Source organism: Struthio camelus, chromosome W (assembly GCF_040807025.1).
Source record: "Struthio camelus isolate bStrCam1 chromosome W, bStrCam1.hap1, whole genome shotgun sequence".
Taxonomy (NCBI): domain Eukaryota; kingdom Metazoa; phylum Chordata; class Aves; order Struthioniformes; family Struthionidae; genus Struthio; species Struthio camelus.
This window is the reverse complement of record NC_090981.1, coordinates 19,428,970-19,559,327: the sequence shown is the minus strand read 5'-3', so window position 1 is coordinate 19,559,327 and position 130,358 is coordinate 19,428,970. Positions and strand designations below refer to the sequence as shown.

The window sequence follows — 130,358 nt, the reverse complement described above, 5'->3', positions numbered from 1 at the left end:
AATTCCACCGTAGACTGAAGCATCTGATCAGAATTTTGTGTGATGATGGAGTGAAAAGAAACAAAAATTAATTAGATATTGTGTTGCGGTATCTTGACATTGTACTCCCTTTTTATTGTTCTTTTATACTCAGTTTCTTTCTTCTTAATCATTTTGATTGCAGTAGAGCAATCATAACATAGTTCATAATTCCTAAGGAAAGTCACAAGAGTACAAAATTTCTAAGCTTTTCTAACTATATTTCCAGATGTATCATTTCTGAAATTTCCTGTTTCCCTTTATTGGGCAAGTAAAACCCAGAAAATGTTGGTTATTTCACAGTGAGAATAGCGGCACCCTGTGGATTGTGCTTGACTTTGCTCTGTAATGTTTCAAATACTACAGGAAAATCTCTCTGCCTGCTTCTCTCTGTTACATGCTGGTTGTAACAACACACTTGAAGATAAATTTAGCCCATGAAAGATGGAGGATTTTAGTCTAGAAACCTTGATTATCCAGGTATGAGATGGAGTATATTCAGAGCAAGAGTAGGACTCTAACTTAGATCTTCACTGCATTCTGTGTAATAGTTTTCATTTTTCACAGGAAGCTATGAAGCCTGCTCCGAGTTCAGTACGTATTTTAAGGAGGTAAACTGGAAGAGAAAAGTAGTAGCTCCAAGAGTAATAGCTCTGCTTGTAGCTACTCACTAAGGGACACATTCACGTACTAAAGAAATTACTGACTCTTTAGATCTTGCGGGAAAGGTGAACTCTCTTAAGTCTCTACAGGGGCTGCTCATAGCTTTGGGACTTTGCCTTGTGCAATTGTCACCCAGCCAGGTGGCAGAAAGCTTTCCTGAGCCTGCTGCACCCCTGCCCTGGAAACTTCCCCCACGGATTTCTCTGGGGTACTGCACTGAACAAAAAGTGAGCTGTTTTAAATACCTGTAGAAATGAAAGAGTCTGCTGTATTAGTATGCTGCTAATAATCATCTGGCTCATGTTTATATACTAGGAGCTTGCATACCTCCTCTATTCACAAAGAGTCATGTCAAAAGATCAGGCGAAGCATAAAATAGGAACTGTTATTCATAACTGCCACTCCGTGAAGATTGTTTCCATCTGGTGCACTTGTAAAACAAATAGTTAAAACAAATTTCAAAAGTTTTCCAGGTTTCAAAGCATTCGTGTGTATTTGTCAAAGGTAAATTGTTGAAAAATTCTAGTACGTATCTTGCCTTGAATCAAGCATTAATTATAGTATATAGTAAAGCAGAAAAAAAGAATATTAGAACATTAGCTTTATTACATTGGTATTACAAGGCAGAAAGTAGTTTAATTAATAAATTAGTCTAAGTTATTTTTTCAAAAGTTCATTTAGGCCATAGAACTGTGTTCTTATGTTGGAATAAGCGAGTACTAGTCAGTTCAGAATAAATTTCCATCATTATGAAGCGTATATAATGGTCTTCAGATACACATGATATTAGCATTGTTGTATGTAAGTGGATTTTGGTATGCTCCTTCAGTATGTTAAGTGTTTTAGAATTATAGAGCTATATAAACAATATATATGTAAATGTATTCTATACAAATGCTTTCTTATATAACAGTATAAGTCAATTTTATATTCTAAAATGTGTAACCTAGTCAAGATATTAACATATACAGATCCTCAGATTTTTCATATGAAAATAACAGCATATAATATGCCTGCTTGGATGTCAGATTGCTAAAGCTTCAGTCACTAGTCTGAGTTTAGGAATAGATCTGGTATACGAAAACACAGTCTAGCCAGAAAAGAAATACACGCCTCATAATTTTATCTGTCTTTGTGGAATCTGATAGAGATGATGGATCATTTAGAAGATGTCATATCTCAGATGCCAAGCTGTGGAGAACTGGACAATGAGATGTTTCTTTCTACTCCTGCAGCTATCTCTTCACCTTCAAGAGCAACAAACGCTGTATGTGCTAGTTCATCACAAACTGATGACAAAGAGGGTAAATAGAATATATTTGTATGCATGTGCACAGGTATGACCATGCATATATTCAAAGAGGCTTATCCTTTTTTTCTGAGAGGCTATCCCACACTATGGCCTTAGCTTTGCCTCTCTGATATCAGTAGGTGCTTAGGGACAAATTCAAAAGGGCTTGAATACTAATACTAATGTGAATTTTACAATGCTTGACTTTTAGCTATCTGTCCCTTTTACTGGAATCCAGAAGTGTGAACGTAGCGTTCTTAGTGGGATCCACAGAAACCGGCTTGCAGAGGGGGGAGCTGCTGAGAAAGTGATGTAGGGAAAGATTTGAAATTCCTGCTTTCAGGTTTCTCTGCCAAAGGGGATTCAAAGCTGCTTTGAAGAAAATTGACCCACTGGTAGGCTTCATACCCTTTTGGGCTGTGGAGAATGCTCTCCTCCTGCTAAGATACCACGCATCACCTGAAACATGTTGCTACGTCAGGCTCTCTCTTGTCAGTGTGTTGTGAGCGCGTGCACGTGGAAGGCGGAGAACCGTCGGTTGCAGCTGTGAGGCTGTAGATGGGAGCGTGCATCTATGTGCCTTACAGGTGGTAGAAAACTGATGGACGTTGGTAGTTCTCGGCCGTGACTATGCTGGACGATCACTGAGATCTTCCAGGTCCATACAGAGCAGAAAAGCCCTGAGCAATATATGACCAACTGAATGGATTGTAATGAACCAAATTGATCTGGATCTCTAGTAGTGCTTCAGGTAGTGCTTTGCCAATCTAGTCTCTTGATATTTAGAAATCTAGTATGTATTACGTAAGTGCAGTTCTGAATAAGGTCCCTGCTAGCCGAAGTATCCATTATGTTGTGAATAATATGCAAGGGCACAATACAATTTCAGGTGGCTCAGTGTATCCCCTTTCTGCTTGTGCAGGGAACTGCAGTGAGACCAAATTCTGCAAAACTCCCTGAACTGTGCACTGGCAGCTGGCGCCGTGACCGGGGTTGGGGAGGTCTCTGTGGCACCTTTGAGTAGTTGTGTTAGCCGTGGCATTTGGACAAGAGTCTGCCACAAGTGTCACTACTGTGAGGCAATGACACAATGACAAAGGCGGCCATTGTTTGCACTCTGGATTTTTTTACACTATTGTTTTACTTATTCTTTGTAAACCAACCCTAAAGTCACTGCAGTGTCCTTCCCAGCCTTACGTAATGTGCCCGTCAGTATCACTCTAGAGATGAGTACTTTATTGAGAAGAAATTGAAACACTGACCTGGCTCTGTTTTGCTAGCCACCAAATTTTCAATGCTCTGCAGAGCTCAGAGAAGAGAAATCCTAGTTAATGGGTTTTGTTCCAGAACAATAGTCATATGTCTTGAAGAGTAAAGTATGCTTAAAGCACCCAGAGAAGTATAAAGGGTATTAACTGCAGTGAGTTTTGGTGGAATTTTGGTTGTGTAGATAAAAATAGGGCATATCTAGAACTTACTGCTTAGCATGAGATCATTCTGTGAAAAACTTCCTGCAGTATCTTTTCATTGTTGTATTTACATTGTGGTAATACCTGAGGTGCTTGCTTCATATGCCACATGCAACGCGTGCTGATTTTGCACCTGTGTTTCAGAGTTTTGCCTTAGATAGTGAAACAAGAACTGAGTAGTGTCTGCAAACTAACGTTATTTCTCAGATGTATTTAAGTGATGCTACCGTTTCAGAGCAAGCAATTGGTTGTCAGGTTATGGCAGCGATGGCAGCAATACCAACAGTGCTGCAGCAAGAAATCCCAGAGCAGCTTGACGGACAAAAGTAAGAAAGCAACCATGGAGAAGGCAGAGAAAAGAGGGAAGTTGACGGGTGTACATGTGCATGAATGAGAGGAAAAGAGAGCCTTTTACTTTGTTTTTCGTCTTTGACAGCTATGTACCAGATTAACCTTTTACGCAGAAAAGTGATTGCAGCAAGTGACTAGAGATACTTGAACTTGTTTTAAACTGACTGCACTGAATATCTAGCAGCTTAGTTGCATTGCTGTAGAGCTCAGTGGGGAATGATTTTCCTTAATGAAAATGACTGTTTTAGGTGCTAATAAATACCTGGTGTTTTTATCGGTAGTACTAACAGGTACATATTATCAGTACTTAATGATACCAATGATGTATTTCAGGTTTGAGCTGTTACGCTTTCTGTCAAAGGCTTAGAAGCCAACTCCAGTCCTTTAGGATGGTAGAACCATATAGCAGGAAATTTGATGAAGTAATATTATGGAAGTATTGCATTGTCTTTACCTTCCAAGTGGTTTTGCAAAAGGAAGGAATGATTTTGGTCTCTGAAATCAACCTTAGGTTAACCTTTGAAATCTGGCAGTGTAACATTTCAGTAACTGTGTTACATCCTGTCTGCAGTCCATTGCTGGATGGAGCCGTCAGCAAGACCTTGTATAAATGGGTTCTTTGAAAGTTAAAAGAAAGTCTGAAAATTATGTAAAAGGTATAGGCAGGCTTTTAGGTGTTAGGTCACATCCACTTTTATTTAATTTTGAATGTACAGAGCTGATAATGAAGTTCAAAAAAGCAATCCAAATATTCAAAATAGGATATGCAGGATGTGTGGGCTTTTCAAAGGATATATTGTATCTCAATTTAGGGGATGCTTTATCCTTTAGAAGTATCTATGGCTTTCTGTGCTGTGCCCTGTGCAAGAGGTATCTAGCTGAGAGGCTAGCTAGGCTATTACGTGTGTGTTTGAAAGCTTAAATGAAGTTTCCTAAACTGTCTAATGTATAAGCCTACTTTCTGAAGAAACATTATCACTTTGGATTTTTATATATTTGCTACATAAACCTAACAGCTACTTTCTAACCTTAGACAATTGTTTTAGAAATAGAAACCATACTTACAAGCTTCACTCTATCTTAAATGTTCTGTCTGAAAATTTCCTGATAAATAGTAAAAACTGCAGAAGTGTTACTTCTGCTTCCTTCATAATCTCAGCTATTTTTTGAACACCTTAGTCTATGGGAAAAACATTGTGCTATGTATCACCATCTCGCCAATTTAGTTATAAAAATAAAGACTACTGTATTGTATTCTATGCACTACCAGTGGAAAAGGTCTATATGCTTGTAAATACCAGTTTGCAGCTGGAGTTGAGAGTAGCGCGTGGTTAAGGCCCTGAACTTTGGTTTTAGGAAAAGTAACAATTAACTGAATGGAAGAGATGGAACTTCTGCTTGTGCAAAGCACAGAAACATTTTAGAAATGTCAGAAACACAGAAGCAGTTTTTCTAGTTAGATAGTATATAGCACAGAAAACTTTTCTGAAGGTATAAAAAACTCTTAAAACTCTGGTAGCTTGAAAAGCCTTGTCCTCATTTAAAAAAATGCCCCCACGAAAATTTTACTCGGTAGAAGACTACGCCTCAGAAATTTCAAGAGGAAAGAATTTATCTTGCTAAAGTAAAATGTAAATAGCCGCTTAACAGAATATAATTGTATTTGTAGACTCATTCCTCCTTTACTATATGCTTCACAGTAACAATGGTTTTATAAACATTAGTGTATTTCTTTATCAATAATAATATTCTCTTCATAATACCTTGCAGAGAATAGAGACTACAGCTGTATCCGTATCCTTTTACTGTATGTATCAAAATGTTAAAGAAATCTCCTTGCTCTCAGAATGAGGGCTCTTGCTCTCAAACATTTTTGTTCTTCCCTAGACTTCTATATGAGACAAGAATACTTGCTTTGAAGCATATTTTGGAAGATATGCAGCTGAAAGGACCAGGATATGAGGTAACTTTAAAAATTCTGGTTGTACTCTTTCTGGTTAGATTATGGAAGAGGCTGTGATGAAATGAGCTTGGGAGTACATGGGCACTTCTGGAGTCCTTAAAAGGTAAGCGCTGTTTTTCTTGCTAGGTGAGTGTTTGACCCTGAGCTTAGCTCAGGCTTCTTGCCTTGTATAATCTCCTTGCAGTGGACAGTGATGTAGGAACATTTTCCGTAGTCAGTTCAGGGCCGTGCATACACCCCTCAGGTAGCTCTGGACATAGGCTTCCATACTAACAGTTTTCATTTTCATCTGATGCTCTGCTTAGTCTAATGCATCCCGTTGGAGATAGTACCTTGTGCAAAACTCTATACTAATGTACCTAAGCTGTTTTAGATGTATACAACACTTAAATGTGTAGTTCAGGCATACTCTGAACAGCCTTATATTAGCCTCTTCTAACGTATAACCAAGAGTGCGAACAGGAGCAAGAAGGCACGAGTCCTCCACTGTAATGGCGTCCTGCAAAGGCCAAGTAGAGCAACTAAGTACAGGTCATTTGAACCTAAAAGTCAACACACAGATTCATGCTGGCGTTACTACTTCTGTTAGATGCTTTTGCTTGCAGTGTTGATTGGGAGGTGGTATCTTCTCTGGAAGTGCCTAGAGCTGCTCTTTCATAGGTTTGACTCACAGACCCACAGAAAGTGTCTCCTTTGACCAAACACTTGTGGTTGGCATTTCCTTTGCTTGGTTAGTACATGTTCTTAAAGGCATCACAATGTGTGGTGTGGCTGTGTTGCTCTTGAGACAATGTGTGGCTGTGTTGCTCTTGAGACAATACAATGACCTGCAGAATAAAATACCATGGAAGTGTTTCTCTCCTGTTACATCATGCCTCTTTTGGACATCACATCAGCTCCTGCATTTTTTCAAATCTGAGATCTGAAATCTACCTCTAAAAGATAGTTTGTCGTTTCTAAATCAGTTAATAGTCACTTCATTAAAAGTGATCTTCATCGTTACTAAAGTAAACGGTAACACTTCTCAACAAAGTAAAGGGCGCTTCCTTTCTTATATGGAAGAAAGTAAAGGTTGTAGCTCAGTTTCCAGTGGGATGAGGGGGTACACTACATCCTAAAAAAGAAATAAATATATAAATAAAACCTAAAGCTAATTAATAACGCTAACTAATAAAGCTGTAAATACACACTGAACTTCTGTGTTGTTGCTCTCCAGTCTGAGACACACAGGCACTTCTGTGGCTGATGTATTGCACTCAACACTAGGGTTTTTGCTAGCAGGACTGCATCTAATTACCTTATTGATTTCTCTCCTCTTAAATATCCACTTGTGCAGCAGTAGAGGAGACTGTGCAGAACACAGACACATCTGCAGTGTCTCAGGGTTGCAGTCAGTGTGTGCATGAGTCCTGTGCAATCCTGTTTAATCATACTCTTTGCAGTACAGCAATTCCTGCTGTGCTGCATTCAGGGCTGTGGGCAATGTTTCTACCATGTTAAAAATTGTGAATGCACAAATCCATAATGAAAATGAGCATCCAGGACTTGAGTTAAAGCAGAGTGCTGGTAACAGATAACCAACTGCATATAACTGGACTTCAGGCTATGGAATTATATTGGAAGGAATGTGGCAGCATTTCCCACTTTTAGTTTTCTAGCCTGGCAAGACATTTCTCTCTCTTTTTTTTTTTTTTAATTCCCAACTCTGCCAGAAAATGTAGCTGAAAATACAGCTTGCATTAGCTTTGAAGAACATCATTCTAGTGAGGAAGACTAATAACCTGTTTAAACTAAATTTGCAATTTAAAAGAAGTAATTCCACAACACACTTTCCTTAAAGAAGTAAATAAGAAGGCACTAAATCTTTAAGGAGGGTTAATTAAAACCGCCGTTCTTTTAAATGGTGCAAAGTCTGCTTTGTGCTACTATTTAAACTCAGAGCTAACAATACAAGGGATCTCTGATGTTACCCAATACAAGCTAGTAGGTCAGCATTCGGTGCTAGGCAGCATATAGAATTCCAGGGACTGTGGACCTGAGTGGTAAGTTTGCTTCTGTTTGCTACATATAAAAGATTTGATTGTTTTGAAGATTAGTTTTATGAGGTTGTGAACATCTTCCTATTCTGCTCCAAACACTGAGGGTGGATTTGTGTAAAAGGGCATAATTTACTATTTAGTTTCTGGTTTTCTGTAAAAAAGAATGGATTTAAAAAATTAAGCATAAACTGAAGCGTTCTTAACAGCCAACTTGCATAGTCGCTCAGTGAGTTTGCCCCATATTTGTCTCTTTTCTGTGTTTGCTATAATGTTAAATTAGTCAATGTAGCAGTCTCAAGGTTTTTGTAAGTAAGTTATGTCAAGATTTTTACTTGAATACTTCCGCAACCAACCCTCAGTTTCCTTTCCTTCCATATGTTAATATGATCTGCCTTATCAAGAGGTCACAGTGAACTGTAGAATGTAATTCTATTTTCTTACAAGCTACTAAAAACTACCAGAGAAGAGCTTTACAAGGTTCAAAAAGGTTTTGTTTTACATGGTGCAGCAAACTTAAGCATTTAAATACAGTACTTACAGAAATCAGATCTAACTTTAAACAATGCTCTTCATTGCTTTGATTTTTTTTTTTTTCTTTTCCCTGCAGTGGGGTCTAAATGCTAAAATATCAACACTAAGTTAATATTCAACATTGAAAACCAGCGGTTTTTGAAAACTATAGTACTTATTTCTGTCACCTCAAGCAAATGTATTAATATATGCCATTTCCACATGTAGGATCTAATATCTGAACAGGAGAAATTATAGATTCATACTAGAATTTGATTTAAAAAATTGTATCCCATGACTATTTTGAGTGTAAGCAGTTCTAGAGTATGTTAACAGGTACAGAGAGAAGAGGTTCATCTGTTGTCATCATGTTAATAAAAATTACTTTATAGGACTGGAGTTGTTTCTTGGTAGGATTGACCTTCATATCTAATCTTTTTTGTTTATGTACAATGTAATAGGCTGAACACCTGCAGTTGTTGCTGCAGCAGATTGAATACCGGGCCCAAAGCATTTTCCCAGAAATGAGATTTGAAGATTTTTATTAGCAGACTTGAAGTCTTTGAAGTGACACATGAGATTTAGCAGCAACATAGATTTTGAGCTTTTTATTTATTTACCAAAATTTATTTGTAGTATGGGGGAGAATTGTTTTGAAGAAGTGATATTGGAAAACTTTGAATGGAAAAATAAGTCATTTTTTTCCTCCAGTGAGGATAATCCATTGTATTAATTTCTGCTAAATGGTCTGCCCGCTTACATGATATTGTCCCTAAATAAATATGGATTTTAGCTAAGCTGTGGAATGCGGTTATCTAAAATGTCACCTCGGAGTCACTCTTCTGAACTGAGAGGCTCAAAATAGGAGCTTACCAAAAAGGTAGTTGAAATTTTGGTCATGTGCTGTTTTGTTTTCTGCATGTAGTTAGCTAGCGTTTAAGTAGCTATTTCCTTCGAAATGATGCTGCTTGGTATTCCTTTTCTATGTCAGGCCTCTGAATTCAAAAGCAAATTTTAAATCCATCAACGCTGCATTGATGGGAGAGAGAAATTCTCTGCAGAAATGTTGCCGATGTATTCATTGTCTTTGATTCTTCTGACCTTAAATCAAATTATTGTGGTCTTTTGGAGCTTGTGGATAGTGAGTTCTGTAACGCTACAAACATAATACCAGTTATTAAATGAAAAAGATGATCTAGCTTTACTTTCAGCAGTATATGTAAACATGTGGTAAAACATATCTGATTGATTATGTTGGTGGTTATGTGCTATTTATATCTTCATTTCTCCAAGGGGTGTAACTAGATTGATGTATAAGCTTCAAATAGTTTCTTTCTTACGCAGGTCTTGTGTGCTTGTATGGACTTGATTGTTCTACCCAACACAAGCTGGTTTACAATCTAGCAGAGAAAAATAAAAAATCAAGTACGTTGAAAGATGCTCAGCTTCCGAAAATGGATGCATAGCTTTTAGCATGTCAACCAGAGTACCGAATGTGACTTGAACTGAACTCATTTTTTTGCATTGAACCGATTTCAGAGACTGAATAGCCAGTCAACAGGAAGATAATTCTTTTTTTCCCCAAACTTCACGTTGTAAATAGTTTTTGTACAACTCTAAACCTTGTTGTAAGACCTGTGCTTGAATGATTTGTGGTTGTAGTGCAACAGAGCCTGGCACCTTTCTGGTGTGAATGCTTTGGGACTGCATTGCCATTTAGAGTAGAGAAGCTTCATTATACTGCACATACATATTCTTCAAAAGCATTGTCTAGCTTTTTAAGTGAAAATGAGTGTCTTTAGCTTGAGACAAAGAAAAGAAACAAACAACATAACATTTTTGCTAAAGATGAAATGCGTGAGGAATTGGCAATGGAACCAATGCTGAACTGTTCAGATTAGCTGTGCAGATTATTCTGTCTATTGCTACCTGCCTTTTACTGGAGATAAATGCAGTATTACATTGATATATTTTGAGTATCTTTGCTTGTCATCAGTGCTTGACTGTATTTTGGTGTGGTATGAAGAAACCACTTTCTGGCTTCTGTCCTCAGCCTCGATGCCCTCCTCTGAGCTGCTGTTAACAGGTGGAAAGGCTGCGTCGTATTTAAGGGTGACCTGAACTGCTAAGAGCCCTTCTTTCGGAAAGTCCAAGGCAGCGAGAAGGTGAGGAAGGGGCTTTGCCTATGGGGAGCGTTCCCACAGATGGTGTGGGGAGGGACTGCTATAAGGGGCCCGTGTCCCTGAACGGTGCTGCTTCCAAATGATGTGTAGTACCTCTCCTGGGCAGTACTGTTTCTGCACGCTAGGAAGTTACAGAACCAAATCTTGTTTTAAAAAGAAAAAGCCTTGCCATTAGGCTGCTGGAGTATTATATAAATAGAGAGCATCTGTGTTCGTAAGCCTTAAGGTGCTGTTACAGCTGTTCTTTACATCAGTTAGTAAAAAGGTTGAGATCTACCTAGAAGTACACATGGCAACTTATTTTTCATCCTGAGATTTCAGAGCAGAAGACCAGCTCTGGCAAAATTCAGAGTTCTGGGGAGAGAGGGATTTTTGTGGTGGTGTAACAGTGTCATCCGGTGTTAGCAAGTAGGGGACCAGAAATCAAGACTTCTGTGGTCTGTTTTAAGTTCCGTCAGTCACGTAGCCAGTCTGAGCCTTGGTTTACCCACCTGCATGAGAAATGTAAGTATCTCAAGACTTACCGAATTAATGCTTGCGAGGAGCTGAGAATTTTTAGATGAACGGTGTTATAAAAAAGTAAAGAGTAATTTTAGAGAACTGTATTTAAGCTATTTTTGTTAGGCCTTTATTGGCAGCAAGATAAACAATCCTAGGTTTTCCTATTACCTTTCTGTAAATAGAGCAAGCATGGCAGCATTACTGCTCTTCTAAGGAGGATCATTGCAATGTAAAGGTAATCTTTTTGTGTAGTAAATGTTGTGTGCCTCCAAAAGCCAATCCTGTAAGTTATGTCTTATTTCAGCCAATTTGTTTTGATGGGATGATTTTTAAAGGCTGCTTGTATCTATGGTATGTATGTTGCTGTGTTTGGAACGTTAAATAGTTGTCTGCTGGCAATAGGAGGTATTTTTTCTACCTGCTAGTGTCCCTGGATGTTACTCAAGGTCAGCACTGTGAAGTGAAGACAGATTGTTTTCAAGGTAAGTGTGCAATGTATTTTAATTCTTAACATAGCAGAAAAAGCCCTCCAATGCTGAATGTCTTTATTTTTTGCCTAGGTCTCTAAATCATAGATGGTTCCACTTGCATACTTAGATTTTTAGTAATTGTTTCAGTTACGGATTTATTTGAAAACCAGTCATGCTCTGTCCCCAAATCCACACCAAAATGAAAGGGAGAGATTTCTTAAGGAGAAAAGGTAGAATGTTATGGTAAAAACCAGAAGTCATTAATTTTTTAATTGTCATCCTTCTCTCTGATAACACATCATTATCACATATCATAGCAGCATGACCACCGTTGGTCTTACGCAGAACTAGGTCCAAAATGCCTATGTTATAAAATGCTGAAGAATTGTTAAAAATATTGCCTGTCTTGAAATGCAGCACAGATGTCTTGGAAGAATTTGACAGTTCAAGAACCACTCCTGTCCCTTTTCTTTCATATTATTTTGCTCATTCATTTCTCCTTCCTTGTTCTGTTTACTGTTTTGGCTTTTTGGATTACTGTCCTTCTCTTTTTTCCACTCGCTTTCTTGCTCAGTCCCTGCCTGCCTTTCTTTTTTACTTCTGTACTCCTATCTCCATTCTCCAGAACCTTTTATTTTCAAATCCGCAGCCAGCCTGTGATCAATCCTGCATTTTGTCTTTTCCTTCGGAAGGCCAAAGCACAAGCAGGAGAAGACAGCACAATTTCAGTGTTCCCCTTTTTTTCAATTCTTCCCTTCCCTGTTCCTACAGGTTGAAGGCAAACAACACTTCCATTATCATCTGAAAACAGCATATATTTGAACCACTTACGGAATGCAGCAATGTTGCTTTGAGCTCTTGTGCCGTCAAAATTAAAGAATGACAAAAGCACTTGAAACTCATAGTCACACCATTTCTCTCCTTCAGACCTAATATGCCTAGCAAGAATATCTCATCTTGAAATCCTGACTGTGAGATTATGTACATGATCTGGACCGTGAACACAGTTTTTGTGTGCTAATGCAATTTGCTGTATGTCGGCCGGATCGATCATGTTATTTCCCCATGTAAATATTTTCATATCAAATAATTATTTTAGGATCAAATAATTAGGCTGGCAAAGTGATAAATAAAAGTGGTGTCAAACTGGAGAATACAGGGTGGTCGTATCTCTAGATAACGCTTCCTGTGGTGTTTAAATACACACATATTTTATCCCTGTGTAATTCTTTTTCTCAGTAGAGATTGTTCAGTCCCCTTCCTTCTCTGGACCTGTGCTCTTCCTGTCGATGATTTAGTTCTACTCAGTATCACTTAGGTGTGTTCGTAAGCTCCCATGTCAAAGACCTTGAGATGCTGACATGGTCAAAGACTATCCCCTCTGTGAATTCTGCTCAGTATCTGTGATCCAGATGTTCCACGTAACAATTTAAAACTTTTCCATAGGCTCAAAGAGAAACTAGATCAAAGACATCATCATACAATTAATTTTTCTTAGGGAGTCAGAGAACGTGGCTGGCTTTTACTTAAAGGGAGAAATACTCATGCTTGTACAGAAGTTATATGGACCATATATGAACATCCTAATATTTCAAAAACATTTAGAGTGTCTTGAAATTACGTCTTGGTGGGTGAATTGAAAGGTTCTGTAAACCCAAAGCATTAGTGATACCAGAAGAGTGCAGACGTAAGTCTCATACTTTGTGCTGTAGCATCTTAGAACCATTAATAGTGTTCAGGCTTCATTAACAAGTCCAGATATTTTTGTCATCTAATGATATTCAAGGTATGTAGCTTTCTGGTACAGTCAGAACAGGTATTACTTCTTGACTCCTGCAATTAGTTGTTGAGAATCATAACCTTTGGATAGCAGTTTCTCCAGAGAAAGACTTTGCAGCTCAATATGTGCTTCTGGTGGCAGTCTGGGTGCATTGCCCAGGACACCCTGAGTCAGTTTGGTTGCAGCATGGGGTAGGTTTTGTCTTACCCACCTATTGCAGTCTGAAAGTTGAACATCTAAGTCAGACCTACTCAGGGGAGATGGACAGGCGCTGTAGAGGCCAGTTCATCCCATCCCAAGACGGGTGACTTAGGACAGGTAAGTTTAATTGCCCTTTGCAAGATAACTAGCTTGACCTGATGTTTAACTTTTAGGGATGACTTCATTTTGGTATGACCTGTGATAGTCTACAGGTTTGTAATTTATATGGCAAAACCTGAGTTGTATTTCAAATTGATTTAGAGCATATTCCCTGAACAATGTTATAATCTTCATCTGCTTAAGGATATTAGATTAGGATGGTGGAGATGAAAATACACTGTCATTCTTCATTCATTAATCAGTGAGAAAAACATTCTAAATAATCAGAAGACAATGTGAGCCTTAAGACTGAGAAGACAAGCGGGGACTAGCAAATGATTCTCTCTGTGACCCTGACTTGTTTATCCCTTGCATCTCTAAAAGGGACATTAATTCATATCCTGATAGTAAGACATAGTTATTGGCTTCAGACTAACTACTTTGAAGATTGTAGTTGGAAGAGATACCAGAAAAAGAAAGAAAGAAAAAGGAATTGCATGTAGAAGGAGATGCCGTTAATTGGTAGAACATCTTCGTACAGGATCATTTGTTGCTGAGGTTGTTAATTTTCTACCTGGTGTGTGTATTTCCACGACGAGGGTACTAAGGAGGAACTTAGCTACAAATGAAGGGCTGTATTCTTAGAGAGTAGTTCCCTATTCCTGAATAATGTCTCTTAAAGAAGATAAGACAATTCATAGAATAATGTGGTCCTCATTGCAAAAGAGCATGAAGAATATAATCACTATTCTTACTGTTTCACCTTTATACATACATTAGAGACGAATGAATGATTAAAAGAAGCACAGAGTAAGCCCTTCAAGCTGTATGAGATGTCAAAAAGGAATAGCTCAGTTGGCATAACTTCATTTGTTATGTTAACTGAAGATCTGGGAATTAATATCTTAAGAATATCTCTTTCTGCAACCAAAACTGGAGGAACAAGGATATGCAGCTAAAGTACAAACCTACCATTATTTGGATAACCTATAGCATTTAAAACCCTAGTAAGTGTTAAAGCTCACGCACTGGGAAGGAATACACAGATAAATTCTCCCTTATGAAGGATGATGAAGTTAAGCAAATTTAAGCCCTGTGCATACAACAGACAGTAGTGATCATCTTTAGCTGCTTAGATCAGTTCTTTGGGCACACAATTCCCTTTTTGTTCTGGTTTACCTTGAAATATCTGGCCATAAATTTTGGGATCAGCTTGACAATTTTCATTTATTTTCTGGTATTTACCATTTTATTTCTCAGCGCTTTTAGTCATTTTAGAGTTGCGATCCGGGCAAAACTGCCATGAGGTCTGCTGGGACGTGCTGCAGGGAATAGGAACGTAGGTGACAAAAAAAATCTGGGTTAACCTTTTTGTTATGAAATGAAGATGTGTTTTACAGACCTTGAAATAGTACATGCAATTTCCTAGTGTCCGTATAGCTATTTTATAGCTGCTTTATTGTATTGACATGCCCCCCCCCCCAGTAGAAACTGGGAGGCGTGCAGAAACAGCAGGTGTCACTGCTGCCCAGGAAATCCTTCTCCAGCCCCGTGCCGGAGCGCTGCGCTTGGACTTTCGCTGCTGTCAAACTTGCGTAAACGGAGTACTGTTTCCACATCCCGGCTTTCCAGCAGCTATCCCCAATAATAAAATCCGCTTTGTCTTCTGTTAAGCCAGGGACTCTTTAATGGCACAGTTTCCCCGGGTGCGAGAAGCCAAGAGCCGAGATGTCTGCCCATAGGTGGGAAATGACACTCATGGAATAGGCGGGGTGGAAGATTTCCCTCTGTAGCAGTTAATTTGGTAAGTTAGCTGTTCACCTCGTTATTATTGCTATTTATATTTAAAATACGTTAACGCTTATTACGCAGAAGCTGTGTTAAGACAGAGGTGGGGATGGAGGTGAGGGTGGGACTCCATGTACCAGCCTTTGAGTTGTTTTGGGTTCTTTTCTGCGGAAAGACACCAGTGGCGCTGGCTTCGCTTGACAAAGCACTTTCCTTCCAGGGCCGCATATGACAGCTTTTAGTCATGAAGCAGGCTCACGTACCTGCTTTGAGCTGAGCTATTGCGGGGGGTGTTAAGGAAACAAGTGTCTCCACTTAATTATGCAGCAACACATAGGAGCGGAGAAGCAGCGCCGCCGTCTCTCCTTCAGGCCTCGGGCAGCCCCAGGCAGCTCCGCAGCCCGGCGCGCCCCCTCGCCGCCCTCAGCTCCCCCGGTCGCCTTTCGCTCAGACCTCGGGGTGGGGGAAGGGGGCGCCGGGCGGGGGAGGCCGCCTCGCCGCGCCCCCCGGGGCGGGCCGGGGAGGGGCCGCGCCACCGCCGCCGCTGCCCCGCGCCCGCCGGTGGCTCCCGGCGCCCCGCAGGACGGCGCGGGCCCCCGGCGCAGGTAGGGCTGGGGACACCCACGGGGCTGGGGCTGGCGTTTCTCTTGGCGAGCCGGCCGAGCAGCAGCGCGAGTTTCTTTCGGGGGGTGCCGGTGCCGCCGTGGGGCACTTTCTCCTAAACCCACTTTCTCCTCTGCGAAGTTCAGGGCGCGGCGGTTCGCGCAAAAGATGCGTTTGTGAAGGTCGCCGGGCGTTTCTGTGGAAAGCTTTCGGTTGTCCTAAACGCAGAGCGGACCTCGAGGTGCATAGCGAGAGCGATGTTTGTGCCTGCATGTATATGGGCATGGCCTGCACATGAAAGTGCCCATCTGCTTAATAACTTGACTTGGGTCCAGCGTACGTCTTTCAGCACGAGCTGCCTAGAAGAATTCACAGTTGTGTGGCAGTATCCTGTACGGATTTTCTTGTTGGCTCCGATCATCGCAGTGTAAAGATTTCCTATTTTTGTTTCAGCCAAGACATAGGCTCAAACTGGAAACGTAGGCACAAATCAATTAGGGGAAAAAATGCAGCTGCCTTTCCTCGAATGAGCTGGGAATATAGTTTCATTTGTAATCTTACACATTGCTTAAGTGTTGTTTGCCAGTCATTGAGTACTTCCATGTAGTCAAAGCAGACGCGTAATTCCTGTATCATTTACAGCTTTTTCATCAGGTACGTACTTCTGATTATAGGGGAGGTTTAAAGCCTCCATTTGGAATAGGCCATCAGTACTGAAGAGCTTTCCTAGCATATTTATTTGCTTAGGTTTTTAACTCAGCTTTGGCAAGAGCAGTTTGGAAGCAGACTTAACATGATGACTTTGTTTAGGAAAAATGTTAGTGTCCAGCCACTTGGGAAAACAACAACAACACAAAGCCTGGAGAGTGAAATTTGTTTCCCAGCTACTGACCTACGCTGAAAAGTCTTGGATGCTTTGACTGAGCAGCGTGTCTGATGTGAGACTGAAACTGAAGGCTGGCTTCAGTCAGTACCCCTGAATGGCATTTGGGTCCCGTAACAAAATAATGGGAGGAAAGCAGACATAATTAGCTATGTACTTTTTTCTGGAAGTGCAGGGGGGGTGTGCAACTGCCCGAGCTGGGAAGAGAATTTGGGAAAGCAGCAGCCTGGGTGGGCAAATTAGCTATATTGGTTGCTACTCAATGGCAAACGACATGGAGTTAGGAAGCCTGTTTTTGTTTTCCATCTCAAGTCAGAAATGCCAGCTAGGCAGATGTGCTCCAGAATTTCTTAATAAGCTGGACAAACAATGTAATTTATGCCCAAATTTCTGTGTGTTTGCTCATATAACCGATGCTCGTGTACAGCCTCAAAATGTGGGGCCTTATAAACTAAAACTTATTTCATTTTTGTTACCCAAAAAAAAAAAGTTATCACTGCATGTCCTTGTCGTATGATCAAATTTAAATGCAGGTCACTCCCACGAGAGGTGAATCAGTTTGTATTGCGACAGTGCTGGTTGATAATAACGCTCTGGATAGGGCATGGTATTGAACTCTTCTTCTTTAAAGGTGCAACTGTAAGTGTGCAGTCTTACACGTTGAAATAAGTGTTAGGTAAAAGCTGAGTAGTTCACAGGATTGGCAGGATTGAATTTTCTAGCTCTAACTCACTGATTCAAATGCATATCTTGCAAAAAGCTCTCACCTGCTGGCTGCTCAGTGACCTGTGTGAAGTGAGCTGGTTGTATCTATGTAATTTCTCTTGAAATCGCTTGCCAGAGTTGATGTGTGTTGAGTATTAGGTGGTGAAATGGTCCAGAGTCTGCCCTGTTCTCCAGGGGCTGTGCTGTGACCATGCTAGCTTTGACTCGCCACAGGCAGCACCAGTGGCAGAAACGGAGCTGCCTTTTCCTCAGAGACGGGGACAGCAAAGACATCCCAGCCCTGCCTATACCGTGAGTTTTATACCATTTGCTTCCCTAGTGGAGCTGCTCTAGCTGAAATATGCACAGCTAATGCCTACACTTAAAATGCAATTAAGAGCGTGGGATCATTTCCTGAGAGCGTGAAGGCTGGGAGGAGGGTGTGCAGGGCTGATAGTGGTGAACAAGCTGTTCCTGACTTGCAGGTAAACAGAAAAGTCTGGCCTAATGAGCAGTCCCTCAGGAACTTTGGTAACTACTGTTTTTCACAAAAGGACCTATTCTGATAAATGAGGGCATACATCTAGGGAAGCAAACGCCGTTTAACAAAAGCAGTTAGCTCAGCTATGCAAAAAAACACAGGAACCATGCATTAACATATTTAAGTTTGATTAACATCTAACAGAGTCTGGAGTGGGCTTTTGACTGCAGCTGGTAAGGGTTCCTTGAATTTATATTCAGATTACTTGGCAGGAGTTTTGCACTATGTCTCTGCATACCTTTTTGTTTTCTAGGCATTTGCACTTCTTTTCATTAGGGAAAGTAAGTAGCTTTTGAGAAGGGGGGGGGGGGAACAGGATCTTTGCATATGTGCTACAATTTTAGTCAAAAACTGAGATAGGTTGGGTTTTTTTTTCCTGTAGGACACACTGTAACACTGATTGTGATTCAGCATGTTCATCTTTTTGTAATGAAATACAGTACCTAGTGATAGACATCCTCTGTAAACCTTTTCTTAGGTTTGGAATGAACTGGAGTAATGGAATTATGGACAAGGTTCTGGCATCCTTATTCCTGTTAAGCGGTACCTCACTCGATGAATGATCCCAGTGGCACCAGACTGCACTATTTAGTAGCTGTTATTGTGTCATTGTCAGCAAGTCTAATAGAATTTGACCCTGATTTTTAATATTTTTAAAAGATTAGTGTTTCAGTAATTCTTACCTTTGCTTTTGAAAATTTGAAATATGCACTAGAATCAGTATATAGCTTATAGTTTTAAGTATATATAGTATAGTGTATATATACTTATATATAAGTATATATAGTTATAGCTTAACTATAACCCCATTTTTTTTGTCTATGAGAGTATCAAGACACAGATTCTTCTAAATGCTTTTCTGATGAAATGAGTGTGTACTGTCTAAGCCACCTGTCATGAAAAATAGGAAGAGTATTCTGGGGGGTGGGATTGGCTTTACTAGAACAGTTTTATTGATTGTGTCAGCATTCCTGTTAATTAACTCATTCAGACTGTCTGATCTGTAACTGATGTTTTGCCTGTGTAAAGGTTTAAGGTTCATTCCTTTGGATGTGCGCATTAGGTTTGTATTAAAATGTAGGCAGGCAGCTCTTCCTGTTTTATCTGTCTTTTGGATCTGATTATCAAAGAAATTAGTCCATAGGCAGCGATGAGATACTAATTCTCAGCCCTTTTGATGTGCGAGACAGTGAGAGAGTATGGATCTGGGAATCAAAAAATACCATTTTAACTTGGACACTAACTCACTATGTGATCTCAGGAAAGATGATTAATCTTTCTTCTATCGCTGTAAAAGAGTTCTTCTAATGCTACTTAATTCTTTTTACAGAACAGAAAGATGCAAGTTAACTCTTGCGAAGTAGTTTGAATACGACGACTTTATATTAATGTTTGTCCTGTTTGCAGTAGAAACACTAGGACTGCTAACAGCTGTAGTACTGCTGTAGTGTCCCACTACTCTAGTCACAGGGGTTGTAGAAACAGCCAAAAACGAGAGCAAGAACAAGCTCAACAATGATCCCACCTTAAGAGCTTTATAGTCTAAAATTTAAGACAAAAGACAATGGGAAGAAGAAAGGGCAATGAAACCATGAAACCAGCTGTCAAGCTACGGTTGTATTACTGTTCACAAAAATCATAAAAACGAAAGTGTTAAAAGGGATTAATGCCAGGGCTTTTCAGGTGTTAAGAGGTGGTGTCTGCCAAGCAGGAGGCTTCAGATAGGAGACAGCACCAACATTCTCGTTTGCAAAATGAGTATGTTACCAGTTAGGTCTGGTACCATGGTTCTGCCAAAGAAAGAGTCACCTTCTTGGTGAGTATGAGAAACGAGAGGCAAAAGGAAAGGTACCGTGAAAGACATGGGATTTGAAAACAGGAAGCAATTGAGATAGTGTGGCCAGTGAAATAACAGACATGTTATTGCTTGGAAATAAGATAATCTTTGTGGGAGAGTCTGAAAGTACATGAAAAGGCATCAATCAAGTTACTGATCAGTGGAAAAGAAGCTGCAGGAGCCAAATGGGTGACAGAATAGGTAAGACTCTTATGTGTATGGATATAAAGCCATAATTTGGATATTTGCAGGAAATATTCTGAAGATTTGAAGTCTGAATGTGTGAGTACTCAGAGAGGGAGCTGGGTCAGAGCTGATTCACCTGTTACTGGCCTGAAGGACTAAAAGGATGGTGGTCCACACTGATGTGGAAGGCACACAGAAGGGAGAAGAGTAGTACGGCTGCAGCAAACCAAAGCTCATATCCCAAGGAGAGGTAAATAAAATAATATGGGACTGTAGAAGAATCATGACGTCAGAGGGATACAGAAGGTGGGGTTCGTATTTGTGGGTGGCATTTCTCAGGTGGGAGGTGAGGGGCCAGTTCCCCAGCCTGGTGGCCCCGCTCTTGAGTCCCGCTAGCCTGAGGGCTGCGGTGTGCATCAGGAGGACCTTTGGGAGGATGTGTTTGAAGGGGAGACAGAAGAGGTAAAGAACAGAGAGGTTGTAGCAGCTAAAGAAAGAAAGCGTGATCAAAACAAAGAGGATGAATTATGTGTAGGGCAACTGACAGGTCGATGAGCAGCAGCAGGATGAATATCGACTCTGAGTTCACCAGAAGAGCTTATATGTTGCTTTAATAGGGGACTGCAAAGGAAGAAAAACTGAACTGGCCAGGAAACAACAAAAAAATGGTAGTTTGTTTTTTGATGCCTATTACCAATTTTTTCTGAAAGAAGACATTGTCTTTTTAAAGCGTTGCATACATTGCAAGCATTATGCTATGAGTTCTTGTCGAGTCTCGCTCATCTCCTTTAGGGGCAGGTTCTGTTAGTCCGCTCCAAAGTGAGTAGCACTTCATTCCAGAAGTAATTGTACAAGGGAAATATGTGCAGCGCAAAATGCTTGAGAGAGACAGTAACAGCAGTAGGATGTAGTTCTTTACATATCTAGGTCTTAGCCTCGTGAGAAGATTTTGCCTTAATGAAAACAAACACATCCGTGGAAAGTCTCAATGAGTTCAGGACATTCACAGCATATTTTGAACTTTCTTCTTTACAGAAATCTTACTTAGCTACTTTTGAGGACTTTCATAAGAAAGAGTCTCATGGGCAATCTGTGGCGACAGAGCTCAGTGAGTTTAAAGGATTTAAATAGAAAGAAATATTGTTGTCATCTTTTAGGTTACTCATACTTTGTAGAAATATTTTAGTATAAATTTTTATCTTGCAGACACTTTTCTGAGATACAGGAGCCATATATTCGAGGTGGTGGTAACTTTGACTTAGTCTTTCTTTCCCCTGTTCCCCACTGCTGTTTGGAATGAAATCCTTCCCTATCCAAAGGGCTTATAGGAAGTAATAGTGAGATTATCAGCCATAGCATGCAGGGCGTGTGGCAATACAGCATGGCAGAACTCTGCAGTTCTGCTGCTGTGCTCACCTGCGGTGTGGGACCTGCTTGAAAGCTTCCCAGCTCCTGCTCTGCCTGTGTGTTGGGGTTTCTTTCCACAGGGAGCCCGTGGGCACCGGGGAAAGCTGAACAAGGCGATCCAATTTTGACATGCAGCTGGGACGCGGTCATAATTCATATCTAAGTATCAGGACTGCAGGGTGCATCTGCCTTGCATTATAGATACAGCCGGAACAGTAAGGTTAGCTAGGAGAACAAAGGAGGAGGAATTTGCAGCTGCAATGCTGCACATGTCTTCCCTGAAACTGTTTTTAGGGGGATCCTGCTATCATGGTGGTATACTTATGACCACACATACTGCAAAAGGTGAATTAAACATGACTATCCAACTTATTTCTATGTTTTTGCTCTTGTTGGCTTCATTCAGGGCTTTTGTACCATGGCAGTCTATTTTTACTAACCATGTGACTCAACACATTTGCTTTTGGTTTTGATTCCTGCATAATGATTTAAATGGTGGCTATTTTATGTTATGTGCCTCTTTCTTGGTGTGACCTATAGAGAAGTTTTAGAATCAGTTGATTTGGATGAGAGATTGTGAAAACTTATTTTTAAAGTTTTAGAATTGCCAAACTGACTACTAAAAAGGAGCAAAACAGATTTGATCACCACCGGCTTCTACCAAAAAGAGCCCCGAGAGTGAATGTTTTGTGTGAAAGCATGCCTTGCAGTTTAAGCCTGAAGTGACAATGATTGTGACACAACACTGTTCATGTGACAGCTAGACAAAGAGGCCATTATGCATGGCTGGCCTGCGTCAGATCCTCCCAAAGCCAGTAGTCAAACGAAACTTGGTAGCCCCGAGAAAGTGAGTACGCTAACAGCAGCTCCGTATTGAAAAAGAAAAGACATGCACGTGTCTGTATATGCATGCGTGTATGCCAAGGTCCAGTTACGGTGTAGCTAAAAAATGGTGTAATGGGTTTGTGTATGTCTTTTTTTTTTTTTAATAAGCTACTCTTAGGATTCAGGAAATAATAGATGATACAGAATTGGGAACAAACATGCTGAAAATAAGACAGTATATGTCACGAGACCAAGTAGGTCTTTCAGTTCCTTTGCCTCCAACTACGAGATCGTTTCCTACAGTGTGCTTTTGAGCCTATATAATTGAGTTACAGTTTCTGCTGAAGTGTTTACAGAATTTTGGACCGCATCTGCCTGTCAATACACACTTGCTATGATCAGAACTTAAGCACAAATTAACCTTATGTGTATTTGTGGGGAGTCACTTAAAAAACCTTCTTCAAAGGGCTCAAGACGAAAAGAAAAGTCCCTGACAACTTGTAGGCTGTGGCAATCTTGGCCCCAAAGGCAGCGTACTTGCGTCACCCGTTGTAAATCTATTTAAAAAATAGGATAAAGCAGCTGGAGTGGAAAGCTCTTCAATTAGGAATGTGTCTGTTCAAAAACAACTGTTTCCCTTTTGTTGCCCTGGGGGCTGGATTCTGGTCTTGGTGGTACCTGGTGCCTACCATAGCCATTTGGGATGACACCAAGCAGAGGACTTTTTGCCTCCTTCTGTAACTACTGCCTTACTTTACCTATCTATGTTTGTTTGTTTATTTTTTAATTCTGATTGAGGATTCTATCTAGTCTTTGCTTTTGAACGGCACTTGCTCCTAAACACTTAAGGGAAATGTGATTTACAGAGAAGTCTTTGCCTGTTTGTTTGTTGATATATTGTACTAGCATGAAATCAAGTTAAAAATGAGTTAAATTCCTTTAACGTCACTTTAGGTCCAAATATGCGTTTTAATTTTGCTGTGACTCTTTTGAATACAGAGCTTCAAAATACGAAGTTATTTCGTATTCTGCAGTTGTTGTGTTTATAGTGACACATTTTTCCCCACTTTGTTTACACTCTCCTAGTGAATATTTTACTTTAGAGAAGCTTTGAAGTGGTAAGAGAAATCATAAAGCATTTTTTGCAACTGGCAGCAGAATTGTATTAAATAATTCATCATGTTATTTATTCAGTCCTCTGTCATTAGGCTTGCTTGTGGAGGACTTTTGTCTGTGCTTTTGGGAGAGGCAGTCACCAAAATTACTTATGCCTATATTAAGAGTTTCATGCTAGCAAAAATTAGGCTGAAGAACATTAGGCTGTATTTTGCATTTGTTGTAGAAACATCAGAAAACACTGTATATAGATAATTCTGTTTGAATGTACATGGTGTAAGTGCCTTAAGCACTGATGATTTTGTCACTTCCATCTTCACAAGTAAAGGGCCAGGCTGTGTTCCCGCTCCATCCAGCCATGTACTCGCTTCTCCCACCAGTGAGCCCTTCGTTGACCCTGCTGACTCGGCCATCCTGACCGTCAGGAGTGCTTACGGGATCTGGGATCCCTATGGACTCAGCACTTACACTCACAAATTGCTCTTTGTGCCAAGTTGTTGTGTTCAAGGGTTAAAATTAATTAGCTTAACGGTTTTTGTCTGAATTCTACATGACAATAAAAATCCCAACGGGTTTTGGCCTGATGCTTGGGATGTTTTCTGATGGTTTTGCTTTTTTCTTTGACTTTAGCGTGCCTGAGGGACAGTGCAGAGTCTCACTGCTCCTGGGAAAATACTAGGAAGCGTTTGGCTTCGGGGACTAAGGCTAGTGTGATTAGACTCCTGACCAGCTCCTTTCTCCAAGGTTTAAATTGTATGTTTTGATAAATCTTAATGGAGGGAAAAAAAGCAAGGATACTACCCAGCTGGTGTCAGAGAGAGATGAAGCTGTTGGTAAAAGAAATTCGTTCCATTGATTAGAGAAACCTTTCGGGAAGAGCAATCACGCTGGCAGAGCGCAGCCAAGTAAGTTAGGTTAATAAATGCTTCTTCCCAAGAGTAGAGCTGGATTAGACAGACTGTTTTTTTTAAACAGTCCTCAAGAAAAAGATCAGTGATCTTTTTATTTTTATTTTTATTTTTTTAAGTTGTGTTAGAACGGTGCCAGGCTGCATAGAAGCCAGCCTTTCCTTTTCTCTTGCAAGCACTATGGAAATGACACTTGTGATCTGTCTGTGCTGTATTTCTGTATTTACAGCATGTTTGTAGGCCACAGCACAGCCTTATTACTGCAGTGGATTTTAATTATCCATATAATTACTTTTTTGTGCATAAGAACCCTTTTGATTATAATGTCACTACTAATGTCTTAAAAAAACATCCATGTCGTATGAAACAGGAAATTGTCCTTCTCCTAAAGATAGCAAAGCAAACAGCCTCTGGATTCTGAAGTCCAGAGTTTCTATGTGGCCTTTTTACTCAGCTGAAGGAAAATATTTCCAAATAGTGGCATTTAGATTTGGACAAGTGACCTCATGTCCAAAGTATGTTTCACTGTTCAGATCACATCTGCTTGTGCCATGTTTGTGATTGGGACCACAATAGATTAGGACACTTGACTAAGTATTTCAAAAATTATGGGTAGGGCATAATGTTGAGATGGCGCTATATGATTCTTGCTTACTGTTTGCAATTTGGTATGAGCATCAGTAGCTGTCATGACATGAGCTCCCACAGCCTCATTTGCAGTGAGGTCCTCCGGTACTTTTGGTAGTGTCTGACATTGAAAGTGTCTAAATTACTGTATTGTGTGACATCAAAAATACAGGGAACTTTGAAACTCTTGAAATCTTCATTTTTATATTGTAACTAAGAGACTCTCAGGAAACTAAACTCTTTGCCATCTTTCCGTGAAATCTTTCTGAAGCGTTGAATCAATTGTGTTCAACCATTCTCCCGTTAGAGTGCACTCATATTCTTGGTTTATATCCTCTCCAGAGTATCTCTTACTTTCATGGAAAATCTGGTTAAGTGTAATCGAACTAAACAGACACTTGAGTCTAAACATAGTTTTTATAGACTCTAAAGTGGGAGTCCAATTTAGCCATTTCTGTTTGCCTCAAATCTTCCGACGCTACTTCTGGAGTCCTCTCTTACATGCTTTGCATTTTTAAGTGAATATCCATAAATCCTGGAAGATTCTTCCATCAGAGACTGCAGGTCCCCTAGTGCTTCTTTCTCGTCCCCTCTTCTTGACAGAGGTTACGTACCTAGAGATGGGGCAAGTCAAACAGTTAAGAAGTAATTAATGCCTATCCAGGTTTGACTGTATGTTGGTTGGGAACTATGGAAGAGAGGCGGAACAAATGACCGCTGCCGTCATTCCTGGGGAGCGGTATTCCTTCGCCCTTTGGAGCGAGTTTTGGCAATACTTTGGTTGAAGCGTGTTTCATAGGCTGCAATGTACAATTATTGTTATAGTAGAAGTTGATTAACTGGGTAACTGCTTTGTATGCCTAAGAATGCCAATTAGGAAATTGAATTTTGTTTAAATACTGACTTATCTGCCAGCACTAAGCGCTTAACCTGTGGCTTGGCTGCTGCTTTGTGCGTGAGGTAATCTTCTGCGTATGATCTATAAGAAAGACAAAATATTTCACGCTTTGCAGTTTCTCAGGGTGGTATTTATGAATGAGAGGTCTTAGGAGCAAGATTTGCTCCCTGGTCCTGCCAGCCCTGTCTCTCTGAAGCACGTTGCCCTTGCAGGCTTTGCCGCTCTCTCTTGCTGGCTCACGCGTCCACTGAGGTGTAGCGAGGCTAATGGTCTGCCAAATGCAACGGCGCTGGCGCGTCTCTCATCTTTCCCCTCCGAGCGCCTTTGGCATCATTTTGCTCTTTCTTGGGCTTCAACCACAGGCCTCTTCGTGATCCCTCCTGGTAGGAGCAAGGCACTGAGGGCAGGGACGAGCCGGGAGTATGTCGACCCTCAGCGGGTTGCGGGGGCCATGCCGCGGGGAGGGGAGCCCGGTGTTGCACGGGCGGCAAAAGCTGCTGGGTACCACCAGCCCCTACGGAAGGAGGAGCACTACTCACCTGGGAAATTTAGGAAACGTCTCTGTAAGAGGAGCTTCTGGGCCCGCTTACACAGTTTTTCCATGAGGAGGCTGCATCTTCCTCTGTCTTTTCCATTTTGAGAATGGTCTTTCTAAAGAAAATTGCATAACTTGCACAAGCTCTCTAGTTCTGTTATTCTGTTCATATAGTTACCATAGACTATGTCTTAGGTAGTGTTAAGTATTCCCTCCTCTCCCCTCCAAAAAATGTCTCCTCTTGACAGGCTTCCCTCCTAATTCTTTCTATTTAGACGAGTGAAAACGTAAAGACTGAAAAGCCAGTCTGGGCCCTTTTTCCCCAGGGGCATCAGGAGGAGCGTTGGGGCACTTCTTCCCCCGTGCAGCTGGGGAGACCTCTCACAAGACAGTGTCGGATGGAGGAATTTACCAGTGGCACCAAAGTTTGGTGCGTTAACTCGCTGTTTAGCCCGCTTTATAATGGAGCTTTAGTGCTCCTTTAATCCGCGCCACATGCGGATGACCTGAGTAAACCCTGTGGGAAGACAGAGCCTTGTTGTGTGCATGTGGAACAGTTGCTCCGAATCTGATGTACAGCTGTGGCCTGGCTTGTTTGGAAGTGAAGAGTAACTTGATCTTTTAATCTTTCTTTTTTTTTTTTTCCCGCCCCCCCCTCCAGACAGATATTGTAAATAACAACTGTTTCTGAAGGGTACCTGCCAGTGAGATTGAAATGCGTGTTTTAAATTGAGGGCTGGATTTCACGACGATTTGTGCTCTGTGCAAAGGGTGGAGTGTTTTTATTTTCATCTATTTTTATTTCTTTCAAATTAAGGAAAGAAGAACAGAGGCTCCGGGCCTGGTTTTCTGACTTGCATTGAGTAAACCAGGAACAACTCCAGTGAAATCAGTGGAGTTATGGAGTAGGCAGGGTAAGGTGCACAAACACAAATCCCCTTATGCCTAGGTAGTGCGCTGTATAGACTGTGTGAGTACCATGCGACTGTTGTCCGCATATCCCAAAGCTACTTCCAAAGCCAAAACAACTGGTCTCTTTTAATAGATTACAAAAGAAAAAAGCTGAATTTAACTCTGTAATGAATTCTGCTGAAAGTACATAGCAGCATTACTGTGCTTTATGTGGTAGCGTTGCTTTGGATTAAAGGCACTATGTATTATCAATACTGTTGCCTTGGTATGTCACAGACCAATATGCCACTTAAACGACGGCTGAGACTCCTCGCTTTAAATACAGAAGGTTACAATGCATAGAAAAGGGTTTCACTAGTTCTGGAGGTTGTTTAAAATCTGAACCCACAAAGAGTGTATTTTTAATTATTATATAAGAAAACTTAGTGAGTAGTTACTGAAAAACAGAACAAAATCACAGCAGAAGAGATGCTTCCTTGCTTTAAGCATCCCTGCTGCTGTCAGTAGATTTTTTCCATCCCCAGAACCCACTTTAGAGAGTCAGGAGACTTCATCTCCACACTGAAACAATATTACTGCTCTGCAACTTTAATGTGCTTTTAAGATATGTTCCATTCTTTCTTGCTCAACAGCAGTTCTTGTCAATTTGCATTGTGTCCAGATAACAACAGCCAAGATACGTGTTCATGATGAGTGAACCTCAAAGGATGCAGTTATTTGGATAAACGTCCAAATTCGGGGTTCTGGTCTGTACCCCTGAAATATTTAAGAATATTTTAAGAATACTTTATGACTTTGCAGACTGTCAGCCTTTCGATGCGTACCTAACCCTTTTACAACTCCGCTTCTATTTTGGCAGTGCATCAACTTCAGAAATTAGTGTTGGTTTTGTGGGGGTGTTTTTTTGGTTTTGCAAAGCAGTGCTGGGATGCAAGGAGGAAATGCTCTTTCTCCCCTGGCAATGAGAGAAGATGCAAAGCAGTCTTAGCTTTCCTCCTCTCGTTCTTTGTAGGAAATTTTTGGAGTGAAGTAGAAATGCACTGCAGTCACTCTGAAAATGGCTGGTGGCATTCAGAAACATCTCTGGAGGCCGCATCCTAGAACGTACTTGAAGCTTCTTCTTCTGCTCCTGTGGGAGTCTCCTAGCGTGCTTCCAAAAATGAACCTGCTTTCTGTCGTATTGCCTATCTCCAGGGAAATACCAAAGTTGTAGTACATCCAGGTTTTCTCTTAGGCATATATGTATGTTTTTCTTCCATGCAGTTTGCAGCAAGAGTAGCAATGGGAAAAATAAAGAAATGGAAAAGCAGACAGATTAGAGGGTGCCATTGGCCTCTTCAGAGATGACCCCAGTCTGTTTGAAAAGTTCTCAGTTAGGATGCTGTGTGGCGATTCCTTGTAAATGTCTAAAACCCCGAAATATACATTTTGTGATATTAATAATGATGTTACACCCATGGTATGCACTATGTGCACTATGCATGTGGTTACTGCCACTGTGGCAAAACTGGAGACAGCAGAGACCTAAGGGTAGCTTGCAAATGGAGGTGAGGAGACTTAAATTCTACTTCCAGCTCTGCAGCTGATTTGTTTTATGAAATCAGATACAGTATTTAGATTCTTTTTACTTTATCTATGCGGAGTAGATACTAATAGTGGCCATCAGAGCAAAAAGCCTTATGATATTGAAAAAAGTGTTGTAGATCTTATGCTTTTATGTTGATAAAGATACAATATGGGAGACTGTTACATAGTGTATACTTAAAAGTAAGTGTGTTTAAGTGAATCCTCTCTCTTGGTAAACTAAAAAGAGATTTAGGGAGATCAGGCACTTGTAAAGGACATGAGAGGGAAAAGACCCCCCCAAGACAGGGAGCTACGTATAAACTTGCTGGAATTCTTTGCAATTTGGACCAGCCTTAGATTCCCCGAGTGCACAACAAAGACCTTCAGAGAGTGGCGGAGAAGCATCTGCTCTGGCTCATCTCACCCAGCAGGGAAGACTCTTCCCAGAAAATGGTCCCTTGCTCTCCTGGAGGGAGGGAATTAGTGTCCCGGTCTACCCTCCAGAGAGAAGAAAGATGTATTCATGGACTGGCTCACCAGGCAGTTGACAGGTTGGATCGGACGAAGCGTCTGTCCTTTGCCCCTGCCTGCAGTAGACAGCTTTCCTTTGGCTTTCGACAGGATGGCATCCTTCCGCCTTTCAAGAGTGGATACGATGGATATAGATATAGTTTTCGTTACTCTTCTACGCATTCCTACCTTTCTTCTCGCCCTCTAGAGCAATGCAGAAAATCAGTAAGGAAGGTGAAATAATCCCTTGCTCTTTACTGGATGAAAAGATGTAGTTTTAAGCAATGTAGCAGCTGGCCTGTCCATCTTCCTTGCTAACAATAGCAACATACATTTCTGTGCATTTAGTAAAAAGGCTGCGTGAAATTGGAAAGAAGTTGTTAGTCAAGAGAGAATGCCTGAGTAAGCTCAGAGTGGTTTTGCTACGTCAGGACTGGTAGATATTAAAAGCTTGGGGTTTAGAGCCAAAAGAAGATCAGCTGGTAGTGAAAAGAACGTAATAGTGGTTACAGGCCAGCCTAGGCACCGAGTTTTCACCATGTGCCATGACCATGACTCTGAGAAGTCAACTGTCGGCACAATCCAGCCTACCATGGTAGACCGGAGGAGGACTTCACTTCATCCTGGAATCAGGCGATAAGGTGATACCTCAGGGTGGCTTCTCTAATCGCTCCCTTTCGCGCAGACTTTGCGTTTCCGTATCCGTTCTTATTGGCCTGCACTGCAGTCTGCTTTTCTGGTTGTTCACCCAGTGCCTGGCGGCGCTGCTTGGGAGGACGTCCATGCCTGCTGCTGGCCAAGATGGCCAGGCGGCCACCCTCTCCGCCGAAACGGTCCGAATGCTCTTGGGCTGCTCTGCTTTTCAGAAGGAGCAGGTGGTTTTGTGAATGATTTCAAGTCTCATCCCAAATTTCCACAGATCAGAAGAGGTTCCTGTAATTTTTCTTCTTCCTAGCAGCTTGCTTCCTGCTATCCAATTCATTTACAAATATTACACTGTTTTTCACTGTCTTCTCAGTCGGTTGTTTATTGATGTATTGCTGAATGTGAAATTTTGTCCTAGCTGGCACTGTGGATTGCTTATCCCTCTCGTTAATTAAGAAGTGTTTACATGTGCCTTCAGCTGACCATTTTGTTTCCTTCTGAAAGTAGTCAGTGCTTTTAATTTCCATTTTTAAAAAATTACACACTGTTCACAATATCTGTGTGTGTGGTGTTTTGGTTTTGTTTTTCTTTTCTTTATGAATGATTGAACCAAGGCCAATATTTCTGTAGTTTTAACTGAGAAGCAGTAGGAGTTCTAACAAAGATGCTGCTAATACCAGTTGGGCTATAAGTTATAAGTCTACTTATGAAGTTTGCCTGTTTTTTGGCACAGTCTCTGATACACACTCTCCAGTCAATCACAGTAAAGTGCCTAATAACAGATGTGGCAATTACGCTGAAGAACTCTGTCTCTCTCTTTTAATTTTTATTACAGAGAATAACAAAGTACCTCATTAAACCCACCGTCATCGAGATTTTTTTGAATTTGGCATACAAACGTCTATAAAAATTAGGTCTCTGAATAGGGTGCCTTGTTACTAAAGGTGCTTTATGAGACAATGCTATGAATAGAGCATTTTTGTAATGACACATATGTGCTCATGCTGCTGCTGTCCTTTTACATCCCGTACTGCAAAGAGATACAGATTTAAAGAGTGCAACATGTGTCCTAAAGGATCATAATTTGGAGGATTTAGGGCCTTGTGCTCAAATTAATAAAAATGCAGTCTTGATTCTTCTAGTTTCAAATTACACTGCTTACAGTGGGAATTAGCACCAGACAGCACTTTTAGGAAGGCTTCAGATAACCTGGAACCAAGGTAAATTAACATATTTTAATAGGATAAATTATCTTGAAAAAAATATTAATTACAACCCAAAAGGTCGTCTTTTGATTGCTACAGTTTCTAAGGCAATTGCCTTCATTAGTTTCTTTTAATGATGAACCAGGCACTCTTTTTAAAGGAGAGTCTGGTTCATCATTAAAAGACATTAAGCATTTAATGATTTGGGATGTCTTAAAGAATTGCGGTAAGGGAAAACTGAGACTGATACCAATCACAACTGGAAACTTTGTTATGAAATGACTGTTATTATGCATAAAATGCAAAGTTGTTTACTTTATCCTTGCTGGAAAGAACATATTTTATTACTACCGATCATTAGTATTGGCAGCAGTTTTATTTTGTGGAGTTTGGTATTCATTCACTGAAGCACCGTGTCTTCCCTTCAGCTTCAGCTACTTAGCTAAGAGTATAGTGAGTCTGTGTCTGTGTGTCTGTGTACGTTTACATGCCTATACACACGGTGCAGATGTGCAGGAGAGAAACTTCCCAGATACCTGCCAAGCTGAATTTCTGTCTCTGTTGAGTAGATAAGGAGGCTAAGCACTAAATTTACACACCTGCAGGCCAAGTTCTTACGTCTTGAATGATTTTTAAAAGAGGGAAAAAAGTGCTAGGTCTGGATATCTTAAACGTTCAGCTATTCCCTGACCAGTTGTTCACGTTATTATTTGTCTGCGGGTATTAAAAGCCACAGATAGGAAAGTGAGCCCAATTCAGGTCATCACCCTGTAATATCAAGGAGCAGCGCAAATCAAACAAGCTGCAAAGGAAAGGTTCAGGGCTTGTATGGAAAGCGGTTCACAGAAGCAAGCATTGTTTTCAAAACTGCACATGCTCATAAGCGTTATGAGCGGCATACAGTCAGAATAAAACTAAGCCTTGCCCCAGTTCTCCTTGAGCAAAAGCAACGAGACGCGGCAGCCGTCAGTATAAGTGCTCGCAGTGGGATTGCTCGATGGCAGCTTACCAGGGCCTTTAGCAGCAGTACGCTAAGTGTGGTGAGGAGAGAGAGGACAATGGGTGAGAAATAAAATGGATAGATGGGAAAATGGGTAAATAATCTAGCATGTGGTGGTCTTGAGAGCGCCTTTCATTTACTCCAGGTAGGAGCAGCTCCCTAAAGATGCACTGAAAGGGGCTCCCAGTGTTGTTAAGCTAGGTGCTGAGAAACATCACTGTGCTGTTTGTTGCTCGCTCTATGGGATGGCCTCATCAGGTCACGTTGTTTAGTCTCACTGCAAGCTGTTCAGGGCAGAATTCCCTTTGACTTTAACAGGAATAGTTTTTGTCCCTTTAACTGTGGTTTTGTTTAAAAAGTGAGAATTAACCAGGCTCTTTTGGTTTTGCGTGCTAGTCTTCCGTTTTCCTCCTGGAGGAAAAATGAAGGAACGCCATTCTAACCTTTGCAGATGCCAGAAGAGAAGGTGGAGGAAATTAATGAGTATTACGCGGATGAAAACGTTTCTGGGTTCCCCGTTCCTCTGTCAGTACGTTTTGGATTTACTTTGACATGGGAGGACCTTGTGCAATGAATCACAGATGCTTTGAACTAGATTGCTGGAGGTGGAAAGAAAGGCTGATGCATTGAAACACTCAGAAGCTACACGTGTTGTTAGAATAAGATGGCATCAGAGTTAATTGACTTTTTTTTTTCCTCATCTTTAAAAATTGAAGTCTATAACGAAGTACGGTGATCAGTATTTGCAGGAGTGAAATGCTCAGTCTAAGTCATGAGAACAAGAGCTAACTGGAATAACAACTTTTTGTTCAGTGCGTTCTGTGCAAATGGAATTTCCTTGGAAGATTTACAAAGATAAGTGTTCTGAAACACTGTTAGCAACAAATTTGTTCAGAAATTATAACAACTTGTTAGCAATTAGAAGGTATAAACAAATGAGGGTGTTTATATGTGTGGTTTTTATAATGAAAGAGTTGAACGAAAGGCTGTCACAAGTGTGGCAAATTGCAGACTGAAGGATTTTATCAGTGATAACAGAGCCTGTGTCTGGGAAGAAGACGACTAATGTATGATGGAAATGTATGTGGAGAGGGAGAGCACGTGTATCAAGGGGAAAGGAAAAAAAATAGAGGAGGTCTCTAAAAAGTTTAAAAACAAGAAAGCAAAAAAAAAAAAAGTAAAGGAGAGAGGACACATTTGAAGTGAGCACAGAAACGGGGAGGAGATTAAAGAAATTGTCCGAGTCCTGTGATTGTACTCCTTTGTACAATGGTAGAAAATTGTAAGTGATATATTTTATATATTGTCTGGGAAGCTGGTATTTGAGATGACAGAGAAATAAGATTCACAACAGCTAAGGTCAAGAGAGGATGAAACCATAAACGAGTATTTCCGGAGAAATGGCAGCAAGGAATCTGCGTTTAGGCAACCACAGGATTGTCCCAGGCAACTTGTCAGCAACCACAAAGTTTTTACAGTTGCATTCGTAAGTAAAATATCCCTTTCTCATATTTCCTTTGGTAAAGGGTATCCTCAGATGTCTGTTATCCAATTAAGGGACTGTGCTAAAAATTGGGTACAGGGTTTTTTTGGCTTATTTCTTTTAATCTTGTTATTCTATAATAAACAAAGCTTCTCATATGTGTCAGTAACATCTAATAGGTGAAATAACTTAAGTTTAACTTTCCTTAAATATGTATATCTGGCTTTTTTTTTTTTTTTTTTTTTACCTTCATCTGTCCATGGCAGGTACTGTTAAAAAGACACTAGGCTTAATGTACAGATTGAGGGGCTGGGAGGGAATATATTATTTGATAATAGAAGAAGGAGGAGGAATCTCTGTGTATATGCCTGGACCAAGCCCTGCACCTTATAGTCTTTCTTACAATGTATTTTATTTACTTTTATTATAATTGGCTGAAAGCTCGGGGTGTGTGTCCACACAGCTGCGTGCACATCAGCCCTGCAGGCTTACGCGCACTGTCTCGCCACCAGCCCTCGCAGCTCGTTGCGTTGGTGGCCTTATCCCAGCCAGCTCTGGCATCTTCCCTGACAGCACCCTGTCCTGTGTCTCTCCTCCGTTTTCTTCCAGAAATGTGGCTGGGGATGTCCTGGCAGCAGCTGGGCATCATAGGGAACTGCAGAGAGAGGGGCTGATGTGGGAGGGCAGAAGAACTCGGGTGTCTGCGTGACGAGTAAGGCAACACATGGCTGCAGAGGTGATGTGTCAATGTGCCGTTATCAAGTGCAAAAAACCCAACAGCGAAAAACCCTCCAAATAAAAAAGCAAACCAAGCATTCGGCATTGCTTGAGGCAAGCAGGAATGGCTTGCCGTCATACAGGCAGTCTGCTGGGAAACTCTAATTTCTGAAAATCTGCCCAAACTTAGCAGAAAGTAAGACATGACTGTTAAGGGTGGCCTTTCTAAAAACCAGGTTTCCTGTATGCCTTTTACTCATATGGGGAAGGGGGAACCTACTCTGGATTCCAAGTTTTCCCCTCAATGACAAGCTGCAGACTGCAATTACCTAAAAATTTGACCTTGAGACAGCCTGTGAAGGCTTTCAGTGACTTCTTTTTACAAAAATGGTTAATTATAAATGCTCTTCAGAAACAATTTTCCTTTGTTTGTCCCTCCTCATGCCACATATAGCTTCTTTGTCCAATCACATATGCTCTTCTTTCATTATTTAGCTTGGGGTGAAGGAACATTAAGCATCTTGAGGAATTTTCTTTCCTTTTGGTCAGAGAGCCAAACGTTCATGTAACAGATTATTCTCCTGCAATACGCAGATCAGAAATGAGTAGTAAATATATTTACTGGACATAATTTTATATGGTTCACTTAATGTTTCGTGTGATAAAGAAATTATATCAGGCTTTGTACTCTCATTGGCATGTCCTCTTCTGAAAGTGTTCTTTTGAGATAATTTAGTTTGGATTCTAGACATCTTTAACTGTCTTTATTTGATAGCTTTTTGTCTGGGTGGAAGCTAACTGGACAGCAAGGTTGGCCAAAAGATTTATTTATTAACCATTCATCCTGCGGACTTCCCGCGTGAATAGTCCTTACGTGTTCAGTTCCGCGTGCTGTAGGTAACTTCTACTATCAAAAGTTGGTATGCTCAAGACCAATGCTTGTTCTCTGTCTGAAAAATTTCTCTTCATATCTGAACAGAGCTCTGATTTAGTGGATAGTGACAGCTACAGTGAAATGACCCCGTACTTTGTGGTGTTTGGCAGCCTGCCCCAGAGGAATAATAATGAGTCCATCTGCAAAAGATCTGGCACGCTGGCATTTGCCTTTGCTCTGCCTCCTTGCCTCATGCAAACTTGACTTCCACTGAGCTTTCTTTCCCTCTCCTTTTAATACTGACTTGAGGGAGGAGAAGTGAATTGATAAACGGGTTTATCATCTCGGCCAGCTTACTGCCGGTGGAAACTTGCTGTACAGAGAGTACATTGCGTGGCATTAAGCGAATATGGCAGACCAAAGAGAGCCTCATTTCTCAGGAGGCCAGAAGATCCTAGGGAAACTCTCACCTGATCTTTTACAGTAAGAATAAACGCTGTAGAAGATACTGATGAGTCACTCGTAGGGAAGTGCTGGGTCCTGGCGGACCCAGTTTGTGCTGGTGATGGATTAGCGTTGTGTTGCTGGGGCTCTACTGCAGCATGATGCTGGGACATGCTGGGCTGCAGGGACCCAGCCACCTCGGGCCGTGCTGCGGCATGGGGAGGCACTGCTGCTAGAAGCATGGCCTTTTCTGGGAGTTAAGGCTTTCTGCTTCCCACACCGACTCCAACCTGCGTAATTACCTGACTTCATTCTGGAAATGGAAATTTCCTCATAATTGCAGTAAGAGAAGTCATTTGACGCTTCTTGTGAAACAATGTGCTGTGTGACACCTGCCAACCTCTCCAGGCTTCCACCGGAAAGTTGTCACGTTTAAGTAGAAGGCACTTCTTCCCCCAGCATAGGTGGGTGCTTTAGGATATAATCATAAGTATTACTTTTATTTTCAGAAGGAACAGTATAAACATGCCGCCTGTGAAATGATAGTGTTACTTAAACAATCGTGATGTCATAGCTTCCAAAACAGGTATTACCATGAGCTGTGTGAGCAGTAAAGCCTGGTCCCCTACAGATTTGTGGGTTATCAATGGATTCTCTGGAACTTAATGGCTTCAAACTTCTTCCTCTCTGTCAAATGTAGCTGAAATGGCCAATGGATTTGGAAGTTACTGGGCATAAAGATACGTATGCACATGCACAAACACTATGATTACATAATCTTTATTACCTTTGAAACCGATGCCAATTTAAAAAGACAAAAATAAAAGTAATCTAGGCTGTTTAAACTGAAGAAAGGCTGCAATTCATTACTGTTTTATTTTTCTTAATAACATGATGCTTGGGGAAAGAAAATAGCATTGTATGAAGAGCTCAAGTTTGAGACTGTCTCTGCCATATCCAGACACATCTTTGATGTGTTTAGTAGAAGACTAAACATATGGGAAGGGGAAAACTGGAAGAGCTTTTACTTTTGTGTGCCTGAATGTGAAATAAGGAAATTAATACTCTGTTTTGGCAGGGAGGGTTCTACAACTGGGCTACTACATTTTATGGCTAGTCATGTATTTAGTAAATTCAGCAAGTTCACGCTGTCAGTACGTGCGGAGCAAAAGGCATAGCTACCTGTCAGTGCATATTTAGATGAGCAGTAGGGTTTATAAGTAAAGAAATACAAGCTAAGAGGGTTAGATTTGATATTTTCTATCAAGCGAAGTGCCACCCTTGCCAGATGAGTTGTACTCGTCTATACATCTGTTTTGAGCCCCTATCTGAGCCGCTAGCTGGGGGAGACGCCTTTGCAGTGGCGTATTTGGAGGGTCCAAGAAAAGAGCAGTCACTTTTTCCAGGGGGTGGCTCCTTGCAGCCCCTCTTCTCAGGACATACCCTGTTCCTCTTCCTACTTGTCTACACCCAGCTCATCATTCCACGAATTACCTACTCCCCGAATAAAACCACTGTTTCTGTCTGCTCTTTAATGATTTTGTCTCCCTTCAGTTCCCTCCAATTTGCTCTCATCTTTCTGAAACTGTGCACAGATATTATAGCATATCGTTTGTCTTAAGGGCTGTAACCAGAGGCATCACTACTACTTTGTCCTATGGCGAGATGCCTCTGCTGCTCAAAAAGAGAAAGGTCTTTAGCTGCTGGAATGTATTGCAAGCTTATATGCGATTTGCAGTCTAGTATCACTGTAGATCTCTCCAGACATTGCTACCTTGCAGGTATCTTTCTTCTGTTGAATGACTCTGTACTAAATTATTCTTTATCCTTTTTAAAATTTTTTTAGCATGAATATTGTTTTCTTATTTTTCTATCTTCTTATCTCCTGATATTATCAGATGTGCTGCTCAACTTAATATTATTTGTCAATTTAACTGTGGTATGTTGCTTATATCTTTTCTACAGATCATTGAGAAAGCTCTATAAATCTAACACTGATTTTGGTTTCCTACAGGAGGACTGCCTTTTAACTTAACCATGGTACCAGTTATTTACACTTGCCTTGTTTACAGTTCTTCAGCCGGTCTAGGGACTGTGTGATAATGCTCCTATTCAGGTTAATTTGTATATGTTTTGTGGGTGAGGTTTCATGTGACGCAGCATCAAGCTGACTTGCCAATTTCCAAAGGAAAAAAGCCTTCTGCTCTTTGCCCATTAATTCTCTAATGTAATCAATAAAAGCAATCAGTTTCTTTCATAGTCAGAAGTTCACATGAAACTAATCATCACTGACAAGATTAGGTCAGGTTCAAATTTTGCTTTGTCTGGCACTAGGAGTTTACAAGATGATTTTATAAACAAATTAGGCCCCTGGTAAAGGAGTTCAACCTCAGGAGTGAAAACAGTATAATGTTATGAAAACCATTAAGTAGGAAGTGAAGAGAAGAACTAAGGAATTCTTCACCAGAAAATGTTTACATGGTAAAAAAAAATAAAATAAAAAAAAAATCTTTATCTCATCTGGAGCCATCATGCGCTTTGGCTGGTAGCAATCACCACGTGTTATGGTGTGCTGACTTTATCTGACTTTAGAGGTTGCGAGGGCAGAAGAGACTTGCAAGGGCAGCTCCATTAATGACTGTAGTTCACAAATTCAGTCTGAAAGTTTACGTATGATGAGCGTAAGGAAGATTTCTGAAAAGCAGCATTTGCCATATATGCGGGATAGTGTAATGTAAGTGTAATTAAAAACAATCCATGGTATTACAGCCCAGAGCAAATTGAAATACCTGGGCCATATCACGGCAGAGAGACCGCAATGAGCATTGTAAAACCTTAGAGATACGATGGCAGGCTACAAAAAGATCTCCTGAAGTTCCTCTTCTCATTAAATGGCATGTTTCTGCTGCATGTTTTATGTTGCAGCGATAAAAACGCTTTTGCAACAGTAATGGAAAAGCTACATCAGCATTTCCCTTGGTCTTGGGTCCTTTATGTCATGTTAGCAACTGTATCATAGTATTCTCTGTTGCTCATGCAGGTCTAATCCTGCTTAATTCACCAACAGCACTTGGTTTTGCTGACCATAAAATATTTCCTCATAGCCTTGAGCAACCTTTTCTTCTTTTATGTTTTGCATTACTTTATCTTCCTTCACTCCCCCAGTTCCACCAATATTTACATTTTGTTAAGAGAGAGCATGAGCTGGGGGCGGGGGGAGCTCTGTGTGCCGAGTTGTGCTCCTGGCTCTGCTCTGGAAGGCTGAGAGATTCATTTGAAATCGTGTCTCGGTTTTCAGTATGCAGAGGAGAAGCTTTTTTTTTTTTTTACTTTATTATTTATTTTTCTTCTTTTTCTTCTTTTGATCCTGGACTAGAGAAAAAACACCAAAACAAAAAGTGTGCAAAACTGTCAACACTGATGGTAGGGGGAGAGAAAATGCCTACAGATGTCAGATGATGTGTTATATTGGTTAACTCTCTGTATTTATACAGGGATACCTGTGCACCTGTTATACCCGCATCTTAAAATATGCTTGTTAGTAATTATAACGTGCCTTGGGGTTGTCAGCTGAATGTTTTAATATGACTGTTATTGATGACTATTAACACTTCCATTTGATTTAATAAACATGTAATGAGCTAAATTTCTCTAATTAGATTACATAAATGTAGGGGAGTAATCTACTGTTGCTTCATGCAGCTGCATAGCTTTCCTGTTACATTTAGAAACTGTGGGCTTGACTCAAAATCTGTGGAAACTGAGGAGTCTATGAGTTAAACAGACCTTGACCTCACGTTGCACGGTTCTTGCCTTAAAGCTCCAGCTCCAGTGGGAGTAAAACCATGCACCTTTGTAAACCGAAGTTTTTTCCTCCAATAGTAATAACATGAAATGTTAAGGGGCAATAAGAGTTTAGTTTTCTGTTGAGAAGTATTGATTCAGTTGTATACTTTAGTGGAAAGAAAGACCTGGCAGTAAAATGCCTTAGGCTGGGTTAAATTAATTTTGGGTGCAATCGGATTGCAAAGTCAGACACTTCACTTGCACAGAAAGACTTGTACAGACTGGTTAGTAATCAAAGTGATTTGAAAATGTGCTTTGCTAACTTTGCTAGCATGGTCTTGTCACTGCCATCTCAGCCAGCGGTGTTGCGATTTTGCTGCTTTAAATGCAGTATGAAAAATTTCATGGTTCTTTCTGTATATGTAACCGTGTTGTTGGATATTAGAGAGCATTTTGGGAACCATTTACCTCTTTGAAGTTCTTTTGCACTGAGGTCAATTGTGCCACTCACAGGAGAAAGCTTTATGCCTGGTAGCATGTGTTTACAACACCAGAGACAGAAATTATCCAGTATCTTGCAGGTCAGATGAGCTTTCTGTTCCAACTTTGAGTTATTTATTCTCTCTTATTTCTCTTAATCACTAATTTACATACAGAAGGCATACTGGGAACATTTTCAGTACCGAAACTGCATATACTACATATATGTGTGTGTATATATGTGTATGTATGTAGATAATGAAGATACTGGCATATTATTATCTGAAATAGTTTAAGCAATATAGGATTTAAAAAGTGAATCTTTGAACAGGGTATTTTCAGTGCAAACTGTAGACAGCAAGAGTTAAATGAGTCATCCATGGTTTTTTTTGCTAATATAAACACTTTAGCAATGCTAATCAGTTGTACTGATTTTCTGTTTTGATTTTCCTTAATAATTAAGCAAAAGATCTGGAATGCAATCAAGTTTTACACTAGGGGGTTCATGCAAATGATTTTTTTTTTAACATTTTAAGTTTTGTTAAATATATCTGAATGGAAAGTTACTGAAGTTAAAATAAGGAAATACAGTTTACTGTCTGCATATAATTGAAATGACAACTTTTAATGAGGGAAATCGCCACTTTGCTGAACTTATTATCTGAAAGTAGAGCTGCTTTAATTCCCTTCTTAACAACTGCCCATTGACTTCTGTTCTGTGCCTTGTACGTGCAGAGAGGCAGTTACAACAGTTCCAGGGCATGAAATGTTTTTCAGCAGCCCTGATTTTTCAAGAGGGATTTAGCAAAATGGGATCATCTCTGTGTTCTTAACCATTTCTTTAAAAAAAAAAAAAAAACTCAGCTATTTTAAATACAATATTTTCTTGTGGTGAATTTTTTATATTCACTTCTTAAGAAGGTACTGAAAAGTACTCTTTTCCATGGTCCAGTCAACTTTCTTCTCTTAAAATAAGCTGTTTGTGTGTGTTACTTTATTCTGTTCTATAACATATGAAGTAAGGCATTTCTGTTTCTGGTTAATGTATTCAAAATAGTTGCTTTCTTTCAAAATAAACACATCAATTAGAAATTTATTTCATGAATTATTACAAATTAGTTTCAGCGATCTCAGATTTTTTTCCTGGTCTCAGAAGCTGCATAGTGTTAAAATGTGTGTAAGAAGAAAGACATAGGGTCTGATGTTCACTGAGAGGAAAGTACTATAGCTTAAGCCATTACAAACAAAAATTACCAGTGTTCATTCTGGCATTTCGTGGATTAATGACAGGTTAGATTAAAAGCGTTTCAATATGCAAATTATAATCACTTGCTTTGAAAAAAGAGATAGACCTCGTCAAAATATTAGGATAGCCTTTTAGGGTTTTATGTTGTTACAAAAACTTTTTTGATGAGCAGAATGATTATTCTATTTGGTAATTGCAACTGGCACAGGAGGGGGTATTTATGCAAACCGTATTGGGAATTCAACTTAAAAAGAGCAGAAACAATGTAGAATGTAATGCAATGCTCTCTGGTAACAATTTAAAGCAAAGTCATTTAAATCCTTCTCCTGATTAATTGCCTTGCGAGAGAATTACAAGTTAGTTACTAAAAGGTGCTGTGCCACTTTTTGCAAATCTCAAGCACACTTTGCTCCTGCTAATGGTGCCGTTTAGCATCTCGAAGGACTGAGTATTCATGTGTCTAGCTAATTTCAGTTATAAGTTAGCATAAAAAAATAAACACAGAGACCCTGCCTGTGACACATCTGTATATTACTTTTTGTTGCTCTCGTGCCCGTCTGCCCCCCGACCTCTCTGCCTTTCTCTGGCCAGCCTGCGCCAGGGCAGGACTTGTTCAGACTCCCCTCCACCGTCTTGAGCCAATGCCAGCCTTTATTTTAAACTGGAGCCTGTTACTTAGTGGTAAGAACAGCTATGAGCCTGGCTACCTGCAGTTTAATGGGACAGCCGCGTCTCCAGAAGCATCGCTTGTTCGCTTCCTTGCCATCTACCGTTTATCAGAAACTACCAAGTCTGAGCGCTCTACCGGCATGGGCATGGTGTTGGTGGTGCTAGGCAATCACAACACGCTTGTGGAGTACCTGTTGCTTTATAGTCTCTCACCTGGGATTATATATCTCTTAGTATAGCAGATCAATAGTTTCTGCTCTTTTATCATGTGTATGATACCGCTAATGTATTATTACTATTTTTCTTATAGGTCACCTTTTCGAGAAGATGGTTCTTCATTTGAATTGCTTTTTTGGCTTCTCTGTTGTACTTCTATACCATTGGATGGGGTCAACTTTACCTTTGAATCTTGAGGATCCAAATGTGTGTAGCCACTGGGAAAGGTAATATTTTCTTTTAGAAAATACATGATACAGATTCTGATTATAACTATTTTGTTCTGTTCTAGTTAGTGCATTTCAAATGACTTAAAGCTTCTAGTCAAATAGTGAACTGGGAATAAAAATTTGTGTTACCACAGTGGCAAAATAAGCTCACTGGTTAGTAAAAGGTCATTTCACACAGTGTTAAAATGCAGCTATCTTTGTGGTAGAGATACAACGCAAAAAAACTTTGCACTGGCACCAGCAACACTGCAGAACAGTCCAGGGACAAGAAGAGAATAAAAATAACTGCTTTCGATTTAAATAAAAGGGAACCTTTTACATATGCAGAATATAATTAGCCATATTGGAGTTTGGCCAAGTTTGATTATGCTGATTCTTTCCTTTTCAACGTTCCCTGAATCTAAATTAAGATTTATTGTTTAATTTTTTTGATGAGGTTAGAAATCTATAATGTACGGCTCTAAACTCATCAATCTAGTTAGTCTTTTCCTTTACCCAATTTCACATTAATTACCAGTAGAATGTGCACAATGGGTAGGGAAGATTAAACTGTAAGCATTTGTTGTACTACTTTTCGTGTATAAAGATTATGATAATGAAGCCGTGCCTCATGGTCTCGTTATTATTACTTAATTATGCCTGTAACTGATCAGCTGGTCCTTGAGAGAGGCTAACTGTTCATTTGAGGACTTGCATATGCTTCCTGAATTTGAGGTAAATAGTATTTTATGTTTAAACACTGGGAGCGCTCCTGAGCCGCTGTGCAGGTCCAGTTGTTGTCGCTGGATCTTTACAGAGAAAGCTGAAACTCGTATTTGATTTTTCATGAAGTCTATATGCTTAGAAGAGCCCTTAAAAATTTTCCCCAGCAATTTCTCTGAGCATTTGGAGTGAAGCTTTTGGAGTGTCTGCCCATACCTTTGTGTACAATTTGCCATATACAAAAGCATGTATATCAAGGAGTTACCATACGAAATACCTGTTACTGTGCACCTGCTTAATACTGTTTACAATATTCGAAAATGTAGGACACTATTGGATGCTACTCCAAGAGCTGTATGCTTTCTGTTTATTGTCTTTGTCCAAAAGTGCGTTTGAGGGAAGCTACAACATAGTGAAAGCAAAGTGGGGGAAAAAATAACTATTTACAGCGTATAATGTATTGGAACACAAACTAATCCAGTTTGCAGAAAAAATGCATATTTAGCAAGCATGTCCAGCTTGTCGAATGAACACTTTTTTTTTAATTTCTGCCACTACCTGAGGCTTAAAAATGAGGAGGAACTTCAAATAAACTTACTGAAACACTTACACTGTTGCTCAGAGCGGGTATCAAAAGTACAGGAGCGTGAAAGAGTAAAACTGCAAGGTAGAAGCTCTTTGCTGCTTCTGGCACTGGCAGTCTATACACACTAAATAACATAGCCCACCCCATAATGAAACGATCCTTATAAACGAGCTGCGATTGCAGCAGGAATGAAAAGAGCGGGCCCTGTGTAAAACGAAAAGCGCAGAGCCCCTCGGTTAAGCGTCGGCAACCGACAAGCATTTTGTTGGACTCGGTCTGACAGCTGGGTGGATTAGACTTGCTTGCCTTTATATGGACACAGGGAAAACAGAGTAAATTTCGGGTAGCTAGGGCAAGCCGATCTGGACTTGTTTCCTCTCAGTATAGGTGATGACAGTAGGAAAACGAGGTTGTGGCTGTTACCCTGTAATAGGTGCTAAGAGGTCAAAGACACTGTAAGTGAAAGCCAGATGGGCTGTATAATTAGTAAGTGTTTTGACTGGTCCTGGGAGTTAGTGCTGGAGAAGAAACGTACCGTGCATTCCCGTAGTTTCTAACCCCATTATGCAATCGAGACCTGACTTATTGCCAGCACAAACAGTCTGCTTAAGAGTTTTCTAGGATGATTCAATACTTTTCTCTTTTGTAACGGAGCTCTATTCCTTTTGCCTTGCTGACTTCTCTGCGGCCTTTGGGTGCTAGAGCACAGAGGCGTTTCTACAACACTGCGCTTGTAACTTGACAGAAAATGATAATAGGAGTTCAGCATAGTATTGCTGAAAAAAATTATCTCTGTTAAAAGTTAGCCAGTCAAACAAACAAAAAGTATGGACTCAACATTTTATAATTTCTGATTGCTGAGCAGACTGTTACATGGCATAATTTTCAATATTTTCTATTTTCAGTAATTATAACTTATGTATATATTTCTGTTTTAGTGCTCACTGCAGTGTGTTGATACCGCTTTCCAGAACCAGTGGAGAGGTTTTGCTGTGGATACGGATAGAGGTTTTAAAAGAAATTTCTCAGAAAATCCAGTGAGATTTTTTTGGTTTTGTATAGTAGTAGAAGAAGCCTAATTCTGTGGCTCCTAACTAGTACCTCTGCATCCAGTAATATTACTAAAAGTTTATTGCCACAGGAGAGAACGTGCTGCAAATCTCACTGCCTTACTTCTTCAGTTTGCCCTTCATTTGAGAAAAAGCTTTTTGTTACTTAGTTTTATGTTACTTTTCTTTAAATATCTAATAATACTTTTTAATCAAATGCATTACTCAGCAGAGACATCATTGTCTTCCGCGTATATATTTTTCTTAGGAAAAAAAAAAACTTTCAATCCATATCTTCTGTTTGCATTTTAAATAGTTACCTGGTTCATATTTTACTTGAAGTTCCACCTTCTGGTGAGTTTTGGTTACACATCAATATTTTATTATACCTTTCTATTGAGGCGTTCTGTGATGAGTGTTGGTAAATGTCTTATGCCTATGTTTTTAAAGTGGAGTTAAGAAATAGTAAACATATAGGTAGTAGATAGAATAGCTGGTAGAAAGCAGATTCCAGTAGATCATTTGTAATAGCTAGCGTTGATTTGAAATTGGCTGTACAACTTTGCTTCTGAGGACTCACAGATCATCTTTTTAGCAGGTTCCTCACCTTAGGAAGCAAAAAAAAATGGATCAGAGTGAGTCTTATAGTGTTATGTACGCTGTTAATGTGGGCACCTCTGGGTGTCATTGGACTTGCTTAAAAGATACGCTTAAATATGTGACCTATTGTCAGTTCTAACTACAGCCACTTTCCAGGACTGCGTAAACGACTTACTGTAGTCAGACTTTACTGCAAAAGACTTCCTCAATAATATGTCTACTCTCTTTCTCTCCCCAGTTATTCAGTTACAGTGCAAGAGTCATATCCACATCCTTTTGATCAAATTTACTACACCAGTTGTACTGACATCCTAAACTGGTTCAAGTGCACGCGACACAGGTAATGTGTAATTATTAATACTGCCAAACTACTGATAGTGTAGGCATTTGTAGAGGTTTTATCTGTTAAAGTCAAGTAAAGTATATAGGATATTTTAGCTATAAAGACTAATCTGTCTAACTGTTACGGTCTGTGTCAACTGGAAAATGCATTTGTCTAGGCCAAGCAGTATCACATATGTTTTATTGGCAGGTCAGGGTGTATCATCCTGTGGAGCACTAACAGAAAAAGAACAGGTTAGGAAAAAAAAACCACGCACTACGGTAAATTAAATGCCCCAGATCCTGTAAGGAGTATGTGGTCAGAAATATCATATGAGACATCTCTCTGCCTTGCTGCTCATAACTGTATGTTCTGGGGAAAGTGGGTGCTACTTGACAGAAAAATAAAAAGATTTCCTAAAGGAAGCTCCTTCTTGCACACTGTAAAAAAGTAAGCAAGGAGTGAATGATTCAAAACTGGCCTAGACAGCTGTAAAAGCCGTGTTCCGCAGGGGAATGTGCCCATAAGTATGAAGGATCAGCAATGGGAAAGGTTCCCTGGGGCAGAGCAGCTGGGAGGAAGCAGCTCGATGTGGATAGAATGTGAAAAGCAGATACTAAGTTCAAAGAGAGATTATACTTTTTTTTATTTACATATGGTGCCATTTAGATGCATGCTGCTCTTTGCTGAGAGTTCAAACTCACATCCTCACACATTGTGAGGATGTGTTTACTGCTTTGTGCAATATGTAGTCAGCAGCCGGGAGAGTCTGGGGGAGGGATTTAAGGTCGCAGTGAAGAGTGGAGAGGGAGAGTGCAGAGAAGAGCCTGCTTCTGATCACTTTACTTGCTTGTGGCAGAAAGAAGCAACACTTTGTGCACTCCCTTGCTGTTTTTATGTGATGATTTACTCTCCCTTCTGTGCGCTGCTCACCACCGTCCTGCAGTCTTCATGAGGATAATCCCCAGAAGTTGTTTCTTCAGAAATTGATACCTGTAATATCTAGCAAACTAATTGGTATTGCCAGCCTCTAACCTCCGTGGAGGATGCTGATGTTAAAGGCAGCAGTACTCTAGTTTACGTACTGGTTAAGTAGCCAGAATTCTTGACTTTTTTTTTTTTTTTAACTGCTGCCTGTCCACCCATGGAAATAAGGCTTGCGATGGAGAATTTCCAAAAGAAACCACTGAGACCGAAATCAACAGTAGATAAATCAAGGTGTCTCTCTTTCTTAAGGGTTTTTTTCTGTCCTTTTGTTCATACTTAAAGATTTTCTAAAATGTGTGAAAATGTAAACTATTTACTTTCCAAACCATAAAATATATGTAACAACCATTCATTTTTTTCCTCAGAATCAGTTACCGTACCGCCTACAGACATGGTGAAAAGACAATGTACAGACGTAAATCCCAGTGCTGTCCTGGATTTTATGAGAGCAGGGAAATGTGTGTCCGTAAGTTTAGCTTCTTTTTCCTTTGAAGTTCTGTACGTTTATCACAATGCTGGTTTGGCTCCTCTTTGGAGGAAGATTTGTGGGAGCTGAGTTACCAGGGATCAATTGTCCTATCAGCAGTGCACATGCAACTCTCATTGAGGTCAGTTGGTATTGTGCACGTGCAAATGACAGGATAATTGGATCTCAGATGTCTAAGTAATTAAATTTGACTTGATTCTTACTAATAATCAGATGGCATGTTTCACCTCAGACAACACAAGTGTCGATGTATTTTGCAACACAATAAGTAAATCTTAAGTGCAAGGCCAGAAGGGAAATATAAGGGTTTTTCTCCTCTGCAGGGGCCCGTGTTGACCTTGTTGTTCAGCCTGTCCCGTGGATGCAGCGACTGTAACAGTTGTTGGAAGGCAGCACCGCCTTTTTGGGTGGTGCATCCATCCGTTTCCAACCTTCCTCGAGTCTGCAGAGGGAAAGGCTGTGTCCATGAACAGGTGTTGGCCTGGGTTCAGTTCTGCTCCTCCCTTGCATATGGCCTTGCGCAGGCTAGAAAGATCTGATTCTTAAAATGATATTCATCCAAGAATACAGAAGAAAGGCAGAATGAAATTAGAGGATGAGTTAATCTTGAGTCCTAAAAGTGTATTGTTAGTGTTTTAACATAGGCCCATCGAAAGGTTGTTCAGTATTGTACGGTGGATGGGATAGCTGGTTGCTCGTGTGGGCAGGAGTGATAGTAGGGAGCTTATGACAGGTGAGCGGTTGTGCTGTGCAGCTTATCCTTGGAGAGATGCAAGTGTGAAGGGCTAAAAATGAAATCAGTTCCATAGAATTTGAAATTCTAAGCCCTGTCTTTGTCCCTGTGAATGCAAATATGTGCAGCAAATATTGAGGGGACAGAACATGCATGTATTACAGTGGACAACAGCTGTATCCTCTCAGGTTTTTTGCTTCTAGTGGTGAGATTTAAAAATAATGTTCGAACCTTTATGAACAGTGACTGAGATAGCTGAATTTTCTTGAAAATGTGGGGCCGTATAAGAGCAGCTTGGTGAGGGCTGGAGCCTCTGGATTGTAGGGGCTACTCTTGGGGCTTGCTACACTGTTCCTGAACAAGCCCAGCCCAGTGAAAAAAGTGAAAAGCCCAGCTTTTTGGGAAAGCAACAGCATGTGTGCTCATTTTGTGGTTGTTTTGGCTCCTCTTACGTGAAGCTTTGCTTCATGTCATGCCTGCTGCTATAACCTGTTTCCCGCCTAATTCTGTAAGGCAAGTTCCTTATTTTTCCCCAATTGAGGATGAGAAAAATGGAAACACATTCATTGCTTTATTGTGTCCCCTACTGCTACAGTGATAATTGTGGAGCGTAATAGTCAATGTATGGAGACACTTTTGGAAGAAAATGTTCTGCAAAATAACAGATAACAAGAGATATATCGTTGTCACTGGAGTCTGCAGCACAGTTTTAGGAGAAAGCAGTGCTGTGGATAAGTCTTCTGTCTTTACCAATAAATGGAGCCTGAAGATTAGGATCACTATGTACATGAAATTGATTTATTTAATGCAAGATAGTTTATTAATTTGTTTAGAGGTATCTTTTTTTATATTGTGAGGTCTGTGCTGGAAATGACCTATAGGATTTATTTCTCTCTTAGAAAATTATACCTTGTGAATGTCGTAACGCATCACAGGATCCTCATGTACATTTTTGTTACGCTGCGCTTTCTGGAAGTGTAACAGTAAGATCTTTGATTTAAAGTGTATTTCGGCACATCAAAAATCTAGGTCTGCATTATTATTTTTTTTAAAAAAACTTAAATTGATCTAAAGATGAGCAATCTCTTATCTTTTTCATTTTGGTGTGTATTAGCATCGTAAGAGCTGAACTCTATATTGGGGTTATTATATAGTACATATGAATATATTATTGTTGTTAGTTGAAGTATAGAACAATGACTAATCATATGAGAAATACTATGATGCTGAGCCTCTTATGTGACTATAGTTTTTACATAGCTGTGATATATATAGTGTATTCATTCTATGTAAACACAGTAATACTCAGACTATTGTAAATAATACATTATTTATGTAGGATATTGCATTTTATATAAATATACTAATCATCAGAATTTGATAAATGCAGATTATATTGGATTTACTAATTTTTGGTGATGTTACATAAAAAGATGCCAGACATTCCGGACATATCTGCTCTGACTTTCAAAGTAATTTAGCATGCCATGATTATGGCTTCTTTTAAAATGAGACCTTGGAGTATTTCAATTTATATAAAGATTACCAGGTCCTTCAGTGGAGCTGACTTTGCATTCACTGGATTCTGTAATGACTGACCCCAGAAGGCACTGAGACACCCTCCGTCCTCGTGATCTTGGGGTGGAGCTGAGGATTCACAGCACGGGAGGAACCTCAGAAGTTAATTCAGTAAGGCAAATACCTGATGCTTTTTGCTGTTTCAGCGAGATTTTTTCATAATGGACTTTTGCATACTAGAGCAGATGATACCTGTATGCACTGTGATCATACTGCTCATGCAATTCATGCAAGTGGAAAGCAAGTGTGATGCTGTCAGCTGAGATCAACCTGTAAGGGATAGCGTTAGGAGAAGGATTCTTCTGTATCATCTTAGCAGAAATATCACTGGCAAAAAGCTAACACAAAAGATTTCTCCAAAAGAAAATGGGAACTGTATTGAAAAATGTACACATGTACATACCCGCTTTTTTATAAGCAAAGATAGAAGAGAATTCTAAGAACCATTAGAAGTGTTGTTGATACCTTCTTTTTCATTGCTACTTCTCCAGGCATAAAGGATTTCCATTAGGTGACTTTGTTTTTCCTGCCCTGTGGATTCCTCAGTTCTTAAAGAGAGTGGGGAATGCTTTTGTAATGGAAAAAGCCTAAAACAATTGTGGTACTGTTAATGTTTTGCAGTTGATTTGTTTGTTTATTTGGCTTCTCAGTTTAGGAAGCTCAATTAGAAAATTCTATTGGCAGATGATTTTGGTGTGGCTCAAGACTTCAGAGTATGTGGTGGTGAATGAAATCATGTGACTTCCTTGCTTAAATACTATCTAGGACTCTGCAGCATGAATACTAACAAATCGCTATTGGCCTAGCGGTAGCGCTGACTAATTGTAGCACCGCTCCACTGGTTGTGGTAGGAAGAGAAATATATATTGCTACATAAAGGCATTGCAAAAATGTGGCAGCCTCATGTTGATAAAAAGCCTCTAAACAGTGTATTCACAAGGATAATCAGTGACCAGCAGCCACAGAAAAGCACCAACCATTGTTTCGAGTCTTTCTGAGTCCGGTCTGAAAAGATGAGTTTGAATTCATGTTGAGATGTGGGATTCCTGTTGAATTGTGACTCCAGCTTTTGCAATCATTCCTGAAGACTTTTGACAGCTGAAGCTTGTGTTGAGTTTTCACTTTTTGGTGAAAATTCCATTTGCATTTTGTCTACAGATTTGATAAGTAAAATCACAGCTGGCGGATACACTACAGGCTTTTCATATCACTCACTCTAAATAAAAGACAATTGCTGATAAGCTTGTGGGTCATGCTATAATATGAACATCAGCCTTTCAAGTACAAATATGATCACTAGTATCCTCAAATGAATCTTTGCAACTTTTTATCTGAGAAATGGATAGGAAGTAACAGTAATGGCATAGGCAATAACAGAAACAGGTAATGGTAATGTCAACAGCACAGAGATTATATCACACTATTTAGGTTGAGATATTTATGTGGATTGTAGGATCCTGACTCATGGCTTTATTTAAATGAAATATGTGTATAAATACCTTAAACTGATATGACTATTACATGTATTGTTCATTTGAATCCTTTTCTAAGGCATAGGAATATGTGTTGAATTTCTTCTAGACAGAGAATGGAAAATAAACCATCTTATCTGAATGCATGACTGAATATCACTCACTTTAATAATAAGTCATCAATGCGTAGAGCAAAACGATCAACAAAAAGATGTATTCTAGCATGCAATGTGGAAGTGAAACAGTGTTTATTTATATATGAAAATACACATTTTTAAAGGAATTTTAAAGATATGTGAATTTTATTTGGCAAGAAAAGTGCTCAGTATTTGGCACATATTTTAATTAATTTTGAGCAAGATAAAGTTACTTTTTCTAGAATATGTGAGTGAGTTCTTTTCCATTCCTAGTTTGAAACGGTTTATGCATTCAAATTTCCTTCACAAAATTTTGAGGATTTCAGCAGCTATAGAAGCTTATCTTTTTCAGAAAATGATAAATACAAGCACAGCTAGACACAAACAGTCTAAGAGGTTCCTGCAAAGTGTTGATGATAACTTTTTGGCACAGGTGGTGGAGGAGCCAACAAGGAGAGGTGTGCTGCTGGACCTTGTACTAACAAACAAAGAAGGTCTAGTTGGAGATGTGAAGGTTGGGGGCAGCCTTGGCTGCAGTGACCATGAGATGGTGGAGTTCAGGATCCTATGAGGAGGAAGCAGGGCAATAAGTAGGATCGCAGCCCTGGACTTCAGGAGAGCTGACTCTGGCCTCTTCAGGGACCTACTTGGAGGAATCTCATGAGGTAGGGCCCTAGAAGGAAGGGTGGTCCAGGAGAGCTGGTTCATATTCAAGCCTCACCTCCTCCAGGCTCAGGAGCAGTGCATCCCTCTGAGTAAGAAATCAGGCAAAGCGGGCAGGAGACCTGCATGGTTGAGCAAGGAACTCCTGGCAAAACTCCAACAGAAGGAGGAAGTCTACAGAATGTGGAAAAGGGGACAGGCCACTTGGGAGGAATATAGGGATGTTGTCAGAGCGTGCAGGGATGCAACAAGGAAGGCTAAGGCCCAGTTGGAATTAAATCTGGCAAGGGATGTTGAGGACAACAAGAAGGGCTTCTTCAAATACATCAATAGCAAAAAGACGACTAGGGAAAATGTGGGCCCGCTGCTGAATGGGGCGGGTGCCCTAGTAACGAAGGATATAGAGAAGGCAGAGTTACTGAATGCCTTCTTTGCTTCAGTCTTTACTGCTAAGGCCATCCCTCAGGAATTCCAGACCCTGGGGACAAGAGAGGAAGTCTGGAGAAAGGAAGACTCTCCCTTGGTGGAGGAGGATCGAGGGAGGAGGGTCTAGTTGGAGGCTTGAAGCTATTGGTGTCCCCCAGGGGTCAGTCCTGGGTCCAGTCTTGTTCAATGTATTCATGGATGACCTGGAGGAAGGGACAGAGTGCACCCTCAGCAAGCTTGCTGATGATACTAAACTGGGAGGAGTGGTTGACACAGCAGAAGACTGTGCTGCCATTCAGAGGGACCTGGACAGGCTGGAGAGGTGGGCGGAGAGGAACCTCATGAAGTTCAACAAAGGCAAGTGCAGGGTCCTGCACCTAGGCAGGAATAACCCCTGTATCAGGACAGGCTGGAAGTTGACCTGCTGGAAAGCAGCTCTGCCAAGAAGGACCTGAGAGTCCTGGTGGACAACAAGTTAAGCGTGACCCAGGAATATGCCCTTGTGGCCAAGAAGGCCAATGGTCTCCTGGGGTGCATTAGGCAGAGTGTTGCCAGCAGGTGGAGGGAGGTGATCCTCCTCCTCTCCTCAGCCCTGGTGAGGCCTCCCCTGGAGTACTGTGTCCAGTTCTGGGCTCCCCAGTACAAGAGAGACATGGCACTCCTGGAGAGAGTCCAGCGGAGGGCTACAAAGATGATGAGGGGACTGAAGCATCTCTCCTATGGAGAAAGGCTGAGGGAGCTGGGGCTGTTGAGCCTGGAGAAGAGAAGACTGAGAAGGGATCTCATCATTGCGTACAAGTATCTGAAGGGGGGAGTGTCAAGAGGATGAGGCCAGCCTCTTCTCCATGGTGCCCAGTGACAGGACAAGAGGCAACGGGCAGAAACTGAACCACAGGAAGTTCCATCTGGACATGAGAAAAAACTTCTTCACTGTGAGGGTGACAGAGCATTGGAACAGGTTGCCCAGAGAGGTGGTGGAGTCTCCTTCGCTGGAGATATTCAAAACCCACCTGGACGTGATCCTGTGCAATATGTTCTAGAGGACCCTGCTTGAGCAGGGAGGTTGGACTAGATGATCTCCAGAGGTCCTTTCCAACCTCAACCATTCTGTGATTCTGTAAACTTCTGCGAATTACTCTAGGTATCCAAATTAGGGTAGTGTAGTATTAGCAGAAACACGAAACAAAACTGAGTCATGCACAGAGTGATTTCCTTTGTTGGAAGTCATTTAACCTGAGGAACTAAAACAGAGACTTACTTAAAACCCAGAAGCAGACCCACTTTGGATATTACTCAGTTCTTACTAATATGAATTCTCTGTAAAGTTGACAAGAATTTTATTTAATTGGAGATTTCAGGTTTTAGCTTATTCAGTGGTGTGATTGCTTAAAAGCTGAAAGTCTAGTTATGGAAATGCAGTTAATTCTCCTGGTCACTTACTCGCACTGATAGTTACAGGTGAAATATTTCACGCTTTTATTTGTGTTAATTGTTTTATATCTACCTTTTCAAAATGGAAAAAAAAGAGCTGTAAAAATTGCGTGCATAAACTTTCATTAAAGGTAAAAAATCTTACCCCTTTTCAAAATCTGCTATTGGAGATTCTTCCATATCTCCTTTTAACCTCAGCTGGTCCTGTGCACAGCTGTCTAAATGTCATTTGTAGTGGCTTGTGATTAAGTAACTCCGTATCACTTTCTTAATCACAGAGAGCAGATTCATAAAATGCCATTCAGAAATTTCAAGTCTTATCATGTTTCACTGTTCATATATGCTGTAGTTGAGAAATGGAAGCCTTACGAGACGTATGGGTTGCACTGCGTGGCTGCAAGGCTTTAAGCGGGTGGCAGAACGGAGGCACGCACTGCATTCACACCATAGGTGGTACGCAGGGGCCCATCAGTGTATAAGTGGATGTTTGAATTGCAATCTTTCCTGAGCTCCTTTCCATTGATACCAGTACAAGCCATGTGACCGGAGCCTGAAAATGGCAACTTGATCTAAAACAGTAGTACATGCACTGTGCTTCTAGCTTAATCCCCTTGGTATGAGCTGCCCAGCCAAAGCAATGGAGCTGTGACCCGTCTGCAAAGGTGCTCGTGAAGAGCTTTCCTCACAGCGCTCTCGGCTTGCTGTAGTGCCAGTGTTTGGGTGAGTAATGTGCCTCAGCATGGCGCTTTCATTCATTTGATTACAAAAGACCAATTACTGCAACCGGGGTAGACACAGATCTCGGGGAGCCTCGTGCACCTGTGTCAGGGACCGGATAGCCTCCTACCTGCATGCTGAAAGGGCTGGAAGAGGGAATTGCAGGTGCACTAGCAGGCATTTTATAGATACTTCAGTTGGCTGGTACTCTATAATTGGAGAAAAGCAAATCTACCATTTGTTTTTTAAAAAAAGGAAAAGATGTGATCTGCTAAAATACAGACCTGCAAGTTTGATGAGGCAAGATTTTAGAGAAGATTTTATAGGAAATGATAAATAAGACATAGAAGAAAATGGAAAATAGGATGTAAAAGCAAATACGCGAGAGTTAAGCTCAGGTTTCTTTTCATATGGAAATTGATTTTCCTGACAAAGGAAGATGATGTGATTTATGCAATTTACAGGTGTCAATGAATTTTTGGTACTTCTTTACGCTGCACAGTAGCAAAGAGACTTCCCGTTAAGTTTGTCACCTACTCTTGCAAGTAAATGTTTTCTTAGGTCTAATAGTTCTGTAGGAAACCCAGATAAAGTTGGTTCTCTGTCCCTGATGCCATGCATACCTTTTCAGTGTGTTCCCTACTCCTTTTCACAGTGTTCTCATCTTAAACGTTTCTGTAGGTCCTGTAGTAAATTTCGATTCTCTTATCTCCATATTCAATGCAATAATTTTGGGACAGAGCCTGTGCGTTAAGAATGTTAACTTGGATTCAGTTGCCAAGCATCTCATGGTTAGTCCCAGACGACGCCTAGAGAATAATATATTTTGATTACAAAATACCTTTTTCTTGTGTCCAGAGTAGGAAGAAATCATTCTTTGATCAGATGTATTTTTGGCTATTGAAAAACTTAAAAAAAAATAAATAAATATATTAAATACTATTTGTATATATTATACATTTATAGAATCATGCCTGACTTCAGTTTTACATCTTCAAAGTAAAGATTTACAAGGTGTAAAAATGGGTTTGTATATGATATATAGTTATCATTTTAGAAGATTTCTATTGAAGTTATTTGGAAGCAGTAATGTTTACGTTATATAGCATCCTTTAATGGACCTGATCCTGTATTTCTTATATTATTAGTCAGCAGAGTTTTGCCTGTCAAAAATACCAAGATCATTACTCATAATAACTTCTGCAGAGACCCAGTAGTCAAAACCATGCTTTGAAGAGTTATTTTTGATTTAGGCTCTACTACAATGAAAGCTGAAACACTACTTCATTGACTTAAGAGACGCTCGTGATGATTTAACCTGTTGTGACTGAAATAAGAATGCAGCTATAATTTGAGACATTGTAAACACGCTGCCCCCAAATTTTGTCTGTTTTAAGTTTCTTCAAAGCCAACTCTCTCTATATATTTTTTAAGTAGTTATTGATTATTTCCCCTGCACCCTAGCCTGCACTGTTCTGTAGCGTGTAGGAAGGATGGGGCTGCTCGGCGCATCACAGAGGGTCAGGGCCAGAAGACGCCTGGGGACCGGAGGCCAAAGAGTGGCTGCTACAGCTCCCGTGGGGTCTGGACAATGGCCCCAGGGCTGCAAGCTCCGCATGGGCGACTCTGCCCCTGGGCGTTTGCCCTCCTGTCTTCAGGACGGCTGTGCACGGAGCCGTGTCCTGGTACTGAAAAGGGCAGTGGACTCACTGGTAGACTGAGGTTTTGCAGGGGCAGCACCCCCATTCATGCGTTTGTGGTACTTCGAAGGATAACTATTTTCCCTTTGGAGGACTGCCGCTGTGCCAGAGTACCGCAGCATTGTATCACTCTGCTAGTTTTAAAGGAACAGTTCCTCTTCCCAAGTGCTGTGTCCCTCGAGGTTTGCAGAGGTAAAACCACCTAGGAAGCGGATTGCTCTGGTTTTACATGTTTTTGCTTTTGTATTCTTTTTCCACCTATGTCACGAAATAAGCGATGGGATGTAGCTTTTGTCTGTTTAGCCTCAGTGCTTGGGAATTTGAATGCAGTCTGTTGATATTCACAAAGTTATTCGCACGTGTACACGCACAAAGGCTTGTGTGTGCAGTGCTACCTTGGGTTATCTTACGGTTTACAGGGAAGACTTTACTACACACTTGGTTTAGGGAACACTTCAGTGCCCAAAGCAGCATTTATTAGGCAAGAATCTTCAAAGATGGAAATAATTCATATCTAGTTGCAAGACTAATGGAAAATTGTGCTGCATTATTTAAATTAATTCTTTCCATAATAAATAAATAGATGATAAATGAAATAGTTTTGCATTAATATTTCCTATCATCTGCTGTTTAAAATGCGTATTCTCATTGTTGATTTCAAATGAAGATAACTTTAATGCACATCTGAAAAGTAGCTTATTAGAAGTGAAAATTGAGAAGGGAAATTAAAGGGCCTAAGACAGCTTGGATCCCAAGCAACCAAAGATTTTAGTAATATATATGATTGATCTCTATGAGGCTTTCATTTTCCTTGGCCACAGAAAATATAAAGATGACCATCCTGCTTCATCATGTTTAATTAGGAAAAAATCAGAGGAAACTTTGAAAGTATTTTTCCTAATTAGTGTAGAACATTTTCAATACATTCGGAACAGAAATAGTTCATATTTAGCCCCATTACATTTCTTGTGCAGACCAACCTTCTTTTTTCCCCCCATTGTTCACCACCCATTCTTTGGTATACTGATCAGATTCCTGCCATAGGTTTTCTGGAAATACAGATACAAAGAAAATTATCGTCCTGTGTTTGTTTTTTTAAGCATTGCTGCTGTTTGAATTTGATGAGCAATTATTACAGTTATATACTTTTGCAAAATTAAGGAGTTTTCCTGATGAATATGATGCCAGCAATTTATTAGTTGTGAGTTCTTCCTCTTCGTTGTATTGTACTGTGTTCTGATTTAGTTACTTCTGCGTACTGGGTATAGGAGTCGTTTCATGTTTTCCTTGGAGTTTCCAGCATCTGCCTTATTTCAAAATAAGCTTAACAATGGAAAAGCATGTGCTTGAAAATAATAATAATAAAAATTCTCATGAAAAATTTCAAGCCATTCTGTTTCGTGCTTAGAATAAAGGTTGGGGTGAATCATGAGGTTTATATTCTGTGCCTTATCTTAATTATCCTCACTGTTTCATTGTGCTTTATCTGAACTGTGCAACCATTTGCAAAAATCAATACCAAAATACTGGCATGTTGTGAATCAGAGAGAGAGAACCCCCCCCCCCCTTTTTATTTTTGGATACAGAAATCCCTCTTTTTTTCTTTATGTAAGAGTTCCCTTCCAACCTATATTATTCCGTGACTCTACTTTTTCTTCAAATGCGTGCCATTTTCTCTTTGTTTAAATGCTAAAGTATTTGAGCTGCCCAACATGATTTTAGTTGGAGCCTTCAAAATTAGGAAAGTGGAAGAGATGGAAGTCAGCGAATGCATTTTGAAGAGAGGCCGTCAAACATTAGTATGCTAATATTTATTTTGCTTTTAAAAGGTATTTGGGGCAACAGCGTGAAACGGTTGGATTGAGCATGTTTTTTCCTAGTGCAAGGAGTTTTATTTATTTATTTTATTTATTTTTATTTCCTCCTTTGGCAGCTCACTGTGCTGATAAATGTGTCCACGGTCGGTGTATTGCTCCAAACACCTGTCAGTGCGAGCCTGGCTGGGGAGGACCCAACTGCTCCAGTGGTAAGTTCTCACCTGCTTCTGCCCGTCTTGTGTGCCTTTCCCAGCGTTGTTCTCCCTTTTGGGCAGATTACCTTTGATTCCTCTGCTCAGGATCCTAGTCGAGGGGCTTGGACTGTGTTATCAGATTAGTCTGCATGACCTGATTTTTTTTTCTTCGTTTACTTTAAAAACGTCACCGTGCGCCAGCGCTAAAAATTGTGAGCTGTTTTGTGCTCAGAAACATGCTGGATAGTCCAACGTTAAGTATACAGATAAAAATACATTTGAACTGTAAAATTATCTCTATTTTATGTTTTTATTTTTTTCTGTGCACAAAGGATGATGGTGCAAGGTCATGTTTAAAAGCTACGAGCAAAGGCTTCCTTGCAGCCACATGGCACAGTAGGCAGGGATGGGTTAGCGCCTTCCATTTGGTGTATGGGGAAGCCAGTAGATGATCATGCTTAATAAAAAAAATTATGAAGACTGAGGCATTACATACTTGGTACAAGAACAGTGCAGAATATCAAAAACATCAAGTGAAGTCCTGAAATAAGAGCTGGCCTTTTAGTCATTGCAATTTTCTAGACTCTCGGAGAATAGCAACCCGGCGCTGCAGCCCCAGCGACAGGCTGCAATACGGCCATGGTGCCTGATGGAGGGTCTTGTTCTGCTGCGCATGCAGAAACTGCTCAGTGGCAACAGTGGCTTCTTTGCATAGTATCCCTCCCTCTATCAGAGGGAATGATTTGTGGAGGCTATGAATTGTTGCCTCTCTCTTGCATCTTTTTCTTTCCGTTATCTGGAATACAGAATTTCTCGGAATAATTTTTTTTTTTTAATATATAATACATTAGTTACTCCGTCTTTCTGTTCCTGTATGTATGGTCTTTGGAAATGTCATCTTCAGGCTAACATTGCAGCCATATATGTCATTACAGTCAAGTTCAAAGTAGGTCACTGCTAGTGACTATCCATTTGAAAGGGGTTTATTTTAGCCAGTGATTAAAAAAAACTTATTTAGAATTTAAATTTCACAGGCCATGTAAAAGTCGATTCGCAAGACAGAGCTGATGGTCTTGCAAAGACAATTGGCTATCAGTTTCTTTAGTATAGCATTTCTGTAAAAACAACAGCTGAAAACCTCGATCATCAGCAGGACAATAATTTTGGTTTATAGTACCCTGTTTTCAGTTGCAGTTGTTTTTCTGCTTAATTCAAAACAGGGAAATGTTCTTTTTTTGAAAACAAAATGCTCTCATAAATTTTATGGAAGTGGTCTCTTGCTTAGGTAGCTTATTTTGTGAAATATAAGAGTAAGTGGGGAAATATTAATAAACTACATGAAGATGAACTTACCACGTTAAAAATGTAACATTTGGTAAGTGGACTTTGTATACTTAAATATGATTATTTTCATACACAGTCCTAAAGAAACAGCAAGTATTGTACAAAGTGAGGAACTGTAAGCGTTGATAATGCAGTGCTACTGTAATGCTGATCTTAATCAAGTGTGCTGAATTCAGTCAATGGAAGTTGCATGTTACCTTTCTCTCTGAGAGCCTTATGAGTTGAGTTCCTCTGTAGCTAACCAGATATATAGAGGAAAAGTGTATTACTGTGCAATGTAGGATGAGGAGATACTATTTATGGAGATCTCCGAGTTCTGAACTCCCTGAAAGGGCATTTTACATAGGACAGGAATCTCCAAAGCTTTCTTTGGAAATAATCCTTCCTCTCACAGGATTTTCTTGTCCATTTCCCTCACCTACGTGTTATAACTCATTTTGAATACATGTGCAGCCCTTTTCCTGTGCTTCTTCCTCAGTTCACTGCCTTTGACTGCTTGTCCCAGCAGCCTCAATTAAAAAAAGTACTTTCTGATGTGTATACACGACAGGCCAAAACTGAAAGAGCCTTTGTTCACGTGCCTTTGAACAGTGTCATCTCACGAGAGTTTTGCGGTCCTCTAAAAGGTCTGCATGGCATTAGAGGTAACTGGAACTGCAGAAAATTGTTGCAGTTTGCTAGTGTAGTGCTAGGAGAAGGAAGGTAGACTAAGGAGGAAGAGGATATTTTTGTTCATATGTTACAGGAAGATTCATTTTGGAATTTGTCACGTTTCCATGCGGGCAAAACTGCAGTAAGATGTTATGTTTGCTACATTGTCCTGCTGAATTTGGGCAGTGCTGTTTGTTGCTAGCTACGCGTGATTTTCTCACAAGCGTGTCTGAGAACCACGTTGGCAGTGAAATCAAAGAGCGGTAGATAGTACTGAAAAGACAAAGTGGTAGCTTTTTGACTCTCTGGAGCTAGTTTCTGTCACTGCTTGCCCTATGTAGGGGATAAACTCTTTCCCTGTTTTTCTTTAACTGTATTTTCTCCATCCCTAACTTGATCAGCATTAGTGAACAGAAAGGTACAGTGAGACAAAATAGAGATATTTTTATTTTACAATCATTGTTGTTCATCTAGGAAATTATTCATTCAACAAAAATCAGTGAAAATTGTCATACTTTAATAAGACATATCATATAAATACTTCATTGCTTAATTCAATAATGGAGAAGGAACAGAAATTACAAAGCAAGCCGGTCTTCCTAAGGCAGGCTATCAGACGTTTAATGATTACTGATAACCAAACAGAAGGCTGAGACTGAAAGGAAGAGATACTCCTCAAAATGTGAGAGGTGTAAGGCAAACTCCCTGATTTAATATTCAGTTCGTTTTCATGGCCTCAAATATGTTGGGAGCAACTGCACTATGTAAGCACTAAACTTCTTGTAAAACTACAGTACTGAAACGTCTCTCCCAAAATACTGTCCTTTCTCGATCAGGATTTACTCTTGTCCTTATGTAGGAATTTCATCTGTAAGTATCTGTGAACAGCATTAACACTATTATATGCCAGATGTCCATGTGCCAGATCCCACAACCTGAGCTTGATTTTTAGCTGTAGTTTCTCAATTCTGTTTGCCAGCTTTGTTTAACAGTTTTTTTTTTTTTTGACTGTATGCCATGACAGCGGCTTTCTGGGTGGTAATTGTAGACAAGCGCTTCCTAAGCGCTGTAATGTTTTCTCGAAAAATGACAGAGTGATTGCATGGACTAAATTGGTGTATTGTGCAGTAAAAGCTGTGCAAGCAGCTTCCTTACTTACCTTTGCCAGTGTACCACAGCGTGATATGGTACTGTAACCTTTCTGGGGACTACGCTTTTTCGGAGACTCCCATTTATTTCCTTTTGTGGCAACCATTACCTCCTTTATGTAATGAGTTGTATCCAATTTCTAATAGGCTACATCAGTGGCCGCTTTCAACTTAAATGTGGAGGGTTAAAGATTCGAGTACTATATGAATGTCTCTGAGGCTGTCCTCATTCAGTGCTTATTTCTAGCCCAACTCGTAACTCTTCTTTCCCTGACATCCTCTGCCTTTCTGAAAAGCTTTCATCCTACCTGAGATGAAACTATGAGTGGATGTATCTTTTCCTGAATAAAACCTGAGTGGTGTCCAAACCAGAGTTTGGTTAGTTATACAGTATCTCTTGGGGGAATGTTTTCTGTGGAAAATGTATTTTTTCACCAGGCCTTTTCTTTCTGAGCACGGGAATTACACTGTATAAGGTGGTGTTTGCCTGCAGTGAAATTCAATGGGAAGTGATGGAGATGCTGATAATATATATCTCTGAAAAGAAATACTACTTGGGTTGAGATATCACTCATTTACAAAACACTTCAATTCTAGCGGAAGAGATGACGCTCATGTGAAATAACTTACTCTAATATAGATGTATTGACTGAACACAGTACACAGATCAATGACAAGTGAGTAGACAGAAGACACGAACTTGTCTCTTGGAGTGAGTGAATCAGCACAACCACCACGCTGTCAGGATCACTTTGAAAAAGTGTTTTGTGAACTTCAGGAATGTAAGTTCATCAGTTCTGGGCTGGGCCAAGGACAAAATTTAGGAAAGGGTACGGTGGTAAAGATAGGTGTTTTTGTAGATTAAACATGAAAACTTTTGAATAGATTTAACTGAAGAAAAGAAAGACCCCAAACCAAACCCAGCCTTTGCCTCCTAAATTAGATTATTGTTTAAATCAGATTTTTAAATTGGATATGTCAGCTTGGATTTTTGTATCTTACAAGAGCATATTTGCCTGCAGGTTGTGTTGTCTTCTATAACAGTTGCTACCTATAATGATAGTTAATCATCTCTACGTATCTAGCTAGCCAAACCATGTTTTCCATTTGTAGATTCCCTTTTCTGCATGTTTTCTGTTCTCATTGTTGAAACAGCATTTGCAGTACATAATATATAAACTTGATCCTCAGTTTTGAATGTCTGTGAAAGTTAGATGCATATGCAGCCTGATGTGGACTTTTAGTAAGAAATCAGGACGTTCACTTTGTTTTTCTTCTCATGCCCAGTAGTCCACGAATAATTCCTTCAAAATCAATAGGACAGCTTCTGTATAAGGTGGAGCAGAAGCCAAATGCCAAAATCAATATTACACTGGCTCCTCTGAAAAGGTTATAGCCTTGGTGATCCCCAGCTGGCCAGAGCAATAATGCAAACAGGGCATGACATGTATTCCTTTTTGGTGGATAACAAGTATGTTAGGATTGTTTGTGGAAATGTGAATAAGCATTTTCTATTTTATTGTATTTAAGTAATCTCAAAGTGCATTTTCATCTGTAACTTCATTCTATTAGTGATTGCAAGAGTTTCACTGGGACTGTAGTCTGAGGGCATGGAGCTAGAACACGTGCCACGAAGGCTTAATTTGGCTCCAGGATTTTATAAACCTTTAGAAGAAAACAGCCTGGCTCTTTTCTCTGATGTTTCAAGTTGAGTGTTTAAAGCTAGCATTACAGAAACATACCTTTTAACCTTTAAATGCACTTGTTAAGGAAACTTGTAAGAGCCAGTAGCTCTGGTACTGTCAGACTTCCTTTACTGTCGCGGATGTTTGTAAAGTTTGTAAATTCCGTGAAAATCTGACTGTTTTCTTCATGGGACTTGGCAGAGAAGGTTTATGGCAGAAGCTGGATCCCTTGGCATGCTTTCTGTGAGACACTCACGTGAGTTACAGGCGCCGCCAGTTTCTCAGTGGAGCAGATAGTACCCATTAACCCTGACAAGGTGGAGCTGTGATTGTTTTCTACCACCACCTCGTGTATTTTTGCACCCAGAACTCAAATAGCCCCATAAGCACAGGTAACGGGCAACGTGCCTGGGAGCACCTTATAAATTCTGAAGGCACAGCTTGTGAATCTCGAACACCTCTTGGATTAAGGCCTTGTTTTCTGTTTTGTTTTGTTTTCAAAAGCTTTTTGATTTACAGTGCTTGCGAGATATACGTAGAGAGCTTGCTGATCTTTAAGTTTTAAAAGCTAAGCCACTCAGCAGGCTTTAAGAATAGATGCTGCTTATAACCACGTGCTCAAACCAAAAACGCTCCCGCAGCTTCCAAATGGCCACGCATGCAAATATATCCAGCTAGCAAAAGGTGACAGCAAGTCATAAGCATTAATTTTAAATCTAAACTTTTTTGTTATATATGTCTTTCTCATACTCTCCAGTTCACTTAGCTGAAACTGTTGTGATTCTCCTAGCTGAATTTTCTTCAGTTTTGCCAGCTGAACTCTTTATTATCTCCTTGAACAAGGCAGAGTGTCCTCAAGCTGAAAAATTAACCCCACTAGCAAGCTAGATCAGGTGCAAATAGGCAAAACAGGTATTGATGGAAGTGGCCATCACCAAATTGCCAACAGTGGCAATCATGGGAGGTGGTATCAAAGTTCCCAGGGTTATATGGCAGCTGTGCTTTTCTAGAACTCAGTTCAACAAGATATTTAAAATTATATTATGTTGAAGATCATCTTTGTCCAATAAAGCATTTTAGGTTTCAAGTTCTAGTAGGATTTACAGACATGCTACAGTGTTTCGTTGATGTTACAGTTCCAGTCTTTAAGCGAAAGCATAAATATCCTTTCCAGAAAAGCGAGTTATTGGAGAAGTTACTGAAGGAAGGCATTGCAGTAAATGGCAGTAGTTTTGTTCATCTGTAAATATTTTCTGGATCAGAGGTGCTTTTCACTTCCACTTTTGCCCATTTTTAAAAATCAATAAGCTTGTAGTGTTTATCTAAGTTAATTTGTTGGATGAGATCTATATTTGTTTTATTTTTAATAACAATGCGGACGTATTTTTAGTATTTGCTTAATGCTTGTTTCATTCTGCCTTATATAATTAGTCACTGGCTTCTTTAGTATGTTTTCAGGGATATGAAGGATGACATTTGTTGTTAATCTAAAAATTAAGATGACCTTCAAATCATTGAAAAACAAGGGAAAAAGGCTAATTTATGGCCCTGCAAGGAGATGTGTGCAAATTCAGGTTCATGGACAGCAGTCCATTTTATACAGTACAGACAGATTCATACCATTTAGTAACTTTCTCTGTAAGAGTGATTATTTTTAACAGGTTTCATCTCAGTAGCAAGAAAAAATTAACACCAAGAGCTATCTGTGTGTTTTTCTTAGCAATTATCCAGCATTGTGTTCTGATGTCCAAAGCACTTTCAAGAGTCTTCTGAAATATATGGCATGTGAAAGGCATATAGTTCCAGTCTTTTATAGGATCTGAAAAAGACATTTTCATTGTTCTTCCACTTCATGGATCAAAAGGCTTTTACAAAGCAAAAAAAAAAAATATATATATATATATATATTAAATTAAAGCTTAGCATCTTGAATAAAAATCCTTTCCTTTATACAAAACAATAAGAAAGAATGAAAAATAGGCCACAGGGTAAAAAGCCTACAATGTAACAAATGAAACCAAATAGAAACAAAAGATTCAAAGGAAATCCAGATTTAATAGAAAATGTGCTCTGCAAAAAAGCACTATGCATTTCTGTGTTTGGGATGTAGGTAAAGTAAGTATTTTAGTAAAAGGCATTGATATTTGATAATTATTAAGAATGATTCTCTGCAGGAAAAGATTTATTTCCTGATATGTATGTGCATGTATTTGTCGTGACATCCTGAGGTAACCAGGACAGAGCATATCTGCAAATATAGGGAGAACAATAGCGTGTTCTTATTGAATCATACATTTCATTTTTTTCAAAGGATATTTTTATTGGAATATTCCATATAGCTGGCTTTTTTGTCTCCAGCCCTTTAGCCTCATCTTTGAAATTTGTTTGCCATGTTCCATATTTACTGTCTTGTATCCCCAGCTGACATACTGGTTGATGTCACTAGTGGCTTAATGCATCTTGTCAAATTTTGAACACACTTGAGTGTGTTGAGTTCAATAGGTTTCAAAGTCAACATGACTTGACTTTTATGTGGTTTAAATTCAAGTTGGAAGAATAACACCTGCAGGTGTATCCGACAGGAAAAGAATGCCATCAATTTAAATCTACAACTAATCAAACCGTAGTATCAGAGAATAGTTGCAAGAATATTCTGTAAACTTTGCAATAAGGATGGTCTGGGCTTAGATTAGTGGCAACATTCATGTTTTGTTGCAGTTTTCACTTTGTGAATCAATGAATGTTGTTCTGAACGCAAAGAGAAGTGAAGATCATTAAAAGGAGTGTCTATATGGCTATGACCCTTTTGATATTTCATTCTTTGCTTGGGAATTCCACATCAGCTAGTTGAGTATACCAATGTGTATCAAGTACACATCAGTAGTTGGTGTACTAATAAATTACTATCCTAGCTTAGTTTTGTGTAGATGAAAGATACATGATGTATTAACATAGTCTATGACCTACGGGATTGTTGTTACGATATGTGAAAACCGTCCTTCTGGCCAGAAGGACGTTGATTCAGTTTTCTGACAAAATTTTAATCTAGAGTATGGTGTAAACTGTATCTTTCCAAACCTTTGCATTGTAACTGTGGCGTTCTACTTGACCAAAATGGCAAAACATTTTCAGGCATGCAAAATGTAAGAGTAGCACACAAATTAGAATTGAATTTCACTTCTCCTTTTGACGCTTGAAAGTTAGATGGGGCATCTGTTATTTATGGAGGAAAGGGAAGAGTTGACTTGGGCGTATTTCCTCACTGAGGTCCTCAGAATAAGAGATGAGGTGAGTGACTCCTTTCATCTGTGAATTGAAATGTAGCCTTCGTAAAAAGTCATACAAAGTGCTTTGTTATGAATTTGTTGTTGAGATCCACTGCTGCTATTTATTGCTGCTTGGATATCTGAAATATTAGTTCCAGAAATATGTATTTATACTAGGACAAGCATATTTTTTGTTTCAGGAGCTGAAGGAAGAAGTTCTAACCTATGGACAGTTTTAGGACAATTTATAATAATAAGCCTGTCAATGGGCAGTAGCCCTTTGGATAAATCAGAGTTATCTCAGTATTGGTCTATTTTACTTATGCTGGCAATTTGAGGCCATTAGTGATTTTTATTCCCTGGTAATGCAAATCCCTTGTGGACCCTCCTAGAAACATTCCTTTTTTTTTTTTCTTATCTTTTCCTCTGCTCCAAAAAGACTGGAACAGGTTTTAAACAAGGCACGTCACAGTTGTCTGTTGTAACCGTAGATGATGGTGATGACTGGAGCCATGCAGGACCGCATGGCTGCCCCCACTGGGGATTCACAGTCTCCTTCCACCAAAAAAATTACAGAACAGAAAGTTGCCTCTGCCACAAAGAGCTTGCGATGGAAGGAAAAGGAAAGAGGTAACACAAAGCTTGAAACATGTAGGGATTGAGGAAGGAAGGAAGCCCTAATAATCAAAATGGCAAGTAGTGATTTCAGCATACTTGCTGCTTAGCCAGAGTCAACTTTTTGTGGACTTCACAGCAAGGAGGAGTTGGAAGGTAGGAACTTGGAGAGCAACGTGACAGTGTTATGGGTGGGCTATGGAGAACTTGTGCCAAGTGTTAGAGGCAGTTTGAGGAGAAGCAAGAAAGCTGATGGTATGAAAAAGTAGCAAGGGGGCTGATGTCATGGGCAGTTTAAATGTGGAGGTTGATACTTGGATACTGAATGAGAAATGATAGATGAGGCATAGACCATAAAGGCCGTGAAAGTAAGGACAAGGCAATAGAGCTCTGGGAGTCGGAGGAGCAATGCAAAGGGAGGCATGAAGATTTAGACTTGTCCTTGATGTGACAGCCTACAAAGGAAGAGAGGTCAGTCGAAGATGGTGTTGAAGTTATGGGCAGCATCAGTTTGTTTTACACACTGGAACAGGGCAAATCAACTTTTACTTGTTAAAGGCTGTTACTCCCTTGAACCTATCTGAAGAAGTTATGCTGGAGTTCTGAGGAGACGGAGGGATAGGGATTCTGCTTGTTGGCCACTGCTTATTTAAGATAAATTTATACTTGACAATATTGCATTCCAAGTGAGGGAGCAGTTCATTCTGTTCTGCAGGCGGTTGAGGTGGGGCTATTTACTTTTTAGTTGTTTTAAAACACCATGAAACTACATTAACCGAATGCTCTGATATGCGTCTCCTCTGTTTTGGCGACAATGGTCTGTATCTACAGAAACACACAACAGTGTTTTGCTGGGCAAAAGCAAAAAGGTCTGCAAGTCAAAGTAAAATCGCGTTCCGTTGTCTTGGTGCTGCATGTAGGACAGCTTCAAAAAATTAGAGGAAGAAAAGTAAATTCTAGTTTTGCTAGGATTCTTCACTTTCACCTCCCTATTTGCAAAAAAAAAAAAAAACAAAAAGAGAAGGAAGTCTGATTTAAAAAAAAAAAAAAGAAAAAGTACAATGAACGTTGTCTACCTTGAATATAATGTTATAAAGGCAACTGTAGCATACTTAAGTCAGAGTTTCTAAGGAGAATTTTCTTCTGAAACGTTCTTTGGCTTGATTTGATAGCCTTATTTTGTTCTCATTATATGCCATTCTTTAGAGAAGTACGGAACTGTAGGTGATCAGGGTAGATAGTCAGGAATAAACTCACTCATTTGCACTTCCCTTTTTATTGCCTTTCAGTGAAATCAACTAAAAAAAGAAAAAAACTGACACGTATGCGAGCACGTTGCATTAAAAATGCCTTTGTTTATAAGGAGGAAGAAAGAAGTTTTAAAACTCTTCAAGTGGGCCTGTAAATTATTATACACGTTTGTATCTTGCAGTGTAAAATATCAGGGCTCCCTGCATCCCAATTTGCAAATCGCCAGCAGCTCACAGAAGCCGTGTGCATAAAAACGAGACCAGGCCAGCATAATAACAATGTGCATTATTACACTTATTATAATATGAAATACACAACTTTAAATCTTCAAAGATTCTACAAAAGGCCCAAGTTTGCATCACAGTTTGCATCACAGATTTTCATTTCTTTTTTTCTTGAAGGTGATTCTTTTACACTTGAATCCTTGGGTGTCTGTCCTTAAAGTTGTCATTTGGCACTGAGCTTCAGAGAGCATTTCTGATCTGTTTTCATGTTGGTAGACTGGTATTGTCTTAGGGTTTCATAGCATATTTACTTTAAAAGAGAGTTTATACAATGTAATGCCCTTATTCCTAAAGGGATGCTTTCACTTTCCCTGAGCAGCCTTTTGAGAGAGAAGTTTTCTGTCCCATATCTCTAACACTGTGAGATGTGCACAGCATGTACTGTGGTGACTAAAAAGATATTCCCAGATGAACAGAATGTATAAAAAGAAAAACGACAACAAGATGTGACATCAGTACCACACAGTGTTTGTTAAACATTTATTTTGATTTATTTTTTTCCCTGCAGCCTAAGATGAAGGCAGGAAAAACCCGGCGAGTCTCCTACAAAAGCAGTACAGCTAGTTCCCTCTTCTGTTTAAAAGAGAAAAACCCGGAGGTGAATATAAAGTGAATTTAACGTATGTGAAAAGGGAAAGGAAGTGACTTTTGGAAGAAAGCTGCTCTGCGTGAAACAAAGCAGAATCGGCCAGTTCTATATGATAAATATAGAAAATTCACTGCTGGTTTATGGGTTCTGTTGCAGCATTCAGTCTGTTTCCAGGAATTAGTGGGGCTGGGTTATGTTATCTGTTGTTGGAAGTGTTCAGAACATAGGACTTCTGTCTTCATATTTTACTTCCCTTTCACATACACCTTGCATTGAGGCAGATGATTTACAACTTCAGTTCTGTTCAGAAGTCAGTAGCTGACACGTGTGTGTGTGTGTGTGTGTTTGTTTGCGTAGGCGCGTGAGTACGTGACCTTGGTGCAGTCAGGACAGTCGTAGCAGCTATTCTGATTAAACTCCAGCTGACAGTCTGTAACTCGACCACAGTCATTAACTCCAAGACTATCCATTCCACCAGATTAGCAGCTGTGCAACTTCCAGCCTGGCTTTCTTCGTTTCTCAATACTAGGAAGCAGCAGAAATAGTCTGATGTAATAGTTGGTAAATTTAGCCTCCAAAACTAATTAAAAAAGAAACAGAACTTGCCACAGGAAACATTGCTACCCCTTGCCCCCCTTTTTTAGCAGTAATCTAAGTATCGCTTTCAGAGAAATCACTTTAATTTCCTGCGGGGGACATTATTGATTAGCAGTCAAGGGACAGAGAGGTAAAATATGTGATTTATCTGTCTTGTTCAAAAATGTTATTTATTCCCATTAATCCTGCAGATTTCCCCACAGCTCTGCCCCATAACTCACAGTTAGATAGTAGGCTGGGGACAGACCTTGTGTAATGGACTATCATACAGTCAAACTGTCATACCGCCAGGCTTGTTCTGGTAGAGCGCTTTGGCATTGCGCTGGAGGAAAATAATTATGTAGTCAATGTTTGTTACGCACCTGGCCATTGCCAAGAGGCTGGTCATGAAGTTGGAAATCCTATTAGCGGACACACGATGCCTTTTATTTTAATGATTTCCTGCAAACATAATGAGAAGATCATGCCAGGAAACTACTAAATTATTATGTACTGTGCGGTACATGCTCTTGCAGTAAAATAGTCTAGACAAGTTCAGAGACATAGTGTGTTCACCTCTGACGTCAGTAAATCTCCAAGAGACAGCAGCGAGCATCCCGGGGAGGCAGGCTGGAGACGGGATTTTTTGAATAGAGCGGAGGGAGTGCAAGGCCTCCACTGCCTCACAAGTGAACCAGCCTCTAGCGAGGCAGCCCCGGTGCCTAGGTACTCGCTGCCGTGGCAGGTGTGTGGCAGGGTTTGGGTCTGTAGGGCTCTGAGAATCCTTGCGGTGATTCTTCAAACAGCTGCATGAGTGTTGTTGGACTGCATCAGATATTGCACTTCCAGGTGTTGGTAAAAGAATATGAGCTGGAATATATCAGCCAAGAATAAGTCTTCTCTTGCGTGTCGTCTCTTTATATCTAAAGAGGGTTCAGGCCAGGTTCATCCCTGACTGAGTTCTGTGCTGGGAACAGTTGCGGTCTGGTGGTCAGTTTGAATACTTCAGTTCATCAGACATCCCAGGAATGGCTGAAATTGTGGATTTTCTTTTATTTATTTATTTATTTTTTTCAATGTAGGAGCAGAAGGAGGACCATTATCTGAATGCAGTCTGAGGTAGTAAGCAAAAAGAGTGTAGGGGTCCTGAGAGAACATGCAACTGTCTCAGAAATCCACCACCCTTATTCCAAAAATAGCTAGTCTGCTAAGGAGAAATTGAGGACATGCTCATGAGGATTATGCTTTGTTCCATGTAGGCCAGATAAAAAGAAACGCATAGCAGTTCTGAACAAATGCGAATTATCATGGTGGAAGGCATCTTATGGCAGAGGCATGGTGTGGCATGGACAGTAGTGAGTTGCCCATATAGCCCAGAACAGAAAATACACATCTTCAAATACATGAATGGAGACGAGAGAAGGCAGTAATAACATGAGCAGTCTTCTGTCAGTTTGTTTAAGAGTATTGGATGTTTATAATATATATGTTTTTGTTACTGTGTATTGCGTGTAGATGGATGCAGTATCTACATTATGGATGCATGTGCCAATGACCTTTACTAGAAAAAAATCTTAAAAAATTCTTAAAAGACTCTAATCCTTTTTTTATTTGTGTAGCTTGAGTGATCAGTTCCTATAGCAAAATAATTCCTACCCTGAGGCGGTATCTTGAATTATTTTGTCTAACTCTAAGAAAACATGTCTGCTCTCTGCCTGGCTTTTTTGCCCCAGGAGAAGACTGAGACAACAATGGTTGTCAGTCACAAAGGACAGAGCTTGGGCTTCCAGCTACTGCAGCTGAGCTTTTGCTGTTGCGCTGTTGTTAACAACAGAACTTAAAAATATAAAGCAGATCATTTGAGCATATGATTAGCACATCCCTGTTGAACTCTAGATGACCTTAATCTTCCATCTCTTTACAGAACTCCTGTGTTTCTCACTTAAGAAAAATTCTTCCTGAACATTAAGGTTTTTCTTTTGACAGTGAATGTTCTTTGAGTGGTTTGCTTACAGGGTTTTAATGGACTACATTGGGGCAGACGAAAAAAAGATGCACTTGAATGACTGTAAAAGCACACTGGATATCCAAAATGGTAACATCCAGATGAGGTTTAACCACATCATAGTTAGTTTCTGTTGCTTGGTGAAATATTATTTATTGTGTATTCTTTTGCACTATCACTGTGTTTCAAGATTGAAAAGGAACTATTTGCAGTCACATAAACTAGTAGGAACTTCTGGATTTGGAAAAAGAAATGCCATGCAGTATGGTAATCTTATGATAAGTAAGCTTTGCAATGAAAGTCTTTATGAGATTCAGATCATTGTTTATGGATCTGGACTCTATTTTTTACTTTTTAAGTCACCGAGACTTGTTTGTGTGCATAAAGGCTCACCCCAATCTCAACCATTACTTAACAGTGGAGAGTCATAATGAAGAGTTTTCCAGTGAAGAGACTGGAACTTGCATTTGCTTCAGTTTCCCATTTCAAAGCGTTTTCTTTTATGCATAAGAAATTAATTTGTAAGCATAAATTAAGTTCTGTCTGCGTATCAAGACCCTTGAGGACTAGGGAACGCCGAGGATGTCTCTTCTATTGTACACTGCAGTATTTTTTTCTGTTTCATAACTTTTTTTTTTTGTACAGCTGACTCGTATCTTCAGCGCTGTAGCATGAGCTGTTATAAAACTGCTGTAAACTTTTCCTTCTGCCCCTTCAGCATGTGACAGTGACCACTGGGGACCTCACTGCAGCAGCCGTTGCCAGTGCAAAAATGGAGCCTTATGCAACCCCATCACTGGAGCCTGCCACTGTGCATCGGGTTTCAAAGGCTGGCGCTGTGAGGAACGCTGTGACCAAGGGACATATGGAAATGATTGCCATCAAAAATGTCAGTGTCAAAACGGAGCCACCTGTGACCACGTGACTGGAGAGTGCAGATGTCCTCCTGGATACACTGGTGCCTTGTAAGCAGAGGGTGTATTATTTATTGGGGAGAGGTGTGAGATTTGCCTAGTGCTATCAAGAGAAACTAAGCTTAGAACAATTTTTAACACTATCTGGTCAGTCTGGCTACTGTATACTACAGAGGAGCAGGACTGGCTGAGAAGAAGCGGGGAAACCTTCTTTCCATGCATTTGCAGAAGTGCACTTGAGGGAAAGCCCCTCCATCTGGACGGCTGAATAAAAGCTACGAGAAGTAGCCATGGGAGCTTCCTTATGGCCGATGTGAGAACTGTTTGGCTCCGAGATTGGAAAATAGCATTGAAACGTACAGTTATTTGGATTTCTCATTCTGGAATATATTTCTGAGCCTTGTCAGTAACAATGAACCAGCACCAAGCCAAATTAGTGTAGGAAGAGATATCTTTAAGAAAAAAAAATCTGCTTACAATTTCTGGACTGCTCGGTCTGTTTCCTTAGATTTCTTGCACATATACTGTACAGTGTACAGTTTGCATCGCTTTTAGTTTGGACTGCCTTCTGTTTCATATTTCTTGTCTGGAAAATTAACTAGAGTGTTAAAAATAGAGATATCTGGAGACAGGAGAGTATACCGAAGTAACAGTTGCCTCTTCCCAACCCTTTAGCTGTGAGGACCTCTGCCCGCCGGGGAAGCACGGGCGGCAATGCGAGGAGAGGTGCCCTTGCCAGAATGGAGGAGTGTGCCACCACGTCACCGGCGAGTGTGCCTGCCCTCCCGGATGGATGGTAAAAACGCTTTCCAAAATCAACACAACCCTCCGAAGGATCCACGTTTGTAGACTTCAGGCAGTGTTCGAAACGGATAGTGAGTTAGGATAGCAAATGCGGTCTGCTTGCAGCCAGAAATAATAGGAAAAGTTATTTTAGCATATGCTGCTCCTGCAAGGGAATGGAATAAAGTACTTGCAAAACTGTCTGTTATTGAATATCCCCCAGTTCTGCTCTGCCCTTTTTTAACCATGTCAGATTCTGGGAGACAAAGAACCTGATTTAAACATCCTTTAAAACTTGTCTAGAAATCATTTGCCAGTAGACACAATGTGATATTATAGGGAGGTAGCACCATTTTTGGGCTGGATTTTGTGCCTCTTTGCAAGTGGAGAGTAAAACACCAAACTTTTAGATACTGTGATGGTGACAGAAATAGAACATCGTAACTTTGACGTTCTCTTGAAACTTTTTACCCTTTTGTCAGGGGGTAGGGAAAGAATTGACCTTTGAGCTGGAGGTGAAACTCCTTGCCTGCCTGTAGTCTCCCCTACTACTAGGCTGCCTATTTTCAGTTGGAAAATATTGGAGTTAGAAGGAACAAAACTTAAGTAATTGTTTTAAATGCATTTTTAGATAATATTTATTAATAGTAAAATGTTTTCTGTGAAACTGTCCATTTTGAGTGAAAATATGCTTGAATTTTTAATTAGCTCATGATATAGGAGGACTTTTGCAGTAGAGATTAGGTTTGCACCAGCTAAAGAACATAGTTACAAACGGTTCAAATCTCTTTGTGTGTTTGCATAGCACCACTCACTTAAGTACCTAACTCAGATTATGGCAATTTTTACTTAACGATGGAAAAACATAAATTAATGATGATAAGATACAAGTGTGTGCATGAATTCTTGACTAGCTTTATTGGCCTAAATGCAGCTAATGAAAAATGATGTCGCATGTAAACATGTGATGAAAATTTTATAATAATATGTGTTAACTAATAGATTTCTAATTAGCTCTTTGACTAATTTTCCATTCCAAGTGGTTATGTAAGCATAACTCATAGTTTTAGACTTCTGAATTCCATAAGCTGCAATTTGTTCAGCAGAGCCTTTTTTGCTTTTCATGTAAGGCTGGTATAAAGTGGCCAGGCTTCAAACCGACAGTATCCTTTGTTAGTTGTGATGAAATGCCTGTAAGGGTGTTGCTCTTGAACTGGCTTCTTGAGAGTCTTAAGATCTGATTCTCCTCTTATTGCACAGGTATAATTAATTCCAAGGAGGTAAATAGCATTGCAGAAATTCAAGACCTGTATAAGGGAAGCACAAATTATACCTAAGCTTTTAAGACATGCTACTTTTCAATGAAATTATAAACAGCTTTTTTTTTTTTTTTTAAATCCATCTGATCATGAAGTAGTATAATTGGCGCATTACAGCAATTATTGCTTTCTACACCACTATTCACCGGAGGGCATTTCCGGATGTCTTGATATATTCTACTCCTGATAAAGAAATTGGGAAGAACTTGATATCAATTAGTCTTAAATGTCTAAGTGTTTACTGTTGCTTAGAGATAATGTTTTTCATTAGCTTTGGCTTCCAGAATGGAAATCCTAGAAGATTATTCCCGCAGTGCTGAAACATACCCCCATTTAAAGCTGCAGAAGAGTCTAGTGTTTCCAAGATGAGCGCTAGACACGTGACATGAGATGTCCTTGATCTTCCTCCATTACAAATCTTTCTTCCCTGTTTGTTTGAGCTGCAGTCCTGAGCCTAATATTAAGATTTCTTTGCGCACACAGGGCACGGTCTGTGGTCAGCCTTGTCCTGAGGGTCGTTATGGGAAAAACTGTTCCCAGGAGTGTCAGTGCCACAATGGAGGGACCTGTGACTCGGCAACGGGGCAATGCCATTGCAGCCCAGGTTACACGGGTGAACGGTAAGGAAAACTTACACCTGCCAGCCTGTTGAACCTGCAAAGGGTCTGCTACAACAGAGAAAATTCAGAAGTAGGTAGAAAGCCAAGTGAGAATGTCGGTGATACGATTAAAGGAGTTTCGTGAAATGTTTGCTTTGTCACTTAGCTGACACTAGATAGTAAGTTAAAAGTGCAGAAATGATTACTGGGAGAGATTCTGTGAAGAATTGTTCAGTTTCAGGATTTTTGTGCTGTGGCCCATGCGCTGCCGGTGGCTTGTGGGTCTCCATTTGAGTGGTGTGCAGAATGACGCAGTTTGGGATATGGCAAGGCGGTAAGACGGGAAGCTCTTGGTTTTTGCGCAGATGTTTGGCAGATGGAGTAGCAAGGGAGACTGATTCAGTTCCTCTTCCAAGTGATCAAGCCTGAGAGTTCTTTCCTGAAGCGTTCCATTCAAATAGAGAAACTAAACATTTTTATTTTCCGACTTGGCCATTAAAAATCTTCTTTGGTAGATTTCAGAGGAAAGAAAGAATAGCACGACTTACCTTTTGAAGGCAGTGGAAAGGGATGAAAGAAATGCTTTCCTGCATATATTTTAAGCAGCACAGCAACTCGTTTGCTGAAGTCAGCAACGGCTTAATCGCTGGGGTCAGTCCAGGGAATCTCTGCCAACTCTAGTAGGTATTATAACCATATGCACTTCCCACGCGAGTGTTCATGGGACATGGGGAGAGCTGCGCCAGACATAAGGGGAAGAAAATCCTGAAGAAGAAAAACAATCAGTTCAGAGCCACTTGATTGCCAAATTTAAATATTTGCCCCTGTGAAGAAACACTGCATAAGATGGTAGAGGCGTTTAAAAAGGCACAGACAAGTCAGCAGGAAAATCAAAGGAATATCAATATGCAAATCTGCACACTACGCTCTGGTGTTTGTAAAAGCTATTAAAGTTTTTGTCTTGGAATTTAAATCTTACTATAATCTGAAATGCCTTGCAGGCTGCACTATTTTGATCCCTTTTGCAAGTCTGAGCTTCCTCTTTGCTTTTGCAAAACAGGCCGTGTTTGCAACTCTTGTATTTTGCAAGATATTGCTAAGGGCAGAAATGGGTCATAAGCAAGATCAGAGTCACCCATTTCTTACTTACCGTCAGCTGACAGGCAACAGGGGGCAATGTTACAAGAAAAGTCTGGGCACTGGGTGAGCTAGTATGTGTGTGCCAACAGCAAAAAGGACAACATATAAAGATGTTAAACTACTCTCCACTTATGTTTGTAACTTCAACAGCATTTTTCTGAGACTTCAGTGTGGCAGTGACTCCTGGGAGTCAGTCATACAGCAAGAAAAAGCGCTGCGAAGGCACGTAACTGAGTTTCTCAGTGATTTAAGTTAATGCAAGGTGATTGGGTTTAAATTACTCTGCTAAGTGTTCTACCAAATACTTTTTGATTGATACTCATCTTTACTGCAAAACGGAAGAGGTTCTTTCACAAGTTGATGAGGACACAATTCTGCAAGGTTACATTTTGTCTAATTTGGCTGGTATTCCTGATTGTCATCTGGGGAAATTTAATTCTCAGCTTTCTTTGTATAACCTCATTGGGAAATATTTAGCTCTATGAGCTGCATAATAATGCTGCCCCTCTGAAGTAAAAAGAGATTTTATTGGTGGCTTCAGTGAGAACAGAATTACACATACCTTGACACTTCTGGATAACAGTGCTAGGTTGAGGTAGATGCTACAGAAGCATGAAACGAACACATTTTCCACATTTTCTGCTAAATTCTGTTACATTTGGCAGTGCCTCAAACCATACTGTCTTTGAAATTCTCCTAAAATCAACCATTAATCATACAAGAAATTACAAAAAATAAAGTGCGTAAGAAAACTAAAAACAGACCACCAAGGGGATGATTCTTTTTATAGGGCTGGAGAAATTAGCAGGTTATAAATTGATAAAAGCGTTAACTCTGTGCTATATTGTCACGTACTATTTCTATACAGTCTGTAATCTGCTAACACTTCCAGGTACCCAAATTGCAGAAGTTAGGTGCTTGGCATTCCCTAATGGATTCACAGCGCACCTCAGGGCTTCAGCGTCAGCGTGTCCTGGGTAGAGGCTTTGGGATTTTGCTGTTTTGTCTTTTTGTCTCTCTGGACTACTCAGCATATTTCATGGTTTATAGAATGCCTGTATTGATAAATATGGGAGTTTTCCCTGACCCATAAGCTATGAAATGTTTTCATCCCTGACTCTGCGGCATGAACTGGTTCACCTGGGAAATCTGCTCCGATACACATAATCACATCCTTTAAGATGTACTTAAAGCTCTAGCCTTTAGTAATGCTGTAGTACCACTAGCATTCCAGATTTTAACAGTTGAATCATAAAACACAAAGAAGTTAAGGTAGAAAATATCAAACTGATAACCTTCAACCTACAACTACCAAATCAAAGTGCTATAAGGAAACTCATTAGGAAATGAGTTGCAAGTTTTAGAAGCAAAATACTGGAAATCGATTTTTAGTATTTAGGCTGACAACTAAACATGCAGTCTAATCTTTAAGATAAATAATGACTTTTATATGTAACACTTAGGAAATATAACTATTAGCTAAAGAAACTATCTTAGAAAAGCTACATAAATGAAAGAGGAAAAGTCTGAAGAATAAGTCTCTTCATGCCCAAATACTTTGCTTAAGGAGCAAAAAGAATTATTGTTATTCTGCCATATGGGTTAAATTCAAGTCTTTGCTAACACATGAAATCAGTACAGTTTTCGGTTCTTAAGTATTTTCTGTTTCCTTCTATGAAAGAGGACAAAAGCAATAAAAAAAAGTTTAAAATGAAACTTTGAAAAAAAGGTATTTTGGAAACATCGTGTGTTTGGAAACACAGTTCGAAAATATGGGCTTTAGATTCCACTGAGAACCATTGCCAGGAAATCTCCTGGCCTGAGTGTCTGCAGGAGCGCCGACGCCTGGTTGCTATTCTTAGCTTTGCCCAATGGAGAATCTAGACCTCTGTAGCAGCAGCAAGAAAAAAGGTACAGGTGCATGGCTTTTGAAACTTCATTCCTTCTTCTCGTACTTAAGATTTGTTTTAAGAGAGTTTGATTTTTTTTTCTTGTTCTTGGATAAGAAATGCAGTGATCTGTGTGGTTGTTGTCTCCCTAAAGGAGAGAAGGGAGACCTTTTCCAAAGGAATTTGCAGAGTCAGCGTTTTTTAGCCTGTCCTGCTGTGATAAGCCACAAAAGAAACTAGACTGATAGACACTTTTAAGTACAGAGTTACATAAATACAAATTCCTGCTCTACTTAGGAGGAGTTTTAGAACTGTGTCAGAGATTCTTCATAAACTGTGCTTCCCTTGAATCTCTAAACACTCTAGTTAATTAGTTTTTATTATTTATTTATTTATTTTTGTTATTGTTCTTGCTTTCCTCACAGATGCCAAGATGAGTGTGCAGTGGGAACCTTTGGAGTACAATGTGCTGAGACCTGCCAGTGTATGAACGGTGGGAAATGCTACCATATTAGTGGTGCGTGTCTCTGTGAACCAGGATATACGGGAGAGCACTGTGAAACGAGGCTTTGCCCTGAGGGAGTTTATGGTCTCAAGTGTGACAAAAAGTGTCCCTGTCACTTGCCCAATACCTGGAGGTAAGTTTTACACCCTTCAGCACAGTTTTTCTACATGGGGCATTGATGCCAGAATAGAATCTTGAAAAGAAACAATTCCTGATGTTTCCAAGTACTTTCGTGCAAACTGAAGCATCTGAACATTTACAAAAAGTATTTGGTATTTTATAACCACAGCAAGAAAGAAAATATCAACCCTAAAGAGCTTTGATTGTTGGTGCTTGCAACTGCATTTGATCCTAGTATTAACTTCCGTACTTGTTTCCTGACTCATAAAAGAAATGTTAAGACAAAGTGTGGCCTTTGTCTATGTTTACCACAAGAATATATCTCTATATTATTCACCATATTAAGTCAATAGACCTTATACCTTCTTCACGTATTCTGAGGTACTGTAAAGGAGAAGTAATTGAATTGAAATCAATGGATATATACTCTTATGAACCTGGAATGAGAGGAAGATTAATTTCTCTTTCTCTCTCTCTGTATATTTTTAAATAAGAGTTGAAGTAATAAGTTTAAATAAGAATTGGGAGTAGGTGATTGTTTTAATATGACATTTCGGAAGTCTTACCAATTATAACTCTAATTTAACTCATTTAAGCTAATTTGCTAGAAAGCAAGTAAAATCTGATGTCTGGAAATGGAATGAAAATAGTTTTCTAACTGGCATACCTGGCATACTGTCTCTCCTTGTTCAGGCAATCACAATATATAATTTTTGAGTTTTCTGTGTCGTTATTGATTCCATAGTGTTTTAACATATTGTAATGAAAATCTATTATATATAAACTAGTTATCCTGAGATGATCTTTTGGCTATGGAGCAGGAATGTCGGCTAAGACAAGCCAACGTGTATTTACAAAACAATTCTCGTTACCAGCTTCTTCCTGTTACAGAGCACGCTTTTCATAAAATACTTCAGTCACTGTGCATTCGCTTACACATAATTTCACTAATCAATCACAGTACCTGAGATGAGTTTTGTGAGCGTAGTCCAAGTGTTTTGCTGTTGCAAAGAAATTTGCAGAACCTGTTTACTGTTGCACAGAATGCTGCTGTACTTTGTACCTAAGGTGCAGTTTTCCTCATAGATGAACCAGAAGCCTTGAGTCACGATTTAAAAGTGATGTTAAAGTGCTCAGACACGTGTATGGAAATCTCATATTTTAGGCCTCCATGAAGAATTACTTTGTGGATTATCTGGGTTGTTCAGCGTATCTTTCACTGACAAACCATGTGGCAGTGAACTGAATTCTTTTCCCTTTCCATTCATATGCGTTTGCAGTTGTGTGCTTGCACTTCTGTTTATTCCATTTACTTGAAACGTGCTCTGAAAAAATACTGAGTTTTTGACATAAAATCAAGCAATTTATTCTTTGGGCAGAGCATTCAAGAATGAGTGGAACCATAATCCCAACCTAACTCTCAAATTGTGCTAGTAGAGCAAATGCTATTGTGTTATGAATTATGGTTTAGCTACTTTCCTGCAAGTTTGCCTGCAGACTGTTGTAGAAGCTTTGTTTGACAGGAATGTATTACATTGTATAGTATTTCTGATATTGCAGGGCTTACTTCTGATTCGTGTTCAACACAGCTGTTCCTTCATTTATACCGCTGGAAGACAGCTTGTGGTCAAATTGGATCACAAATGTTCACATGTAAACAGCAGCATATGGTTGGCCTTTTTTTTTTTTTTTTGAACATTTTTTGCTCTGTATGACAAATCGCGAGGGACTTAGCAGCACTGTAGGTGGTGTGGGAGCATGTTTATTTGTAAATACATGATAATCTGGGAGGAAAACAAAAATTTTCAGGACTTCACAAAATAATAGAAGTCACCACCAAATAATAGAAGTCAAGTGGTATCTGAGTAATGGCGTAGAAGAGAGAGCTCCCCTGCTCTCACTCTCCTTTACACTTTTGAGAATCCACTTGTGTCTGGATATCTTCATCTGTGACTAAAAATCAGTCATCCAGGAGACAACTTAAACACATCAGGAAACTCCTCATCCTTTACTCGTTTGCCATAATAATATTTAGGCCGAAGGATCTTCATCGTGGTATTTACCCCTTTAGCAGCAGCATAACAACCGGTAGTCCCAGGATACTTAAAAAGAGAATGCTTTTCCTCCTTGGGATAAATTGTATGTGTCTACAGGTCTAGGATTCTGTTAGGACTTCTAGCGATTCGATATCATAAAGGCTTGTTTCCTCTGGGTTTATCCACTGATTTAGATACTCTGCTCAAAGAGGAACTGTTGGTAAGACTAGAGACCTAGGTCTCCACGTACATTCTTGGCATTCATAGATATAAAAATGAACTAAAGGTTAGTTCAAAATAAGTATTTACCACTAAAAAATGTTACTGTAAATGAGGTATATCTAAGTTGCAGCATGCAAGAACGTGTCTGGCCATTTGCTTCTATTACTTAAAGATACAATAAGGTTATGACATGCTACGGTTTAACAAATATTTTTTTAATTATTATATTATGATTGAGCAAATTGCAAGAAAACTACTTTGGCAATAACTCATAACTTTCCAGACTCCTGTTAGTTTGCATTTAGGGTAGGTGAAGTTACAGAGATTTCACTGCTGCTATTGGTTGATGACAGCTACTGGGAATGAAAGGCATGCTCATCGTTGTGCAAAGTTATATTAGCAGCCTTTAGTAAAGACTCTGTCAAGTGTTAGATACAGATATACATGAGGGATTTTGTTTTTTTGGAGGCATCCAGTGGGCAGCAGCAGCTAACAACCCTCTTGCGCCAAGTGTTTTTTCACACACATTTCTTCTATTTTGCGTCTTTTTTATATATATAAAGGATTTGAGTTAGAGTGCAAATCAGACACAGATCTCTTCTCTGTGACTAGGTAACACTATCGATATTTCCCTTTTTCGCTAGCTAGTCAAAAATAAAACTGGGGTGGGAGTTCTCTGGCTGAAGCTAAGAGCCCATAAAACAGAAGTAATGTCTTCTCAGGGAGATTCAGGGAGCAGTGCAATGAGCTGGCACAAGGACCCTTTGCTGAGCAGATCCGTGGACCTCTGTCACTCAGATCCACAGTTTGGGGGGCATGTGGATACGGGACATTTTTTGCAGTTTGCAGTTTGCGGGAGCAAGCAAAAAAGACTTCTCCATCTGCCTGTGTGAGCATTGTTCTCTTCGTTTTATGCGAGAATGTTCTTCAGCCTCGGTGACTCCTGGGACTCCTGGAATGACTTCTTCATTCCTTTACTCAAGTGACACCTAATGATCATTTGGAAAATACAGAAACAGCAGGCTGTAGCTGCCTATTTAGCTAGAAGCTTTAAAAAGGATGTACATTACACCTGTGCTCCAGCAAGTGCAGTAGTTTCAGGTTGATTTCTGAGCTAAATTTGAGATGTCACTCTCTTCGTTCTGTGAAGCTCCTCCTAGTGATCTTTTGTCACTGGTTCACCCTGGTAGGTAAGATCAACTGGTGTCGTGCTGCATCTGTAATTTCCAGTAGTTCACGTGGGAATTAGGGTTTATTCATGACCTGAGCTCCAATGGGGTTTCTGTTGTCTCGTGTTTATCTGAGATGAGTATATAGGGTTGAGGGGAATTACGATATGATACATAGTTCATAATCTGGGAGGGTTTTTATAGTTAAAATTAGGGCACCTTATAGTTCTACGCTTTTCCAGTGGAATGGTACCGAGCTTTTCATGGAAACTTTATATTGCATAAAGTGCTAGAGGATTTATGTTGTAATATCTATATAAATCTTCTGAAATCATGAAGTCCATCTAAGTCCTCCTAATATATATTGTTAGCTTCTCACGAATGCTTTTCTGTCGCGTTACAAAATAAGTGTATATTGCAAGAAAGGGTGAACAAAAGACCAGGATTGCGGATGTACCAGCAACGTCTCTCAACTTCTCTTTATTTCCCTATCTTAATATATAAATCTTATTGCCAATTAAGCTAACTGCATGAGAACCCATCAAAAAGCTTCAGAAGAGCTCCAGCTTCCTACATCTAATTACAAATTAGTGAATACTAACTTTGGTGTCAATCAATATATGTGCAAGTATGCCTTAGTAACACTCACTGGGGGACACAGAATATCAATGCCTCTGTCTGCTTCATAACCTGGGCTTGCTGCTGCATGTGGTCTCCCCTTCTCCTGAAAGGAGAAAATAAATAAATAAATAAATAAAAATATTTATTTCTTAAAACGACAATCATGCTAGTTTTGTGTTTTAAATATGTTCCCGTTCATATTCTAAAGACCACTCAGTTGTGGATTGAAAAATCTTTTCATATTCCCTCCCCAGCATTCCTCCATTGGCAGTAGACATGGCAATTGGATGTAAAATGCCACTGGATGTATATAGGACGAAATTAAGAGCAGGGGACAAATCTGGTTGTCATAATGTGTTTCCCAATATAGCACGTATTTTATGTGAGAATAGTTCTTTCAGCTTATTTCACAGCAGGTGTACTAATAACTGAATAAACAACACTATTATGAGCACCACGAGTTTTGAACAGTCCCTGCTGTGTCATTCCAAACTGTCTCCATTGCCATTTAGATTAAGACTTTTCCTGTCACCTTTACATGAAACAGCATAGTCCTATTGAAAAGAGTTTTTTAATACATTCAAAATACCCAAATTCTTGTCATGTTATAGTGTGTGCAATGATGTATAGAGAGCGAAACGCGGAAAGAATGACGTTCTGTACCTTTATAAATCATGTTTTCCTCGATCAGCGGTACGTTGTCAGTTGGTTGTATTTGGCAATAAGAAACTCTTTATTTGACAAGAGCGGTCCTGGAGTCCAGGAGCAGTTGCAATTAATGTTGCATTCCCTTGTTGTGCTGGAACTATTTCCAAGACTATTGTTTTTACTTAGGCACCTAAAAGTGCAGTAGGAGCTTTTTTAAACTTTGAAACATTTAGAAAAGCACTCAGTTTCATGCACACTCCCACAGAAAGAGTCAGCAAATCTTGCAAAATTAGGCTGCTGCCATGGGTCATTTAATGCGTCTGGACGAAAGCACGTTTTTTCCAGCACGCTTAAAGGAACTTCACTTCAACAGCGGCAGAAGATGATCTTTAAACAGTCTTCCCATTGTAAATGTATTGGATTTGGATAGTCAGGCTTGCCTTTGGTGAGAATTAAGCCAGTGCTTTGTCTGCCAGAGGGCTACAGAGTACCCCATTGTGTCCACTTTTCCAGCACATATATCTTTGCGCAGCTGATGATGTCCATTTGTTAGGAGGCAACAGCTGGCCGGCTGGCCACTCAGTGCAGCTGCTATTCCAGGTAGGGACAGCTGGGCTGCCACCAGGTATGGCCAACGCGGGGGAGATGTGCTCCAAAAGGTCACCGAGTCTCACGGTGTGTCTTACTTTCTCCCCACGCAAATGATTTTGTAGCGTTCCTGGAAAGATGCCGGTTGCACTCTTTTTCGACCAAAGGTGTAAGGAAAAGAGCAGATGCATTACTCATTGGATGTTGTGCTGTCGTTTTAGCAAAGCGTGCTTCTCGGACAATATGCTGCCGATCTTCATCGGTGAACAAAAAGAGAGACCTCTGGGGAATATAAAATTTTCCTCACTTTAAGATGAATAGCCATAGTTATGTATTTTACAGTTATTAGTACTGTTTTACAGACAGCTTTTTTTTTAATCCAGCCATAGAAAGGTAATACATCATCTTTTCTTCTCTGTCCACCCAAAAAGTCTTTTTTTTTGTATGATGCTACTCTTTCTCATATTAATTGCTATGAGTTTATATATACATGTACAGAGCCCTATGTTTTGTGATTTGAGGATAGAAAAACATTTCTGTACATAGTATGTGAGATCCTTTATGCAACCTATCTATAACAGCATTTTGTTCTCTGCGACAAAAAAAAAAGTATCGATGTCATATTTAGTCCTGAATTATTTATCCTTTCATCCCCTCCTGGCAGCTGCCACCCTATGTCTGGGGAATGCTCCTGCAAGCCAGGCTGGTCTGGGCTCTACTGCAATGAGACGTGTTCGCCGGGATTCTACGGCAAGTCTTGTCAGCAGATTTGCAGCTGCCAAAACGGTGCCGACTGCGACAGTGTGACTGGAAAATGCATCTGTGCCCCTGGATTTAAGGTAAATGAGTCTCACTTTCACAGCCTTTTTTTTGTACTCAATTAAAGGCAGTGGAGTCAAGAGTTCTTCAAGATGCTGCGTATCCTTTCTCTACTGAAGTGAAGGACAGGTAAGGATGTGCAGGGACCAGTTGGTGTGCTATAGCATAAGGCCCAGAAGTGAAGCTGTTAACTTTTTTTTTTTTTTTTAATGCTTTATAAGGGAGCGATAAGAACTAGGGTGTGCTATGAAGATGTAAATAAGGCAAAGAACTAGGATGCCTGTCGATAGGTTGCAGTTATTATCTATCACAGGAATTCCTCATACTCTGTCCAGAGAAACCCTGGACAGAGACAATTGTTCTTACAATTTAGGTCACATTGTTCATTAGCTTTTACACACATTTGCTCTTACCTATACACCGGATGCTAGTAACACAGAAAACAGTTTACAGTACTACTATTCCTTAAGCAGTAATGCTGTGCAAGCATCAACCATGTTATAGTTTAAAAAAAAAAATTATATGAATCTATATTATTTTCCATTAAATTGCTATTTTATATTTGATTTTTCTTTCTTAAATTGCTTCTTTGTTAGTGTAAATATTAGCCATTGATCTAACCAAGTGCTGTTAGCTGTGTGACATGCACTTTCATAGCAGCTAATGTAAAACTAATGCTTACTGTAGACTTAAAGAGAAAGAAGAGCTCTGTGAAAAGCTTTTCCTTAAATTCAGGATAATGTGATGACAGCCTAGGACAATCACAGACTGTAGGTTTTCTGGCATTTGTAGCACCTGAGTCAATCTTCACGCTCAGTCAATCCTAGGTGTAGGTCATTTTGTTAGAGATATTGTTGTATTGTCTGAACCTCCTCGAATCAAATAGCTTTTAGAATCTATTTTTGTGTAATTTCAGGGTGCTGATTGTGGTACTCCTTGTCTTCCGGGAACATATGGAGTAAACTGTTCTTCTGTGTGCAACTGCAAAAATGAAGCTATCTGTTCAGCAGTGGATGGTTCTTGTACCTGCAAAGCGGGTAAGAATATCTTCAGATTAATTCCCCATTTCTATAATCATAAAATCAAAATGAATTTTGAAGTAGAGAAAAGGAGAGAAACTTAATAAAAACCAGACAACCTTGAAGGCCATACCACTAACTGCTTTATACTTCTGCTACTCTGGGAGCTGGCAAAAGGGAAAACATCTGCTCAGGAAAGAGCGAACGTAGCTCATGCTCGTGTTCTCTCTGTGCAGTTTTTAATAAGACGGATGCAGTGGCTGGGTGAATTACTAGTATTTATCTGCAGATGGGATGCCTCTTGACTCTCATGGAAGTGCCAAGAGCTGCTAAAATGACTACTGGTATGCCACTGATTGGATGGTAGCCTGCCTAGTGAAAACACTTTACCTCATTGCCCCTCAGTCTGCAGGAGCACCTCCTCCCTCTGCCACCCTCACCCCTCTTGGCATCTCAGGGGCGCAGTCTTCTCCCTGCGAGTTTAACACTCGTGTTGATACCACTCCCCATGGTTTTCAATGTGAATACACCTTTCGTCAACAATTCACTGACAAACTTGGCGCAACCTTCTTCCCGACCTCGCAGCTGCTTTGTGCCATCAACATCCACAGAACTGTCTTCCCCTTTCCTCAAGAAACTTTCTGCATCTCCCAGTATTAGTGACAGTGGACTCACTCTCCTCAAGTCCTCTGCCTGCCACTCTCCCTCTGGCAGTAACTGTGGTCAGTGTATCCTCCACCTGCCCACCTCTCCTCTTTCTGGTAGCACATGCCAGTTAACTTTGGTAGGAACCAGAGCAGCTTAGCCATCTTCCAGCACAGGTTCTGCAGAGACTTTTTCCCCTATAAAGGTCTACAGGTCCACATGTAGTCCTATTCAACCTGAAATATAATACTAGGCTCCACTGAAAGATATGCTCTGGAAATATATACTGAGGAGCTGTTGTTCTCTCATGGGTTTCTGTCGATAGGGAAGGTTTTAAAGTCAAAAGCCTCTCTCAGCTGTGATGCTAAATTGCTGAGAAGAGAGTGGACAGGCTGTTGAACGCTCCCAAGTGAATCCTGTGCTCAGCCTATGTTATAGACCTCCCCTCCCCCCCAAATATATTTTTTTAAAATATAGGAAGACTGAGCGTGGGGGAGAAGTGGTCAAGTTACCTAGACAAATGGCCGCTGAATAAGCCAGGGATTGGTACGATTAAATCCGTCATGTAGCAAATGTGCAGTTTTCGGCTTCTCCTCCCATCAGTTGCAACAGAACAGATGTAACTCTGTTGAGTGTCTTTGCTCAGTAGCTAGACTGTGAGGAGAAAAACTGTATTTCTTGAGCTGTGCGTAATCCTGTCTGCTTTAGTATCATGCAGGCTTTAGTCATCCTAAGATGGAAAAGGACAGCAAATAGTGAAATTGATTTATTAAGCTAAAGCCAAACGCTTGTCATATAAAAGATGCTGTTGGATCCAGCTGCTAAATTGAAAGCAAAGACATAAAGTGTCTCCCTGAATAACTAGAGATATTACCCACACATGGAAAATGTCTTAGGTGTCTAGCATTTTGAAGGCTGGGTTGACACCACTGAGCCAGTGAGAAAAATCCCATTAATTTAGATGAAATGAGGGTACCTTCTGTTTTTCGTCTGTTGCATATTTCTACATGTCTTCCCTGCTTCGCGCTCTCCTTCAGAAAACCCTGCTGCTGCATCTCGAATTAATAGTCATATTGCTATTCAATCTTCTTGATAAGTTTAGGAACAAGGCAGCTCGGTAGCTCTGAACAAAACAGGTTTGCGTGGGTGGCTCAGTGCGTGGTTAGAGAGTATAACCCCGTCTGTCATAGACACATTCCAAACCTCAATTATCCTTCATGGAATTGCCTGTTTTAATGATGCTTATATTATGGGAAGCTATTTAAGGAGAGGTAAAAGGAAACTTATAAATCCTGGAAAGACACTTGAGAGTAAGTGCCTCAGTTTTCTACCTACAACAGTGTAATATTTTTTCGTGAAATGACCCCTAAATTCGGAAGTTATCAATCCAGGGCACGAGGCAGATTCATTTCAATACATGTGTTTTGGATAGGCTATTGATTAGGGTCAGTGCAGAATAATTTTCCCCTCACTTACTGTAAACAAAGAACAAAATTAGAAACTTGGCTTTCATTGTTGTTGATAACATGTGACTCGCTCACTTGGGTTCTCTCATACCCAATAGATGATCAAGTTTTTGAAAGCCTATTTATATTTCTGTCTGTCCAGTGCTCAGGCTGTGAATCATTTCTATCAGTCACAGTGGTGAATGCAGCATTTTGGAAGCATTCTTTTTTGCAAAGGAGTTCAGAAATCATCTAAAAGATCTTCTGTGTATCCTCAGAGAAATCCAGCTTATGCACTATTTCACTGTTATGCTTTCTGTATGCTGTTTTTTTTTTGTTTTGTTCTGGTTTTGGCCAGGATTTCAGTTAAGACCATACTGCAGAACAGTTTGCCTTGAATGCTGGTGGAAGAATTATGAAAGCAGCAGCAAAAGTCTAGGAAAAATATCCCAAATTTTTTCAGTCTCTCTGTTAAAACTTTCAGGATAGTTTAGTGCTTCTCAGTGAAGCTTCAAGGTGTCTGTGTTTTCATTTCAGGTTTCCCATCAATTGCTTTCAAATATTGGCAGCCATTTGCAAACTGTGCTGTGCACAGCTGTTACAGGGTGCTGAAGGGCACCTTTGCATGAATTCGGACAAGTCTTCAACTGGAAAGGACGATACTGTCTCGTAGTTAATCTTAGCCTGTGAATCTCTAAGAGATTTTAAATGGGAGGTGGGGGTAAACATATCCTTGGTGAAGAATGGGGGAGAAGTTGATTAATTTGTCAGTTTAATTCTTATTTTTGGCAGGTTGGCATGGTGTAGATTGTTCGATAAATTGCCCCAGTGGTACCTGGGGACTTGGCTGTAACTTGACTTGCCAGTGCCTCAACGGAGGGGCTTGCAATGCTCTGGACGGAACCTGTACCTGTGCTCCCGGCTGGAGAGGAGAAAAATGTGAACTCCCTTGCCAGGTGATTTCATACATTTCACTGAACGTCACATTATAGAGTATGGGGCAAGGGGACACTCCTGTGATTCTTCTGAATTCACAGGGATAGGTCCCCTAAGGTGCTCTGTACCTGATTGTCAGCACGTATCAGGTTGGGTTCAAGATTAGGGACATGCCCCAAGAAATCTTCTGGAAGAATTCTGCTGTGGAATGCACTGAGGCATGTGGAGGAGATGACCATCCAAGATATACCTACACAAAATGAGGATACACAGATGAATATTTTTTGTGCTTTCACCCTTGAAAGGCTGACCTCGGACACTTCACCAACTGCTTTAGAATTTGTTGAAAAACTCAGTGCCAAATCTTTCCATCTCTTTCAGCTGTTAATCAGAAAGGAAACGCTATCCAAACTGCTTCTGTGGAAGTACCTTAAATGGAAAACATGGCAGAAAAACCTAGCACAACATATTCCACTTCTAGCAACATGATTCTAATGAAATTAGCTTATATATGTGGTAAAGCATGAATGAAAAACTTTCCTCCTCTATCAGATAGGAAGGGCCTCTCATCACCTGACCCTGTGGCAGATCTTTGCCTTTGTATGAGGGTTTTGGCTTCTGTTATTTCCCAGGCTTCGAGAAGCACAAAAATTAGAAATCACTATGCGGACAAAGGCGTGCTTCTAGTCAGTTCAGGTGCATGTTGTAATCTGTAGCTAGGGGAAGCCATTAAAACCATGTAATTTCAAAATGAAAAAATTGGATGATTCAAAAACGGTTTGCATTATTACTTAATTGTTTTGTTTCTAATACATTTCATGAACGAAAAATGAAATATTCTGTGTAAAACTGTGGTTTCCCATAGCCCGTCTTCTCCCATGAGGGACTTGAGTTTTCTGGAAATATTTTAACAAACTTCACCTTTTAACAAACTTCTCCCTTCTCCATACTCCTTTTCCTCTCCATTCTATTCCTCTCACATATTCAAAACTATCCATATAGCAAGTTGTTGAATTAATATAATTGAAAAGGGGTCACCTGAACTGAACATGAACTCTGTAGGTTCCCCGCCCACGTCGTATCCAAGCTTTTGGATGAACTCCATTGAGCAATGACATGATAGGAACAGCCGAATTACAGCATATGACTGAAGGCCACACCTTTGTTTTGAATGAAAATCTGATTTATTGCAGTGCTCTCAGAATAAATAAAGTGCCAAACAAATTCTGAAACTTCCTGGAAAGCTGGTAAGAATGCTATCAGTGCACATTTATGCGCTGTTTCCAACAAAAGCATGAATGCATCTCCAACAGAAATCATATTTTTTAGGCAGCTTTGTTTATCACTTAGTGTCTGATTTTGAAGGATGATGAGATCTTCAAATCCATTAGCTCTTCCAAAACTGGCATATTAAAAGAGCAAGGTATTATTTCACAGCAGTTGCTTCACTGTTTGAATTCCAGGAAAACAACGCTTGAAAAGCATTTCTATATCAAGTACTTCAGTGTGCTTGTGCTCTTTCTTGCACGTGTGTGTCTCTGTCAAACAACGTCCATAAGCTTTTACATATTTTGAATGCATGTTCTGCCTCAAAGTTCCAGAAAGGGCAAGCAGAAAACTAATTGAAGTGTCCTATGCCATCTGCTTTTTTTCTTCATTGAGCCATAGTTGCAGACAGTTTATTTAAATGAATGTATTTCAATTTGTTTCAGTACCTTTAGAAAATTAATATTACTGCCCGATGGCTACTCAAGAGTTGAGTGAAGTTTGGCCAAAATATATAGCAGACTAAAATTACCTCTTTTCAGCGATATATTTGAGGATTTCCTTTCTTTCTAAATCTGATTATATGCAAAGGAACTGCTTTACTTACTCTCTTCTATTTCTTTGTATTAAAAAGGGTTACTGAGACAAGCAAAACACTTCTTATTCTTGGGCAATGTATGATTTTGTTGTATTTTAGACTTGAAAAGCTGGAAATTGAATGGCTAAGTCCTGTGGAACTCTGTAGAAATGTAGGCATGAACCTCAAAGAACAGCAGATCAGTTTTGATACAGGTTTTATTCCAATTTCTAATGTGACTGACCGTTTTTTAGCCTTGAATTTAAATGATGGTATTCTGTTGGGTTTTAAACCTTAGGTGCTTTTTTCTTTGTTTTCTTTGGTGTAGGTACACCCCAAATATTATCATGTGTTATATTGCCTGGTTTTCCCTGGATTTTCTTTTGGTTCTGTCCTGCTTTCTGTAATTTCACTTTACTGTGGCACTTTGTCTTCTTTTGAGAAAACGATTTTAAAAGCTTTACTCTAGACAGTTTTGCAGATTGATTCCATATGGAATTATCTCTAACATGTATGTACTGACTTTTACTAAGAAGTACAAAAGGCAAACATTCAAATATTTAGATGGAGTTGAATGACTGAAAGAAAATGTAGAATGTTATAATTTGCCAGAAGCCAGAAGTGTTTTATTGTATGTGAGCTGGTTATGGATTCGGGAGAGATCTGTGGTTGCTTTGTGAAGCAGGACTGACCAGAACTTGTTCTCCTTTAACTCTCAAGTTCTGATTTGGGCTTTTTTATTCCCACAGGACGGCACGTATGGTATGGATTGTGCTGAGCGCTGTGACTGCAGCCATGCAGATGGGTGTCATCCTACCACAGGTTACTGCCGCTGCCTACCAGGATGGTCAGGTACAAAAGAGACCCTCGCGAAGGATGATGAGAGTTTCCAGTAGGATGGGACCTGATCTTAACTTTCATTCGTGGGGGTGCAAGAGGGGTATGTGGGACTGGAAGGAGAAGAACAGCAGTTCGGTGGCTCTTGAGTCACTTCCTGCAAGTCACGGGCACTGCAGCTCTTCTTGGGTGTGGTATCCACCGAAACGGGGAGTAGAAGGGGGAGCCTTAAAACTCAGGCACCTCCACAGTATGGTTCTTTATGCAAGTGGTGAATAACTGTAGATATTCAAGGTTGTGCTGGCAGTCTTGGTAGGGAAAGCATCACATCCAGGAACTCGGGAAGCTTTGGTCAAGCAGCCAAAAAGACGATAACTCCTGCAGAAGCTGAGTTGCTATTTTAGTGTCTCGGAAACTTCTGCAAAAAATTTTTTTTCTCTGCCCACGTTTTGTTCTGTGTGAAAAGTGTTGTGCTCTTTTTTTGCAAAGCTTCTCCAACTTTTTCATTGTGGTTTTAAGAAATACGTATGTGTAACTATTCATCAGAATTATGTTTGATGCTGTTGTTGCCTGTGGAAAGCAAGATTTTTTAAAAAACAATTAAGCTGTGCAGAGGGGCAGACAGAAAATGCTCCCTTTATCTGTAGGAGGTACATGGATCTCTAAGCTCTAACTACTGGAAAAACTCTTCCATCTTCAATAATTGTGGTTACTTCGTAATGTAAGTTTGTCTTTTGGTGTGTTCTGAACTTTGTATCTCACTACCGTACTATGGCCAGTGTATGGCTTCATGTCACCCACCTTTATGGAATGATTCTGTTGGATAATGGAAGTTGGCATGAACAAACAGACTTTAGAGGAACAAAGTATGTGTCTGCTGTGATAGAAAAGGAGTTTGTTTTGTGATTTCAGTTATAATCCAGCAGTATTTATCATCATCTCATTTATAAGGTAACATTTTCATAATTGACTTACTGGTCCATGAAATAAGTGTTTTCTTTTTTCTCTGGTGCTTCCAGGCATATTAGATGGAGGTGAGCAGATAAACTGCAGCAAGTCATTTATTTGACAAGTTTAGCAAACTATTGTGCTCACAAAAAGTTTGCCAAGAGGTTATGACATCCTCAGATATAATCTCTATTGACTTTTTTCCCAAGCTTTGGTGTTTTTTTTTTTTACTATATATTTTAAAGTTCTGTAGCTGGATCAGAGGCGTTTTGCTCTAAGGACGTAATGCTCTGTGTCTGAATTTCAGATTGGTTGAGTGTAGTTGGTTGCAGCTCACATTTCTACTCCCTCTTTGGATGAATGTGACTTTTACGATTGTGAGGCTGGGAAAAATCTGAGGAGGATACGAACATAGGCAGGAAGGGTTCCTGCTTTGCCTTGGAAGAGAGCAGCCATTTCTTGCCTGTGTAATTTGTTGCATATTCAGCTTTTGTTAAGTTCTTTGAAGCAGCGTGTCTCCCTGTTGTGACCCTATTCAGTGTGGAAGAGAGGCTTCTAGTGAAAGCAGTCACCTAACTGAGCTAGGAATCTGTTGATTTTATTCTCTTCCCACAAGGTACAGTGTGACTGAAACTCTGGCATTGAAACGTCCCTGGGAAAGGAGTATCACAAGAGTGCAAATATGAATAAAAGCAATTGGAGTGAATTCTGAAAAAATATTATTTGCATTATCCCACCTAGTATTGTTTCTAGAGACATTATTTTGCATTTTTAGGTTATCTTGTTAGGAAATTCACAGCCTTTTATAACTGTTTTCCTCATTTTCAGGCAGTCTCAGAAGTATATGTGTGTGTATGAACACGCTTTCTCTAACTTCTATTTGAATCTGCTCAAAATATGAGTTCCTAAACTAGCAAACCTCTTGAACAAAAAATACTCGCATAAAAATATGTAAAGAGATCTGTATCAGCAGGTCTTGAGTACCTTTGGTGCATAGAGTCAGAGGTGTTCACAGGTTCTATGGGTACTGTTCAAGATATGTCTTGATAGTCTTCTAGTAGTGAGACAAATCATCACAGAGACCAGAAGTATGTAGATAAATAAAGTCAAATTAAAGCAGGAAGACTATAGTAAAAATCTGACAACTCCTTCTAACAGATTAAAAAAACATAGCCAGTGAACATGAGCAGTGTAGTATTTGCAGTACATGAACAGTGTAGTATATCTAACCTAAGATGTGACGGAGGACTTCAAACATAGCGCTAATCTCGACTGTACTTTAATGCAAGTATTGGAAAGGAAGAAGTGTTTTTGCCTTTAATAAAAGCTTGATGGTCCTTGATATTTAGACGGGAAAAAGATTTCAGGAGAAAGAGACTTCATGTGTGATTGTAGATAAAATTGAGTATCCGTCCCTAGACAATGTCATCACAACAGCGTGTGTGTCAGAGACTAGTTTCAACACGTTGGTGGTGTCTAGACACACAATATGACATAAACAGCATACTTAATTTTATACTCAGTGTCTGGAAAAGTCTTCCTCCCACACTTCACGTGTCAGAGGAATCTGTCCTTATTTATGTAGCTACTTATATTTAGAAGGATTAAAAAAGAAAAAAATACTTTAGAAACAGGTTCTCAAATAGCTGTACTGAAACATTACATTGCTGAGATAGCATTAGACTGTAGGATTAAGAAGGCTGGTTGTATACATATTTGTGTGCGCAATAGGTGGAGAAGCAGGTGGAGAATTTGTGAAAATGAAGGTAAGACAATGCAATAAGTTGCATTCACTTAGCTTACGTTTCTTTTATTAGATTTGTTAAAGTAACCATCTAACCTGCTCGTTTTTGGTAGTTAATAGTACTTAACAAAATAAAAGTAAGAAAAAGAATCTGACTTTGGGTCAGTGCAATGCTCATCTGACCCAAATGAAGGATTTCTAATGAACGTTTGGGAAGGTTTAAAAAAAAAATACATTTGAGGAAGCTTAAGAATGTGAAATGTGAGTCTTTCTTCTTTTTTGACAAAGAAGAAGTTGATGAACCCAGTATGAATTTCGCCAAATGTTTTGATGCCACCAAAATTATATATATTTTCCAAAAAGATATTTTGGAAGTGATGTTTTGCCTGGGCTTAAGTTGTCTGCACTTTCCCCGAGGAATTTCCTGAGAGGCAATGGTTTATGTGACTTCACAGAAATAAATTGAGGGTGGAGACCTTTCCTTTGGAGAATGACATAGTTGCGCCATAGTTTGGGAGAAGAGGGAACGCACCGCATGGGACCTTGACCTGGTACAGGGCACACTCGCTCTGGTAGTGAGGGAGCTCAGTGCTTCTGAAGCAGGCACAAGGGTTATTGTCATATACCTTAAGGCAGCCTAGCTAACATGATATCCTTTATTTTGGTCTTGAGATACAGCTGCAGTTGAGCGTTAGGTGACCAGTAAGATGCTCTGGGGTTTTTTTTTTCTTTTTTAAGAAATTTTTCCTTATTTTTGGATAAGCATGTTATTTCTTGCTTCTGGAAATCCTCTTAGTTTATGAACAAAACTGTAAATTCAATTATTGACTAAGTCCTGAGCAATCATAAAACTCAAGAAATAATTAGAATTGTTTCTTTAAAAGAATTACACTGTTCTTCTGTCTTCTGCTGTTACCTAAGGAGATATTTAGACTTTTAATCCTACAAACAAAATGACTTTTGTTTAGGACTCCCATTAAAGATCCTGCCCTCTCTGTGATTTACACCGACAGTGCTCACTATAGAGCAGCTTTTAATTCTGCTTAGGAAAGCAAGAGTTAACAGTGATGGTTTTTTCCGGCAAACCACATGACATGATGGTACAAATGAGAAAAATCCACCCACGCCGAAGATGATGTCTGCCCCCAAACACTCTTCATCCTTTGACATTTTAACTGTAATTGGTAAATAACTTTTCTTCATTTGGCAGGATCGCAATAGCTAGACAGTGGAAAAGAGTAAGAAGCATTAAAAGAGAGAGCCATAAAGCGAATGAAAGACGCGGTAAACTTGTTCTCCCAATACGTAATGATAGTTAAGTCTTCAAGTAGTTTATGCTGACACTTGGAATGAACTTCTGTTAAAGAGCTCCACCTATACCTCGTCTCCCGATGACCGCAATCCAACAAGCACTGTGGTACAGCAAACCTGTTAATTTTCTACCTTAATCTTATCTGTTCTGCCAGCAGCCATCGCAAGACAAATTTTCCAAACTGCCTAAAAGATTAGAGAATTCATATTGGTGCAAACCAAGATTTCTCATTTAAAAAAAGAAAAAAGAAAAAAGGCCAAGGTTTTCCTCCAGACAGTTTAGAACACACTTGGCTTATTAGTGATAAGACATTACTCTTGTGCTTTGTTGGACACAGTTTCGTTGGACCTTTCAGGTCCTGAAGAAATGTCGGGCTGCATCAATACCGCATTTGTTATTTTTAAAATCAACTGAAAGGCTACGTGATGCCAGGGATTACGAAATACCACTAGTCTGCTGCCTGTACCAAAACAACAGCTTTGGTTTATGGAAAAGACAGATGCAGCAATATCAGCCTACATTATACCAGCACGCACAGGGTTTGTCTGTATGCCGCGGCAGATTGGGCATTGGTGGCTTTTTGCTGTGCTGGCCACCTGCTGACGCTAGTCAGGACTGTCCATTCCCGGATGCGTTGTTTTTACGAGGAAATGCTGTGTCTTCCCACGTGCTCCCGGCATGATTTCCAAGAGGCACATTTGTTGCTGGATTCTCCCCGAGAGACTTGCCCTCGCCTCGCCCGTGTAAATAACTCAGTCCCCTGGGGAGCATAGACTAGAAGTCTAGCTTTTATTGCGGATGTGGGGTTTTTTTCCTACTACATCCAAGAAAAAGACATAAAAGACTACTGTCATAGGTCTTCCTCAACTTAATGCTGAAAAATGAGCTGCCGCTGGAGCAGCACATACGGTGCTAATGCCCCGGCGCATCCGAGCTGCTCCCCTTGCTGTCCTACATTGGCCACTGGGAACAGAGATTTCCCTTCGCTGCTGCTGATTGCTGCCTGAGCCTCTGGAGCGTGAATGTTCAGTATGCCACAAAATGAAATTAGGTGTGGACACTGTGGCATGATAAAATGCATGTTTACTTCTCAAAACGAGGGAAACAGATTCTGTATTATTTAGAAAGGGCACTAGCCTGTCCTACCGCTGGGTTTCTCCATGTCTGCGTCTCTAGTGCCTGTGCACTGTGATGCGCGTTCGTGTGAAGGAAGCATCACTATTTTTAAAGGACAACTTTAAATTGGTAAATTAAGTTCATTTATTTTTTTACCTATCAAGAAAGCAAGAAAAGGAGAAGTATTGTTTTCCTGTGGCTACCTTATTTTGAGACAGTTCTATCTGTTTTTCTGGCTCTCTTCCACTTGAGAGCAAGGCCTCTTCTTGCCTAAAGACAACGTGAAAGTATTTCTGAACAATGCCTCTGGAGTTCTGCACCGCTGCCCTGTGCTGGTGCTCCCCTTTTTTGGGTTATCACCCATTGGACAGAGAAGCAGAGAAACAATTCTCACCTAGCTTTCCCCCATCAGAAGTCTCAGCTTTCTGGAACAGAAATAATCTATGGTTTAGCAGAGCTTTTCTCAAATAATTACATATAAAGGGTGAGATCGTGGACCATGCTGGACTTTAATGAGACCAAGGTTTCCCCAGGTTTTGAGGGCCTGAGCCTCCTCTTGTTTATGCTGTTATATGGGAAGCACAGCAATATAAAAATAAGCTGCAAGTCTGAGACTATACTGGAAAGCTCCGTGGGCAATGAAGATAAATTGCATAGCAAATACATGTTCTTTACGAGATGAATTAATTCTTTACTTCTTAAAGTTTGGATAACTTTCTATCAGACTAATGGAAACATAATAAGCTGGAAAATAGTGCTTAGTCCAATAATAAATTTACCTTGTAAGATTATAGGTAATCATTTGTAGATTTTTTTTCCTTTTTAAGTGCTAAAACAAATGAGCTGTCTGTTGAACTGACTTGGATGGATCATTGAGTCTCAACATAATAAATATATAGCGTAGGAAGTATGTAAACACTTTGCTAGCGTGGGTAGAAACACTGGTATCCCTCGAGAATTATTTTGCTTCATTCACGCCATTACGGATGCCGGGGGAATGCTGATTTAGACGCGAGGCCCCTGGCATAAAGCACTGGGCATTAAATGCATGAGCATTTCTCCAGAGCAGCTTAGCCGAAGTTTATCATGACCATTCAGCTATTGCCTAGCAACTTGTGCAGGCCGTCAAAGAGCTCTTTGTCCCCGGCTCTGGCAAAAACACTTCCTCACAGATCTCCTTATCGGTATCAAAATCAACATGCAAACTTTTCAAAACCAGTTTTATTGCCTAAGAAATTAATATGCGCGTAAAAGAGCGGCGGTGATATGCTCGTGCACTGTATGTTGTTGTAAAGGCTGAGTCAAATCTTCCTTTCTAAGTTTCAGTTAAAAAGTTTGTTGTTTTTTTTCTCCCCCTTGCTGTTTTCTAGCTTTTCTAAAAAAGCATAGCTTTTTCTCTGCTGAAATGTAATATAAAGCGTCAGGCTCTGGAAAAATCTTTTTCTATTTTTCAACCCTTTTAATACTTCTGAAGTACTCTTTCTCAAACAAGAATATGTGTAATTAATTTTTACAGCTATAAAATATGAAACGCAGTTTTCCGTTTGGAAGTGCCTTTTGGGCTTACCTAACTAGTAGCGGGTGAACGAGACAGTTTTCAACTATTCACGTAACTAGAGATACACGGTGTGACTGGATCAGTCTCTGCTGCTGCTTGGCTGCAGTTGTTCCTGACGCACTCTGGCACACGGGGTGAAATTGATATTGCTTGTGATAAATAGCAGATATAATGAAATCCCTTTTAGGCTGAAAAGGATGTAATATTCAGCGCTGTTTGAGTACATTAGATTGTCATAATAATTACGCGGTGGCGTATAGGATACGCTTTCCCTTGGCTAAGCAGAGGGATGTCATTCCTCACCTGACTACCTCCTCACGAGGTGTGGGAGTGAAGAAAAGATAATTTTTCTTCGCTTCCCTTTATGGAGGATTTTCCCCGATGGGTACCAGAGGAGCTTGCTCCCTTTTCATTTTTAATGGTGTGGCTGGCTCTTTTAAGCATCGCGGTCCTAAGTAGCTTATAGTCTTTTCTACGCCAGCGTGCCCAGTATCACCCTTTGACACTGCCCTGTTATAAAGCATCCTCTGTGCGCAGATCAGGACGATATAATTGAGCCTGGTGTTATTGTATGTCACTGCTCTACATAATCTCAGATAATGCACTATGGTAACTCTTGGCAACTGCGGACTTGTTAATAGCGGCCATTGTATATCGAACACCGCAGAAACCCATTAAAACTTGGGGGAAAACGTCCTTTCTCTAGCAGGGGTCACTGAGCGAAGCTACGTACGACATGACAAATAATGAAGCACAGAGAATGTCAGGCTCCGTTCTGAAATCCCTGGAGCGCGTGAGCTTGTGTTCTCGCAGGCTTAAAAACCCACGTGGTCAAATTTGGGAACCTCAAGCAGGGCGATTTCAAGCACCTGAGATAAGTTTTGAAAAATGCAGCGATCTCATCCTGCTCGTATGCTTCAACCGGAGGACGTCGGCACCCCTCAGACGACTCTTTCTTTATTTAGTTGTGCACAAATAGGGACTGACTTAAGTACCTGCAACTGAAACGTCAACCCAAGCTGTTGGGAAGCAGGTTCATGTTGTCTCTTAAATGTGGATAAGGAGAGATTGACGTTCCCTCTGTGGGCAAAAATGAAAAGGTTAGTAATTGATATAAGGAGCCTTTCATTTTTTGGCAATGAATTCGTTTCAGGTCAGTATTAACCAAATGATCAATGTCCCCGTAGGGCTGTTAGGTGACCTCTGTGCTGTCGGCTGCTGCTCTGGATGTGGATTCTAAAAACCGACTGTTTTCTCTGTCGCTGCCGTTGTTTGGTGCAATCTGTTGAATCAAACATTTGGTTCAATGACTCAAGCTGGTGATTGTGTTGCAAAGAAACAAACAAATTGAGAGTCTGGAGTTTCACCTTTTCTCTAATTAAAGACTTGGTCCCTGGCTATAGGCAGCTTTACAAGGCAGTGGGGGTTGGGGAATTACCTCCGCGTCGGGTCTGTGAAAAAACAGGGTAATTTATTTTTCAGTGTTGGTACGAACACTGGGTTTTGCTCTTCAGAGGGGAGAGATTTTTTTTTTTAACTTGTCACATGTGAAACTAGTTTGCTTTTTTAAGATTCTGGCAGCCAGTGAACCTGTGGCACATTTTGCTGGAAATACTTACAAAGCAAGTCATACTTGTGGTTGGATTCAGTCCACTTTTCCCTTAGCGAAGTGCTTCATTCAGTAGAGGCACTACAATAATACTTAATTGTTAATGCAAAATACCGGAGACACAATACGGTCGGAGTGCCACAGTGCTGCCTGCTGGCATTTAACATGCGGCGCGCTTTTAAAAAAGAAAAGTAGATAATGGAAAAAGCAAGCAAAAAAGTTATATTTAATGCCGCTGCCTTGCATAGAGAAAAAAAAATAAATAAAGAAACCCCCAATTGGACGATTCCAATTCGCGGTTTGCGTTACGATTGATGTATAGGGGTTCGGGTCATGGTGATCTGATAATCAATTTTGTGCCAAAGGCAGTTAGACAAAACAGTGACTGACCAGCATCCTTAACACGGCGGCGGCTCAGCATTTTGGAATGCTCACATGGCAGATTTGGAAACCCCTTGTGCCCTCTACGTTTTTCCGTTTGGTACGAGGCTTAGCAGTAATCAGCTCACTACTAATTAGAAGTCGTTCTGCGTCCCGCTCCCCATTATCACATTAAATTATCTCAGGCCTGAAGAATTTTTGCATTCAGAAGGAAAAGTTTCTGCGGTACCTTTTGTCATGTATTTTCCCGCACATAAAGGTTGAAAATAGGCTTTGGCTGTTTTGAAGCAGCCGCTGTGGCGGAAGCAAAAGCCGTTCTCTTGCCGTGTTTGAATTATTTTCTACTTTTCATTTCTGTTTTTAACTGTTAAGTAGCATATAGCAATAGTGAAAGTGAGATAAAAGGATATATATACGTAGAGAGAGAGAGAGAGAGGGAGAGAGAGAGAATGTGCAAGAGAGTGCGAGAGCGCAGTCTTGGAAAATGGTTGAGATATTTATAATATTGAGAGGTTTGCATTCATCTTTGTAGATCTTAAAATATCAGCAGGCAAGAAGCCTGGAGGTAGAATCCCATGGAGCTCTTATTCTCCACGTGAATTGGCTACAGAAATGCTTTCCTGTTACAGAGCTCAGGATCAGTCCTTATGTACCTCTCCTCAAAACTGGAATATAAGAAGTTCACTGTTCTGGGATGCAGGGAAGGCAGGAGCAGAAATACAAGTTTACCTTGTTCTTCCTGTATTCCCCTGATGTTAGTGAGGTATTAATAAATAGTTTTTGTTAGCAGTGTTTTAAGTACTAGTCCTCCTGAGAACCAAAGGTTTAAACTAACTGTGCATGCCATGACCTAATAAGAGCTCTTGATGTACAAGCGATGACAGTTCTCTTCATTTCTGGTTGCAGGCATACACTGTGACAGTGTGTGCGCAGAGGGACAGTGGGGCCCAAACTGCTCGTTGTCTTGTTACTGCAAAAACGGAGCTTCGTGCTCTCCCGATGATGGCATCTGTGAGTGCGCGCCAGGATACAGAGGCACCACTTGTCAGAGAAGTAAGCACAAAATACATGCTTTGAAATCTCAGTTTCTCCCTCTTTTATTTGGAATATATTTGATATAATACTGTACTACTGTGTTAACTGTGCTGTGAAACAGTCCTCGACTGGACTTCTTCATTGCCAAATTGTATGAGCGTAGAGAAATAGGTATTAGTTGAAGTTAACAACGTTTCCCACAGCCCTCTTCTAGTTATTGCATAACTTTGCATTTATTTACTAGTGGTGCAGTCACATAGCTGTGCATGTGACTTTATAAGCAACAAATATGGTAAGGGAGTCCATTCTAAGGCTGACGTTCCCAAATGTGATTGACCAAGATTCATTTTTCAGTAGATATTTAGTGGCTAATTAAAGCGTGCCCGAGTTTCAGAAGTTAGAAACCTTAGCTTCCCATTGAGTTTGATAGGAATCATTAGCTTAATTATTGCTTTTAACATTTCTTTTGAAGTAGCAAAGAATGACCAGTAGGATCAGGCCTCACTGTAAGTAAGAGGTGTTATGTGTACACGTGCTTGGATTTGAAAAATTCGTCGCTGTAAAACCTAAATGTTTGTTACCAGGAGAAGAGAGGCAAATCATACTGGAAACAGGGAGGCAAAAATAAGATGATGTGCAAAATGTCCGCCCATCCAAGAAAATTTATCACAGTTTACCAGTTGCCCACCTGTCCTCAGTTCGCATTGTAGCAGATAGGAGGGAGAGGTGGCCAGAGCAGAGCAACGCGACTCCTCCACGCTTGGAGGCTAGCCCTGTTTCCGGAGGAGGTCAAGAAGCAGGTGGAATAAAGCCAAGCAGAGAGGCTACTGGGTCCTCTGAAAGAGGCAGAAAAGGAAGAAGACCCAGAAGGTGAAGGGAGAACCAGAGGAGTCCAGGCACGGCAGTATGTCAGGGTGAAAAGTGTGGTTGCCTCTGGTAGTACTAAATGCTTTACGGTAGTATTAGTTTCTCTTAAGCATTTCTAACTGAGTGCAGCAATTATTCTCACTATCTCATCTCTGAAGGCTTTACAGTTAATCAGTTAATCCAAAGGTAGACTAAATGTAAAACTTCCTTGTGCCTTGGAACCAATGTATATAACGAAGAGAAGCAGCTTCCCCTCCAATGGCCCTTGGAGCCAGGCTCTCATGCACGGTTCAGAGGCCAGGAGGACGTACAAATAATTTGATTCCCAATCAGAAAGTGCCTGTTCAGTAAACAGGAAGACCTTAAGGCACTGTTTCACTTGGAAAAGTTAAGTTCCCTAGAGAAATCCGACCACGTATCTTATATCAAGCGTATAACTGAAAGGCTGAATCTTGAATGAAATTAAAATATTGAAAAGATACCAAGTTGCTTTTCGTAAGTGCTAATTGCTGCTGTGCAACAGATATTTGACTTGAAGCATTACCTAATACTCTAATCAGGAAAAAAAATGCCCAAAGGGATTAGAGAAACAAAGATTTCATGCAACAGCCTTCCCTCCCCTTCCCCCCCCCCGCCCCCGTCGGTTTATTTGGCTGATGGTGGTGGTCTGCATAAGAAGGGACTAGTGCCTTTGGCATAAGAATTAAGCAGAGGACTGTATTTTTCAGGTCTCAAGTTCTGTAAAAGCAAGGGAGATGATGTGTAGCTGACTATCTCATGTAATGAGTACAGTGAATACTTAACTGAAAGGATGGCTTGAAAACATTTATGCCTTTTTTCAGTGAAGTAATGGCTAAAGGCGTCTAGATTTGTATACCAATTTAGGAGGTGCATAAGAAGTTGAAGTTTAAGGAGACTCTACTCATCTACAGATAAAACTATCTATCTATCTGTCTCCCTCGTTTTTAAAGTATTTTTCTTCAAATACGCTTTTAAAAGATGTTCATGCTGTAGAAGACATATAATATATAGGCAAATATGTATATATATTTCAAAAATAGCACAATTAAAATGTTTCTGTTCTCTTAAGTAACAGTGTATTTGACCTGACAAGTAATGGATTGTCCACTAGGCAATTACTAACTAGACTACAGTAAGCCCTCAAGGAAGAGGATTAAATCTCCTTTACATGCGTGTACAGCATTCTGCGTTTATTGAAACTGCATGAATAATAACAACCACCCTTGCAATCCTTGTGTATTTAGAAAGTAGAGCTTATCAAGCGGTGAGCCCACTAAAGAGGAGTTCATGGCTGTATAGGTAGCGCCAGAGACGACGACGGTCTGTTCTTTCTAATTCCAGTTTGTTCCCCTGGGTTTTATGGACACCGTTGCAGCCAGACATGCCCCCAGTGTGTGCACAGCAGTGGTCCCTGCCACCACATTACTGGACTATGTGACTGCTTACCTGGATTTACAGGAGCCCTTTGTAATGAAGGTACAAGCTGTAATTAATGCTCCTCTAATTACTACGATGCTTGGTAGATGCCAAGAATTCTAATAACGTTCCTTTTATCTATTGGATACCTATAAGACTAAAAATGGTTTCTGTTGTAGTATGTGAAGTTTGTAAATGTTGAATCTTAGGCAATTTTAAGCTGTTTGAAAATTTATGAGAAGTATGAAAAATGCCTCTCTTCAAACCAACGCTCTTTTTTCTATGTATTGTTTGTAAAATGGGTAATTGAAATGGGCTTACCAGAACCTATAATGCCTTGCTTCAGTATTATACTAAATAATATACTTTTCTTGATCCAAACACCAGTTGTTTTTTCTTAAAATAAAGAAGATGCAATCTATGTGCTAATTTCTAAAGAATTCTAATACTGATATCTTGTTCTCAGTGTGTCCCAGCGGCAGATTTGGCAAGAACTGCATTGGAATCTGCACCTGTACCAATAACGGCACGTGTAATCCTATCGACAGGTCTTGTCAGTGCTACCCTGGCTGGATTGGTAGTGACTGCTCTCAGCGTAAGTGTCAACTTTTTTTTCTGTTACTTTTCAGTAGCTGAACCGTGACTAGTTGTTTTAAATTCTCTACTTCTTGGTGAAAAAAATACTTTCAAAGTGAAAAGTGAGAACTTCATGATGTGTCATGAAGAGAGATTTGCCTTTTTTGTATTTCATTTGCATTATTACAAACTTATTTGCGTTATTACAAAAACTCATTTGCATTGTGAACTTTCTAAGAAGGCTGGGGGGCTGCTTCACAGAGTTATTTTATTAAATAATTAGGTGTACTACTGATACGTTCCTGATACAAGAAACAAATTCCTGAAACAAAATTCTCAAAGGAAGCATAACCAATTCCATAAAGTAATAAAATGCACATAGTCCTGCAGTGCATGTGTACAAAAACTTCAGTCAGCCCGTTTTTAAGAATAAATGTAGTTACATCAGACCCTCATACCTCAAAATTCAAAAGACACTGCGCAAGGGTTTCCAGGGAGGTGCATTTCCTAATAACATGCCTCATTGACTGGTCCAGGTTAGCTGGCTCTGTACCGGTGCGATGTAACATCTGGTCCGTTTGGAAAAAACCCTTCTTTGCTGGCTAAATTCTGCGAAGTGATTAGCATCCGCAACTATGTATGAGATGAAAATAAATTTTGAGCCTGTTCCTGTGGAAGCCAGTAGCAGCATAGGTGCTGGGTCCATATTTTTATGGTGAAATAAGCAGGTTATTGGAAGAGTAGCAGCATAGGAGTATTTGGGAAGAGGAGAGACTTAATCACTGAATGAATATAAGAAAATGGTGCCAGCAGTATGAATGGAGGCTTCTATTGAGGCTGTGCTCAGGAACCATAGGAAAAGTTTATTTGCTTTATGAAACAGCCTTTCGTTCCCATGGAAAATAATGATTCCATTAATTTCTTTTGGAACTACTGACCTTCTTGAAACACTTAACCTTTCTTCTGTATGTGATCTACATTCCTTCTTGGCTGACCACTAATGTCATACAAGAAATAACAGTACTAAAAATCACTGTAAATCACCAATTGAAACAACAGCAGCAAACTTATTACAAAATGTGTTTTATTTCATTAAAATGGAATATGTTTCTTAACAGTGAATTGTGGGCAAGGGTAACGCTTTGCAAAAATACAGGCCACACATATATCAATCTTTTTGCTTGTACAAACATTTAAAGGATCAAAAAGTTTCTCTTGCTCCTAAGACAGGTCTCTGGACAACCAAATCCAGTGTACAATCATGAGGAGATATCAGTCTTTTTAAACTAATACAGAAGTAGGGATCAGACTTTAGAGTCTAGCCTGTTTCTCCTCTCCTGTAAAATACTCCTTTTTTGCTTCCAGAGAACTGTTTTTGAATAGCACAAGTCTATACTAAAGGAACAAAAAACCTTAAGATGTAAATCCTAGGTTTTCACAGAACAGACCTATTCTTAGAGCACCTTCTGCACTTAGTGATATTCTGACATAGGGAAACTTTTCTGTTGCTGTCTCTGAACAATAATTAGCATTTTGGGATTACTTCACTACTCTTATGGTAGCATTCAGTATCTGATTTGTTCACCATGACATTTTCAAAGTAATCACTGAAATTGCATCTCATAACGTTTTTAGACACTGTTATGAGTAAAAAAAACTTCCTACTTTATAGTTGCTTGCTTATTAGAAATATATTGATTGGTGGGCCTGTGGAAACAACCGGGTAAATCAGAAGCCTTATCCGGTCCAGAAACTGTACCTTAATCTAGTTACATGTTCCACACTTAGGCAAAAATACAGAATCTAACAGTGGAAATACAGGGAGTAGCCTTGCTGTTATGTCAGGCTACAAGATACGTTTCAACCTTCTCTGTCTGTTCTCCTTCACGTTTGAGATTTAAAATGCTTAACCCCTTGACAGTGTGCAGTTGAACTGTCTTCAGATGAAAAACTCACTCAAGAAAAGAGATGGATGTTGCTCTGTGATCCAGTCTGTGAGAAAACTAGTATAAGATAACAGCGTCCTAGTTACCTAGTATCAGATATGTACCTCTGGTTTCTTTCACGTGTATAATTTTTTTTCCAGCACTTTTTATCTAGAACAAATGACTCATTAGTTTAAAAAAAACCAAAATCAGTGCTTGTCTATCTGCTCAGAACAGAGCAGCCTAACGTGGTTTAAAAAAAAAAAAAAAAAACCAAGCAAGACTCATATTTGAATGAGTGCTCAATGTTAATGAGCAGTGAGGATCCTTGTCGTTTGAGATTAATTGATTTGTTGTTCTAGCTTGTCCACCTTCCCACTGGGGTCCCAACTGCATCCACACGTGCAACTGCCACAACGGAGCTTACTGCAGTGCCTATGACGGGGAGTGCAAATGTACCCCGGGATGGACTGGCCTTTACTGTACCCAAAGTAAGTGACCCTTATTGTCCATTCATGCTCTTATGGGCCTGCAAATCAGTGACAGAATTTTCCTTTGGTATTTTCACCACTTTACTTACGGATTTCTTTCTGCGCTGCTAACCTTTTCACACCCAGCAGGCCTACTGCATTGCCTCCGCAGTCGCCGGAGAGGTCCTCGTGTACACCCCGGCACAGCTTCAGCCATGTTTGCATTCAGGCTCCTCTCTGGCCTTCCTGCAGAGGAAGGCAACTTTTGGCTGCGGCTGGGTGTCCCTGGATGTCACCACTGCACGTGGGTCATTGTGGCCCTATGTGCAGTGTGGATGCCATCAGCTGTGCGGGCAGCGTGCTGGTACTGTGTAATTCCTTCCCTCTCCAAAACCTCCCCAGGAAACCTTCCAGCGCTGGGGATGCAGTAACCAATCTTATAACATCATAACACAGAGCTGACTGAAGCACAAGAATAGCTTGTGCCTTAGCTGTGGCTGTGATCTACTGAGGCACAGTCCCTGTCGGCACTGCAAAGTGATCGTGTGGTCCATCTCTCGTCTGTAATTGTTACATCCTGGAGGGCGACTGCTCACAGCAACTCTTGCTCGGCACATATACCGATATAGAAGCTATTTTATCTGGAATTTAGAAGCCGAACTTCATGAGGTTGTTATTTCATCATTTCTTTTGGAATTTTCTTTGTATAATTAATACATTAAATTACTGACGTTTCTAAGATGTTTTCATTAGAAGAAAAATATCAGCAATGCAGTGACTGGGAATAGGTATATGGCACTCATTATATGCTGGCTAACAGTTCACACGAAGTTCGAAAGAGAAAAATTTGTTAGAGATGGATATTGATAGGGAAAAGGTTGGTTTCTTGTTATCTTTATCATAAGCGGTTATATTTATGGCTCGTATTTGGCTTATCTTCATTCGAGGCATGCCCACTGTTTACAATCCGGGCACAAGTATTATCTTTGAACTCAAAATAAATAGCTAATTGTTTTGCATTCAGTGTTTAAAAGCACAGTTTTCATGAAGTCGCAACTCTTCTTTTTCAACTGAACAGTGTCATAGTGGCAGGAAATAACACATATATTATAGGGCCATATGGATGCAGCTCTGGAACACATTCACGGTACTGGTTCAGCTGTCAGCTCTCGTGGTTATTTTGCTTCCTGCTGGTGAATAATGATCTCTGTGCGGTGATACGTCGTCTTCATACTGAAGTGGCATCTTTGTGAAGAGTGGAGGCACAACATGTTGTTATTTTTGCTCTTTATGCTTCAACATCGACTGTGCTGAAAATATGTCCAAAGATCCAAAGATTTATCGCTAGACAGCCTCCCTCTACTGGTTCACAAAGCACCCTCTTTCTTCTCCTGCAAATATCTCCTTAAAACCCATTGCTTCTAACAGCCCATCTTGCTACCTTCTTCTGATCGTCTGCTGTCCCCACAAGTTCCCATTCTCATTTTTGTATAGTTGTTTGTCTGCTGCATATTTTAAACTGCTTAGAATAGGGTAGGTCTTAATCTGTTGCGCTTACGGAGCGCATGTTGCGTAGCAGGGCTACAGAAATGACTTTTCAATAGCATAAGAATATTTGAATGTTATTTCTAGAGCAGTTTTTTCACTCTGTTTTCCCTCCCCCTCCTTGTGTTGCAGGATGTCCCCTAGGGTTTTACGGGAAGGATTGTGCCTTGATTTGCCAATGTCAGAACGGAGCCGACTGCGACCACATAACGGGGCAGTGTACCTGCCGCACAGGATTCATGGGGAAACACTGTGAGCAGAGTAAGTGGGAGCTGGAATTGGTCATGCTTGATAACAACAAATACTAAAACCTCGAGCCGAACTTCTGTTGTTTTGGTCCGTGTTCTCATACAGCCTTTTGGCCTCACTGGCAGTTTTGGCTGAGCAAGAGCTTCAGGAATTCGACCAAGGCTTTTTCCAAACATATGAAAACCCACAGAATTAATTATTGGGACTGATTATGATGGCTGTTCCTTTTCAATGTAGCTATAAATCGAAAGACATTGCACTACGTTCTGGTTGCTTTGGGCATAATGCTAAAAAAAACTCCCAACAACCCTGACATGTAAAAGTAACAAATGAATCCAAGTAATTGTCATTAGCATAAACCACAATGAAAATAAATAGTTGGAAAACTAAAGATTAGATGTACCACATCAATCCTAGTGGATTAAATTCTTTGCAATGTGACGTTACGATACAATTGGATTATAAGAGGACGATAAATGGCATTTTGTTTTCGTATGTGGCTAATTCTTTCACCAGTTGCATAACAGTAAATCAAGAGTAACGCCACTACAATCAGTGGTGGTATGATGTTGTAAAACACTAGAAGACTAATCAGGCTTCAAAGCAGGGAATCCGGGTAGTCCAACTTTTGTTAAGATTACACAACGGTGCTCCCATACTTCACGCATTGTACCGCACTGCAAAGCCATCCGTTCAACACAAGACCTACATGCCCCTGATGTTTTACTTCATTACTATTTTGAAGGCTTAAATGGATCTTTGGCTTCAGCAGCAGCCTGCACAGGGCAAAGCGGAACACGCTCCCTGTTATCTGCAACCAGGGCTGATGTAGCTGCGTCGGAGCAGAAGGATCACGTGGTGGCCGCAGGCACCACACCTGGCAGCCCTGGAGTAGAAGGTGCCGGAGGGCATTACCCTGTACTAAACATCTCTCCTTACAGGCACCCTTTAATCTCTCAACAGTGAGTCTAGCCCCAGCTGCAACACGTGTTACTTTTCTAAAACTAATGGGCATTCCTCGCTGATTCAAAATGTTTCGCTTCAAAAGAGCGATAGTGTTTAGATAAACTTTTTTTGCAAGATCCTCTTTTGAGGTTGTCAAAACAAAATATTTATTTTAATGTTTTGGCAAATGTGAATTTATTATTTTGTTTCACAGATTTGGTATTTTGTCCTATGATCTGATAATGATTCATTAAAATGTTTTGGTATTTCTGAACTGGAATTTTAGTTTAAAAAATAGACTTTTTGTTCCAATTCAGATTTCAAAATGCCAAAATACCTCACAGAACAATGTTTTTTGGCTAGCCATGGTCTTCAGTAGTGCTAATCTTGTTTTACTGAATGAAACCAAGAGAAGAATAAGCATGAAATTGCACTTGTATCTGGTTTTATCAAGACTGCAAAAAAGTTTCTCTGGCACCTATTGTGTTGCATTATCTTGTAAATTATTCTAATGTACGAATAAATAAAAGATGAGTTGGATTTTTTTTTTAAAAAAGGAAAACAAATCAGTCTAGTTACAAAACCCCTGAGACATTCAGAAAATTGAATCTCAAAAGGAGAAGAAACACCACACTTTTTCAAACCATCTGTAGTACAATAATGTAAAGTCACACGTTAACAGAGGTGGCGATACAAAAAAAAAAAAAAACATTGTTATTGGTGCAGGATAATTCTCTACCATATTAATTACGTGGCAAAGCAGACACTTTGATCAGTAATTAATTATTGTATGCAAATCATTTTGGGAGAGACAAGTTCCTGTAAAACTGTTCCAGTTAGCTTACTTTTCATAGGTTCTTCACATTTTTCTCGGTGATAGTTTCTCATTATGATGTCAAAATATGCTATAAGCAGTGCAGGACCGGTTTCATTTTCTTTATAAATATATGGTGTATATTAGACTCATTCCTACAGTTCTTATCTCCTACTCCGTTACCACAGTAGCACATATGTCATATGACATGACACCAGCCACATATCTGACATCACTTATACGATTACATGATGTTTCAAGTGCTGAGATTTGAATAACTTGGGGATACCTGACATCCTGGTGTAAAACTGGCACTTTATTCACCTTTTGTCCATTTTTCATTGTCGTCTAGCCTGTTAATCTTTGTTTTTCTGATTTCATATTCATTTCCTTAGAAGCACCAAGATTATGGGTCATGGAAAATAACTTCTGAGTATAATTCCCCTTTTGCCTTTACATGCGTATCCGCCTGCGCACATACCTGCACCCACGATCCCTCGCTTATCTTGGGAAAGTGTTTTCGGTAGAGTTCTACCAGTAAGAACATATTGCCATCTGCTGGCCACTTAAAAAAACATGTGTGATTTGACAAAGCTCAAGTGCGGGCATATAAGATCCTGTAGGTGTGCAATAGCAAAACATTTCAGCAGCAATAACTTGCGTCTACTTTTGATGTGTACTTATTTAATCTTATTTTGTGCAGAATGCCCTCAAGGTACCTATGGGTATGGATGCCGGCAGTTATGCGACTGTCTGAACAACTCCACGTGTGACCACATTACAGGAACATGTTACTGCAGCCCAGGCTGGAAGGGGGCCAGGTGTGATCAAGGTAAAAGCCTAGATGCAATAAAATTATTGTGACTGGGTTCTCTAAAAACAGGATCAGTCTATTAGATGTCATGTCTGTATCAGTTGTTAATTTAATCTGATAAATTATGTGTGTTTAAATAGTCTGTTTTATTAAGTTAGATGTACTCTGTAGATTTTTTTAAATATTAGATGCCTCAGAGATAGTTTATTGGAGCAACACGCTCAGGTGCAGATTGCATGAAATCTTCTAGATTGCAGTGCTGTCCAAAGCTGCTGATAGAGCATGTGCTTTATCTGCTCTGTATGTTTTGCCTAGAGAATGGTCTTACTTTTTCAAATCCATGAAATACCTCTTTCTATAAAGATGATGAATGCTTTTCCTTAAGGCTAGGGTTGTCTTTACATTGGTTTCTGACATAGTTCTATTTTTGCATTATTAGATACAGTTAGAATTAGCAGAAAGATTTAGAAGTGAAATACTGTCCTCTACTCCTGACACATGAGCCTCTGCATAAATTTGTGTTGTATATTTCCGTTGTTTGTATTTCAGCTGGTGTAATTATAGTGGGAAACTTGAACAGCTTAAGCCGTACCAGCACTGCCATCCCTGCTGATTCGTACCAGATAGGGGCTATAGCAGGCATCATCATTCTTGTCCTGGTTGTGCTTTTCCTGCTAGTGCTGTTCATCATTTACAGACACAAGCAGAAAGGGAAAGAAACACATATGCCCGCAGTGACCTATACCCCTGCTATGCGGGTCATCAATGCAGATTACACCATTGCAGGTAAGTGCAAATCTGTGCAGGAATTTTGGAGCAGAAGGGTTTTTTTTTCTCCCCCTCTTGGCTTTGAGCTTTTAACTGAGGTTCAAATCTGGCCCTAACAATGTTTGAATGCGTACGTTGCACCTCTTTGCGTTAGTGAGTGCTACTGCGAGCAGGAGTGTATTTGGTTCCCAGAGAGGGTATCTGAAATTCTGCCCTGAAAGCCTCACTGGAAAGAGAGGCAGGGCAAGCTTTCCCCTCTTGAAGAGGATGAAGGCCGAGACCCACTGCTATCAGTGCCCCTTTCCGGGACAGCGGCTGCTGGGACCCTGCTGGCAGCACCACTGGCACACCAGACGCGTGGGGTGCTAGGGCAGGCTCATGTGTTTGCCTCTCAGCTGGCAGAGGTGGCTCATCCGAGTGCAGAAGGATGCTGGTCTAGCATCTATAGTCATTTAGTTTGTTCTGTGTCAGTTTTTTAACCTCTGCATTTAATGCTGTAAAGCTGTTTAACCCTTGTAAAATATGTTTCCTGCTGAGTAAAGGAATTCGCTGACCATACCTACACCTTGCTTTACTGTGTAACATCCCCAAATGTTTCTTTGCATTAAACAGTGGGAGTATGGAGTTGTCAGAGCAGATAAAGACATCTTTTGACAATAGCAGCAGGGTTAGTGATACAGTAGAAGCAGAACCAGAAAATGTTGTGGCCTTGGTGATAAAAGTGTCTACAATTAGGACAGTGCTACAGCTACAGACAGTGGAAGGAGGCAAAGAGAGCAAGGAACCACGGCAGAAAGGGAAGCCGGCCAGTAACACTTGAGAATGCTCTTTGCTGAAAGTGAAGTCATGGATAGTCACTTACTGCTCTGTTTAGTTGATTTAAATGTATGCAAAACTTTCAGAATTTTGTTCTTCAAGAAACTCTGGACCAAATGCTGAAATTAATGCAGCACTGTCAAGAACATATCTTAGAAAGGGAGATGGCACATCAAGTTGCTCATTCTCTTTTTACTTTCCTTTCAGAAACCATGCCTCATGGTAACGGTGGAAATGCTAACAGTCACTACTTCTCCAACCCTAGTTACCATACTCTAACACAGTGTACCACCCCACCTCATGTCAACAACATGGACAGACTGACCCTGGCAAAGGTAAAACATAAAAATGTAGAGGCTTCTGTGTAGATGAGCCTCTGATATCTTTTACTTTCTTCCCTAATGTCTTGTATTGAATTTATTTTTACTTTCATTGATTATCACCTTGTAGAAATTCGGCAACCCTTAATCATTTTCAGTTCCTGTTATCTGTCTTTCTTTGAAATAGTCAAAAAACAACCAGCTGTTTGTCAATCTTAAAAATGTGGAACCTGGAAAACGAGGCACCGTCATGGACTACACGGGAACGCTGCCTGCAGACTGGAAACACGGTGGTTACCTCAATGAGCTTGGTAAGGAAAAAAAAAGGAGGAAAAGGTGGATGTTACTCATTGTGGTTGTGATGGATTGGAAGGCAGAGTTTTTTTTCCCCGTGTAGGATTGGTTCTCCAGGCAAGTGGTATCAAAAGGGTTCTTCTGTGACAGTATGTTACAGAGTGTAACAAAACCTGTAATGCCAGGCTTGTCAGGCAGTGTGTGAGGATCAGGGTTATGGGTTTGACCTTCCTTTAAGGCGGATCCCCAGAGACCAAATATGACTGGTTGAGAGGAACAGTGAACAGACTGATGCCCGGTGCAGACATGATATGCAAAAGAACACATTATTTTGATAGAAACGTTTGCATATTAGTTTTGTTAGACAGTGGGTATTATGCAATAAGGATCCACTCTGGCAAAATTACACAGATTCATATTAAATCACTGGGAGACTGCATAGTTCTGTGGGTTTTTTCTTTTTTTTTTCTTGTTTTAGTCCCCGTCCTATGGAACTGATGCATGAAAAATAGCTTCTAATCATCTGAGCTGCTTTATATGTTCATTCTAAAAGCATCTTCCGAGTTAAGGCTCCTGCTTGCCAAGAGATAGAGCACTGTTCTTATGAAGGGAAATTCCCCAAGTGGTGAAAGTCCTATGTCCTGCTTTTTGCTGTCTTTTCATCCTTCATGAATTCCAAAAAGGCTTGCACTGGATTGCACTGATCATATCTCTGACCAGTAAAAAGCTTGATAGGGATTTTCAGCGCTAGTATAATTTAGAACATTGTTTCACCACCATCATTTCTGGTCCCTACCAGTATCGGGTTCTGGGAATCAGAATCGTAGTTTGCAGCCACTATTTTTTCCACCCCCTCATCCCAAATCTTCAGCTAACCATAGTTCAGCCTAAGAACTTTTTTTCACGAAAGGGTTTCAGTCATAATGTTTTTCAGCTCTACGTTTGCTTAGAGTGTTTGTCTTCGTACTCAAAACTCCTAAGAGATATTAGCTGTGGTTAACCTATAGTAATAAACCATGGAGAGACGGGTTGATTCCAGAGGACTGGATGAATGCTGATGACATGCTGGTTTTCTGAGAGAGAAAATGGGATGACTTGGGTAACTCTGGGCTGGGGACCTTGGCATTAGTCCAGGCAAAAACAACAGAACAGTTGACATGGCATCTAATTAAGGAAGATTTATGGGATGAGAATACAATTTATGCCAATTGTTTTATTAAAAACAGATATTCCCAAATAATGTAATTTTGTTCTTGGATACTGTGAGTTTTGTTGATAGAGATACTGTGTTAGACATAATAGTTTTAGGCTTTTGAAAGGCTTCTAACATAGTACCACGATGCATTCTGATTTAAAAAATTAGCACTTCACAATATCACTTAAAGCTATTTGAATGGATTAGCAACTAGATAAGTGCCAGATCTCCAGAACCAGTTGTCAGTCACTGCTGATTGCTGTTGTTTATATTCGGGTTTATCCTGGGGAAAATGTGTTAATAGCAGACAATTGCATAGCTGTAGACACGGACATAAAGAGCTTTAGGCCATTCCTGTAGGCCAAGGGCCTGAAAAGGAGTGACCCTGAAAAATACGACAGGAGTAATTAACCTTAGGAGTAAAGTACCAAGAGTTGCAGTGAACTTGCTATACCCTGAGGTCTTCGGGTCAGGATGGATGCCTTTCTGGGAGATACAGTTTATTCAGACAAAAAATACGCTTTAATCAAAAAGCAGTTATTGGGCTCATTCAAGAGTAACTGGGTGAAATGTAATGGCCTGTGACATATGTGAGGTCAAAGTAGATAATTTTATAGTCCCTTATGACCTTGAACGCCTGCCTTGCTCAGGGAGCTACTATTTGGAAGTGTGCAAGCACATAGGACCAATGCTTTTGTAACTCTGGACTGGGTAGCTCAGTGCTTGTAAGAGCATTCCTCTGCCAGGGTAGAAATTAACCACAAAGCAATTTTTTAGAAGGTTAGAAGCTGTTATCTAATCATTTTACTTTGATGTTAAAGCTGCTATGTTTCTGGTATCATCATTTTCCTCAGGTGCTTTTGGACTTGATAGGGGATATTTGGGAAAATCCCTGAAAGGTGAGTGTATTTTCTGATGCATTTAAATGAAATAATATAGATATTTAATTTCCTCTTCTAAATCATCTTTGATTTCTGTGAAAGAGAATATAAAATAATTTTGGACTAAATTGTACGTAGTCACTGAAACAATGCATGAAGGGTTGTTTTGGGGGAGTTGTTTTCTTTGAGGGGAGGGATTGCTTTTATGGTTTGGGGTTTTTTTCTCTTTAAAAAAAAAAAAAAAAAAAAGACATTCTAAGCTTCTCATGTCCCGCACATCAACTGTTCCTGTATTACCTGAATCACAACATGGCTCTGTTCTGGCCCATAAAAGGGGATGGCCCCTAACTTCAACCCAGTCAGCCAGGTAGGGATTCATGCTGCCTCCAGAGAAAGGCTTTAGAGGAGATCCAGTTCCTCTTGCAGCTGGCGTGATCCACGTAGGACTGTGCCATGACAAGCCTGCAGTGCTTCATGGAGCTCAGTGCAGGCCTTTGGAAAGTATGAATGTGTAGAGAGGAGTGAAAAGCTCAGGAAATTCAGGGAAATGATATTTTGATCTTTCAAGTTACATGATTTTCTCACGAGACTTTATACTGGACTGTACTGGTGTGAGTCACTATTTTTGTTGCATGATTCAGGTATGCCAAAGTGACTCGAATGTCTAGATATCCAAACAGTGAAAAAAGCGTAGCTAAATATAAAAGAATAATGAGGTAAATATGTAGCAGCTGCTACCTGACGTTCCTTGGTTTTGGAGGATTAGGAGAGGCCTAATTTCAAATACGTTGAAGGTGTCACTGAGTTATAAGCCAGTATTTACTGATCAGCTCCTCATAGTCAGTCTCAAGCTGGATATTCAGAACCAACTGAGAAAGTCTCAGCTTTAAAACTGAAACAACATAGAATACCGCAGAATAACACAGAATACAAAGTAACACAGAAAATAACACGGATACTGTAAAATCTCTTTCCAGCATGAGAAAATACTTCTGAAACCAGTTATTTGTCTTTCAGTCAAATCTCAAAATGACAAGCCATCTGACGCGTCCTCCTCAACTCTCCTATGCATAACCTTATGGAAACTTAGGAGAAACTGGTTACTAGTCAGCATGTTTTCATGGCTGCGTACTCAAACTTGGGGCCTTTCCTAGAAATCACCTTACCAGCCTAGCCGTTAGTATGGGGAGCAGTCTACTAGATCAGTTATTTTAATAGTTTCCTGAGTCTAGCACTTGCAAAGGCAAAAGGTATTCTGAAGTGCCAATTAAAACCTGATTCTGCAAATTACCTGTGTTTAATGGGAACTGAAGGTGCTCAGACTTGGCAGTAAGAATTTGCCTATGGCAAGATCAGACCCATAAAAGAGCAGAGAGGTAGGAAGTGGCTCTGTTAATTGCTATGTAAGACAATTTTTGAAGTGTTGCGACTAGTTTCCATTTAAATACTCGTTTATGAGCAGTTTTGTAGAACTTAAAATTACAGAAGGTCCGTATAACAGCACAGTTTTTCAGAAATGAAAACGTATTTTTCTCTGAATAGTAGCAATGCCCATATTTACGTAGCACATTTGAAAGAGCAGTTTGTTTCTCTTCTTTCAGATCTGGTGAAGAACTCAGAATACAATTTAAGTAATTGCTCTTTAAGTAGTTCTGAAAACCCATATGCTACTATAAAAGACCCACCAGCTCTTGTACCAAAAAATTCAGAATGTGGATACGTTGAAATGAAGTCACCAGCACGCAGGGATTCCCCATACGCCGAAATTGCCAACTCGGCTTCAGCCAATAAGAATGTTTATGAAGTTGGTAAGTACAGACTACATTTTTAGATTGAGAAGCTTAAGGACAAGGAGTACAAGACTCTTCTTCTGGATCAGTTTAGTCAAAACACATGGAAAATCACTGAAAAAAGGTTAATGCTTTCAGATTCTGTCTCCTGCTCGAAAGCTATAACAAACTCATTCTTTTGAGATAAAGTGGTGTAATTCCTGAGAAGACAGTTTGAAATACCTTCAGTTCTGTTCTGTAGCCAAAGGCACCTCTAAATTTCCCTAGTCTGGAAGCCTTTCTTTAAACAACAGCCAAAGATAAGCTCAGCATTTAACTGCAGTATTATTCAGCTCTGGATTAGGCTGCGAAATACTGAATACAGCTGGTCTAGGTGTATGTGAGGGATAGAAGAGCTCTGTTTCCTCTCCTTGGTCAGAAAAAGGAACATCTTCACCCACAAAAGTGTTATTTTGCTGATATGGGTCCTATGTAGTTGCTGCATTATTGAGAAGCCTTTGGGGTTCTTGTGGAATGGTAATTATCGTTATGATCTCTGGACTGAAATAGTGTGCATGTCACGTGTATTAGAGCATATCATTTTCTATTTCTGTTCCCAGTAAGAGATTCCTCTGGAATCCATCAGGATCCCTATTGTGCTACTAAGGATTTTTCTTAAGATCTTGATTAAAAGCCCCAAATTTGGGCCAACATGGCCAGAATTTTGCCTTTTTTAGTTTGTTTGCGCACCAGGAACAGATGCTACTCTGCTTGGTTCTGTCATTAAATACACTCATGGCAGGGCCTTGATGCAGGCTCACAGATGTTATTTGGTGTAAAGCCAAGACACATGAACATCGACTTTTATTTCTACACCTTCATTTCAGGACTCAGCACAACAAAGAATCTATATATTTAAGCAGCAGGGAGAGAATATTTTGCAATGCAGACTGACCTGAAATACTCTGCTTGCCTTCTGTTTGCCTTTTCTTGCGCTCAGTGTATACGTTCTCTTTTGTCGCAGAACCTACGGTGAGTGTTGTCCAGGGAGCGTTCAGTAACAGTGGACATTTCAGCCAGGATCCTTATGATCTTCCAAAAAACAGCCACATTCCATGTCATTATGACTTGCTACCAGTGCGAGATAGCCCCACGTCCTCTACGAAGGAGGTCGGCAGCGAATGACCCTGAAAGCTAATGTGTAGCACAGTGGGACTCTCGAGGAGAACAGTGGCGTGGTTTATGCCCTTTCCTCTAATTTACCATCATATTTGGCTCCTAATCTGTCCAGTAGACAATTGCTATACATTAACCGGGAATCTCAAGATGAGGTTTGTATTGTATGTACAAGGGACAGATGGACAGATGCTGCATAGGAGATCCTGATCAGTGGGGTTTTTTTTGTTTGTTTTTTGGGATTTTTTTGGCAGCAGTTAATTTTATAGAGACAGGTATGCAGCACATTTACACTGTAATCTGCTGGCTTAAAAATAGTAGTTTGCAGATCAATTCTGGTAACAGCTCTCGTTTCAGCTACTTTAAATATGGACTTCATGTTTGTGATTTACTTTGTCATGTTTCAGAGTAGAAATACTCCCAGGACAGTGCAGTTTACCAAATGCCACTTTGTACAGGTGATCTGATTCCTAGTTACATAGAAGAAAAACTGTGTTGCCAAAACTTACCTTCCATTCTGATCTTTAGTCAAGACATTAAGTAACAAGATCTGATGGGATATAGCAAGGCCCAATACTGCAATTGTTTGGGAAAACTATCATCAGATTTTGGTCTGTTACTGGTTACGGGAATACCTTGCTTTTGAATAGTTTTGAAGATGATAAAAGCATTACATACGTCAGTATTATGTGATGCCTCAAGGTCACTGGGTTCTCTAGGCCCAGCACCAGTCCTCAGCAAATCATTTGCTACGTTTCAAATCCATATGTTGCAGTTCTGACCACTGTTTCTGCCATATACAACCAATAATGCATAACATATCAGTAACTACTTCATAAAATATGTAAAATAAATCAGTTTATTTTTGTCGGCATGGACTGAGAGTGAAAGGACAAAGATGATGAACGCTGTAAATCTGAAGTGCAAGGAAAGGTTTAAATTTTATAAACAGGTAGTAATATGGACTGTAATATAGGATAAAAATAGTAAAATGTTCTGTTTTTTTTTTCTTCGAAACAACTAAGCAATCTCTGTGCATATTTGCTGAAAAGGCACCTTTTCTTTTTTTATAGTTGATGTAGGGAAAAATATGCTTAAGCTGGTCTTTTGCATTGCTAATAATGTGACACATGTACCCCATTCTTCATTAACTTGTATCTCCATTTTTAAACTGTGCATCTATGTTTCTAGTGATCTAGCTTATAATTGTCAAAATACTCTACTGTGTCTTTTTTTTTTTTTTCATTTTTGCATTTTTGCCAACTAGCCTTTATTTTGTCTGGTTAAGGAGCCCTCTGGCAGGGAGGGAGAGGATTAATGTAAAACTAATGTCTGTCATAGGTGGTTAGCAAACACATAATAGCTTAAATTAATGTATTAATTGGAAAAAAAAAAAAACCCTGCGATGTGTTTTTGTTGAGGATAATAATAAGAAAGCAAAAGAAAAGGAAAGAGCAGACTGTCTTTAAAGTTTAGCTCATTCCATTGACTATGCGGATGGAGCTCATCCTTCCAAAAGGCTCCTTTCTCTGTCTCCTATAGTCAGTTGTGACCTGTACAATTCAGCGGAAATAAAATTTGCCAAGGAATTCATCCCTTGATGCAAAATTGTGCACCAAAAATATCAGCCCCAAAATATAATGGTTTATTTAAACTGGCCCTTCTCTTTCAGTGGAAGTTACCTTTAGAAACCTAACAGTGATAGGCTGAGCTGTGGCAGTATTGGCTGCAACTGCTGATAATATCAGCAGTGCTACCTGCTAGCATGCTGGTAGCACAACTCCAGCAGCCTTTTCCACCTTGCCCGGATGCTAACTCTGCAGCTTGTCATGAGTAGGTTCTCCCAAGGCGTGGTGCATCCCTGGCTGATGGAGAAAGGATATGGGAAATTGCATCGTATGGCATATAATGGGAAGCATAAAGTCCCACTGGTCCTCCCTTCTCTCTGCACCGGGGTCGCGTTTCAGCACATCGCAACTGTGATAGGCTGTATGATGCGAAGGGCAGATGATACGTCAACAGTTCGGTGTATGCGCTCTCCAGCTCAGCACAAGGAGTGCCGCAACGGTTCTTTTATCTGAAAGTCTGGATCGCAATACAGTCTCAGACAAAGAATTATCATTATTATTGTGATGGCGTTGATATATTCCTAGGAAAATTGGAACCCGTTGCCTTTGGAATACTAACTGCATTGCAGAGGATCAACCGTAAGAAAAACTTAAAAAAAAAAAAAAAAAAAAAAGTTTTCATTTGAAAAAGAATCACAGGGCTGAAATGGAAACGCAATGTACTTTGCATTTATTTGTTGTCATTAAAGTGGTGAAAAATGAGAGCGCTGCTTCTGAAGGCATCGCTGTGGGTGTGCTCAAGGCTGCGAACAGATGTGCCTGTATGAAGCGACCCTTGACGGTCTTTGCTCCTGATGGACATAAGCAGTGGCTGCTTTGCAATTCCTTGGGCAATCCTTGCACATCCTTGGAGTAGACGTTTGATCGGCTTTGGACTTTGCGATTATAGAAACTGCCTACAAGATTTCAAAAGCCAACCACCGTTTAATCCCTCCTTAAGACAAAGTATCGACTGAGTTTGTGTGCACATAGGTACATGTAGTGCTACTGATATATACATGTTTGTACTGTGTGAGACAGACATTAAAATAAAACCTTTCTTCTCTGATGCCGTGAATAGAAATTGCTGTACTTAGCAATCGTGGGCTCACAAAAATTTATTTTCTTGCTCTATGTATAATTTGGAGACTGCTAGGTCAAGTATTCTTCATAATATAACCAGTTCTTTTTGATATACATCAGTGAAGAACTGAATAAATGATTTTTAACTTGTCTGAAAATTTCCAGTAGGTCACATATCCTCAAGTGATATATTCAGCCAAATACTCATGAGAACAGATAAGTTTCTGATCATTTTGCCTATTGCTTATGTTCTAAATACACCCACCACCAAAGTCAGCCTTCTGTACGTGGGTACAACTCCTGCTGAGTAGTCAGCGTAAGCAGTCTGCGTATATCAGCGCTGTGTTTGCAAGACATCTAGGTCAAGTTTAAAGATTTGTGAGTTTTCTTTGTGGATGATCATTGACAGATGCTCAGAAGACCGACTGCCTGCCGGGATAATATAGTCTTGTTAAATGATATCGATGTATCATTGGAAAGGAAGAAAAGCACATCGGACTTGAGTTAGCCATCCTCCTATCTCTTGTATGGGGGAGAGGGAGGCTTCTTCTGGAGGAAACTTTGCTCTTAACTCGGCGGAGACTCACAACTCAAACCTCGTGACTGTTACGTAGCCCTTTTTGTAGATCCTAGTGTGCTCTTTAAAGAACACTTCTCAACGTGTATACTGTGTTCTGGTACGAACTTAATGAATAAGCTGATGTAATAACTTAGTAATCACCATCTGTATAGAGGATTGGCTTCACCAGGCTGTGAATGGAGACTCCTTTTGTCTCTGTATGTTCACGTTACAATAGTGAGAAAGACATCATTGAAACTGAGATAGCTATCCCTAGCAATTTATCAGTTTATTAAAGTAGAAAATTGTGCACAAAGTCAATAGCTGATTTTAAAGGATGTAGAGAGGATAAACTTTGAACTTTTAAACAATGTAGGCGTATTAATTCTGGTCACTTAGAAGCATAATGAACCTCACGGCTCTTTACTTTATCAAATTTTTTTTTTTTTAATCACTCTGTTACACATAAACTGTCCTCATCTTGATCTACCCAGAGAACTGCTATTAATTATAATTGCAGATGCGCATGCAGATTACAGGAGAAAGCAGATTTCATTGTACTCGTACTGTCTGCTGAGACAGTCTGCAAAGTCAAGTTAATATTGAAGTGAAGTTAGAATGAAAAATCAAAAGTGGGGAATGTGTTATTTAAAATGTATTGGATTTTCAAAGTACTGTGACTAAAACTGAATTTCTTATTAGGTGTGTTTCCAAATAACAATCCCTACATTGCAGCTCTAAAATCCAGACTGAAGAATACAGAAGCTAATTTTGACGAAAATGCTTTATATTAAAGATTGTATAATACAGTAGTTTAAATGACTGAAAATGAATGGGTGTGTGTTTATTAATTACTGTACAGAAAATCTTGCCATGTTTGGTACACTTATACTAGTGCTAGAGCACTGGACCTAACTCTTCTATTTTCAGTTTTCTAGCCCACAAGACTTCACTTTGATATGATTGAATTGTAATATATTTTTTAAAGAAAACCTACCAAGTATGTCTGGCTTTTTTTTTCTTAGCTGTAACAAAAAAAGTGTTTTGTTGTTAAAATATTTTTATTTTCCAAAGATGACTGATGTTCATCATTTTGCCCTTCATTACCATTTATTTCACTTCCCATACTTGTAGGTTAATGTAATAAACTTTCTAATGAAAGATGGAAAATGCTGTGAATTTTTTTGCTTTGTTTTCCATTCTCTCAGGATGCATATTGAAGTAGCATTGGAAATGTAAGGAATGTTTTCTTTGCACATACACTGGACCAGTAAGTAATGTATGTTACTTTCCTTCTTCTAAAAAGTAAGACCTTTGCGATGCTCTGCAGAAAATCAAAGCTGATTTTGAATTTGAAACTCAAGTCCTGCTTAGACCTTTGAACAAACTGAGTGAGTTACCTTCAATGGGACAGCCAGTTTTCTATAGGAAGAGCATTTTCTATCCACAAACAACAACAAAAAAGAAAATGCCTTAGCTATGCGTTCGTGTATTTAAAAATGACGGGATTCTGCAACATTTGTGTGATTTAAATTACCTCATTAGCATCTTATTTTTGTTATCAGCATTTCTACTGCAAATCGGCCGAAACAAAGCTGACCTCGACGGCATTTCAAGGTTAATTTTTCACACTGATCGACTCTACTTGGACAACTGTCCTATTTAGTACAGCCTCTGGCTCTTCCCTTCTCATCAACATTAATTATCAGAGACAATGCAAGGGAAATTCTATTTCCATTCATGTTACTCTTCCCCTAAATCCCTACCATGGCAACAATAATGGTGTGTAGGATTTTGCTGCACATAAACTTCATTTTTAAATGAAAACTGGGAAAGATACGCTTTGAAAACTGCAGCAACACAAAGAAACCGACTGGATACAAACTTTTCCTAGCGGTGTGTTTATTTTATTGCCCTGGAGTTAGTGACTGATATATGGTCTATGCGACATGTGAACATCAAGGGCCATCCTTCAAATTAGCACTGTCACAAGCCTGTGAAACCATCAGCATTAACGGATGGCAATGCAGAAGGTATGTTACTCTCTTCAGGAGACTACGAGCAATTTCTGTGCACTGCTAAGGTTAAAGCCTGCCGTTTTCATAGGATTGCTTGGAATGGACCAGTACATGGCTTGCACTGCCCAGATTTCTTTCATTATTCATTTCAATGTTTCCCAAGTTTGAGTCAAGAGCTGAATTTGGATCCGAAGGACTGTGATGTCTCTGTTGGCATAACAGAAACATGAAATCTTATTTTTCTTATGTAAAACGTCAGTGTACACTGTGGAGTTTGAAAACATACCTGCCCTATGAAGTTACTGCACTGATGTAGTCATGTGGGTTATTTCAAAATAAGTGTACAAATCCTAACTCCAGGTAATTTGTAGATGACTATTAGAAACTAGTTGAATAAATTGTGAATTTGTCACTAACTTCAGAAAATTTGAAAAATAAAGATATCGTTTATACAGCCACATTAATAGCTTATAAAATGTGTCCTGAGTACTGAAGATGCATTTCGTAAGCTATTAATGTACTACTTAGTGTAGTCACCACTTACTCAGTATTTAGGCTTCAGGCTGCAGTCTCGGGGGTCATGAAATGGTTTCTCTCTTCTATTTTGTATTATGCAGCTGAATGCATAAAGGATATATTTTATCATTATTTGAAGTGATCTGTACTGACTGCTCTTAGATACCTTATAATACTACATGGTTGATTAAAGTTTCCTGGGACAATAATTCCTGTACTTTTGATACTTAGGGAAATTAGTATGTAAACCAAAAGGTCATACCTTTCTGAAGCAGGCCCTAGTTGAATGCCCCTGGGAAACTTCTTTCCTCTTTTTGTGCAAAGAAGCGCTTTGTATCTTTAAGGTCCCTACCTTTAGCTCTCCCAGTTGTCCTTCACGGTTTGGTGAAATTGCTTATTTATGTTGAGATTCATTGTTGTGCTAGATTTGAGAGAAGTGAACATCAAATAATAGAGTATGACCAAATCTGTGGCTGGGTTGTACTGATCCCCATATAAATTTATCTGTGAGCAAACTATCCAGGGATGATAACACCAACTAAAAGCCAGCCAAGCACAAAACCCATGATTGATGCCTCTTCCACATATGAATTGTCCCAGAGTTAACGCTGGCACTGAAGTAATGGAGAGAAGAGAGAGAGAGACTGGTCTGTGCCTAATGTGTTCTTCTACTTACACTTGGAAAACAAAATGAAGAAGCTGAAAACGAGTAGCAAAAATTACCTGGAAAGTAAGGTGTTACCAACTGTGATCTCAAAAAGCACTTTCTCCTTTTCTTCAAAATAAAAGAGATAGCCCTAACCACTATAGGACAACTTATTATTTGATCTCCCGTGAGAGAGCTTGATTAAGTGAGGGAAGCTTATGCGTGAATATGTTATTTGGTAACATATAGGGGAAAAGTCACTGAATATTCTGAAGTACAATTTGATGAAATTTCATTGAGTTATTGATATTCATGCAATCCATGAGTCAGAATGGGAGTAACTGACACTAAAGGCAGGTCACAAAAACTTCGAGGCCAGAGTATATTTTCACATTTTATCTCATGAAAGTACTTCTCCATTTCACATTAATTCTGAGCGAAACTATAAACTGCTTCCCATTTCATGAGGCAAATAACTCAGTGTATATATATGAGCAGCCTTCTGAATGCCCCCTGAATGGTTTGACACCTTGCATTCCAAACTTCAGCTGAGGCCTAGGTTAAAAATTGCAATTTTCTACATGCTTTTTTATAGCTATTCTGTACAAAGACTCTGCTACCACCACTCTTACAGAAGTTGTACACAAAACTGAATGTAAAGTGCAGTAATTCATGAAAAGTGAGAAAATGATATTTTTAGCTCTTTTTCAGCATGGGCTGATTTCTGCAAGAAACTCTTGTTGTATTAGCAGACGGTAGAAGACACCAGCAGGTATATCTTTGACTGATGGCTATCACAGGCTCGGAAGCTGATGGCTATATACTGCTGATACTTCCTTTGGCCTGAATAAAAGTAGCAGTCAAATTCTACTTTGTTTATGGCAAAGGCTAAAAATAGAAGTACCTGCCCAGGGCACTGGACTGAGTGAGACTAAAAAAGGTTTGCCTTGGCCTGCAAGTGCAGACTGACTTGGTGACTCATTGGGCGGTAGCTCCTCAGGGCCACCGGCACCTGCCAAAGTTGTCATCGCCCTCCCACCCCAGCGTGAGTGCCCTGGGCCGACTGCACCTGCCAGGTTAAGAGCATGGTTTGGTGGCATCTTCATGCCTTTCTGTGCCAAAAAACGGTGGTTAGTCTAGAACTGTAGGAAAAAGCGAGCCATGTTTGAGTGAGTGATGTTTGGCCATGGGAGGAACCTTAGCGGGAGCTTCTCTGGATAAGGTGAAGGTGGAAAGGAGGCTTAGATCTGAAAGCTCCAGGTATTTGATCCCACTATATTTGAAGAAATCTGTTCTTTATGTTTCTTGCATCGAAGCCTTCCTGTCTTGTATTCTCAGTCCTCGATTACTGTTCCACAGGGAAAACGCTTAGCAAGCCTGTGAATATTTGCTAACAATTCAAGCTAAAAGGCAACGTTATTTTCTGTTCTCATGGCATCCTTGGACTGTTCAATTAGCCCGTTCCACTGATTAATCCACCAAAAAACTAACTGGACCAAAAATTAAGTATTTTTCTGCCAGGCTATAAATTGAAGCAGCTTAGCAAAGAACACCCTGGAAGTGTCCGCATTGGCAAGTAGCATAGTGCAATCAGAGCAGGTCTGTAGAGTGGAGCAGCTGATGCTAAGGACCTAGTATCCACATACACGCACTTATTTAGAATATATTTAGCATATATGACAGCCCTCTAAAAATGGATTCTAGCTAAAGAAGACTCCTAATGATTCATGACTCATCACAGTTCCCCAACATCCAAACCCAGCTGTTTTACTTCATCCTCAATTTCTCTCTAGTCACCAAGGTCTCGAGGCACATTCCCTTATTTTTTTATTGCTTTCTTATCTGCAGAAGCACAAGCTTGATGCTTTCACCCCTTTAATTATTAAAAGTAATGCCAGGCTTAAAGCAAAGGCAATGAATATAGGGCCTAGAAGTCCATAGGCAATTAAGTATGTAGATATATGTATAAATATATATATAAAACGGGTTCATGTAAATACTTCCAAATGATATACTTAAAAAGGAAGCTGAAATAAATGACTTTTCTACGATCTTTTATTCCAAAGTTAGTCTAGATAATATGGCATATAGCACTGAATCATCTTTCAATGGTTTACAAATATAAATAACTACCAAGTGAATGAAAATGAAATGCAAATGAATCTGAAAATAAAACCGTGTTCCTGCAAGAGGACCTGTAATATATTCTAAATAAAAGCAGAGTATTTATCGGAGGAAAACTCAAGAACTAGAGAAGAATGTATGGCCTTCTTCCATGGTTATATCAACCATGCAGTCCAACCCTTGGATAGCAGTGAAGTGGGTCTGCAAAAAAATAATGTTGTCTCTAAACTTAGGAATTCTTAAACATTACTTGTTTTGTCATTTTGTGAACTTAACAGCATTCTTTTCCCATTTCAAGCTATATTTCATCCAGTACTGTGCAATCGGCTCATGCCATTCCTCGTTCCTGTAGTACGACTTTATTTTCTAACAATTTGCCCAGAGATTCTATTAGAGGTTTTTGAGGTAAATGTTTTTCTCTGCCTTTGCCCACATCATTGACCCAGTGTTCCTTGAGATATTTTTGCAGCTCCATGTGGTCAGCAGGATAGCTTATGTTTCAGTGACTCTCATTGCCTTGAACTATTCCATATATTTTGATGTTATGAACTTAAAAACGATGTTCTGGATTTCTTTGAGGGTGCTTCATCAAAATGAAACCCAAAAGCCACAGAAACTGAAGATTTCTACAACAAGCAAGTGGAAAGATACTGCAAATGAAATCTCTGTGCCTATTTTCTTGGGAAGTTCTTCTGTAATAGCTTAAGCTGGCTCAGATCCAAACTGAGGTGGTTCTGTCCTCCCTTTCCCTAGCTGTGCCAACTCTAGCGTTTGTGTGATTCTGCAGTAAACTGGTTCAGGGATTTCATGTAGCTGAAAAGTAATGACTTTTATGTAGAGCTAATTCTCAGTTGAATCTAGCTCACTGTGCAGACACACAAGTGCTAGTGCATGTCACAGGCTTTGTGGCTGCAGCCAGATTTAGGTCATGCTGCTGCAGTCTGTTAGTGGCTGACATTTTGTTTGTATGTATATCGTACACACACACTGCAGGAAAGAATAGTAAAAATCTGAAAAATACAAGGACTTTTATTTTTTATCACCATTGATGGACAGTGAAATAGCATGCAGACTTTCCAAGCGACATCACTGCCGTTTAAATTGACAGCCATGGAAGAGAATGGAAGAGCAAATGCCTCACGGCTACTGCTTCATACGTTCTTCAAATTTAGGCCGAGCTCTTTCTATATTTGCGTCACATTTCAAAAGTTTCTTTCCAGGTCAAATAACCAGAGGCTAAAAATCTCAGGTTTTATGCCAATTAAGCAGTTTTTTGTGCAGAACGAAGGCCCGCTATTATGACCACGTAGTCACAGTGCCTGGACAACAAGATTTGCCAAAATGCGAAACAAGTCTCTGCTATCATAAATGCTCTAAGAATACCGTATATATCTTAAATGATGACCCGGGTCTGTCAGGCTGTTCTTGGATAATCCTTCACGATCTAACCTCCTCCAGAAGACTGTTAACCAAACTTTAAGGAACCATGCACCAATTAATTCAATTCAGTTTTCAATGTTGCTGCTAAGAATGAAAATACAAACTGATAGAGACTGTTAAAGAAGCATTTTGGGCTTCTTCCCCTGAGCAGCAATAGCAGAACCACTAATGTAAACAGTAGTAGAAAGGAAAAAAACATGAGCTCCCTCTACACAGCAGAACGGCAAACAAACACATTGGAAAAGAGCGTGTTTATAAAGCTTTCAGTGTGTTTAAAAATGTGCTAAATTAATGGCTTTAAAATATCCTCTTGAACAGTTAATTGATTTTGCTTCAAGCCTCCCATGACCAGAGGAGCAAGGAGAGCCAAACACGAAGTCCACGAGGAGTATCGCTGTCCCAGTCCAATTAAGATGGGAAGCATTCAACTGCTGCAATGAAGGAAATGATGTCAAACCTCTGACAGCTCTAGTCTGCAATTACAGTCTCTCGCACAAAATCAAGACAGATGACACAATCTTCAGTTGTACTTCAGAAGTGCTCTTCTAGCTCCCCTCATCTACTTGCTTTGGGAGGATAAGGGAATATCTCAACCTGTGCCAGCTGTGCTGTGAGGTGCATTGCCGAAAGGCATCACAGCCACTCTCCTCCTCGCCCCTCCAGTTACATCCCATCTGCTCACTGGGAGGAGAGAGGGAAGCCCTAGCATGGAGGGTATTGTTGCTTAGGTCATTCCTTCAGCTGTGTATGTGCATTCATGATCAACGCTTAAAACGCCTTTATCTCTTGAAGCACTTTAGACAGTGGCAGTTATTTTATATACTTTTTCCATTCCCACAAAATATCTGGACCGTCACAAAACCATTGTCATCAGAGTATTGAAGAGGCTGCTTGCATTAGAGCAAATCAAAGAAAAAATGTGTTATTGAAAAGGGCGGGGAAAGATGTTTCCTGAACCATTTAATTGATAGTTGCCCTAGGGCAGGGTTTTTGTTAAGTACTTTATAGAGTTAATCATAACCACTTCTTTTTGTGTTCACTATACCATTTCATAATGGGCATGACAAGACTTATGAAGATAAGTTCAAAAGTATGGAAGCAGTTTTGAAAAAAAACTAGACTAGGCAAATTTAAGAGTTACATTCCTAGCTGCTGGAAATTGTTTCAAGGACATGGTGTTAATTAAGAGGGTTACCAAAGAGTCGGTACCAAGACAGATTTAGGGTGATAAAATAAAACATTTAGGAATGGTTTCCTAAGAATGCAGTGCGCGAAGTCTTGACTTAGGAAACTATTTTATTCAGCCATCTCATCAATGTCATGATGAATTCTGGGCAGTTCCTGGTGAGTTTATACTTAACCTTTGAATAATCACAAAGCATGCTGAAAAAAATGATAGGCATGTCTTCCATTCAGGTGAAATGAGGGAGTAATTAAATGGTCTTTTATTTAGCGATAGCTAAAATACTGGCAAGCTGCCGCCAAAGACAAGGGTGAATTCAACTCAGTGGCTCTTGACTGACTGGCTTTCTGCCGAGGGGGCAAGGAAGACAGCAGAAAAAGCAGCTTGGACACAGGAGAGAGTAACAAAAGCACTGATATTAAGTCCTCAGAAAACAAGCGAGAGAGCCAGTTCTCAGGGGCTAGTACAAAGTGGAAAGGCAAGCTTTGAACTGGGAGGCAGAGAACTCTCTCTTGAATCTCTGTTTACGATATAGGATTTTCCATAGAGCGTTGGTAAAGAAGACTACATTTTTGCATCCTCTTTTCCACCTGACAGACACAATTCGATTCAGACAAAAAGGGGAAATATGCAAGGAATAAGTAAAATTTAGTCCCACTGATGCACATTGCTGAACGAAGATGGCACAAACGATGGTGGTTCTTACAGAAATAAAAAAAGTATGTTAATGGTTTCATTTAGTTCAGTGGCTCCAAATTCCTCAGTCTTCTTCTGAGGAATTTCCCTTCTGCACTGGCAATTTATTTTTCTGATTAAAAACAACGTTTTTTACAAACTTCTAGCATACTAGGCTATGAGTTAAATTTTATAACAAATTATTAGGTTCCCCTATTATGTTTTTGTGTAATAAACTAACAACAGATATTATTCTCCAGCATTTCAGAACTCAACGTGGAAGATCAACAGTAATTACATCTCACTGCAGAAGGTTATACAGAAGTAAAATTCAAGTCAAAGGGTGGCTGGCAAGCCTCCAAGCTGGGATACTGATGAGCCACAGCAAAGAGGCTCTTCAGATATAATTTTGATATCTCATTATTCACATATTACATTTAGATTATGCAAC

General features: G+C 39.9%; 1 protein-coding gene across 3 annotated transcripts; it reads left to right on the top strand.

The window, feature by feature from the left end:
* The first annotated feature begins 15,868 nt into the window (after positions 1–15,868).
* Positions 15,869–122,475, top strand: LOC104150268 (multiple epidermal growth factor-like domains protein 10). 3 transcript variants are annotated; one of them, XM_068924843.1, is made up of 25 exons: positions 15,869–15,931; positions 42,245–42,377; positions 45,556–45,657; positions 46,992–47,092; positions 57,904–57,996; positions 72,114–72,360; positions 72,985–73,105; positions 74,895–75,031; positions 78,465–78,677; positions 84,613–84,787; positions 85,684–85,804; positions 88,669–88,832; positions 91,405–91,507; positions 101,067–101,213; positions 103,425–103,559; positions 103,966–104,094; positions 106,363–106,491; positions 108,148–108,276; positions 110,727–110,855; positions 111,387–111,623; positions 112,629–112,756; positions 112,929–113,052; positions 115,085–115,129; positions 116,713–116,919; positions 117,905–122,475. In XM_068924843.1, exons 2-25 carry the CDS (start codon positions 42,262–42,264, stop codon positions 118,063–118,065), a joined length of 3,393 nt encoding a protein of 1,130 aa, XP_068780944.1. In that variant the 5' UTR covers positions 15,869–15,931; positions 42,245–42,261; the 3' UTR covers positions 118,066–122,475. The 3 variants fall into 3 exon arrangements, with proteins under 3 accessions (XP_068780944.1, XP_009682705.1, XP_009682704.1); XM_009684410.2 differs by lacking the exon at positions 15,869–15,931 and adding an exon at positions 17,784–17,829; XM_009684409.2 differs by lacking the exon at positions 15,869–15,931 and adding an exon at positions 20,225–20,331.
* The last annotated feature ends 7,883 nt before the right edge of the window (positions 122,476–130,358 follow it).

What these genes read in the sequence shown, in the direction of transcription:
- LOC104150268 (XM_068924843.1), top strand. Translation starts at nt 42,262, where the DNA reads ATGGTTCTTCATTTGAATTGCTTTTTTGGCTTCTCTGTTGTACTTCTA. An exon ending in TGGTAGTGACTGCTCTCAGC is followed by an intron (nt 104,095 to 106,362) that starts GTAAGTGTCAAC and finishes TTGTTGTTCTAG; the next exon opens with CTTGTCCACCTTCCCACTGG. An exon ending in TTTGGGAAAATCCCTGAAAG is followed by an intron (nt 115,130 to 116,712) that starts GTGAGTGTATTT and finishes CTCTTCTTTCAG; the next exon opens with ATCTGGTGAAGAACTCAGAA.